The sequence below is a fragment of the Mesoplodon densirostris genome, chromosome 2 (assembly GCF_025265405.1).
Source record: "Mesoplodon densirostris isolate mMesDen1 chromosome 2, mMesDen1 primary haplotype, whole genome shotgun sequence".
Lineage (NCBI taxonomy): Eukaryota > Metazoa > Chordata > Mammalia > Artiodactyla > Ziphiidae > Mesoplodon > Mesoplodon densirostris.
This window is the reverse complement of record NC_082662.1, coordinates 85,703,545-85,847,723: the sequence shown is the minus strand read 5'-3', so window position 1 is coordinate 85,847,723 and position 144,179 is coordinate 85,703,545. Positions and strand designations below refer to the sequence as shown.

At 43.4% G+C, this 144,179-nt stretch overlaps 2 protein-coding genes across 6 annotated transcripts; one reads left to right on the top strand and one right to left on the bottom strand.

Annotated features, from left to right (window-relative positions):
* Positions 1–25,394: 25,394 nt before the first annotated feature.
* On the top strand, positions 25,395–52,743 carry CNN3 (calponin 3). The gene is made up of 7 exons (XM_060090159.1): positions 25,395–25,701; positions 45,978–46,099; positions 46,622–46,688; positions 47,531–47,668; positions 48,017–48,133; positions 50,181–50,327; positions 51,634–52,743. Exons 1-7 carry the CDS (start codon positions 25,645–25,647, stop codon positions 51,973–51,975), a joined length of 990 nt encoding a protein of 329 aa, XP_059946142.1. The 5' UTR covers positions 25,395–25,644; the 3' UTR covers positions 51,976–52,743.
* A 1,442-nt stretch (positions 52,744–54,185) lies between these two features.
* SLC44A3 (solute carrier family 44 member 3) lies at positions 54,186–138,263 on the bottom strand. Of its 5 annotated transcripts, none has more exons than XM_060085465.1 (15): positions 138,237–138,263; positions 137,661–137,768; positions 134,163–134,305; positions 131,741–131,877; positions 130,721–130,814; positions 112,110–112,270; positions 109,948–110,037; positions 108,359–108,483; positions 104,166–104,352; positions 93,238–93,403; positions 82,456–82,612; positions 79,913–79,999; positions 57,894–58,031; positions 55,589–55,825; positions 54,186–54,505 (listed from the first exon to the last, which is right to left on the bottom strand). In XM_060085465.1, the coding sequence occupies exons 1-15, from the start codon at positions 138,261–138,263 to the stop codon at positions 54,407–54,409; spliced, it is 1,956 nt and encodes a 651-aa protein (XP_059941448.1). In that variant the 3' UTR covers positions 54,186–54,406. The 5 variants fall into 5 exon arrangements, with proteins under 5 accessions (XP_059941448.1, XP_059941456.1, XP_059941478.1 ...); XM_060085473.1 differs by having other exon boundaries at positions 79,913–79,996; XM_060085495.1 differs by having other exon boundaries at positions 79,913–79,996; positions 130,721–130,836; positions 131,835–131,877.
* Positions 138,264–144,179: the final 5,916 nt, after the last annotated feature.

Below are 144,179 nucleotides of genomic sequence, written 5' to 3'. Positions count from 1 at the left end.
TTAAAGGAGCCGCTGATTCGGGGGCTCTGGCTCACTCAGGCAGAGGGGAGGGAGGGGCGCGCAGTGTGGGGCGGGCCTGAGTCGGCAGAGGCCGGCGTGACGTTGCAGCAGCCCGAGGCGCTCCGTGCGCTTTCCCGGGAAAGCCGTCCCCGGGTTCCGGGACCCCGGCAGTGGCGGAGTGCACAGGCCCCCCGGAAGGCGGGGCGGACAGTGACCCGCGCTCGCACACAGGCCCCGCGGCGGCGGCGGCAGCAGCAGCCCCAGCGTCCCACGCCCGTCTCCGAGGTCCGCGCCTTTAGCCGCGGCTCGCGCCTGTCTCCGGCGCTTCCCCAAGCAGCCCTCTTAATGCCCTCTCCTCGCGCACCAGGAAACAAAAGGGAAAAAAGTCTCTTGCCTCTTCGGCAGCTCCAGACCCTTTCCCCGGACTCCCTCCGGGCTAGCCGTGGTGCACTAACCCCTTCAGGCTCTCTTCCTGCCGCCAGCCCCAGTCCTCTCCCTGCGCTCCGACTGAAAGCCGATACCCGAGCCTCAGCTCCCAGCCCCGCCCGCCCCGGCGGCCAAGCAGACAAGCCTCTCGGGCTGGTGTGTGCCTGAGGGCACCGATCCTCTGTGCGGGAATCTCTCCGCTTTGCCCTCCACACCCCTGTTGCTGTGCTCTCCTCCGCTACTCCGAAGCTTTCCCCCTCCGCCACCTGCAGTCTCCGCCCGCGAAGGGGCTTGTAGTGTGTGGAAACCTTTCCTCCTTCACGGCTCCCTCCCACTGGTGCAGGTCCCGTCCCTATCCTTTTGTCTCTGTTTATTCTTTTTTTCTTTTGCCCTACCCAGGTATGTGGGGAGTTTCTTGCCTTTTGGAGGGGTCTGAGGTCTTCTGTCAGCGTTCAGTAGGTGTTCTGTAGGAGTTGTTCCACGTGTAGTTGAATTTCTGATGTATCTGTGGGGAGGAAGGTGATCTCCGCGTCTTACTCTTCCGCCATCTTCCTCCGGGCCCTCCCGCTTTCTTTTGATTTCCATTTGCATGGAATATCTTTTTCCATCCCCTCACTTTCAGTCTGTATGTGTCTCTAGGTCTGATGTGGGTCTCTTATATACAGCATATTTATGGGTCTTGCTTTTGTATCCATTCAGCATGCCTGTGTCTTTTGGTTGGAACATTCAATCCATTCACGTTTAAGATAATTATCGATATGTATGTTCCTATTACCATTTTCTTAATTGTTATCGGTTTGTCTTTGTAGGTCCTTTTCTTCTACTGTGTTTCCCACTTAGAGAAACTCCTTTAGCATTTGTTGTAGAGCTGGTTTGGTGGTGCTAAATTATCTTAGCTTTTGCTTGTCTGTAAAGCTTTTGATTTGTCCATCTGAATGAGAATCTGAGAATCTGAATGAGATCCTTGCCAGGTAGAATAATCTTCGTTGTAGTTTCTTCCTTTTCATCACTTTAAATATACTGTGCCACTCCCTTCTGGCTTGTAGAGTTTCTGATAAGAAATCAGCTGTTAACCTTATGATAGTTGCCTTATATGTTATTTTTCATTTTCCCTTATTGCTTTCAATAATGTTTATTTGTCTTTAATTTTTGTCAGTTTGATTACTGTGTGTCTCAGCTTGTTTCTCCTTGGGTTTATCCTTTGTGGGACTCTCTGCGCTTTCTGGGCTTGGGTGGCTATTTCCTTTCCCATGTTAGGGAAGTTTTAGACTATAATCTCTTCAAATATTTTCTCACGTCCGTTCTCTCTTTCTTCTCCTTCTGGGAACCTTGTAATGTGAATGTTGTTGCATATAATGTTTTCCCAGAGGTCTCTTAAGCTGTCTTCATTTCTTTTCGTTCTTTTTTCTTTATTTTGTTCTGCAGCAGTGAATTCCACCATTCTGTCTTCCAGGTTACTTATCCATTCTTCTGCATCAGTCATTCTGCTATTGGTTCCTTCTAGTGTATTTTTCATTTCAGTTATTGTATTGTTCATCTCTGTTTGTTTGTTCTTTAATTCTTCTAGGTGTTTGTCCTTTAATTCTTCTAGGTCTTTGTTAAACATTTCTTGCATCTTCTTGATCTTTGCCTCCATTCTTTTTCTGAGGTCCTGGATCATCTTCACTATCATTATTCTGAATTCTTTTTCTGGACGGTTGCCCATCTCCACTTCATTTAGTTGTTTTTCTGGGGTTTTATCTTATTCCTTCATCTGGTACATAGTCCTCTGCCTTTTCATTTTGTCTATCTTTCTCTGAATGTGGTTTTTGTTCCACAGGCTGCAGAATTGTAGTTCTTCTTGCTTCTGCTGTCTGCCCTCTGGTCTTGTTTGTTTTCTATGTCTGTGAGTCTATTTCTGTTTTGTAAATAAGTCCATTTGTATCATTTTTTTTAGATTCTACATATAAATGATATCATATGGTATTTGTCTTTCTCTGTCTGAATTACTTCACTTAGTATGTTCATCTCTAGGTCCATCCATGTTGCTGCAAATGGCATTATTGTATTCTTTTTTATGGCTGAGTAATATTTCATTATATATATATGTACATATATATATATATATATATATACACACATATATATATACACCACATCTTCTTTATTCATTCATCTGTCGATGGATACGTAGGTTGCTTCCATGTCTTAGCTGTTACAAATAGTGCTGCTCTGAACATTGGGGTGCATGTATCTTTTCAAATTAGAGTTTTCATCTTTACCACATATATGCCCAAGAGTGGGATTGCTGGGTCATATGGCAATTCTATTTTTAGTTTTTTAAGGAATCTGCATACTGTTCTCCATAGCAGCTGCACTAATTCACATTCCCACCAACAGTGTAGGAGGGTTCCCTTTTCTCCACACCCTCTCCAGCATTTATTATTTGTAGATGTTTGATGATGGCCATTTTTACTGGTGTGATGTGATACCTCATTGTAGTTTTGATTTGCATTTCTCTAATAATTAGCGACGTTGAGCATTTTTTCATGAGCCTGTTGGCCATCTGTATGTCTTCTTTGGAGAAACATCTATTTAGGTGTTCTGCCCATTTTTTGACTGTGTTGTTTGTTGGTTTGATATTGAGCCATATGAGCTGTTTGTATATTTTGGAAATTAATCCCTTCTCAGTTGCATCGTTTGCAAATATTTTCTCCCATTCTGCACATAATTTGTATACTTTTGTGAATGTAGGTTTTATTTCACCATAAAAAAATAATTTAAAAGTAGTGCCTTCTGCATTCTGATTTCTTATCATGTCACCTGGAAGCTTGTTAGAAATGAAGAATCTGGACCCCACCTCAGACCTACTAGACCTACTGATCCCCAGTGGTTTGTCTGCACGTTAAAGATTGAGAAGCACTCTCCAAGCTTAAAAGACCATAAATCACTAGTCCCAAGGTATTGGGAAAGTCACCTTATCCTTGAGTCTTAGTTTCTCATCAGCAAAATGGGCATAATAATACAGATGTGGCCTCCCTTCCAGGCTGCTGTGAGGAGGATGTGAGATGGTGAATGTGAAAGTACTTTGAAAAAACAGTAAAGCACCATCTAAAAATTAGGTATTTTTATCACCTTGGGGTAGAGCCCTGAAAGAATCGATTACAAAGAAGCAAACAATTATCATTTCCTCAGTTTCATACTTTCTGGAATCTTTTCAACTCTAATTTCCTGGTAGCCTCACGCTTCTTGGTTCTTCTTCTTCAAACTTGCTCTCCTCCCTGCCCTAGGACCCAGATGCTGGGTCCTCCAGGCCCTTTGCAACCTCTCTAGGACAGTTGGCCTCTTTCAAAAGGCACTGGGATTGCCAACGTGACTTTCTCACAAATCAAATTGTGCTGTATAACAACAGTGTTCTGGCCTCACCTGGGCAGAAGCTGAGCTCCAGAGAAATCTGTGAACAGTGGATAGGCAGGCCTCCAATACACTTTCCATTGCTCATGGCTCTTGTTTTTTAGGGAAAAAAAAGCAGAAATTCTGTGGTCTACATGTTGGAAAAACTCAAAAAGTGATGAAAAATACATGCATTATTTTGTATTAAGTCTTCTAAACTTGAAAAATACACAGCAATTCACAAAAGGTCCAAATGGACAGGTAAGGAAAGTACTTATGCATGTGGCTGGCCCAGGTTTCTTGCATTGGGCTCCTTCTGCTGAGTTTCTAGAATCAACATGATGTTATTTTTAAGGATGAATTTCATAAACACTAGACATTCAGCTGTTAAGGTTAATCATTTGTTCATTTAAGTATGTCTTTAAAGGCCGGCCCACACCAGGTTCTGTTCTTTGTTGTCCTTGTGATCTACTAGTACAACATGGAGAGATATAGATGTGTGTGTGTGTGTGTGTGTGTGTGTGTACTGTGTAGGTTTTTCAATGACCACATTAAAGAAAGAGAAGATATCAAAGGGGTATAGTGAAATTTTTAAGAACTCCCCCCAGAGCACATGTTCTAGAGTCAGACCTTCCTGGCCAATCCTAGTACTACCAGTTATTAGTTGTAAGACTGGGTAAGTTACTGAACTGCACTGGATATAAATGTTTTCATCTGTACAATGGGGACAAAAACATAACCTGCTTTTTAGGTTTACTGTAAAAATTAAGTGACTTAAACCATGTGCCTAGTATGTGATAAGGACTCCATAAATGTTAATTACATAATGATCAAAGAGAGGAGCTAGACATCAACTTAGGGGAAAAAACGTCAAACTTAATTAATGTCATTATCATGCTTATTGATGTTCTTCTTATGATATTTGTGCAGAAAAGAGTTAACATAGCAGGCTCTTTTATTTTTTTATTTTTATTTTTTTTTAAAGAAGATGGGGTAGGAGTTTATTAATTAATTTATTTATTTTTGGCTGTGTTGGGTCTTCGTTTCTGTGCAAGGGCTTTCTCTAGTTGTGGCAAGCGGGGGCCACTCTTCATTGCGGTGCGCGGGCCTCTCACTGTCGCGGCCTCTGTTGTTGCGGAGCACAGGCTCCAGACGTGCAAGCTCAGTAGTTGTGGCTCACGGGCCCAGTCGCTCTGCGGCATGTGGGATCCTCCCAGACCAGGGCTCGAACCCATGTTCCCTGCATTAGCAGGCAGACTCAACCACTGCGCCACCAGGGAAGCCCCAGCAGGCTCTTTTATTTTCAGACAAATTATGCTCAGAGACTGAGAATGTGTTTGCCAATAATTTATTTAACATAGGTTCACTGTGGGAATTATAATAATTTCACAAGCCAATAGCATACAGGATAAGTCTCTTAATAAGCCAGTAAAAAAATAACATAATCCAAACCAATGATAGATTAATTACAGTATTGTTCCAGGTAAGGGGGAGATGAAAGGAATAAAGTCCAAATTTAGTTAAGGTGTGCCTTTGCACGAGCTGGTTCAGAATAGTCAGCTTAGCCAACCAAGAGCTGACTTCCAGCTGCTAGAGAAGCAGAAGTCCATTGTTGCTAGGGATGAAAGCATTGTTGTTGGCGGGCAAGATGCTCCCCTTCATGAGGCTGCTGTACAGTTTTCACCACTGCTGGCAAAGAGTCACCTTGCTGAGGCAGGGGCTAGTGCCCCAAGGTCTTCAGAGAGCAATTAAGATCAGCAAAGAGTAGCCTTGCTCAGACATAATGGTCTTGGTAAGTCCTCACCAACTCTTGGTGTTTAAGGCTGAACTGTCCCCTAGCCAGAGTGGCTCCTCACACGTTCTTATCCATTGGCCCCCAGCAGTGCCTGCCAACAGCTGAGCTACTGAGCGCTTAGAGACGACAATAGATGTTTATGACATCAGGACACAGCTTCCTCAATGTAAACAACTTCACTCTTGGATCAAAACAACTTCAGTCTTAGATCAAAAAAAAAAAAAAAGTGGGTTTGAAATCATGTTAAACCAATACACAGGCCTAAACTGCTATACAAGGAGAGGTCTGCTTGCAAGGTTGGCCCTTGGCTGGTGTCTGGGAACATAGATTTTAAGAAGGTTCCCATCCTTAACCGATAAGACTGGCTCGCTGTGTCCAAACTGTTTATACAAACAACGTGGTTTATGCTCAACCCCCGCTTTCCTTCTGAGAGTCTGGAATTTGGGCTTGTGCCAAGCAGAGGCTGCCTGCGTGCACAATCAAAACCTTGGGCACTGAGTCTCCAAGGAGATCTGGTTGGCGTCTCTCTTACATGAAGAATTCTTTGCTTAATCAAAGAACCAAGTGTGTCCTTTGGGACATCCATCTGTGGATGCTTGTGCCTGGCTTTCCCCAGACTTCGCCTACCTGCTCTTCCCTTTGCTTACTGTGCTTGGTGTCCTTTCACTGTAATAAATCAGAGCCATGAGTAGGACGGGATGCTGAGTCCTGTGAGTCCCTCTGATGAATCATCAAACTTGGGAGTGGTCTTAGAGACCTCCGGATATAGTGCTAAACTAGTTGCCTCTGAAGGGAAAATATTTTTTGGAAAATACTGGTACCAGAGCATTATCTAACAACATCAATAAATGAACATATCATTTTCATAAAAAGACTCAGAAACATAGGACTTGAAAAAATGTTCTTGAAAGAGTAAAGGATAAAAATGCCACCAAGCAGCATTCTGTCCTCAATAACCCCTCTGTAAAATTGTAAAGATATTAGGAATCTTTCAGCACTGTAAAAGTTAACTGCAATGTGTAGAGGAAGGCAGAACATGGCAGTGCTGTAATTGATAATTTTTAAATCATCACACTTTAAAAGTCCCCCTGCTCCCTTCACACAATTTACCCCCTAAGGGACTTGATTTCATTGTCAGTATAAATTAATTTTGATATTCACTCACAAGTCCTGTGTTTTAAGAGATAAATGTAAATGTATCATGTTATAGATATTTCTAGACTAACTGCTTCAGCATCAGTTTTGAAATGTATTCATTCAACAAGAATTGATTGAATACCTTCTATGTGCCAGGCAGACATGTAAAATCTTTAGTTTAACTTCCGTTCTGCTGTTTTCATTATGATACCATGGAATGCAGCTCACTGGCCCTGGTTAGGCAAGCCTCTCAAAACCCCTTGCTTTATTTTCTCTTGAAGATGATCATCAAGCCATGTATTTGGGTATGTTGTTGTGCTGGGCTTTGTATCAAATGAATTAGTCAGGAGTATTGTTTTCCATCCTTTTGATGACAGCAGCTTTCCCATTAAAAAAGCAAATCCTTCATTTAAAAAAAAAAAACACGTTTAATAGCATGGTACTCTTTCCAGCTGGTTAAATTTAGAACACTGAAAAAAAAGTTTCATAAAAGACTCTTCTCCAAGACTGGGCTGGAGTATTTTCAATTTGAGGGTGAGCTGGATGAGTTTGTATTTAACTCACATATCTACAGTCGTTTGTCCCTTCACACGAGGGGGCCAAGCCCTCCTGGTCCTCCCAGTTTGCATAAGGGTGGGTGAACACTGCTGTTGCATTGTTGCTGCTGATGCACCTCCCTCCGAGTGGTGACAGATTTCAGGGAAAGGCCTGTGCCAAAGCTGTTAGTATTTTCCACTTCAAGCCTCAAATTGAAACATTCCCGATCCCCTCGGAGGCCCACCCTTTCTGTTCTTTGAAGTAATTTGGAAGCCTACAGTCTGTAACTGGCAAAAATGATGGAGACAGACAGTCAATACATCCAGTTGCAAAAGGAAGCAATACATTAAGTCAAATCAATGTTTGTCTACTGAGCACGGGAGCTGTGGAAACACTGAGTCAGGAGTAAGAAAGTAAAATGTTGCGTTCATGGAGCATATAATCTGGTTGACTGTCTAAGACAAGGCTTTTTGGTGTCAGGGAACAGAAGGCACCCTTGGGCTGGCTTATGCAAAACCAAGCCTTTATTATAAGTGAGAGAGAGAAAGTTGCTGGGTCTCACTAAGAGCCTGAAACCGAGGACTGAGTGCCAACAGGAACCAGTGTGGCTCTCCTTGTAGCTCTCAAGTCTCTCGCTGCCTCTTTTTCTCTGAGTTTCTGTTTCGTGGTATCTCCATGCTGACCAGCTGTGTGAGCTTGAAACCAGCTGAGACTGCTTGTTGTACCTGCGAGATCATTCCTCCCCTTCCATGGGAATAGCATTTTAGCTGGACACAAAGCTACCAGCCAAAGGCTAGGCTTCCACGCCTCCCTTGCTGCTAATTGCAGCTGCTGACTAGGCTCTGGCCAAATGCAATACAGACAGGAGTGACGTACGTGTACAACTTCCAGGTTATGCTCTTACATAGAAAGGCGTGAGCTCCTCTCCTCATTTTCCCTCCTCACTGCCTAGGTGTGGCTGAAGATGGCAGAGCTGAAGCTATGTCTTCGACCTGGAGATGGAAACTGCCAGTACAAAGTGGCAGAGACATGAGGTAGAAGGAGCCTGGGTGTCCAACTCCGTGGAGTCATCATGTTAGCCTCAGACAGCCTAGGTTCAGACACTTTTAGGAAAGAGAAACATGCTTCTATCTTGTTTAAGCTGGTGTTATTTTGGTCTTTATGAAAGAAGCTGGAGCTTGGAACCTAACGAATAAACCTGCTTTCTCTGCTTTTCTACATATAAAATGGAAAATGACCACCTCATATCTTCTAAATTTATAAGACCTAAGTTGAAATGACCAACCAAGGATCAAACACCCAAGCAAGAGAATTGATTGCCCCATCTTGGTTTTCTAGTCAGCTAAACTGAGAGGGGAGAGTTGAAGGATACAAGCCTAGGGGCTGGGCTCACCCTGTGGGTGGGGTGGATTTCAGGGGTCCTCAGAGACGCCCGTCTACTTTATTGACCCAGGCTTCTATACTGAGACTAACCATTCCTAGAGGCATATATGTACTGCTTTAGAAATAAATAATATGTAATATGTAAATGTAAAGCATATGCATTAAGTGGATTAGTGAGTGAGAAGGAAAGCTCAGAAATTGGAAAGGGAACCAACATCTGTCTCCCAATTAATAAGGTCTCCTGTGGACCCGTCCTCCCACATGGATCTTCCAAAGCTGCTGGTTCTGCCAAGGACGAGGATGATCCCAAGTAGAGAAGAAAGACTTCAGTGAAGGGTATTCCAGGAGCTGTGTTCTCCTGCTAGACCCTCAAACCAGAGTAACTATGAGGTGTGTTTGGTAGGTAGGTGAGAGTTTGGGATGAAAGGAAAGGATGCCAGAGTGGAGAGCAGCACTTTGGGTATATGTGTGTGTCACCCCCAGGGACTGAGATAACAGGAAGGAAGAATGAGGCAGGGGATTCTTTGTGTTCATCATCTTCTCTCTTCCCCTGTTCTCCCTCTCAGCCAGCAGGCAGCAGGCAGCAGCAGGGCGTAATAGTTAAGGGAATGGACTCTGGAACCCCCCTGAGTAAGCTGGCAGGTAGCCCTCTCTGGGCCACAGTTTCTTCACTTTCATCTGTAGAAGGAATACAGTAGCACCCACCTCACAGCATTATGTGAGGACTAAGGGAGGTAATAATATGGGGAAAGTGCTCAGAACAGTGCCTGGCACAAAGTAAGTGCTACGGATGTTAGCTATCATTATTAAGCCTGTAATCATCATTATTATTCTTTCATTAAGCAAATGCGTATTAAGCCCCTGCTTAGCGCTGAGAGCAAGAGACCCAGCTGAGTTAAGTAACTTGCCCAAAGTTTCACAACTAAGAATTACTGATGATGGGTTTGGACCAAGTGGGTCTGACTCCAGAAGAATGGGCTCTGAGGGGAGTTCTCATCAGTTTCGCCCCACATGTTCCCTTTCTTTTTTCTTTTTTCTTTTTCTCTCTCTGTCTCTTTATTGAAAATATTTATTTATTTATTTATTTGGCTGCACCGGGTCTTTAGTTGTGGTATGCAGGATCTTCGTTGCAGTGTGCAGGATCTTTAGTTGCTGCATGCGGGATCTAGTTCCCTGACCAAGGATCCAACCCGGGCTCCCCTGCATTGGGAGTGTGGAGTTTTAACCACTGGACCACCAGGGAAGTCCCTTTTTCTCTTTCTTTTAATATGGTCATCAAAGAGGTAAAAGAATTAATCTCTAAATTAAAGGAGCACACAGTCTAGTGAAAAGAGAGGCTAGACAATTATAATATGCAATGATTTCTATGACAGAGGTTAAAAACTAAAAGTCATAGGAGCCCAGAGGAGGTACTTAACCGGATTAGGGGGAGCCCGGGAGGCTTCCTGAAGAAAATGACTAGTGAGCTTAGTGAGAGAGAGAGAGCAGGTAAAGCAGAAGATGACACGGAAAAAGGCTTTCTGGACACAGATGTTTTACTAAATAACTAAAAGCAAGTCATTGCCTAGAACAAAGAATGTGAAGGTGAAATATATGTGGCTCAGAGAGTGTCCCCCTCCCCACCCCAGTAGTTATCAGTGAGACATTCTATGTGAGGAGGGCTTTGTAAACTCAAAGATGTGTGCATTCATCCTGGAAGCACAGGTGAGTCCCACAAGAGTAGGACAAGACTGGGTATGCTGCTATCTTGGGGCATGTGTGTTTTGGGTTAAATCAAAGATATAAAAACAAACATCTTGACTTTTCATGAATCAGTTCAAATAGTAAAATCCAAGCAGGGAAAGCCAGGACTTGGAAGGCATGTACTGTGTCTTGCTCACTGCTGTCTCTCTAGAGTCTAAAACAGAACCTGGCACACAGTAACCACCCAACAGATATTTGTTGAGTGAATAAATGAACTGGATGAAAAGATGTGTGCATTTTAAGAGCACTGTTTGCCAACCTTCGGTTATCCTTTGTGGACTGATGATGATTAGGACAGTATTTTTGGCTTACATATGAAGGAGCTGATAAGTTATATATTAATCACTCATTTGGATGGTTATATAAATAACTCAGTAGTCTTCAGGAGGTAACACTGCATTTTTAAATTGAGGTGTAGGCAGTATAATTGATTATACTGCACTTTTAACTCATAAGTAAGAAGTGGGTACCTGCTTTGCACTCAGAACTCAACTAGGGATAAAACATGACCCCATCCCCTGGATGTAAGATGTAATAGAAAGATGGGGATAACATGTGAAGAGGATCAGAATATGCCCCCCCCCACCAAATATGTTGCTTTGGTATGAGGATTATTTTGAAGTGAAGGCAATTAAGAAACAACAGACACAGGAGGAACCTGCTGCCTTCCCCTTTTCTGACTAAAATCAGGGCATAAGTTTCCCTTTGTGAAGGTGTCACCCCCCCCTTCCCTCTCCTGTACTAAGAAGAGACCCTTAATCACAAGAGATTCTTATCACTGGAGTTTGCATAGCAAACCTTACTAAGATAACCCTTATCTGCATTCACTTCCCACATATATTTACCTTCCCCCAATTTTATGCCACTAGAAGCCAGAACCTCTTTACTTTTGTCATGTTACTCTTCCATATTCATGACCCTATGTTAAAATGGTATATATGCTCTCAAGCCTAACCACTTCTTTGGGTTTTCACTTCTTTTCTGTGAAGCTCCCATTTGTGTGCATAGTAAATCTTTTCTCCTATTGCCAGTTTAATTTGCAGTCATCAGTTATCAAACCTAAGAGGGTAGAGGAAAAGTTTTTTCCTCACCTACACTTGCATTAAAGAAGGGTGATCAAAAGAATGCTCACCATCACTAATCACTAGAGAAATGCAAATCAAAACTACAGTGAGGTATCACCTCACACCAGTCAGAATGGCCATCATCAAAAAATCTACAAACAATAACTGCTGGAGAGGGTATAGAGAAAAGGGAAGCCTCTTGTACTGTTGGTGGGAATGTAAATTGATACAGCCACTATGGAGAACAGTATGGAGGTTCCTTAAAAAACTAAAAATAAAACTACTATACAACCCAGCAATACCACAGCTGGGCATATACCCTGAGAAAACCATAATTCAAAATGAGAATTTTGAATTGGTTAAATCAAAGATATAAAAACAAACATCTTGACTTTTCATGAATCAGTTCAAATAGTTCCATAATTCAAAAAGAGTCATGTACCACAATGTTCATTGTAGCTCTATGTACAATAGCCAGGACATGGAAGCAACCTAAGTGTCCACTGACAGATGAATGGGTAAAGAAGATGTAGCACATATATACAATGGAATATTACTCACCCATAAAAAGAAATGAAGTTGAGTTTTTTGTAGTTAGGTGGATGGACCTAGAGTCTGTCATAGAGTGAAGTAAGTCAGAAAGAGAAAAATAACATATGCCAACACATATATATGGAATCTAAAAAAAATAAAAAATAAACAAGGTTCTGAAGAACCTAGGGGCAGGACAGGCATAAAGATGCAGATGTAGAGAATGGACTTGAGGACACGGGGAGGGGGAAGGGTAGGCTGGGCTGAAGTGAGAGAGTGGCATGGCCATATATACACCACCAAATGTAAAATAGATAGCTAGTGGGAAGCAGCTGCATAATACAGGGAGATCAGCTCGGTGCTTTGTGACCACCTAGAGGGATGGGATAGGGAGGGTGGGAGGGAGACGCAAGAGGGAGGAGATATGGGGATATATGTATACGTATAGCTGATTCACTTTGTTATACAGCAGAAGCTAACACACCATTGTAAAGCAATTATACTCCAATAAAGATGTTAAAAAAAGAAAGGGTGATCATTATCAACGCTATCTGTGTGATAATGACTAATGGTGGTTTAACTCATATGCAAAGATAAGAGTATGTGAATAAATGTAGTGTAAGATAAATAACTGAGGGATAGTTTTTAATGAAATATGTGCAATTTCACCTTGGGAACATACGCTTAAAAATAATAGTATATGATCATTTAAATCTCATGAGACCATAGGAGGAAAAATATCCTTTTTTTCTTGTATAACTTCTGGCAGGACAGTAGTAGAACCAAATAATTCAAAGGCAAATTGCAACAGCTGAAATTGATTTTTGTTTTTGGATTTGGAATACAAGAATGCATTGTTTTATTGCACTTCATTTATTGTGCTTTGAAGATACTGCATTTTATATAAATTGATGGTTTGTGGCAACCCTGCATCGAGTAAGTCTATGGCACCATTTTTCCAATAACATTTGCTCACTTCATGTCTCTGTGTCCCATTTGGGTAATTCTCCCAATATTTCAAAGTACTTCGTTATTATTATATTTATGATGGTGGTTCTTTTTTTTTTTTTGCAGTACGCGGGCCTCTCACTGCCGTGGCCTCTCCCGTTGAGGAGCACAGGCTCCGGATGTGCAGGCTCAGCAGCCATGGCTCACGGGCCCAGCCGCTCCGCTGCATGTGGGATCTTCCCGGGCCGGGGCACGAACCCGCGTCCCCTGCATCGGCAGGCAGACTCTCAACCACTGCGCCACCAGGGAAGCCCCTATGATGGTGATTCTTTTTTTTTTTTTTTTTTTTGCTGTACGCGGGCCTCTCACTGCTGTGGCCTCTCCCGTTGCGGAGCACAGGCTCCGGACACACAGGCTCCGCGGCCATGGCTCGCGGGCCCAGCCGCTCCGCGGCATGTGGGATCCTCCGGGATCGGGGCACGAACCCGTGTCCCCTGCATCGGCAGGCGGACTTTCAACCACTGCGCCACCAGGGAGGCCCGATGGTGATTCTTGATGTTACTATTGTAATTGTATAACATAAGACACCCATATAAGGTGGTGAACTTAACTGATAAATGTTGTATGTGTTCTGACAGCTCCACTGACCAGCACTCCCCAACACTCTCCCTTTCCTTGGGCCTCCCTATTCCCTGAAACACAGCAATATTGAAATTAGGCCAATTAATAACCCTGCAATGGCCTCTAAGTGTTCAAGTGAAAGGAAGAGCCTCACATCTTTCTTAAAGATGTGAGACTTTAAATCAAAAGCTGGAAATAATTAAGCTTAGTGAAGAAGGCATGTTGAAAACAGAGAACGGCTGAAAACTAGGCCTCTTGTGCCAGTTAGGCAAGTTGTGAAGGCAAAGGAAAAGTTCTTGAAGAAAATTAAAAATGCTACTCCAGTGAACACACAAATGATAAGAAAGCGAAACAGCCTTATTGCTGATACATAGAAAGTTTTAGTGGTCTGGATAGAAAGAAAGTTTTAGTGGTCTGGATAGAAGGTCAGACCACCCATGACGTTCCCTTAAGCCAAAGACTAATCCAGAGCAGGCCTTAACTCTCTTCAGTTCTGTGAAGGCTGAGAGAGGTGAGAAGCTGCAGAAGAAAAGCTTAAAGCTAGCAGAGGTTTAAGGAAAGAAGCTACATCCAATAACTTAAAAGTACAAGATGAACCAGCAAGTGCTGATGTCGAAGCTGTGGCAAGTTATCCAGAAGATCTAGCTAAGATCATTAATGAAGGTGCTACACTAAACAACAGATTTTCAATGCCTGGCTTCAAAGCTTCAAAGGCAGGCTGACTCTGTTAGGGGCTAATGCAGCTGGTGACTTTAAGTTGAAACCAGTGCTCATTTACCAATCCAAAAATCCTAGGGCCCTTAAGAATTAGGCTAAATCTACTCTGCCTGTGCTCTATAAATGGAACAACAAAGCCTGGATGACAGCACATCTGTTTACAACATGGTTTACTGAATATTTTAAGCCCACTGTTGAGAGCTACTGCCCAGAAGAAAAGATTACTTTGGAAATGTTACTGCTCATTGACAATGCACCTGGTCACCAAGAGCTCTGATGGAGACGTAAAATGAGATTAATGTTGTTTTCAAGCCTGCTAACACAGCATTCATTCTGCAGCCCACAGATCAAGAAGTAATTTCAACTTTCAAGTCTTATTATTTAAGAAATACATTTCATAAGTCCATAGCTGCCATCGATAGGGATTCCTCTGCTGGATCTGGGCAAAGTGAATTGAAAACCTTCTGGAGAGGATTCACCATTCTAGATGCCATCAAGACCGTTGTGATTCATGGGAAGAGGTGAAAATATCAACACTCCCAGGAATTTGGGAGAAGTTGATTCCAACCCTCATGGATGCCTTTGAGAGGTTCAAGACTTCAGTGGAGGAAGTAACTGCAGTTGTGGTGGGAATAGCAAGAGAACTAGAATTAGAAGTGGAGCCTGAAGATGTGACTGAATTGATGTAATCTCAAGATAAAACTTGAATGGATAAGGAGTTGCTTCTTATGGATGAGCAAAGAAATTAATTTTTTGAGATGGAATCTACTCCTGGTGAAGATGCTGTGAAGATTGTTGAAATGAAAGCAAAAGATTTAGAATATCATGTAAACTGAGTTGATAAAGCAGCAGCAGGGTTTGAGAGGACTGACTCCAATTTTAAAAGTTCTACTGTGGGTAAAATGCTGTCAAACAGCACTGCCTGCTACAGAGAAACCGTTCATGAAAGGAAGAGTCCATCTGTGTGGCGAACTTCATTGCTTTATGCTAAGGAGCTGTCACAGCCACTTCAGTGTTCAGCAATCACCACCCCGATCAGTCAGCAGCCATCAACATCGAGACAGCATCCTCTACCAGCAAACAGATTACGATTCGCTGAAGGCTCAGATGATGGCCAGCATTTTTCAGCAATAAAGTATTTTTTAATTAAGGTGTATACATTGTGTCTTTAGACATAATGCTGTTGCACACTTCATAGACTACAGTGCAGTGTAAACATAACTTTTTTTTTTTTTTTTTGGTACGTGGGCCTCTCGCTGTTGTGGCCTCTCCCGTTGAGGAGTGCAGGCTCCGGACGCGCAGGCTCAGCGGCCATGGCTCATGGGCCCAGCCGCTCCGCGGATCTTCCCGGACCAGGGCACGAACCCGTGTCCCCTGAATCGGCAGGCGGACTCTTAACCACTGCGCCACCAGGGAAGCCCTAAACATAACTTTTATATGCACTGGGAAACCAAAAGAACTGTGTGACTTGCCTTATTGCAACATTTGCTTTATTGTGGTGATCTGGAACTGAACCCACAATATCTTCGAGGTATGGCCTGTAATGCCTATAAATCATACCTATACCTGCTTCAAGCTGAAAGTAAAGAGTGCTTCCATCACTTTACAAAGCAGTTTCTTTGAAAACTTTTTGAAACAAAGACTGGGTGAGGTAAAAATATTTTTTAAATTTGTGATCATGATCCAAGCATTTTAAAATGCAAAACTGGAGAAAGAGATGGAAACTAGTAGAGTAGCCAATTCTAAACACACAAAAGAGTGGAAAAATGTTTTCCTGTTATGTTGACTACATTCTCCCCTAAGTAATAAGGATTTTACTTGAATAAGCATTATAATGTAATAGGTGGTTATTTATCTAGAATGGCTGGGAAATGGGCCCACCTACTTAATTTCATTTTTTGGATGAGGTATCAGATAACTCACTCAAGAATTTCTATTTTTAAGTCAGTTCAATACTTCACTTCTCTGGGCTTATTTTAATCTTTCTTTAATTCAGAAAACAAGCACGAAAGAATTTTTCAGGACCTCAGATCACCATTGTTACTCTTTTAAGTCCAAATTCCTCACAGCCTTCAATACCTTGCTTGATCTGCCCCTCTGCCTACCTCTCCCACGTCACCCTTCTCCCTCTTGCCCCAGACCTCCAGCCACTTCTCTCTGTTTCTTGAATCCTCCAGCTCATCTCGCCAATCAGATATCCACTTAAGTATCACCTGTTCCCTGATCACCCTCTCTGAAGCTGCGCACAGACTCTCTAGCACAATATCGATTTGCTGTCTTCATGATTACAAGAAATTATCTTCCCTATTGTATTTGCTTGATTAAGGCCTGTGTCATCGTCCCCCCAGCCCCACCCAGGAGACTGAAAGCTCCTAAAGAAGGATTTTTTTTTTTTTTTTTTTTTTTTTTTTTGCGGTACTCAGGCCCCTCACTGCTGCGGCCTCTCCTGCTGCGGAGCACAGGCTCCGGACGCGCAGGCTCAGCGGCCATGGCTCAGGGGCCCAGCCGCTCCACGGCATGTGGGATCTTCCCAGACCGGGGCACGAACCCGCGTCCCCTGCATCGGCAGGAGGACTCTCAACCACTGCGCCACCAGGAAAGCCCAGAAGGATTTTTTTTATGAGCAGGTTTTGGGGTGATTTTATTTATTTATTTTTATTTTTTGCGGTTCGCGGGCCGCTCACTGCTGCGGCCTCTCCCGCTGCGGAGCACAGGCTCCGGATGCGCAGTCTCAGCGGCCATGGCTCACGGGCCCAGCCGCTCCGCGGCATGTGGGATCTTCCCGGACCGGGGCACGAACCCGTGTCCCCTGCATTGGCAGGCGGACTCTCAACCACTGCGCCACCAGGGAAGCCCTGGGGTGATTTTTATTTTATAAATTTTTTAAAATTTTACTTAATTTTTTTTCTATTCTTTTTCAAATTCTTTTTCCATTGGGGCTGCCCAGTGGTTAAGACTCCCTGCTTCCAATGCAGGGGGCACTGGTTTGATTCCTGATTGGGGAACTAAGATCCCACAGGCCTCACGACACGGCCTAAATAAATAAATACATAAATAAAAAGAGGATCTTAGCTGTCTCATTTACCATTGTATTTCCTGGGCCTAGAAGAGCCCCCAGTACAGGATGGGCACTCAACAAATAGCTAATGAATGGAATGAAGGAAATGTTGATCAAATGACATGCCTTCAAAAATGCATTCTATAAAATACATTCTGTTATCAGCTTATTTTTCATTCATTTATTAGATATTTACTGAATATCTACTGTGTATAAAGTGTGGGAGGTACAATGTTGAACAGATTGGTTCCTGCCCTCCTGGAGTTTATAATCTAGTGAGAAGTAAAAGAAAAACCAGTTAGTTTAGTTTACTATATTAATGTTTTTAATACTATTGAACAAAATGCCTCTTTTCCAAATGTCTTCATTGCCAAAGGTAAACATGTTTATTTCAAGAAACAGGTGCTAAGTAACTTTCTGTGGAAATACTCTCCTTTGTTAGAATAGCTGTGTGCTGAAATTTAGACCATTGAGAAAATGATTCCTGCGGCCTCAAAGAGCGAAGAGGAATTGCGTTTCAATAGGGAGCTCTGGTCTTTGCATTTCTGAGTGAACAAGTTTACAGAGGAATTAAACTGCATTAGTATTTTGATACCATCTTAAATTATCTAAGCTTTCCGATAAGCAACAAAGATTGGAATGTGAGTCATTCTGCGGCTTCAAAATGGTTGCTTAGCTGCGATTCTTGATGTTTACCCTACTGTTGCAAACAGAAGCTTTTAACTACATCCTTATCAAAATCAAGAACACAATCATTATAAAGAAGCTCAAATGAAGCAACTGTATTTGATGAAGGTGAAAGGCAATGAGACTCCGAAACTTTATGATCCTCATTCCCTTTGAGAATCAACAGAAGCAGAAGGATCCTCTCCCAGAAAAATGTCCCTGAGCACATACACAAAAATCACTTGCATAACAGTCTTGCGAAGGTTATGAATCCCTGATTGGGACCTCACCGCTCTTCCTAAACTCTTTCCCCAGACTGCCAAGTTCTGACAGCTGTTGAAGGACTGGTTTGATTTTGAACAGCAAACTTCAACAGTCAGCAATTTCTTTGATCCTGAATGACAATAGATAAAATGACTGGGATTGAGCAGTGGCTTCAAGCAGGAATAAGGCAAGAATAAAGGCCAAAGGAGAGAGAAGGGCAGAGGAGACACGGGGAGAAAATGAATGAGGAGTGAATGAATATGGGAGTGAAGAGAGGAAGGAGAGAGAGAAAGGGAGACAGAGGCAGGAGGTGGGGGACAGGGAGAGGGGGGGCAGCCCTCCCGTCCGAACCTCCAGAGGAAGCACTTACTCCCTCAGTTCCTGCTGGCCCCTCTGGTCCACGAGCAGTCAATCTGTCCAGCTCTCCCGGGCCCCTTCCATTGGAAGCCTAGGGATTCTTTGCTCTGCTTCTCTCAGCCCACCCGCCTTCTTATTAAGGACTGCTGCACTTCCCTTCTTCTTCCCATGAGAGATGGGTTTTCTACTGCTGCCTTCGTTTCTTTACCAACCCTTCCCTGTCTTACCCAGTTATTTGATTTCTACCGTGGTCTTGGGGCTTCTCATCAAGAAGGACCATAGTGAAAAAGAAAATGTTTTTTCTTGTCTTCACTTATTTTATATATAGTTACTCACCTGTGCCCTTAAAACTCTCTTCTACCTTGTTTTCTGGGTTCATTTTAGTAACTTTTTAGCACTCCTTCGTTGTTTCACTTGCTCCATCTCTTTTTTCCCTTCCAAGTCTGAGCAATCCCAGAGTTTAGCTCTCACTTTTCTGTTTTCTTTACACTCCCTCCCTGAGGAAACGATGGATTATAATGACGCAGTGTAGTGTGGTAAGAAAAACATGGGGTTCAGAAGCAGAAAAATACCCTAAATTCTGGTTCTAATATCACTGCTGTGCAACCTTGAACAAGTCACTAACCTCTCTGAGCCTCTGCTTCTTCCATCTGAAAAAAACTGAGGACAATAATATATCCCTAAAATTCTTGTCGTGAGGATTCAATGGGATAAGATTTGTAAGAAAGTGCTTGTCATAGTCTTTCACTGAGTAAGCATCTTGACCATCGAGTATATGCCAGCCTCAATATAAGATGGTGCAATCAACAATACACAGTTTTCTGCCCTAAATCTACGCACAGTCTAGGAAGATGATTGGCATGTAAACAAGTAAATTAAATACACTGTATCAGGAGCAACAATAGGAATATTTACAAAATATTTAGAAAGGACACACAGGACAGGGAATAAATAAATCTACAGGAGGTTTGTGATACAAGGAAGGCTTCTGGGGAAAGGTGATATTTGAGTTCGATTTTGAAGGATAAATGTTAAACAATAGAAGCAGGAAAAAATCAGGTTATGTAGAGGCACCTAACTGTGAAACAGCATGGACTATTCAGGCTGGAAAAGTATGGAGAGGCCAGATAATACTGTGGTGATGATAATGGTGATAACACCCAATTATTGAGTGACTGTTCTGTGCCAGGCATTGCCATATACTTAAGCACTTGCACACATGATTTCTTGAAATCCTCATTACAACAACCCTGTGAGCGGAAGAGCTTGGGGCTTGGCCCTGTGGCCAGATGAAGAGCCACTAGACTTTTAAGTAGGGCGGATACTCTGATCATAGTGTATTTAGAAAAGTGATTAAGGCATCAGGGATTTTTTAATCATGGTGAAGTACACATAACATACATTTTATTCATTTTTAAGTTTACTGTTCAGTAGCATTAAGTATATTCACATTGTTGTGCTACCATAACACCATTCATCCACAGAACTCTTCATCTTGTAAAACTGAAACTCTGTACCCATTAAACAAGAACTCCTTTCTCCCTCCCCGCAGCCCGTGGCAACCACCATCCTACTTTCTGTCTCTGTGAATTTGACTACTCTAGGTACCTGATATAAGTGGAATCATACAGTATTTTTCCTTTAGTGACTGACTTATTTCATTTAGCATAATGTCCTCAAGGGTTGTCCATGTTGTAGCATGTGTCAGAATTTCTTTTTATTTTTTTTAAGCTGAGTGATATTCTATTGTATGTATATACCACATTTTGCTTTTCCATTCATCCATCGATAGACACTTGGGTTGCTTTCACCTCTTAACTATTGTGAATAATGCTGCTGTGAACTTGGGTGTACAAATATCTCTTCAAGGTCCTGCTTTCAAGTCTTTTGGGTATATACACAGAAGTGGAATTGCTGGATCATATAGTAATATTCTATTATATTATTATTTATTTTATTTTTATTTTTTTGGCCGTGCTGCATGGCTTGCGGGATCTTAGTTCCCCCACCAGGGATTGAACCCAGGCCCTTGGCAGTGAGAGCATGGAGTCCTAACCACTGGACCGCCAGGGAATTCCTAGTAATATTCTTTTTTTTTTTTGAGGAAATCCATGCTGAAAGGCATCAGGTTTGAAGATAAATCTGGGAAAGGAAGCCTGTGGGCAGGATGCCAGTCCCTGACTAGAGATGGTAAGAACCTCAACTTCAGGCTATTGGGAATGAAGAGAAGGGAATGTAGGAAAGCAATTGACAAGATCTTGGAGCCTAACTGGCGTAAGAGAAGGGGATTCTGGATGACTCCCTTACAAGGTAGGTATCTCCAGACTTTTTGCCTGAAGTGTATATAAGTTTAGGGACCCCCTTTGAGAAAAAGAATTTTAAAAATGAATTAAAAAATTAAGCGCAAGGTTCTGAAAGGGGTCCATGGAAGTGAGGGGGCCCTTCTAATGTACACCTGAGGGAGAAGAGCAGGTGCAGATGACATGGGCATCATTTTATCTGGCCTGCCAACATCCTTTTCCTCTGGAGTTATGCGTCTCCCCTTTCTCAGCTCCTGTGGTGATGGAGGAGCTGCCTACTCACCTTCCATGCCATCTCAGGTCCAGACCTGCCAGTCAGGGCTTTTCTCCCTGTGGCTAAGAGATTGCTGTGGAGAGGGGTAAGTGACCCAAAGCAGGTCAGTGAGACTCAGTTCTGGGACTTTTGTTGGAACTGTTGGGAAATGGTTCATTTTTCTATTATGCCTTTTTTTTTTTTTTTCTTTTCTTTGTGGCTACTGAGAGGTTAGGATGTAAGCCTGAACCTTCTGGTGGTAAATCTGACACCAAAAGGGAAGAGTCAGTGGAAGAGAAGAGGTATATGGAGATACACTGGCTTGTGATACACTTTGATTGAGTCCCTGGGTCCAGTCATGCCTAAAGTTAGAACGACTTCAGCCATTTTTGTCAGATGAACCAATTAAGCCCATTTTTTGTCTATGTCACTTTGAGTTAGTTTTCTGTCTACTCTAACCAAAATAGGCAGCTTCTGTATCTGTTCACCAAAAAGAACAACGGTGAGCCCTGCTTGGATCACATGCCTCCTTGGACCCAGTAACCGTGCCTCGGGGGATAGGGCAAACCCTTTGACAAGTCGGCCACGTGAAAGCCTCTGGTGGGGAAGGAGGTGGCTCTGAGATTGAGAGACTGACAGTATCCCATGAAGTGAGTGGTGGGTACTCCCCAGATGAAGCCAAAAATTTTTAAAAAGGAGTCGATGCGCCTTACAAGGGTGATTTTAGATTCTTGAGGGATCTAGGAAGTTGGTTCTTCAGAAATCATCCTAAAGCAAGCCCAGTTTCAAATCCTAATTTTGCTCTCTATTAACCATCTGCTTTTGGCCAGGTTGTGTATCCTTTCTTACTGAGTCAGTTTCTGAGTGTAAAATGGGTATAGATAATATTTACCATTTTAGGATTGTTGTGAGGGATGCCTATAAATGAAGTGATCATTTTATTTATCATCTAAACAGGGACACTTTTCAGAGCAAAAAGGAACACTTTCAAGGAGCCTTATCAGGACTGCCTGAGACAAAAAATATTAGCAGTACCCCCTTTCACTCTCAAAAGTATCCCTATTTGGGTGATAAATTGTATGATCTCACTGCCCATAATGCACCTCTAATATTGTTTACCACATAGTAGCTGCTTAAAAGTCGCTTAGCCTCCTCTGAGCCTTCTAATAGAACTGACTGTTTCCTTCTTATTATACTTCTTTGTAATTCTCTGGCATTGTGCATTTACAAGGGATATTCTCCAAAATGTTTTTTACTATTGTCCTGGTGGGAAGGTACATGACAATACGATCTACAGATTTGTATCTGTGAAAGCACTTTCTTAAAGCTCTCCACCAACTGCTTTTAATTAATGGGTATTTGGAAAGGTAGCATTGACCTCTTTAAGAGCATTTATTTCAATTCGAAGTGTTCTGCATATTAAAGACAGCTCCAGTTAAAATACTTGAGATTGTTGGGACATACCCTGGTAGCTATTTTGTAATGTGAAATTTTACTTAAACTCTAACATTTGCTGACACATTTGATTGTTAGACTTTGGTCAGGATTTTCTAAATTTGTCCTGGCAACGATAAGTTAAAGATATATGCTATAATAGGAAAACACAAAAAATGGAGAAAAGATTGAACAAATACTCCATGAAGAAGATATACACATGAAAAAATAAGCACATGAAAAGATGCCTAACATCATTACTTATTTGAAAAATTAAAATTTAAACCACAATGAGATATCACCTCACACCTATTAGAGTGGCTAAACTTAAAAATATTGACCATAATAAGTGTTGGTGAGGATGTAGAGAAGCTAGAACTCTCATACACTGCTGGTGGGAAAGTAAGATAGTACAATTATTTTGGGAAAGTTGGCAATTTCTTAAAAAGTTAAATGTATAACTTTCATATGATCCAGCCATTCCACTCATAGGTATTTATCCAAGAAAAATGAAAGCATATATCCATAAAAAGACTTGCACATGAATGTTCATACAGCTTTATTTGCAATAGCTAAAAATGGGAAACAACACAAATGTTCATCAACAAGGGGATGGGAATATATACATATATTGATATATCTTTACAATGGAATACTACTCAGTAGTAAAAAGTTATGAACTACTGATATATGCTACAATGTCAATGAATTTCAAAATAATTTTGCTGAAAGAAGCCATTTAAAATGGACACACTGTATGGTCCCATTTATATAAAATCCTAGAAAACACAAACTGATATGTAGAGACAGAAAATGTATCCGTGGTTGCTTGACCAGGTTGGGTAGCAAGGAGGAGAAAGAAGGAGGGATTAAAAAAGACCCATTTTTAAGTATGTAGTGGCATTAAGTACATTTTCATTGTTTTGCGACTATCACCACTATCCATCTCCAAAATTTTTTATCATCCCAAACTAAACCTTTGTACCCATTAAACAATAACTCCCGTTACACAAAACTCACATTTCTGTCAAGTTTTCATGACAAAATTGAATATGATTCTTGTACACTCTACAAGGAATGACCTTGAAGCAGATTAAAGTGATTTTGACCCTATGTTCTCCGTCGCCACTGTGGTGAGACAGGCTTACATCATAGCAGGAATGGAATGTGATAGAACTGTGATTTGTACCTCAGATCTGGCCACCATTTCCCACACTCTTTACTCCCAAAGAAAAGTGGGTAAGGTCTTGTCCATGACACTTGGCCACTATCACACTACTGGAAAAACAGCCCAAACGGCTTGCCTCACTAATCCTAGGTCAACTGTGTCATATTTGTGTGGGAAGACTGAGCTAATTGTCATTCCTACCTCCTGACTAAATTAGCAAATCACATATAAATCATTCACCTTCCTATTAGCCTCCTTCACCTTCTCCCCCACCCCCCAGTCATTCAAAAGTCCTTGAAAAGCTAATAGCAGTCTTGTGCATTTTCTTTTAAAGTTGACTTATTCACTTCTGCTCCAGGATGGCTCAACTTCGGTAAAATATTTGGTTCCTCTTCTCAAGCAGGTTGCCACGCCTAGTTCCATGGGTCTGTTCTGGCACAGTAGCTGGTGTTTGCTAAACAAAACTCTTATACTAGGGTCTCAGGGATGGAAACGTGTCCTAAGTGTGCAGGAGAAAGTGATGGCAGGAGGCACAGCTTTAGAAGCTGGCAGACCTGGGCCAGGATACTTAGGTGTCTGAGTTTCAGCTTTCTCACCTCTACAACGGATATAATGTCTACCTACCGGTTGTTTGGGGGTAGTAAATGAGAAAGTGTTTGGAAGGCATCTAGAACAGTGCCAGGCGCTCAGGCGAGTGACGAAAGTTCTGTTCCCTTCCTCCTCTCTATCAAATTACTTCGAGATCAGAGGGAAAGAAAGTGGTGGGTTGGAAGTGTGACCACTAAAGAATGGAGGCCACTTTTGGCCTAAAGGATACAAGGATATTTATCTCTATACAAAGATCTGATTCAAAGAAGCCTACAGATTAAAAAAAAAAAAAAAAAAGAACAGCCACCTGGGTTTTTGGATTAGTTGAACCCCGGATAAAGATGCTTGTAAAAAGGAGCTGGTGCGAATCCAGAAAAGGACTTGGAAATGCCCAGGCTCTGCCATGGCACATTCCCCAGTTTTTTCCGCACGGCACACACAGAGTGAACTCGAACTTGGCCCAAAGCCTTGACTGTTCCCATGGCAGCAGCAGGGGAGAGGTCAGACCAACAGGCGTGGGAAGCTGCTAGGTGTGGGAGGAAGAAGCAGGTGTCGGAGGACGGGCCCCCTTTCTCAGACAGAGGGGCCCCAAGGCTGCTCCTGGTGCTTCCCGCAGCGGGTGGAAGGGTCCTGCCCGCCACCTGCGCCCGCTGGGCCTGGAGGCGGGGAAGAGGCAGAAGGAGGTGGCGGGCCAGCCGTGGTGGGCTTCCCTCCCCTCCGCCGGCCCCCGAGCGAATGCCTGGAAGTTGACGCGAACTCCAGGCCGCTGGGAAGCCCCCGGGCGCGGGGGCAGGGCCGGCTCCCATCGCGGGGCTGGCCGCCGCCGGCGCTGCCCTGTCGGCCGGGTCCGGAGGAGGGGCAGCCTCGCCGCGGGCCTGTATGGCGTGAGGGCGGGGACGGGGTCCAGAGGCCGCGCGGGGAGGGAGCGCCGCGCCCGCCGCCCTTCAATTGGCCGCGCCGCCCCCTCGCGGGAGAGGCGGGAGGAGGAGGCCCTCCATTGGTCGGGCTAGTCGGCCAATCCCTGAAGGTCCGGAGGAGGCGGTGGGGGGCAGTTCGTGCGGGACTCCGGAGCCGACCGGGAGGCTCTGCGGGACCTCGCCCGACTGAGTAGCAGAGGCACCGCCCGCGCCCCGCCGCCGAGTCCGGACGATTCCTGCGCCGCCCAGGGGAGCGAGCTCCGAGCATCTTGTGGTGCGGCCACTCCTCGGGGCCAGGAGCGGGGAAGCCGAGTGCGAGAAACCCCCGGACCAGAGCTCAGCCTCTTCCCGCCTACCGAATCATCATGACCCACTTCAACAAGGGCCCTTCCTATGGGCTCTCGGCCGAAGTCAAGAACAAGGTACGCCTGGGCAAGGGTGGGGCGGGACCCCGAGGCCAGAGGTGGGATGCAGGGCGCCGCCCAGGGGACCCTGGGACGGGGGTGGCGTGGGCCGCGCTTCGCCCAGTGCGCCTTGTCTCTGGCGGGCTTCGCGGAGAGATGTCGGGGCGGCGCGAGAGTCGCCGGGCGTCCCCGACCTGTCCCCGGTTCCAAGCGCCGCCTCCCGGGCTCTCTTCTGGCTTTGTTCCAGCGCCGCGGGCCGGGACTGGCGGCGGGCGGTGGGTTCCCGGGCTCCTGGAATCCCGCAGCGCCTGCCTTCGGCTCCAGGAGCGGGTCTGCGGCTGCAGGACGCACCCTTCCGGGAAGGGGGCGCTCCTGCGTGGTCATTCGCCCTTAGGTGGGGTCAGTCCGCGCGGCTGGGGACCCAGCGAGCAGCCTTCGCCACCCGCTCCGGCCCGGGCTCCTGGCGGACCCTGAACCTTTTCTCACTCCAAACCCCAGGTCGAATTCAAGTGCGCGAGTAAAGTTAGGCGGTTACGTGGCCAAACTGGGTCCCCCATTGTTCCTCGCCTCTTCCCGGGTGGGAGACCGCTGAGCATCCCACGCACGGACCTCAGGGACCACCGGAAGAACGGGAGCCGTCCAGAGCCCTTTACGGTCGTCGAATACCGGTGCCAATTGCTGCTGCTTCTGCGGGAAGCGGAGACAAAGCCTGAGTGCGCCGCTTTGGGAATATCTGCTGTAGACTTGAGATTTATTTTTATAAAACACTGAGAAGTTTGTAGTACGTTAGACTTCAACGATATCAAGGAAATCTTTGTGGGTTGCTTTTGTTTAGGGTTTATTTGCTGAGGCGGGCTGTAGTTTGGAGTGATTGGGCTTTGGTAACGCTCGGTTCTGCCACTTTGCCCAGCATAAGAATGCGTTGGGTTTATCTTTAGTACTTTCGGTCTGGGAAAGAGATGAGAGGCGTCCCCCTCCCCAAATCCTCTCCTTCCTTCCTCCCTCCCTGCATTCCAAGCCCATGACATCAGGGGTTTCTGGGGGGAGAGAGCAGCCAATCGGCGCGGAACTGCTCACAGAACGCTCATTGTCTCCTTTCTGCTGTTCTGGCCAAAGCGCCACAAAGGAGGGCTGCTGTGGTTTAATTCCCATTAACCTCCCGGGAGCCGAAGCACGTCAGGATTGCCACCGCACCGTCCTACCGCTTGTAGAATTCACTGGCATTGTCAGAGCTGTAACATCCCAGCGTTGTGGGTGTACGCGCTGTGGAGTGAATTATGTAGAGGCCATGAAGCGCACCATTGTCATACCCCAAGGGAGAATTGTGGCTCTTCTCACCCCGTTATATAGTCTCCAGATCATATTATAATTCAGTTGTGAATAAATTCTAAACAATCTCTGAAGCAAGGAGTTGATTTTAGTCTATGTATCCAGAATTGAAATTTAGATCTTTTACCTTGTCAAGTGTGTTGCCCATTTTAGAAAACAATTTTCTGAACATTTTTGTAAAGAACAGAAAAGTGAGTGGTTTGTGTATGATTGATTACAAACCCCACCAATTGAAAACTTGCAGAATATTTTTCAGTTCTTTCCAAGGTTTGCAAGCGGAGCTTTAGGAATCCTTTCAGAGGACTCAGCATGTCCAAACTGCTGGATGTGATACCCTGGCCTGGCTTGTGCACATTAATTTTAATTCGCCCTTGTGATTCTTGGCTGGCAACAGTTGAGTCTCTACCTTTTGCATTGTAAATGAGGCACTGATAACTTTGGCAGTCCTTTTAGAGACTTACTTTTCTTGGACGTTAATATCCATGTTAATTTCTTTTGGCTGACTAATGAAGCAACTTCTGCCCTTTGCCTACCTGTCATTGAGCAGACTGAAGGAAATGCGTGGACTGAGGCTAGATCATTGTAATTATTATACGTTTTTAAAAATAGTAAAACCTCAGCTTTCAGAACCTTTGGAAAGTTAGTTTTAACTTTAGGTTTATATAACTGTGGGTTTATCCCTTTAAGCATCAAACCATCCTTAATAACCCCTTTCATTTATATGGTCCTTTCTTACAGTATTCTTTCATAGGAAGTCTTTTATATATATATATATATATATATATATATATATATATATATATTTATCTTTGGCTGCATTGGGTCTTCGTTGCTGCGCGCGCTTTCTCTAGTTGTGGCGAGCGGGGGCTACTCTTCGTTGCGGTGCGCGGGTCGCGGGCTTCAGTAATTGTGGCTTGCGGGCTTTAGAGTGCAGGCTCAGTAGCTGTGGTGCACCGGCTTAGTTGCCCCGCAGCATGTAGGATCTTCCCCGACCAGGGCTCGAACCCGTGTCCTCTGCTTTGGCAGGCGGATTCTCAACCACTGCGCCACCAGGGAAGCCCCATAGGAAGTCTTTTGATCTCAGCAGTAGAGCAGCCCTCTGAGGATTCCTGGGATTATCCAACATCATTTACAAATCAGGATGCTGAAGCTCAGAAAGATGGGATTTGCTCAAGATCACAGAAAAATGTTGAACTATTCTAAGAATTTTAACTCTAAGAGTGATATCTTAGTTTAGTGAGGTACTTAGGGATGTTCTGCTACATGTCACTATTGTCCACCCTCTTCCTCGCTATTTTTGCTGTTCACCTGTCAGTTCCTGGCATCATGATTATTCATTTAATGCTGTTTTAATCTCTTCTGGGCTTGGAAATCAAATATCCATGTTTGCTAGTCCTTTGTATGAGATATTGCATTTCAATTGAGGGCTCAGAACCACCAGATTGAGTGGGTCTATGGAACGTGATCTTTGTCATTGCTTGGTTTGGACACCTTTTGATTTCTTCCTGCTTTTTCTTTATGTATTGCATAACTGATATGTTGCTTAAATATTAATTTTTTTTCTTAAAACCTCATTAACAAAGTGGGAGGAGGTAGTGTGGAATGGACCTTGGAGTGATGCAGATGTGGGTTCTAATCCCCCTTCTGCCACTTACTGCCTTGAATGATGTTGGGCAAATTATTTGGTATTTCTATCCTAGTTTCCTAATCAGTAAAATGGGGGAAGTGATAGTTACCACCTCTAAACTCTGCATTGTTGAGATGTATCTGGCTTGCAGTAAGTACTCAATGACTATGTTGTGGCTATTAGTTCTTAGTCATAGAAAACTAGTATTGGTATTATATTTCTTAGACTTGTATGTCACTGCCTCTTTAAGTATTCCATTTCTATTAAAAAAGCCTTTGGTCTTTTTATATTTGAATTGAGGAAGTATTTGATCTTAGATAGTTTTAATTAGTAAAATTTCAGGGAAAAGTCAGTAAATTTAAGATACTTGTTTGATAAGATAATAATACCTGGTAGAACGTACAAACTTACTTTTTTTTAATAGGCAAGGAGATGTTTGAAAACAGCCTAAAAAAAGTAGAATCCTTCAGCCTGCGATATAATCAATATGTCTCTAATGACAAGAAAAGGATCATAACTTGCAATCTACAAAGACTATAATGGAGTAGAAGGTCAGGGAATATATAGAAGCTGGTGTAGATAGTTCAGTGAGGGATGGAAACACTCGTAAAGTAGTAAGGTCTTACATGTATCATACAGGTTACGCCAGGCCCTTGACTGCATCTTGGGGACCAAAGTTAAATACCTCTGTGCCTTATAAGCCATGGAAACATGACAGGTCCCAAAAGGAAGCACAGCATTTCCTGACACTTGGCTCTGAACAAGATGTTGGAGTCGGGTACTTTCTTGTAGAGCTGAGGACGCAGTGAAGCATACCCTCACCAGTCTTAGAGCACATGCTGCCAGGAGCTTTCTTACAGGTCTCAGGGAACGTGGAGGAAATTAGCTGTGGGGTGGGAGTGGGTGGAGCTGAAATGATCTTACCTGGGCATGTTTCTTAGGAGGAGTCTAACTGAGATACTAAGAAGAATAGAACTGGAATGCACATTCTAACAGTTTCTGCTCCCAGGGAATGTCTAATTTGAGCAAAGTAGCTTCTCACAGAATCTTGGTTTCAAAATGGTACCCCTCAACAGATAAAAACCATTTTGGAAGGCTAATAAGCCTTTTAAAGTCTTTACTAAAATTGCAAGTCATTGAAGAGTAAGTTAAACAATCATATAGTAATAATTAAATAGGACCAAATGTCCCATGAGGCCATGCCGGCCCACCAGCCCAGTGCCACTTGGACACCCGGTCTGCTCTGCGGATCATAGTAACCCCAGGGTGTCTGTGGACTCCTGTTGTAAACCTTATCCGAAGATGGTCTGCCTTGTTTTCTGCTAGAGGAACAGAATCATGGTAAAAATATATTGATGGTTTTAGCTTTAGCTTTAGCTTTTTTTTTTTTAACTTTACAGTTCAGATATAGGTTTTTAAAGATTTTTTTCATGTGGACCATTTTTAAAGTCCTTATTGAATTTGTTACAACATTGCTTTTTAAAAAATTAATTTATTTATTTTTGGCTGCGTTGGGTCTTCTCTAGTTGTGGCGAGCAGGGGGGCTACTCTTCATGGTGGTGCACAGGCTTCTCATTTCAGTGGCTTCTCTTGTTGTGGAGCACCAGCTCTAGGCGTGCAGGCTCAGTAGTTGTGGCTCATGGGCTGTAGAGCACAGGCTCAGTAGTTGTGGCGCATGGGCTTAGTTGCTCTGCGGCATGTGGGATCTTCTCGGACCAGGGCTTGAATCTGTGTCCCCTGCATTGGCAGGCGGATTCTTAACCACTGCGCCACCAGGGAAGTCCCTGCTTCTGTTTTATGTTTTGGTTTTTTGGCTGCGAAGCATTTGGTATCTTAGTTCCCCGACCAGGGATCGAACCCGCACCTCCTGCATTGGAAGATGAAGGAAGTCTTAACCACTGGACCGCCAGGGAAGTCTCCAGAAATAGGTTTTTAATTCAGAACTTTTTTATTGTTTCTTTCCACCAGCAGTAAGATCTCGGTCTTATTCACTGATGAGATATATCAAGATCTATATTTTAGAATATAACTTGGCACATAGTAGATGCCCAATAAATATTTGCTGATTTAATGAATTTACCCATCAGAAATAGATTTTACCATCTCTAGAAACTGGAAAGTAACCATGTTTGACAAGTCTGTGTAAAGGAATTCTGTGGTACAAGTGTGATGTTTTTGAAGGACATGGTGATTTTTATAGTTTGCTTTTCTTGAGCAGTTTCTTTTATTAGTTAATATTACACTGAAAACTTATCAGTAAGATAATTCCTTCTTTGTTGCTGAAGTTCTTTCTTAGACTCCCAGATTAGGGAGGAACAGTAGAGGCTCCTTCTGCAAGGCTCTGTCAGATGCATCTCCCAAAAGACCTCCTTCTAAGTGGCCATTAAGCCCGCCAGGGTACCGTGCTCCTCCTGGTAGGGATGTGCCATTGTGGTTTGCCTGCTTTTTTGGTTTGTTTTCCTGTCTTGACCAAAACAGTTAAAGAAATAGACAGTTTGCTGAATTGAGAAGAGGTACCATGCTACCTCTTTAAAAATACTCAGACTGGTCTTCCCTGGTGGCGCAGTGGTTGAGAGTCCGCCTGCCGATGCAGGGGACACGGGTTTGTGCCCCGATCCGGGAAGATCCCACATGCCGCGGAGCGGCTGGGCCCGTGAGCCATGCCCGCTGAGCCTGCGCGTCCGGAGCCTGTGCTCTGCAACGGGAGAGGCCCGCGTGCCGCAAAGAAAAAAACAAAAACAAAAACAAAAAAACTCAGACTTATTTACTCTGGAATAGTAATGGCGATCATTATCAAGCTCGCTATCCTGTGATCTACAGCTTTTTACACTTTTTCCTTTGCCTCTGTTCTTTAAGATTCCAAAAATAAGCTTGACAATGAAGACCTAGCTGCTGCCATCATCAAGCAGAGGCATATCCTCTATTTCCCTATACCTTTTCCCCTTCCAGGTGGAATCATGAGGTTAGTGAGTGTCTTTTCACTTAACAGTATATCGAGAACCACAGTTAATATTATCTGTTACATTAAGAAAAATTTAAAAAAAGAAGAAGAAGCACAATTGGATGGTTTTGGTTTTTCAGCCAATTATGACCATCATATCTAAGAGAGAGAGGAAATGTTTATTTCTCGTCTCAATATGACTAGGTGGTGGAAAGGAGCTTGTTCTTAGAATTTTCCACAAGTTTCATTTTCTTCTAGGCATTAGCCTTCTATAGCATATACCGCGTGCATTGGCTTTCCTTAACTCTGAACTCGTAGCGATGGTGGGCTCTTAGCTATTATTCATATGAACTTGTGCTCAAGTTTTTGTTAAGGGTTTTTTGAGCCTGGGGTTGATCCACACTGTTTGTGGAGCCTGAAGCTTATATAGTTTAGGGTTTATCATTACAAAAAGTACAAAAGAATTTTGCACATTTTATAAAAACATGACCATGAGAAGCTTTGTGAACTTGAAGATGTCGGGTAGGTTCCCTCTAGGTTCCTCTCAGTGAGAAAGTAGAACCTGGTGGCCTTGGAGACTGAGTGGGTTGTAATCTTGGTTCTGCCTCTTACCCTGTGACTTTGGGCCAATAACCTGTCTGTGTCTCATCTGTAAAATGAGGATGTGCTAGTTCCAACCTCTAGGGTTTTGGGGAGAAATAAGCAAGATAGACAATCCACGTAACATGTTTCAAATAATGCCTAGAACCAAAAGTACACATTATGTAAATGTTAGCAATTGTTCCATTTTGCTCTGCTGGTTAGGTTCAGTCCCGTGTTCTCCTGATCAATCTTCTAGATTTTGAGATTATCGCCAGGACTTGGACATTCAGGCACGAATCTGTTTGTATCTGAATGAGGCTGCTGGCAAATAGGGGACTAAAGAGCCAAGCAGTACCTCTCGATTTCACTTCTGTGTCAGGACTGTGATCTGCCCCCAGAGTCCCGATCCAAGCGTCCTCCCCCGGCAGCCTGTGACGCATTTCTGCAGTGAAATCTCGGGGTCTCTCTCCCTGTTCTCGCTCTGTCCACATTGCCCACGGGGCCACGGACTTCTGTGTAGAGCTAGAGGCCTTGTTTTCTGAGCATGCCATTACTTGGGTTTTTCTTCCTCAGAAGTCGATTTCTGTTAGACCAGACACATCTTTCATTTCTTGGTTCACACAGGGCTCGTATTCCTCCACAGTGGACTGATAAACAGGTTCACCTTGTGGTGTTGTCACTGGAGCCTTCAGTTTTCAATGGTCTTTGCAAGGGTCTCCCTAGACCTGTGCGGACCTGAAGCAAGTCCCTGAGTAGAGAAGCCTAATTCCTGGCTTTCCCCGGGGTGGTAGGGAGGGAACCTCTTCCTTCCTCCCAGGACCAGGAAGCTTCAGGGTGTGAGCACGGGCACTGCTGGGCGGGCATATCTGCAGTGGGAAGGCCAGGAATTAAGGATGTGAGTGCAGAGAAAAGAGAAGGCCCTCTGGGCTGGGAAGGACTCTTCTGGGCAAGTCATAAGCTAAGCATTTATGGCCCTTTTCCTCTCTTCCCCCACACATTTTCTAGGGGATCCTAGCTGCTGAGTGGTGGCTAGGCATGCTGACTATGATATCATTGTTGTTTCTTCTCTCCCCTTCTCAGATGTTTGCACACTCATCTTTCTTCATTATCTCAAGCCTCCCTGCCTGCTTAGCCCCTCAGAAGGCTCTACAAATGGATCGAGAGAGTGCTTTATCATTGCAGTTTTCCCTCCTTGCTTTCGTTTCACGTGGGAGGAAATAGAGAAAATAATCAATACCATGTGTAGTGAGTCTCTCATAATTCAAACACGTGATTCTACTCTGGATGCAAAAATAGCAACAGCAATCATACTTATAATCGAGTATAGAAATTATACTTATATTAAATAGCATATTTTGAGCTTGTTGGAGTCCTTAGCCCTTAGCAGCTGAGCTGGAACCTTAGGGCTGCTCTTCAGAGTCCACACGCAGCCAGATCTCTCCCCCTGAATGGACATGCATTTGTCTCTTCTTTTCCCTTTCTTCAGAGGCCTGGATGTTGAATAAACCCCCATCCCCCAACCTCACCTCGGCCACACACACACACAGGCGTGGGCTTTGCCAGCCGGGCTTTCGTTCCTAAATGTCTTCCTCTCTGGGCTTCGTTTTTCCATTTTCTTTTCCTCCTTTCAGTGACAACTCTGCTATTGACATCCTCTTCGGCAGTCGGTCTTACAGCATTTTCTAAAACATGCATGCGGTAGGAAGCTACTTTTTATAGGGGCCAGGGGAAGAATTAAAGTCTGAGGCATCTCTGCCAAATCTCTCTTACTGTGAACTTTTGAACCATGCTGGCAACGCCCTTTGAGACTACAGATTCCGGGGCTGGTTTGAATCAAAGCCACAGCAAGTTCACGGTGTATCGGTCTGCTACAGTGATAGTGGTGGTGGTTACTTTTGGTTGCACTCTCATTTCTCCATGAGTTGGAAGGACTTTATGTTAAGCCACAGTGTCTAAGCCACCACCCTGTTCCTGGTTCTTGATCCTCTGTCTGCAAGCGGCGTAGTTGCCCGTGCTATATTCTCTGTGTATAGCTTAGAGTTCCCATCTCAGTTTGGTTAGAGGGGTGGGGTGATTGGGAGAACGTCCAGTGGTGGAAAAGCCTTAGACTTCGGAGCCAGACCTGGGTCCGAATCCCTGCTGAGCCCATGACCATGGACAGGTCATCTCTGCATGAAGATGATGCATCTACCTTGGGATGCCACCTTCCTTGCCTATGAGAACCTCTTCTCTTTTTTGATCCTCATTTTGTGAATGAAATATTTGTCAGGAAGAATGCAAACCGTACCAAAATATAAAAGTAAAGAAGTGAAAGCATCCTGCATCCCTTACCCCTACCCAACTGCTTGTACAACTTTAAATATCATTTGAACATTTTAGAAAGTGAATTATAGTTTATTGTGTGGATTTCCACTATGTATTTATTCATTACTTCCCTACTGGTGGATATTGTCTTAAAACGTGCTTGTGCGGAAAAGTGTGTAAGTTTTGACCTAACATTTAAATGTGTTTATAGGTATTACCAACTTGCTGTCTAAACAGTTGTATAGTTCCCACCAAAGGTTCAGAAGAGAAGGAAGATCTCCTCTTGATGTTAAGAACAAATAAAACTGTCAAAGCAGCCTTGTCAAAATTCAAGTCACTTGCTTTAGTTCTTTATTTTCAAGTCTTGAGTCAGTGACATTTGTGACCTCTACGCCATCTGTCACCCCCACCAGACTCAAGTGGGAGTTGGCAATGAGATGAGGCCAAAGCATGGGGCGAGGGCATCTCTTATAAATTATATGATGAGATAATTTTTTCAATAGAAAGCTCAGACAGCATCACAATGATCTCTTATCAAAATAGCTATCAAATAGTAGTATCAAGTAAATGGTTTTTATGGTATATTGGATTTGAAACAGGAAATCTTTCTAGTATCTGGACAGAAGTGGCCAGCAAAGTGTAGATAGAAGGTTAGGGGTGGACATTTATTGAGTTCTTAAGATTTATGTAAATTAAGTCATTGATTCTTCTCAGCACCTTCTGATGGAAGTGCTATTAATTATCTCTGATTTACTGGTGAGGAAACTGAGGCATGGTGGAGATGGAATTCTAAACAGAGCATTCAGTTTCCAGAGCCCACGCCCCTAACCATTTTAATTTGAGGCCAGAACTCGGGGAATCGGCATCTTTCAGGGGAGGAGGAGAAGGCAGACCAGAGAGGGAAGCTCCAGGTCCTTTAACAAGAAGCCAGAGGGAAGAGAGACGGGAGGGGGCCCCAGGAGTGCTGCAGAGAGGCCAGGAAGAGGAAACAGCCCACTGGACTTGGCCACAGAGAGATCACTGGTGACCTTTTAAGAGATCGTTTTCAGTAGAGCAAATTTCCGGTGGGGGTTAGGAAGGAGTACTAAGTGAGGAAATGGAGAGGTTTGTCTTGAAATAAAAGAGAAACAGGACAGTGTTTGAGGCTGGCAGCAGGTTCAAAGATGCACTTGTTTCAGACAAGATAGGGGGTAGTCTGTGCCCACTGACGGACCAAATAAAGGAACGGCTCGATACACATGGTGGGTGGGAGCAAAGCAGCAAAGAAGCTTCTTCGCCATGAAGAGTTGGGAAAGGAAAAGGAAAAGGACCAGGAAAACAGAACTGAGGTGGATAAGACATCCCCTTTTCTGTTGCAAGTGCCGTGTTCCTCTTCTCATGGAACCACTCATGTATGATGGCGTATGCAGCCAGGGGTAGGAGGAGAGGGTCCAGGCCAAGGTCTGCTCGTGGAATACACTGTTGATTCAGTTGCTTCTCTCCGCTGAGTCCTGCTGGGGCCCCTTTGCAGCCTGGGTACCGCTGTCTCCTCAGTCCCTCGGCCCTTGACCTGGAAAGGATGCGAAGCTGGGCTTATTTTGTTCTTTGTGCTTGGGTGTCCCCTAGCAAGCCTTCATGACACCATGTCCAGGGGACCGTGCAGTGCTTCCAGAGGCACTCACTTTCTCCCCGCCTTTCTGTGCTCTCAGATGACATTACAATCAGGTAAAATGTGGAGTTAGTTTTTACTGTTGAGATGTGGAGAGTGCCATGTGACCCCACTGAAATTTCACACCCTCTAGTTTTCATTGGGGAGAAAACAGCAGTGATATCTAGCACAGTTAATACCTCTGTAAGACTCCAGTGAAACCTCTCCATCCTACATTTAAAAGGAGGTGTTTCAACTCTGTTCTTCGCTGGTTGGATAAAGCCATCTCTCCTATGGGCAGACTCAGCTGTAGTAAGCAGAAGAGGGTCCCCAAGAGGAGCTCCAGATGTACTGAAAGCTGACTGAGATGCTGGGATCTGTTCCTCCTTGACCTCCTTTCCACCCTCGTCTCATCAGTAGTTCAGAGTCAGGGGGCAATGTGTGTTTTGACTCTGTTCTGGGGTAGACAGCTGGGAGCACTTGGATGAATGTGGTCAGTGGTCTGGGAGCAGAAAGGGTTTCCCAGTTCCAGAGAGATGAGATTGACACTTGGGACAGTGGGGGTGGATTTCATGCCTTCTTCCTCAGGTCATAATGGACTCCGAGACTCATCCTATGAAGCAGACTTGCCAAGTAATCGATGAGGAATGAATAGACATTCCCAAGCTACAAAAAGCTACTGCCATGATATTCCTTATAATTATGGAAAAAGAAAGGAAGATTTTTCAGTGCTATTCACATGCCCAACTCAGATTATTTAGGAGGCATCTAGAGTCCTGCAGAGGAGGCAAGTGTTGAAAACCTGGATAGCATCAAAAAATCTGGTGGATACCTGCAAATACTGTGATGAGTGAGGCGTAGACCCTTAAATATTCTAGAGGTGAGGCAAAGCAAACAAAAACTTGGAAGAGCATCTCTGTTTTCCCTTATCTCTGGGGGCTTTCGTTAAGATCCCCTTTCAGCAAGATCTGTACAGTGACATAAAATTCAAGACCCAGCCGGCCTCCTTCCTGAGTGAGAGGATGCCCTCCAGCAAGCTTTCTCATGGGTCTCCTTCCCACCGTGGCTGCATTGGCACATGTGCTCTCTCCACTCCTGTGTGCCTCTTTGGTCGGCTCCCTAGGATTTCTGCGTTTTTAGCCGTGGTCTGCCCTATGTGTGGCATTCAGAATTTCTGTATGACTTCCATCTAAATAGTTAGATGGTACTAAGCTGTTTCTCCTGCCCCCAAAGTCCCTTCTAGGCCACATGTAGCCATTCCTGGCTGACCAGTCTCTCATGACAGGCTGTATGATTCTCCTAGTCTTTTCTGCACCCAGTTTGCTCCCTCTCAAAGCTGATGCCAGTTTGTAAATGTCCCCTTTTAGAGTGTGGCCCACAGAATTGACTACTAGGGTACAGTGGGATTATTAACTAGCTCCTTTGTTTGACTACAAAGCACTAACTCATTCTGTTTTGATCAGTGCCGCCATCTGGTGAGGTTGTTTGAAGGGGGATTCCAATCCTTGCTTTGGCAAGTTGATTTTCTGAGTCTAGAGGTGACTAATTGCCTAAGATTTTATAGTTCACATACTCCTCTCACACCTGTTTCATTTAAATAATTCTTTCCTTGATTACCTCATGAGGCTGTTTCCATTGAACAAATAAGATGAGCAATAGTATTTTATAAATAATTGTAGATCTGTGCAGACCAAGATAGCATTAGCTTTTTTAGGCTCACTGAGTAAGCATTACTAGTTAGTTCTAGAGCTTTGGACAGGATTTTACATATATCTTGAAGAATTTGTTTATTAAGCGAGGATCTTTCTGAATCTGAATTTTGTTTCTTTTTAACTATTCCCAATTTATTTTTTATAAGTTTATTAAGTATGCCCAATAGTTTCAAATTGTTAGCTACCAGAACAGAAGAGCACAGATCTAAATCTAAGCCTCCGGGTACACATCCCTAGGAGCTCCTCCTACCTTGACGTAGATCAGCACAGTGAGCATGGTTGTTCCTTCTGACCAGGCCCTACTTCTAGGGTTACGAAACTGGACTTCAGGAGTGCCATAGACATAAGGGACTTTTATCAGAAAGTAAAACAGATATGTCCCTAGTGATCCATCTAAGATGAGATCTAGGAGATGTGACGCCCATAAAAACCAAGCATTCAAATGCAGATGCCTTTCCGTAACAAGAGAGATCTTTAGATCTGTGGCACTTCCCTAGTCTGGTAATACTATCGGTAAATAAAAAATCATTTACTGAGTACCCGCTATGGGTCAGGCTTGGGCTCTACAGGTAGAAAGATGAATGAAGCCTGTTTTGACCTCAAGAAGACATAGGCAGGTGTTCTTGGATATGCCTCACATGCCTACCCTGGCTCCTGGTGATGACTGCCCTGCCCCCGCGAGTGCACACCCTCTCTCTGTAGTCCACTGGAGTGTGACAGCCAGGTTCTTCAGCCTGTAGCGGAGACACCCTTGACTTCGGGTGGGAATGGGAAGGAGTGGGCCCATCTCTAGGTTCCCGTTACTACTGTTTGCCAAGATTTCTCACATGGTGAGCTATTCAATGTTCACCTCTATTAATCATTATTTCTGAGTCTAGATTTTTCTGGGAATCCAGCCTCTATGATTACTTCCTCATTGTTTAAGTTTCAGCTTTCAAAATCCACCTTTAACTATGTATGTTCTAAGCTTTGTAGTCTGATGGTCATTTTCTAGATAGAAAAGACAAAGTTGACCTTCTGTTGTTTCTGCATTTTTCCTACCATTTGTTAGTTATAGTATTTGCTTTAGGCACTGGACCAACTCCTCTTAAGTTATTTTAACACATTTCATTTCTTGTCAGTTTCACAGTATTCATACATTGAGTCATAGTATCTTTGTATTTATTTGACTATACATGTTTGGAGGGAAAAATTTGTGCTGGTGCCATATGCTGATACCTTGATCCGAAGATCTGGCCGTACCTCTCAAGAGAAGGGCCAAAATTTAAAATGCCCTTAGACGTCACTCTGGTTTACCCCAGGCAGATGTGATTTTCTCTAGTTTTGGAATATATAGTCATTTCCTCTCAAATATTTAGTAAGTTCATGCCATAGAATGAGTCTCAGATTCTATAGTGAACTTGAACAAGGCACGCAATCTACCTTGCCATCAATGTAAAGTGATTTTCTCTAGAATTCCTACCCCCTACTTCCCATAAAATACAAACCCACTTTTAATTTTTTAAATTAAAAAAATGTTTTTCCAGTTTAAAGAAAAAATGTATATTAAAAATACAATTGCTCTCTGATCCCATTCTTCCTTCCCTGTAGAAACTGCTGTCTTACATTTGGTATTTACCATTCCCACAGGATCTGATTTTAATCCAGTGTTTAAAGTTGATGATAGTAGACTGAACATTTGTACTAGCTACTTCTTTTTTTTTCTTTAATTTTATACTTTTTTATTTATTTAAAAAGTTAAAAAAAATTTATACAATTTTTAAATGTTCCTTTCCATTTACAGTTTTTACAAAATATTGGCTGTATTCCCCATGTTGTAGAATACATCCTTGAGCCTATCTTACACCCAGTAGTTTGTACCTCCCACACCCAACCCCTAAACTGCCCCCCCATAACTACTAGTTTTCTATGTCTGTGAATCTGCTTCGTTTTTGACAAACTCACTTTTAAAAAAAATAGTTACTTCATCTCTTTCACCAGCAGTAATCTGGAAAAGAATGAGAATTTGGGATGCAAACACAGGCAGGAAGGAGAGTGGAGATGTGGGAATGGTCAGTGGGGATGGGCAGTATCTGAGGTGAGCCTGTCTGTGGTGGAATGCTTTTTGAATTGTAGACAGTAAAGGGAACAGGTTGCGGTGGGGTTTGGTTCATACCAGTTCTGTGCTCAAGCTGATATAAATGGCGAGTGTTAATTCTGAAGTGTGTCAGGCACTGAGATGGGCTTCCTCCTCACAATGGCCCTGGAAGGAAGGAGACAACTTGCAAGAAATGAGGTCACCAGGGTTAAGTTACTTACTTATGTCACTCTGGAACTGGGAACACAGTTTTTGGAAGTTTTTGAAGTTTGACTTCAAAGCATGTGATCTTTGGTCTGTTGTATCCCCAACGTGAATACTTAAAAATTTGCAAAGGTATTTTCCATGTTTGGGGGATCTCTTGGGGGAAGGGTTTAAGGCAGGTCAACCCTGTTAAAGCCTGTTCATTCTCTTGCATGAGATATCAACCAGGACAAGTGATAAAGCAAAGGAAGGGAAGCAGCATCTTGATATTTCAGATGGAAATTTACTATTCATTTCTTGTTTGAGTCTGTGGTGGTCCCAGTCTTTCTAGTCTCCCCTTATTTTAAATACCCTACTTTATTCTTTTTTTGACGAATGTCTTAACACACCTTATTTAATATTTGTCTCTTTCCACTAGAATATCAGCTTTTAGGACAGAGACTTTGCCTTTGAACCATGCCTGTTACAAAGTGGCCATTTGAATGAAGGACAGAAGGAAGGAGTAATGCAGAAAGAAGTTGAAGGAAGAGTCCAAGACACACAAGGATCATTTGAAAGAGAGGGAAGCTGACACTGAATATGATTTTACTTAGAGAGTTTGGGGTAATGCTGGATTATTCTGGTGGCTCAAAATGGTGTCTAGTGAGAGTTCAGGCACGACTGACATTTGGGGGACACTCTTGTAACCACCAGAGACAGTAACCTGTCTGTTTGCTTCAGGTTTTAACGACTGCTGGGATAAAAAATGTATTGTGGGAAGGAATATAGAGGAAAGACATGTCTTAATTCTTTAGCAGATTCTACAATATCCTGGGTGTAAGCCGGCTGTCAGACAGTTCTCGTACATATATGATCATCACTCTGCCTCGTGCCAGGTACAGCCCCATCTTTCTACTAAATTGCGTCTTGTCCAAATGCTCCATAGAACAGTGTGGAACAGCACTGTTTGGGTCAGTTTGTGGAGATGTTTTTGAAGCTCGGTTTCCCTCATTACTCAGTATCCCCTCTTAGGGATTCTGCGAGGGAAGCTTCTCAGACCTCCGTGCCAGGCAGGGCTGGGCAATTCTTAACAGCCAGAAGGAGCGGGCTTTTATCTGATCTAGTGTCTCCCTTTACTGCTAGGAAGTTTAGGCCCTCAGGGCTTGTGTTGTTGAAGGGGATCTTTTTCTAGTGCTGTTTTGTACACGATTCACTATAAGATATGTGCATGTGGTCTGGAAGAAGACTTGGCAGACAGGACAGGAGCTTACTTCTGGGGAGGTGGGAAAGGGAGTAGGATTTGGAGGAGGGGTGAAGAGAGACCTGTAGTTTTTTACTCCGTCTAGTGTTTCTCAACTTTGTTTTCCGCATCTCTTTCCCAAAGAGTCTTTTTAGACATTTTTCCTAATTGCCTCCCGACCTCCACGAAATTTAAAACAAAGGAACAGAGTTTGTTGGGGAGGGTCACAAATTATTGTAATATCTAAGGTGGTTTTCACTCCCTTGGGGGGCAGTATCACCCCCACTGAGAACGCGTGCTCTACATACTTATACCTGTTAAATTTTTTTTTAAAAAGTGCTATGGGACTTCCCTGGTGGCACAGTGGTTGAGAGTCCACCTGCCAATGCAGGGGACACAGGTTCGAGCCCTGGTCCAGGAAGACCCCACATGCTGCAGAGCAACTAAGCCCGTGCACCACAACTACTGAGCCTGCGCTCTAGAGCCTGCAAGCCACAGCTACTGAAGCCCACGTGCCGCAGCTACTGAAGCCCGCGCGCCTAGAGTCCATGCTCCGCAACAAGAGAAGCCACCGCAATGAGAAGCCTGTGCGCCGCCACAAAGAGTAGCCCCCGCTCACCGCAACTAGAGAAAGCCCGCGCGCAGCAACGAAGAGCCAACGCAGCCAAAAATAAATAAAATAAATAAATTTACTTTTAAAAAAAGAGGTCCTCAACAGGTGGCCTAAAAAAATAAATAAACAAGTGCTATTTTAGAAATCCAGAAGAAAGGCCTTTGTACTGGAGGGTGACTCCAGACTGGTGCTCTTAGCTGTTCTGAAGAGAATGCAGGGACGAGCAGAGGCTGCAGCCACTCTGGGCATGGGCCCTGGGCTCAGAAGCACTGGATGGCAGGAGATGGTCAATCCCATCAGATGCCCTAGAGGCTTTTTTCTCAGTCTTCATTTCTTTGCTTTTTGATTGTATTTGCGGTGTGTGTGTGTGGGGGGCGTTTGGTGAGCTTTAGTGAGAAGCCCCTAGCAGGTGTTCTCAGTGACCGTACAAAAGTCATTTACAGGTGTGTCTTGATGTGAGAAGAGTTGGGAGGCCCCGCTGCAGAGAATTCGTGGGTGATTAGGCAAGGAGGCAGGGCCACGTGAGGAACAAGGGGCTGCTGTGGACTTGAACGCACCAGGCAGAAATTCTGAAATCCACTTAGGAAGGTCAAATAAAATAAATCTTAAAGAATAGTAAAGAAATGAATGTTTATAAACAACTTGGAGGAGTGATTTTTAAACAGACTGGAGTGAAATTTCCATGAGGTATTAATGAGATAAGATTAAGTAATTTTTGAAGCTAACTTTCTTGTTCTGAGGAGGAAATACCAGCATTTACTTCCTGCCTGATGTTCAGTAATTAAGGCTTTTTAGATGAAAATAGTAAGTAAAGTTTATTGGCCAAAGCTTACATTTAGTTTTAATTGCTCTCAGTCCCTTGATTTTAAAAGATGTGTATAACAAACAATTTAAAAATAACCTGTGTCAAGAATATAATTATAGTAGCTTGGGTTGTATTCTCGTATACTTCTAAAGGAAGCTTATGATTTCTGTATCCTATAGAGCAGAGCTGCAGGCCAGAAGCTAAGAGACAACTTGAAATAGATTTTTTCCCAAGATGATTTTGAAGAATTGTTTTCTTTTTTAATTTTGAACTTAAAAAAAAAAAGGACACATTCCTAAATCTGGAATTCTATTTAGCTGACGTGACTTCAGAAAGCTCACCTATTAGCAGTATTTGGGTAGAAAAATCCTTGCTGCTCCTTCACTTAAAGGAAAACTCTAAGTCAAAACCAATAGTTATATGATGTGGAAGCATACCTAGTTTTCATTTTTCGTTTATCACCTGGGCTCTTGGCTTTGCATGTACGTGCTTAAGAATTTTTTCTGTGCATGTGCTATTACATTAAGTCTCAGAGACCGAGTCAGTGAGCCACCCAGAGCCCCACATGTAACTAGTCAGAGTCAGAGTTTGAACCTGGGTTCATGTGAGTCCAGTCCTTGATTTTTCTTTCATCATACCCTTGATTAGAACAGTGAACAGAGGAGATGAAAATTCTCCCTGGCGTTCCTACTTGGATATTTCACGTCAGATCTGTAATCACCCCGTGGTCTGGGGCACGGCACCGAACCTGTCAGAAACATTTTGAACAAAGGAAACATAAATATGCTTTTATGCTTTTGGTTGAATAAAAATGGGTCTCATTTGGTTGAGAATTACCACCACCACTAACCACCCACCCCAAGAAAGACAAAACTCCTCCAACGTAACTTCCAACTCTACATTTGAAAAAATGAAGAGAAAGAATTTCTTTACAATTTTTGCTGATTGACCAAGTTATTTAACACACAGCTTAGAATGGGAGGAGACCTAGTGCCCTTATTCAGCCAGCCTTCCTGTCGTACAGACAGGAACTGGTTCGGAAGTGAGATGAATGAACCGGTGTCCCATAGCAAGATGAGGGGAGCCAGGCTCTAGCCAAGGCAGAGCCCCTCCTACCCTAGCATATTGTGTTTCTTTAGATTTATTGAAATGCATCTCCTAGTTGAGAGTGCTTTGCTTTTGAAAAAACTTCAACTCACTCTTAGATACTGCTTTTCATAGCTGATGCTTAAGGAGTACTACTTCCTACTTTTCTTCCTTGCCTGTGCCTGTCTGTTTCCCCCTACCCCCACATTCATATAGAGATAATTTCTTTTCCTAGCCACCTAGAACAAGACTCCAGTGTGAAAATATAGCCGTCTTAAAATTTTTCTAATGTATTATTTATCCATTTTCTAAAGGTGCCGTATGTAAGTGGATGTGTTTGATGTGTTGAGGAGGTACATTATCCAGGACTGTTGTCTGGGGTGTAATAGGAACGATGGCTCCCTCCTGCGCACCAGAGGCTGCGAGTCCCTGTGGCAGAAGCTTCGCACATCACTACCTCCTCCTTCCCTGTCCACACATCCAGATGCCAGTGTAACTCAGACTGGCAGGAAGTCAGAATAGATGTGCGATTTTTAGGGGTTGGGGGTCCCGGGAGCAGGAAATTAACACATTAACATTTTGCCTGATCTCTCTCATAAACTAACCTCCAAGCCAAAGCTTGATCCAGGAAATATTGCACAGTGTTAGTTATCTTAACATGAAAATATAAACACATTGAATTTCCATTTGTGATGCTGGTTAAGTAAATCTACAGCTTAAATAAATTACCCATTATTCTTCAAAGGTGTAGAGCCATTTCTCTAACTTGGAAAGCAGGTGCACACGGTGAGGACTTGCTGTCTCCTTAAATGGCACAGCACTTAGTGAAGTCATTTGCCCTCTGGTGAAGCAGAGGCCCCTCCTCCACACTTGGTGGCGGGCAGGGGGAAGGTTTCCTCTGGGACTGGGGTAGACTGGAACTTGGAGGGCCTCTCCATGATGAAAATGTCCTCATGCCATCTCATTTCTTTCGGTAATTAAACCTAATCGTGTGTTACAGAAGCAAACATTTCTACTGATTATTTCCATTTCCAGCAACGCTGCAACCCTGCAGCTGACTCCTAAGCTCACCATGATTACTGTCCCCCTGGGCATTGTCTGTGTGTTGTTGGCACTTTGACCTGTGCTAATGAGAAGAAAAATGACACATAATCTTTCCTTCTTCCCAGGTGTGTTCTCCTTAGCAACTCTGATTGACAAGGACTGACCCTGGGACAAGGAACAGCATAATAACTTGAGCATGGGATCTTTAACAGTACTTAAATTGTATTATTATTTTTTTAATTGAGGTTTGTGGTCTTATTATGAAGGAATCTTTCAAAACCTGTGTTTAGCAGGTATTTTTAGCATGTATGATAGTAAAGCATCTGTGTTGGTAATGTTGCCTTTATCGTAGAATTCTGTAAGTAAAGAGTTAACTTTTAATTTTATTAAATGTTTGGGTGTTAGATGCAATGCTGGGTAGGTACTAAGGGTCCAAAAGTGAATCAAATGCTTTTCCTTCCTCTGAGGAGTCTAACATGATACAGACTATACATAAGCAGAATTTCAGTATTCTAGTGTAAGTACAATAATTATTACAAGGAAAGCGTGTATGTGTGGTGTGTTTGTTTGTGTGTGTGTGTGTGTGTGTGTGTGTGTGTGTGTGTGTAGGGTACAGTGTGTATTTGGCTCAATAGAAGGCATAGAAACACCAGAGCTTTCCAGGCAACAAAACTACTAGACTGGTAGGTATTGCAATACTGTGTAAAATAGTTGGATCTATCAGAAACCTGCCATTCTCACTCCCTCTCACTCTTTTTTGGAATGTGGTAACTGATGACTTAATCTTTAACATTTCCTGTGGCTGGTGCAATGTTGTAATACACTGTTAGCCCCTGTCACTTCCTGTCCTGTCATGAATGGGAATCTGTTTTATCTTGATCCATATTTTCTCCCCCTCAGTCCCATCTTCCCTCCATGTGTTGTTCAAAATTTGTATGACACCTCCTTAACCAAAAACTTTTATTAGTTACTGAAGCTGTAATGGTTAGGTTCCCCAGTGAACTCCAATGAGTGTAATTTACTGCAGGTCACAGCTGTGGTCTTCATGGATAATTAAAGCAGAAGAAGCCGGCAGTTTTGGGTGCTTTAGTGAAACTTCTAAAGTTAGTTAACTTGTATTTCAGATTGCTTCCAAGTATGATCATCAGGCAGAAGAAGATCTTCGCAATTGGATAGAAGAGGTGACCGGCATGAGCATCGGCACCAACTTTCAGCTGGGCCTAAAAGATGGCATAATCCTCTGCGAGTAAGTTTTGGTCCTGATGTGGCCACTCTTCCAGTCCTTTCCACGGGCCTCTGTCTTGCCCACCTTGCTAGTCCAGGGTGTCAAACCTTGATATTCTGCACGTTTTTTTTTTTTTTTTTTTTTTTTTAAAACCTGTGCACGCAGCATCCGTCTTCCTGAATTACATATTTAAGCCAGAAAGTAACAACTTTCTTTTTCTTTTTTTTTTTTTTTTTGCGGTATGCGGGCCTCTCACTGTTGTGGCCTCCCCCGTTGCGGAGCACAGGCTCCGGACGCACAGGCTCAGCGGCCATGGCCCACGGGCCCAGCCGCTCCGCGGCATATGGGATCCTCCCAGACCGGGGCACGAACCCGTATCCCCTGCATCGGCAGGCGGACTCTCAACCACTTGCGCCACCAGGGAGGCCCATCTGCACATGTTTTTAATGCTTTCCTTTACTGATGTCAGAAGAACCAACTTTACATTCCAGTCCTTGTTTGTTGTTCCAATAAATATGGTATCACTTATGCTTTTCTTTTCAGACTCATAAACAAGCTACAGCCAGGCTCAGTGAAGAAGGTCAATGAGTCATCATTAAACTGGCCTCAGGTAACAGCCAAACCTGGCAACCCCTGATTCCAGTCGGTTACTCTTTATGCAGTGAGAACTTGATAACAATTTTAAAATAGACATTTTAGCAGAAATTTGTGCACATGACTATATTGTTTTTTACAATGTTATTTTTAATGTTTCCATAATTACTTACAATTAGTTCTGTGACTGACTATTAGATGTTTATCTTAGAAGTTTTCTTATTATGTATTTAGCCTGTATACTCTCAGAGAGGATTTGACACAGCTTACACAGAGAAATACAACCTGTGGTCTAGGTCCTAGAACATAGGATAAATGAAGGAAAAAGCAAGGAATTTAACATAACAACTAAGGGTTGACTGTAGAGCACTGTATTAAGCATAGTCTTAGTTCATGAATGTGTATGATAAGTAAAATTGGATATTCTATCTTGAGCATATGCTTTGAGTTATGAGGATAAACATTTAGTAACCACACACTTTTTAAATTAAAATTTAAACATAATAAATTGTGCATTAATATAATTTTGTACCTTTTGACAAAGAAAATTCCAGCCCTGGATAGGTCAGACACAGAATTCTTTAAAACATGTGAGGAAGATTTTGACTTTAAAGAACTGAAAAAACTTGACTGCTTAAAAATATTAAAAAGACCATTATGTGACCAACTATGAAAATACGCTTCCTTTTCCAGAGAGAGCTACATTTACCATGTATCTGGTTGAGAATCTGGTTGAGAATCCTTGCCAAGTAGCTTTCTTCCTGGCATCTTGTACCTAGTCATAAAGCCTTAGAATTCTTAGATAATATGAATGTCGGTATTTAACTCCAAAAGTTGTATGCTTTTTTTTCTTTATAGTTGGAGAATATTGGCAACTTTATCAAAGCTATTCAGGCTTATGGTATGAAGCCACATGACATATTTGAAGCAAATGATCTTTTTGAGAATGGAAACATGACCCAGGTTCAGACTACGCTGGTGGCCCTAGCAGGTCTGGTACGTATACGTCTTTAATGACTGGTTAAAAAATTCCCCACTATGTTGGTGATTAATTGCATCTTTGCTCTCATAGGAGTTCAGACTAGGCAGGGAGGAGCCTGTCTCTTCTGTAATTATTAGCTTTGTGGAAAGGCTGCTGACATTAGCTGCCTAGTACTGGATAGCTTAATCAGAATACTCACATTTCAGAGGTCTGGGGTGTTTTTGAATGGCTTTAGATGTGTTTTGACCCCTAGCTTGGGTCTTAAATGAAACCTTCATCTATGGACAGTATCATTTCTCTGTTGTTCCTTCTGTAAAACTCTGTTGGCAGAATCACTAGTTAGTGTGCATATTTCTGTCTAGGCTAAAACAAAAGGATTCCATACAACCATTGACATTGGAGTTAAGTATGCAGAAAAACAAACAAGACGTTTTGATGAAGGAAAATTAAAAGCTGGCCAAAGTGTAATTGGTTTGCAGGTAAGTAATGTGGTATCGCATATCAGTTACTTATTCAATGTCATTAATTCTTACCATGCAAAGCATCTCTCATAAGTGAGGAACAGATAGATATACTGTAGTGTATATTTAGGGATGGATCTGTGGTTTATACAATTTATGTCCATTTAAAGCCCATGAGACGATGATGGTTTTAGAAGAAACCTCAGGCGTGCCATCTGACTTAGTAATTGTTTCTCCAGGAAATGATTTTTTTTCCTAATTACATTGTCCTATTTTTTTAAGAAAATATACTTTATACATTCCTAAATGTTATTGACCAAATGAAGCAATTTTAGAAAACCTCAATACCATTTTTTTACCCTAGTAAAGCATGATTTATCAGTCCTGGGGAATACTTTGTTCAGGTATTTTTTTCCCTTCATGTTGTTCCCCTGCAGAGTGTCACAAAAACACCACTGCTAAATGCCTAATATGCTAAGGGCTTTACTGTCTGATACCTGCTGGATACAATGCCTCACTGTTGACTGAGTCTACATGAGTTGTATTTATTTATTTATTTCAGCTTTATCGGGGTATAATTGACATATGGATTTATTTTTATACAGTACAAAATCATGTCAGTGGCGAGAAATTGGAAACCTGAATTTCCAAACAGTAATCGGTTGTTTAAATTGTGAGAGCTCCATAAAAGGAACTAGTAATGAAGAAAATGATATACAAGAGTTCAAAGATTAAGGAAAACAAATCAGGTCATAAAATATTGGGTTGGCTAAAAAGTTTGTTTGGGGTTTTTCAGAAGATGTTATGAAAAACCCAAATGAACTTCTTGGCCAACCCAATACTATATAGTCAGTGTGATCCCAATTTTATTTTTTAAATGAACATGCATATTTTTGTATGTATATCTATGTGTATCTGGATATGTACACAGAAACATAAGCCTAAAAAGCTAGATGGTTGGGCTTCCCTGGTGGCGCAGTGGTTGAGAGTCCGCCTGCCGATGCAGGGGACACGGGTTCGTGCCCCGCTCCGGGAAGATCCCACATGCCGTGGAGCGGCTGGGCCCGTGAGCCATGGCCGCTGAGCCTGCGCATCCAGAGCCTGTGCTCTGCAGCGGGAGAGGCCACAACAGTGAGAGGCCTGCATACCGCAAAAAAAAAAAGCTAGATGGTTATACACAAATCTTTACAATGAATGTCTAAATGGTAGGATTTCAATGATTTTTCCCCTCCCTTCCTTTTTGCTTATATGTGCTTTTTTTTATCTTCTCCAGTGACAGGTTTGACTTGTAGTAATAAAGTTTTCCTTTAATAAATCTTGTTTTTTAAGGAAAAAAGACCAGCAGTAGTAATGTGTCCCCAACCAGTAGAACAAGGTGTACTGGTTGGTCCTGAAGCCATGTTATTCTCAGTGGGGAATAAAAGTTAATTATTATTCCTCTGAATATTACTAAGTTCAGATTCTTCATTCTGCCCCTGACTCTGTCTAGTGACATGAGAATTAGAGGAATAAAATGTGGTTCTTTTCACATGAAAATGTTGGTGATTTTAATGAAACTTAAGCCCTTGCTAAGCTGCCAGAGAAGACACCTGGCATTTACTGTCACATTTTATGCAAAACATGTTTGGAGTAGAAAAGCATGTTGTTTAGCCAAAGATTGCTCTGTCCCTTTAAATGGCTGAAGCAGGTACCCATAAATTTGGTTATTTGTGCTAAAGAGGGTAGGGGAAAGAGTTGGAGAGGAAATTATTCATAATTCTGCCACTGTAATAACTTTTTGTGTGTCTGTCCTTCTCTTTCTATGTGCATGTTTGTATCTGATGAATTATGTTGTGAGGCTTTATATCCAGTGAAGTTTTCGAAATTTTCCTTTTTAAAGTGAGCACCTTGAAATTTATTTGGAAAAGCATAGATTTTGTATCTAGTTGACTGCACCCTCAGCATTGGAAGGGACTTGTCAATTGCGTCCCTTCTAAGAAACCTTTTCAGTAGAACAGAAAGTTTTGTTTGTGTCATATATATTGTTGACTTCTGATAATTAGTGATTTTATTTTTAACTTAAAAGATGGGAACCAACAAATGCGCCAGCCAAGCAGGTATGACAGCCTATGGGACTAGGAGGCATCTTTATGATCCCAAAATGCAAACTGACAAACCTTTTGATCAGACCACGATTAGTCTGCAGATGGGCACCAACAAAGGAGCCAGCCAGGTAAGCAATACCTTTTTGTACTTGTTTCAAAGAGTACAAAAGGGCTATTTAAATTCACACTTACCTTATTAACTGAGTCCAAAGCAGTTATTTTTTGTACGATATATATATATTCCTTCAGGAAAGTAAGATTTGCTGAGAAAGCAAAAGAATCAAAGGGCCTTTTCTGTAGCCACGCAAGTATGGTGTGGCCCATGGCTTTTATTGGCAGTTAGAACAGCTGGCCTTTCTACCTAACCAGAAGAAAAAAATATGTTTGTTACAGTGTTCTTGTTCCAAATCCAAGTGAATTGCTCATTCTAATGCTTCTTTTATTTTTAAAGAAGCCCTCAACTAATTTGGTGGGTAAAATTATCTGGTATTTTACAAAGAACTCTAGCTAGCATCATGGGAAATGTGTGAATCTAAGGAGATGGAAATACAGCATGGTGAGAATGCTAGTATTCTACCACCACACAAGATGGAAGTATTTCCTGTGAAGAATAAATAGATCACCAGCACCTCGCAAGGCGGTGTGCACATAACCATATCAGAGCGGGACATGTCTTACATCCAACAAGAGTGGGGATAAAGTTTGAAAAAGCTTTTCATCATGACCTCATGAGGTGTGGTGTTGTTGCCCTTCATGGAATATGTCCTGCCACACGGGGCACTGTCTCAGAGCTGCCACTCAGGTTTGCTTTTTTACCGATTAAATCTGAAAGCATGTGCTTGGCATAAGTGGAGAAATGAGGTGAGTTACAGTACCCTGAAAAGGAGGGGAGTGGGAGTAGTTGTTCTGAAATAGCTGGCTCTTTGGTGTCTCAGAGCCTTCTGAAAGACTCAAGTCCTTAAGGACTGCTCAGCGTAATTTTTGTTGAATGTATTACAGACTTTTGAAGTTGGTAACCTGGATAGCGTGTATGGTCATAATAGGCATTCAGATGTAGCTTTCAGGTATGCCAGCATTATGCTTTGTTTTTATATTCGTTATGTCCAATCTTCTTATTCCAAAGTAGGTAGTATTGTCTCCATATTGCATCTGAGAAACCTAAAACTAAAAGTAAGTTAACTTGTTTGAGGCCACATAGCAATTTTGTAGCAGAGCAAGGATTTGAAGTGAGGGCTGACCTTAGCTCGAAAGCCAGTGAATATTGCTTTATAAGAGAGTCAGCATCAGGATATTTTGGTAAGCTAGCTTTACCCCTGAACCGAATGAAAGTTGTGAGTGTTCACATTCGATGGGAATTTCATAATTTAGAAAATACAAGAAACAAGAATAGATTTTAGCTGCTGTTTTAACTTTTATACTATGTTTTAATACCAGGCGGGGATGTTAGCACCGGGTACCCGAAGAGACATCTACGATCAGAAGCTAACATTACAACCCGTGGACAACTCGACGATTTCTCTACAGATGGGTACCAACAAAGTCGCTTCCCAGAAAGGAATGAGTGTGTATGGGCTTGGGCGGCAAGTATACGATCCCAAGTACTGTGCTGCTCCCACAGAACCTGTCATTCACAATGGAAGCCAAGGAACCGGAACAAATGGGTCAGAAATCAGTGATAGTGATTATCAGGCAGAATACCCAGATGAATATCATGGCGAGTACCAAGATGACTACCCCAGAGATTACCAATATGGAGACCAAGGCATTGATTATTAGAGTCACAGAGGAGCTCAGTATTTAGCCCGTTGTTTTTATTCAGTGAGAACCAAGCTAGCCTTGAGTAAGTTTTATCTTGTCTTCCTAAAACACTATTATGCTTATTGTACCTAAAGGAAATACTGCCTTACATACATTCCTTTTTCCTTTTTCTGCCTCTTCCCTAAATAGTTGCCTTTTAGTGCTGTAACAGTTAAATCCTACAGCATAACAAATAACTCACATATGAAGTAAAAAGGAATACTGTGAAAGGGGAGTACTCTTGTACAGTCAATTCTTTTATTAAAGATCTATGCATTTTTACAATCCTCTACTTAAATTGGTATTTTCAAACAATAGGAAGCTTTTTTTTTTTTTACAGTTTAGTATCTGGTTTCTACATGGAAGACTAAACTCATGCTTATAGCTAAATGTGGTCTTTGCCAACTAAATTTAAGATGCAGCATTTTAGAAATTTATATATCAATGTTTCTACAGTATTGTTTGCTAAATTTTAAATAAAGTCCTGATCAGTGTGCATTTGTGATTATATGTGTACTCATTCTTACCTAAGCCGACAAGGTCTTTTCCGAGTGGTGTTTCGAAAGGAGCGTGTACAAAGCTGGCCTGCAGACATCGAGGTCTGGGGGGTGCGTTTGCTCTTCCTGTTTGTGCCAATGTATCGATGTAGAGTTGCTCTGTTTTCTTCCACTGTATTTATTGCTGCATTTCTCAGCATAAACTTATCCCATTGTATTTTTTATAAATAAATATTTTTTTTGAACATTCCTATGAGCCACAGGCTGATTCTTTTCTGGCTAACTTCCAGATGGGTAGAGTCAGATTTTTTTTTTTTTAAGTATTCTTTCCCAGGTACTGTTAAAGATACTTGAACATTTCTTTACTGAATCTATACACCAGTGCACTGAGTACTTGAGAAGGAGGCTTAGAAAAACGAAGGGACCTGCCCATTGCACACAGGAAATGCCAGCCGGGATTCAAACTATCATCTGACCTTTGCTTATTCCATTGTGACTCATCTGCCTCCAGTTCATTCTAAATCCAACTTAGAATAATCTTAAAATCATCTTGGGGAACATTGGTGGGGATGGAGTGGGGGGATTTTATATTCATATTCTAGCGTGAATAAATATTAAGAAACATACTGGATCAGGAATAGGACACGCTGTTTCATAATGAACTAGGATTTATAGTAGGAAGTGTTAGCAAAACCTAACCTTCAGTTATGATCTAGAGGAGGTCAAAGAGCTAAGTGTTGTAATGATAAAAAATTCAATCACTAACACACTTTTTGACATTTTCTCAGCCAACTGATTTCCTCTGATAGCACTGGTTCTATTAGGCCTTGGGGGTGAAATGTGCCTGCTTGTTTTTTGCTGAGGCAGATAATGAGGACATAGGGGTGTTTGATGAACCCACAGGAGCGCAGTTGACTTGCTCTTCGTGCTGCAGTGACTAAGGTTAATGCCTCGGAGAGACTGCTCTGTTGTAAATCCTTTTCCTAAAGGAGACTGTCAGAGCTCAACTAATAGTCTTGTTTAAGAAAAAGTTATAATTTGCATTTGTTAAAGGAGACCTGAGCTAGCAGGCTGTTTCCTGCCCTCCAGGAAGAGGGGTTTAGGGAAACCTTATATTGCACTGCTTGTCCTGCCAAATAAGCCAGATTGGGCGTCCTGTTAGGAGAGTTAGTAATTCAGTTTACCTGTTATCTAGTTGAAACGAGGCTGCCAATCAGCACGTTAGATGTTCCTATTTGTTTAAAGCTTTAAAAAGGAAAAGCCGCCAGTGCACGCCCACCGTGGCCCTTTCCCCTGACCCACCACTGAATCTAAATCTGGGAATGGGGTCCAGGCAGAAGGACTTTAAACCTTCCTCCGGGCAATCTCAGGTGGGGCTGTGGTTGAAAACCCACTTCTGCAGAACGTTTGCTAATTTGTAAGACTTAGCCTTGTACTTTTAACAAAATTTAACTTTTCACATCTGGTTAATCTTCTGCCCGTTCTATACCACGCCCATCAGGTGGTAGTTCCTTTTACACTTTCGGTTTTAATTGTCCCTAAATCTAAGAATTGTACTTTGAAAAGCTATAACATATTTAGCACATTTCCAGGAGTGGAAGAGTAGGGAAAAGTCCTCTGCACTAGGGCAACATTCCAGAGAGTTCTGCTAAGGTTTATCGGTTGTCAGTGAGGAACTGTCCTTTAAATCAGTTTTTACATAATGTGCTTTTTAATTGACCACATAAACATGTTGTTAAAAGGTTTTTCAGTCCCAGTTGGTACAAGAAAGTTGTATGCTTTTATGGTTCTAGTATTGTAATGTGGTCCAACAGTGGGGACAAAAACAGTGAGGAAGAATCAGGTCCACCTTGAGCATGGCTCTTAGGAGAAGGAAACTTTTTCCAGGTGCAAATACCTGATGGGTGCTTATCTTACAAAGGCCGGAGTTCTGTTCCCTCTTCATTCGTTAATGAGTTCTTGTCTCTCTGTGCCCTTGCATTGTTTAATTTGTTGATCCTTTTTATAAAACTCTGAAAAACAAAAGAGTGAGTTAGACCAGTGTTCTGTATCTGCACAGATTGGCAATCATTCACTTGGCCATATCATTTCGGGGAATTTAATCCTTAAAGTTTTCCCTGTTGAACTAAAATATCTTGGGGGGGTAGATTTCAAAGTAGGTTTTTAATCAGAAAAGTGTAAATTGGAGAAAGAAGACCTAGTTAGCTTCCTACCACCATCAGAAGTATTTTCTTTGGAGTACATACCAAATATGTTAAAGTGCTACTGTATTTTTATGTTTTATTTGGAGAAGAATGATAATACACTTAATTATAAAACTGTAGAAGTGCTTGTTAAACTTCAGTGCCTGGCCGGACTAAGGAGTGCTTTGCATGCTCTGTTTAAAAGCAAAAGGGCCTATGTTTTAGGGTAATAGAATGAAAGAAAATTGTTAAAATGTCACTTGACCCAGACAACAGAAAGAGATGAGAGACTTCATTCAGCTGTTAAAATATGCCTGTCTACACAGGATAAGGCAAATCAGCAACAACTGTGTTGCAAAAGCTGTTGGAAACAGCTGCCTGCTATTTCCAGATAGCAGTATGGGGGCTCTAATGAGGGTGTGACATTTCTCAACATTGTGGTTAATAAAGGGCCTCAGAATCGCAGATCTGTCATACTGGCGCTGAAGGTGATTGGGCTACACTGGAGTGGGTGTTCCCTAAAATACAACGGGTATGACATGATGCTTGGGGATGCAAAAAATGCCTTAGAAAAAGATCATCTGTGAAATCTCCAGACCATCCCAAAGGCCAGACCAAGCCATTAGCACCAAAGGGGACTTGCACTGCTACTCCACCCAGACCCTCCTACCCTGGGTCATTTGCTTAGTGATAAGTGCTCAGTTTCACTTCTTTCCAGGGAGAAGGTTTCAATAAGGGAGGTGGGATCAACCTCAGAAAATACATCTCAAATCTCACTCTCAGGACATTTGGGTCATGTGGCCCTCCGGAAGAGAAAATAAGCTGGGAACCAGCCTCCTTTATGTGTGAGTCTTCAACGTTTTTGAGATTGTGAGGATGGAATCTAAAACAGGAAATGAGATGTTTACTTACCAAAAACTCTTGGTCCATAAAGTAGGGCTTTTCTGATGATCCATCATTTGTTTCCAGATCAACAGCAAAACACAGGAAAAGTACATCCAGCACAGTTTCAAACATAGATAAAAAACTATGGGCTACTAAGTAGGCAAAAAAAGCAACCAATAGTAGTGGGATTGCCCACACCTGGAGCACACGGTGGTAGTTAAATGCCATCAGTCCTCCAAAAACTGTGAAACACACCACTAGCACCTGTCCAGAACAAGAGTTTGTTGAAAATGTTTATAAGTTGGTTGGTTAGGATATTTTAGAAGAGACAGTTGTCAGGTATAAGCAATAGTTTTCATGTATGTGCATGTGTGGGAGTGTATGTGCCTTACTGTAAAGAGTGCTTGTCAGAAAATTGGGCACAATGAAATAGGAAGAAGAAAAATGAAAAGCTATGATACCAAAAGAAAACCCAGCTAATTTGGAGGATGAGAAGAGTATATATACTTTCATTTTATCTGTGCCCAGTTTTTGTATTTATGCAGATGTAATGGTACCTCACAAAGTTTTTAGTGTTTTTTTCACTAAATGCTACAAAAAGCATCTTCATTAAAAAAAAATTTTTGTAATAAATGCTATTTTTAAAAACAACAGCACAACAATCCAGTGAGTGGATATACTGTAGTTTAATATGTGAGTACTTTTACCCTGGGGATTAAAGTGGATGGGCTTTCCAATGCTGGTGTAGGGAGATAATAGGCTTTTGCTACATGTAATTATTATATTTCCAGGAATATGATTACAGGCCATGATGTACCTAACTGTTTAACAGACAAATTGGAGCCCCTCTGGAGCCCTCACTGCACTTGGATATCCATAAAGATGGACGCGAATGTCTGCGTGCCACTTCATTCAAAAAAAAAAAAAATCAGCAATTATGCGTTCTTTTTGGGAAATATAGGAAAATGAATTACTGCCTAAAATAAAATACAAGTCTGTTATAGAAGAGTAGCTCCCGCTCACTGCAACTAGAGAAAGCCCGCACGCAGCAAGGAAGACCCAATGCATGCAGCCATAAATAAATAAATAAATAAATAAATTTATACAAAAAGAAAAAATGAAACCTCCTTCCAAAAATTTTGGGAAGTAGTTATTACAAAATATATCATCCACAATCCTACCAAGCTAACGTAAACAATACCACTTAGATACAACTACAACTTAGATATTAGGCTGTTTTGAAAGGCATCATCAGTTTGTTCTTCTAGAGCTACTGTCCCATGAAAAGTCTCTGGGGCCCAGCTGTGCCTTAAAATATATGTGCAATTAACACACACCTGTGAAGTCCATGCATGTTCTAACTTGTTACTGACAGCTAACCATGACAGTAATGCACCAGAGACATACACCAAATGCCACAGAAACACAACATGCTAACAAGGAGCCCAGAGGCCCCATATTTGGCACTGGCACAACTGGAGCCTGATATCTTGTTCATTTTAGGGCACCATGAGTGTCCCTGGCATTCATGTCCTATGTGGAGGACTGGTTGGAAGAAGCAAGGATGTCTAGCTTAGAAGAGGGAAGATGTGGAGGGAGGGTCAGGACATCTGTGGTCAAGAATTTGAAGGGCAGTCAACTGGAAATAGGGTCAAACAGGTGTGTAGAATTAAGCCCAGTGGGTGACATGGAAAGAGACATGCTAGCACAGTATAAAGAATCTTCAACTTGAGGCCTGGTCAAGCAGGGGCTGGAGCACCACTTTCATCACTCTCTTAGGGATTCTTCCCTGTAACCCAGAAAGGGGATGTGTTATCTTTAGAGGTTTTCACAAGACTATATACGACTCCTTGGAAAAAGATGACAGCAGAAATGTAACTGGCTCCATTTGGGACATTAACCATTCTATCTTTATATTTATGAATTCAATGCTCTCAAAATCATCAGGTTTCAATTTCAAAAATTTCCATATATTTTTATGACAAACAACCCCTATAAAACATTCATTTTCTGAGGTTAGTAGCATTTTCATTTTAGATATGAGAAAGCAGGATTCAGAATGGTAGAAAGAAATGATCATAGCTAAGAGTAAGACTAGGATTCGAATCCTGGCTCTTACCTATTGTGGAATCCTAGACAAGTTATTAAACCTTAGTTTCCTCATCTGAGAAACAGGGTTACTTCACAGGATTGAGGATTAAATGAGAGGATGAGGCACAGCACCTACCACAGAGTAAGCACTCAGGAAACAGTAGTTCTCCTTCACGGTTTTGTTGTATGGCTTAATTTTTGGATACCAAGTTCCTTTATTATTTTAGTGAAGACATCTCACCTTTCCTAGAAAAATTACGAAGTCTCCAAAGCAGTTAACAGATGTAAAATGACTTGAATTCTTGGATAAGAGTTTGAGTGCATCTTTTGCTGATGTACAAAAATCTGTCCCATTAATGGCAGTTGTAGTGTATGCATTCTGAAACAAAAGACAATAGTTAAAAGGATGATGAGTCTTACTGTTGTAAAGACAATATAATGCCAATGCAGAATACTTTCAAAATAGAGAAAAATAGTTACTATTAACCCACTATCTCTACCCATAACAGGTCATTTCATTTTCAAAGTCCCTTCCAGTCTCTGGAATACATACACATATATTTTCATATAATTGTAATAAATGGAAAAGATAAATAAGTATTTCTGGTCAATATGGTGGATTGAGCATCACCACTACAAACATATGGAAATGATGCGTAAAGCATAACTATCTTAATGCACAGCAGAGTTTGAGGGGAGGAAAAGAAGTTTAGGTGCTAGAAACAAAGCAGACCCTAGCTAATGGTGAGCGCTGAACCCAAAGACTCAATGGGCAGGGAATCAGTAAAGGCTTTAGGAGTGAGGGGCTGGGGATTTAACACCTTGGGGCTAAGAAACAATGCTTAGGCCCATGCCAGGAAACTGAGCTGTCTGCATAAATACAGAATTTATATTCAAACTCAATCAGCCATTCCAGGAAAGTGGTAAAGAAATGCAACATCTGCCTAGGACCGTTGAAATTACTAGGGTCTGGCCATAGGCAGAGCAAAACCACATCCCTCCAGGCCAGGGAATGGTGGAGGCCCACAGACAACCATCCTTGAAGAAGATGAAGAAGGCTTCACAGGAAAAATGTACAGGTGACTCAAGGAAATGAACAGCACGTCAAACAAAAGAATCTACACCTTGAGAACAATGTGAAATAAAGCATTCAAGGAAGTATGTTTAAGATGTTAAGGAGATAATAGAAGGAAGAGTGACCATAAAGAATGAACAGCACAGTATAAAAAATGAAGAGGCAGTGTAGAAAACAAATGGAATAGAAATTCTAGAAATGAAAAGATATACAATTTAAATGGTTCAGTGTCATTGTTATATATCTGACTTATTTTCCTTTATATAGAAAATAAGCATTTTCATGTTGCTCCATGGCTTATTTATAATTTTAATTTTTAATAAATACATATTTTATCAGGGGTGTTTGTGTGTGTGTGTAGCTAGGGCATATTTAGACTATTTCAAATATTTTGCTATTATAAATAACTATGCAATGAACATCTTAATTTCCTCATTTTGGATAATGTCTTAAGGATAAATTTCCAGAAATGAGATTACTGAGTCAAAGAGGACAAGTGGGTATATGTGTTCATGTAAGAAGATTTCTTTGGTAATTTTTCCAAAATACCTTTTCCTTATAACTATACGATAATTTCAAAACCATCTATTTCTTCCATTTCCCTTGAGGTCTTTAAAATGCTACTTGCACTGCAGTTTACAATTTATAACTTCCCTGGGAAAATACACTGGAATGCTACCTGCTTGGGTTTTGCCTTGCCTTTTGGCTTAAAGGATGAAAGTTTTTTTTATCTCATGATATAAAAGTAATCCTTTCATACACTCATTCAAAAACATTGTAAAGAAACCAATTTGGAGTCTACTGCAGTAATTTAGCCCCAGTGATGCAGGTCTTAAGCAAGGTGAGTTACAGAGGAGAAGGAGACTAAGGTCGTGGAATTAACTGACCCTCTCTTGGTAACCCCCTCTTCCCCAAGGCCAACTAGAGAGGAATATTTGGTTCTTAAAGATGAAAGGCTGGGTATTCACCTCCCCACACAGGGCACCCTGCTTGCCTCAGAGGGGATATTCTCAGTCAGATTTCAGATGAGGTCCCTGCAGAAATGCCTTAATGGTATTCCACAAGAACTTTTGATTTCTGACTTATGTAGAATGCATGTGAAATTGCTTTTAATATCCCAAACTGGCTGTTGGTGGACTTAAGTCTTGAGTGGAGACGTGGAAACTCATTGCTCATAATTTGATCAAGCATCTTTGATCATCTAATGTTCTCAGAGCCCTGACTACCAGCTCATCATCCTGAAGACACATGTGCAGGGTGGGTAGGTACAGACTGGAAACCAAGGTCAAAGGCATTGCCCCAGGTGCTCTGGAAAATCAGGGAACTTTTTTTTTTCATTCTAACTTTATGGATACGACACTAGCAACTTTAATTAGAACAAAAGGCTATTTAAAAGCATGGTGGTTAAGGTAAGCACAGGCCCTGTAGCCAGTCTCTGGGTTCCAATCCTAGTTCTTTTTTTTTTTTTTTTTTTGGCTGCGTTGGGTCTTTGTTGCTGTGTGCAGGCTTTCTCTAGTTGCGGTGAGCGGGGGCTCTTTGTTGTGGTGCGTGGGCTTCTTATTGTCGTGGCTTCTCTTGTTGCGGAGCACGGGCTCTAGGTGCGTGGGCTTCGGTAGTTGCAGCACGTGGGCTCAGTAGTTGTGGCTCGCAGGCTCTAAAGCACAGGCTCAGTATTTGTGGTGCACAGGCTTAGTTGCTCTGGCATGTGGGATCTTCCTGGACCAGGGCTCGAACCCATGTCCCCTGCATTGGCAGGCGGATTCTTAACCACTGCGCCACCAGGGAAGTCCCTCAAATCCTAGTTCTTACCACCGACTGGCTGTTGGTCTTGGGCAAATGATTTAACGCCTCTCAGACTTCAATGTCCTGATCTGTAAAGTAAGTTATAGCACCTACTGCAAAGGGTTGTTGGGAGGATTAAAGAACACATTCCCTATAAAGCATTTAGCAAAGCGCAGGCACATAGAAAGCATGTAATAAAGGGTGGCTATTTTCCTCCAGACCTCACCAATGATGAACTCATTTATAACTGGAAACACAGAGGCCATTCTTTAAGCACGGAGGAGGTGCAGAAGGGACCCGTGGTTTCTTCATCTGTAGACTTTAATCCCTCACATTCTCAGGGACCCAGGAGGGGCAAGACCTGCTTCCCAGACCACGTCCCAGGCCCCCACGTGGTCTTGCTCCACAGCAATACCCCATGCCGCTCAGCCTCTTTCTTTGCGTTCGGGCTCTGTCCCCAGCCCCGCCACGGCCACACTTCTGCCCTCTAAACTGAGGTTCTTGGTGTTCTTCCTGATTCAGGCTGGGAACAGACTTTCTTCGGGACTTCCTTTACCTACAGATCATAACCTCATAGTCAGTTTAGCACAACTGCTCATAAGCAGTAAAAATAGATTTTGCTCCCTGGCTAAAATGATTAAAGGTTAAAATAGTACTTTCTCATGCATGTGTTGACTCCACAGATCTTGGGGGCCCATACCATTTATCTTTTCTTTAATGTATCATGCCCACTGATAGACGGCATTAAAACCACTCTGACAGGGAAATTATATATACGCCTTCCTGCAGCTACTACACCGCTAGTATTTTACCACAGGTTCAACCCTGATTGCCGCAGAGAGACCTAGAATTAATGTCTGAATGAAGAACTGGAGGAAGGAAGAATTGCTCATGACACAGGATATGGATTGAGAATTTCTGCAGTTTCAGCATTAGCTAATTTATACTTATTCTGAGGAGAAGTGTTTCCTTGCCAGGCAGCTGGAAGATGGACTGCAGTACACGTTCAGTGTTGTAAGTCCTGGCTCGGAGTGTTTGCATTTGCCTGGCATGACAGAACGCTAAGGCAATCTGCAGACCCTCACAATATGTGGAAAGAATAGATATAAGGAACAGGGAACACGTTTTGTTTGTTGTGAAGGTTAATCAGGAGATCCTGAAGCAAGAAAAAAGGAGGTAGAGGTACCAGGCTTTTATTACTAGACAAAATTCAGTGTGTCTGTTTAGCATCACCAAACAAGTGGACACATCTGTGCCTGAGACTGAACCCGTGAAAACACAAAATCGATACAAGGAAGGAATCCCCGCTTGACAATGGAAGCACCTCAACACTAGGTTGCATTCTCATTCCTTTGCCTGGGACTGAGGACTCCCTGCACGTACAGGTGGCTTTGCTTTCAGATTCGCATGGACTGTCCACCAAGGTCTGTTACAAGCTGCAGGGGAGGGTGGGTGGAGGTCTTGTGTGGCTGGGAGGATTCGTGAACAATGAACTACAACTCAAGCTCAGGTGAAAGAGCAATGTGGAGTGGAAGCCCAGCCTGGGGTGAGGGAGAGGAGAGAGCATGGGGGAGGGGAAGGAGTAGAAGACGTCACATTAGTGGCATTAGGCTGGGCCCCTGCAGGGAATGTGGGGTGGATGGGGCCAAGGCAGCAGCAGAAGGCAGTGGACTGAGACTCAGGGGCCAAGCAGAGAATTGTGGTGGGACTCCTGCAGACCCAGATCTCGGTGGGGCTGAAACGCCACGCTGTGGAGCAAGGTGGGTGACAGGAAGGTTCAGCCTGTGCTTCTGGAAGCTCTCCCAGGATGCCCTGTGAAGGTTCAGGGAAGATCTCTCATTACCGTCTAACGCTGAGCTACAAAGCCCTGCACCTCCCAAAGCTCATTCTCACCAAAGCCCTTGGGGAGCCCCCCAGGCACTTCCATTGTGCCTCCTGGGCTCTGCTTGAGTTGCACATAAATGCCCTGTGACTGCTCAAACACTGAGCGCGTTGGTGTCATTAGCAGTCATAAGCCAGGAGAAGATGAGCTCAAAGAAAATGAGCTCTTCTGTGGGGAGAAAATAAGAGTACTAGGAATTGTGGGACTTCCCTGGTGGCGCAGTAGTTAAGAATCCACCTGCCCATGCAGGGAACACAGGTTCGATCGCTGGTCTGGGAAGATCCCACATGCCGCGGAGCAACTAAGCCTGTGTGCCACAACTACTGAGGCCTGTGCTCCAGGGCCCACGAGCCACAAGTACTGAGCCACGTGCCACAACTACTGAAGCCCACATGCCTAGAGCCAGTGCTCCACAAGAGAAGCCACCACAATGAGAAGACCGCGCACCACAACGAAGAGTAGCCCCCGCTCACCACAACTAGAGAAAACCCGCTTGCAGCAACAAAGACCCAACGCAGCCAAAAATAAAATAATAAATTTAAAAACAAAGAGTACTAGGAATTGTACCTTTTTCCAGGTGCTGTGCTCCCTTCCACCCTACTTCAAGAGATGCCTTAGTGATATGTCCCGAATGGCTTGCCACAGACCTGACAGTAGCTTCCTAATTTGTCCCTGCGGCCTTTTTTTCTCTTTCACTATTAGTAGGCGGGTGTGCAACTTCTGTGTGTAAATAAATAATAATAGTAACTAATAATGGCAAGAATCACGGAGTGCAGACTATGTGCCAGGCCCTATTCTATAATCCCCTGAATGCATTTAGTCCTCTTAACAACCACAACTGGATGATAAGGTAGCTGCAGAGACTAGAGTGCAGAGAGGTTGGGTAGCACACCCCCGGCACACGCATGCGACGGAACTTGCATCACTTACAAGAAATGGACCTCTGACTCATTCAGGCCCATCAGGAAAACATTTACTTTGAGCTGTACTCTGTGCTTTTCCTTCCAAAAGGTTCAAAATAATAAAGTGGTGCTCTTAGGAGATGTGTCATTAAAAAGAGCCAAGGATGCGGCAGGATGGTTTAGTAGAAAGAGGCTGGGTTCCAATCACGTTGCCTCCAAAGACTGGCTGAACGGCTTCCACTAAGTAATGTCACCTGGCACTTACACGAGCCCTCAGGTTCTAGCTAAAGGTGCTTCACGTTTGTGCAGTACTTCAAAGTGGACTAGACACCCTCCTGCTATTATCTTACTTTATCTGCTCCTCATCACGACTCAGTGAAATAATCACCATGGGTATATTATTCCCATTTTACAGAAAATTCTAATTTTTGAAGAGAAATGAAAGAGATTTAAGTGTACTTTTAGGTAACAGAAAAGCTGGATTACTTCTTGACTTTGAGAGTTGTCCAAGAATGTTAATTGCAGCTTTTACACAGAAAGAACATTTTTCCTCCTTAACTCAGGCCGGAAGCCAGCCCGGTCCACCCTGTGTCCTTCCTCAGCGAAGGGAAGCCATTCGTCCTCCCACGAAAGTGAAGTGGGCCCTTCTTTTGGTGGCAGAACTGTGAACCCGAGCTTCTGCTGACTCTTCAGAAAGGTAAACAGAGTTTCCCTCCGTACAGGAGGAAAAGCATTTGCCAAAAGCCATGCCGTGAATAGCCAGCTTTATTTCTGGAATGCCTTCCTAACAAAATTCTGATATTTATTAACTCAAAATAAAACAAGAACTAGGAAAACAAACCCGAGAAACTGGATGATGAATAAATAACACTGGCATTCATGCTTTCCTCAGAACCAAAAGTAATACAGTGAAATCTGAGCCCAGAGTGATCCCCGTACATCCAAGGGTCTTTTCTGGTAAAACCTGCAGGAACCATCCCAAGCTAGTTTCATCTCAGCCCTGTTTTTATCACAAACACATGCTGAGGGAGGTGGGGCACAGCCTCCAGACCTGGCGCTCGCTGCTTGGATCAGTCCAAGAGCTCACCACTCACCAGTTGCAAAAGTCCGGCGAGACGGCGAGTGGGGGAACCTGCCGGCCCCTCGGGGTTGGGACCAGTTGGGGTGGAGGCACTGTAAAGCCGGGTGCTCGGCAGTGCTGTCCTGTTTGCTCCTTTTAAATGTATTTCCTTTTTGCTTATTTTTTAGAATAATGGCTTTATCATTTTCATGCTCATCATTAAAGAAAATCAAGCAACATAGAGACAAAGAAGAAAGCAAGAAAATCGCTCTGATCCCACCCCTCAGAAATAACCACTGCTCACATCACATGGACCTCACCCCAATGTTTCCCTGCAAAGATACACAGAAGGGAGACAGACAGAGGGAGGAAGTATGGGCAGGCAAGCAACAGTTATAAAAATGGAAACAAAAAGTACGGTTTAAGTAAAAGCACGAATGTGAATTTGACTTCAGCAAAGGAAACTGAAACTGAAGGAATATTTGAATGTCAGACAAATGTATCTTCACACACAAAACCTAGGTTTCTAAAGGAAACTTTCTAAAATTACTATGAAAAACATTAAGAGGTTAGAGTGCTTATTTTTTTTTAACACTGTGGCTTAAGTTTCAGCAGCATGGATGGTGAAAGATGAGTTGTCTTACGCTTTCTCCCGCATCCCGAATTTAGTGCGTTTCATTATTATTCTGACTTTGTCAGGATTTTGAACGTCTACAGCCTCTTCTGTGGTGACGGCTTTAGTTACTTAATGGAGTGTACCCAGCACAGCCACTGTGCCTGTTGCCTTACATTCCTTCTCTGTGCCAGCTGCTCTGACACTCTCCTGCAGGACGTGGTGGCGGGGTGGGATTCCTTGGCCAAGACGCCCTCCCTGTGAGGCTCGTGCTCATTGAACGGCTACAGGAAGATGCTGTGGCAAACCAAGAATGGCCTCCAAATAATACTTCTTCATGCAAAGCCAAATTCAATTCATCGGTACATTTGTTCCTTCAGTAGAATGTTAGGATTAAAGGGCTACCCCAGACGTCACCCAGGAAAACCCTCTCATTTTACTGATGAGGAAACTGAAGTCTCAACAGGCTAAGTGACCAGACAGAGGTAACCAAGATGGACATGAATCAGATATTCACAGCCATGCCCCTTCCTCCCCCAAATCCAGAAAAAGCCAAGGAGGCCACTGCATCTTGCTGAACTTGGCCATCATTGATGCGCTAGCAGAGTTCCGCCCTCCCAGTGAAAACCCACCGAGACAAGGATGTGATGCTTAGTGATGTGCAGGTCCTGGATACAGGGCTGTGCAGCAAGTGCTGCCTGCCTCCCCACAGGCCCAACGACGGCTCTCCCTGCGTTAACCTCATCCGACCTGGGTATAATCAGCGGAGGAAATGAGAGAGGCGAAGGGGGGCCTGGGCTTCCATAAGGCAAAACTAAAGTTGCAGCCTGTGAAATAGAAAACGCAGGGGATGGGAAATGCTCATACTGTATTTTGATCTTAGGCTTTATTAGAAAGAAGACTAAATGGATGGGCTGTCCCCTGTGAGTGAAGACCATTGGCTTCCTCTCCTCCTTACTCTTACTCTTGACAAGGAACTGCAGGCAGCACAATGAAGCCATTAAGGCTACAGACCTGGAGTCATATGGATCCCCACAGAGCAGCTAGCATTCTAGATAAGCTCTTCAGCCTCTGGGCCTCAGCTTCCTCATTTGTACAATGGGGGTAATACCCACTTAACACACAGAGTCCTTGAGAGGACAAACTTTGACGGCATATGTAAAATGTGTACCAGGGTGCCGGGCAGACCCTCAAAACTCAATAAATGGCTATGTTATTTACAGACCTGAGAAGGTTGGTTCTTTAGTTAAGAGAATGCCAAATATCTCTTATTTGAAGCTCAGCCCGAGGAAACAGCAAGAGGAAGATGGAGGGCAGAAATGGGATTGTTTACATGTTTTCATAGATTGCACATCTGGGGGAATAACTTTTGAAGTCAGGTGTGTGTCCCTCCATGAACACACTGTTGATGGGTGTGGGGCTGGCGAAGCAACAGCCGACCTGTTAGGCTGCATGAGAAAGGCCTGCTGACAGAGAGCCTGGTAGTCGATTGAAAGGTCGCAGGCTGCTGGGAGTAATTACTGCTCTGTGCATGGCTTGGCTCAGCATGCAATGAAAACTCTTATAAGAAAAAAGCATTTATTTAAAGACACTGGCTGTAACAACAGAACTCTTCTTTCTGAAGCTCCAAAGACTATCAGCCCTTCCATTCTGGCCTTCTCTAACCACTGGCACTTCTGCTTGGAAAGCAGCTTTTCTTGCAGTCAGTCTTAGGTGTTGTTAGGGCAGCTCCAACAAGAAAGGGCAGCTCTTTGAGCTTGTGTTTCCTTTTTCTTTACTGTCTCCCTGCTACGCTTAGCAGATGCTCCAGGCTCTGTGAAGGCAGCATGAACCAGGGCTGGGCTGAGAAAGTAGGGGCTCATCCTTCCATCCACAGATGCGTATGGAGGGTGTGCCTCTACTAAGCTCGGGGCTGGGCACAGGCCACTGAGCCAGGCCGACAGGCTTGTGTTCTTGGATCTCAGGAAGTTTCTTTGTTGCTGCCTCGATGGAGGCAAGACGTGGGCATGGCCAGCAGGCCCAGAGGGCCCTTCTCACCCCCACTGAGATTCATCCTCATGAAGTCATCTGGCCTCAGCTGTCTCACTGCTTGGATGAATGCAAGTCTAGCAAATGCTTCTCTCTGCCTCACCCCTATGCCAGCTGAGGCCTTCTATAAAAGGCAAAAGGAGGGGGGAGATGAAACCATTTGAAGAACATCAAAGACTGGATCCACTTGCTGAAACTTTTAGGAACTTTCTAGTCCTGCCTAGATAAGAATGCTAACTGAGCCAAAATTCTCTTAGTCACTTCCTCTCCTATTTTTCACAGACCTCATTTCTGAAATGTCTATAGAGATGAGACTCTAAATGGAAGGAGGACTGTCCACCTATCCCCAGTGTGTGTGTGATGGTTCACTTTGCTATCCTGACTTCTGTTTCGCTTCCCTCATGTATTTCCTCCTTTCTTGCCTCTCTGCCCACCTCCTTCCCGCAGGACTCAGAGGCCCTGTGCTCATTCCCCCAGGTGAGGGGAGGGAGCTTGCAGGGTGGGGGGTGGGTGGGCAGGAGAAGACACCCAGTCTGCAGTTCTTACTGGCTTTTGATTTCTAAAATTTTAAGCTCTTCAGGCCCTTCCTACCAGTGGAGAAGGTGAAGGAAGGGGGTTCCCAACATGATCCAAGTCTGGGAGCAACAGGTGGGTGTGCAGGTCTTCCTCCACCCCCGGATTGGAAAGTGAGACTCCCCTGCACTGGGGAAAGAAGGGCTGGGGAGAGATCTGTGGGTCCTGACCAGGCGTCCAGCTCTGCTTTTTTTAAGCAGAGCATGGAAAAGTGGCAAGACTCTAAAGGGGAGTGCCCACTCCTAGGGTCTGAGTTTGCCAGGAGTGAGGGGGTTCCAGAGACATGGGGGGCTTTCATTGCTAAAACCAGAACAGTCCCAGACAAAGCAGGAGGGCTGGTTACCCTACCACTAGCACATCTAGGCAGACAGGGCCATAGATGGCCTTCCAAAAGACTCCTGCTTCCCAAGCAGAGCTTGAAGGAGCCGTGAAGATGGGAAGATGGATGTCTCAAGGGCAACCTGTGTGTACTAATGCCTGGGGCTACCTGACACCTCATATAACCCCATGGGGGGATAGCCCAACAATAATGGATTAAACTTTCTGCCAGTCCAGTGGAATGAGAGTTCACAGACAGAAATTAGGTTGAGAGACATGATATAGTATTTCTTGCACATCTGAGACTGTGGATGAGGCTCACATCTGTGTGGAAATCAGTCAGAGATGAGACTCAGGCAGTGGCAGCACAGAGCACTGTCAGACTCTAGCTTTGAGCAGAACATGGAATCAGTAGCTGCTGCTAAAAGCCATCAAAGTGGCTTTTATTCCCTTGACCACTGTGACTCACACCGCCTTCCTTTTTTTTAAAACCTTTTTATGAATGCATTCTCTAGTCTCTGGCCAACAATCACTACCTTCTCCCAACAAGTCTAATGTCTAAGACAAAGACAATTGGGGAGCGACAGCTGAGGACCGTATTCACAGCCAGTGTCTTGCTTAGAAGGGTATGGAAGGGGATGAAGCATGGGCTTCAGAGGTGGCCACCCTGACAATGACTCTGTTCCAGAAGCAGAGGCAGATAAAGAGAAATGACATGAAGAAACCTGCTCACCATCATGAGGAAGATTAGATTTGGGGTAGGAGCTATATTTAATGGTTTAATTTCATTTCCCACACTAAATGAATTTGGGAAATGTCGACACTAATCTACAGTCTTTCCATTTCTTAAGCACTTAGGGTAATGTTGAGAACTTGGATTGTGAAAGTTCTATCTTCCATATGAACCAGCCCCCCACCCGGCCCCCACCCTGGCTGCCATCACAGATGATGGGCCAGCGTCGGTGGTAAGCATGGCGCCCACAGCGGACACTAGGCTGCGGATGAGAAGAACACAGGAGGAGCCAATGGGCAGCTGCCTCAGCCCCACGTGGAACACTGTCCATCAGAGCACAGTGTTTTCATGGGTCACCTGCTTCCTTACTTCTGGGGAAATTGAATTTTGCTGACTCCAAAGATACTTTTCATAGATCAAAGTTAAACACACAGGCAATCTCCCTCAGCATATTTGCAGCATACCTAGAGCATGTCATGACAGAAAGGGAAGGACAAAGAACATTAGGGTTTGCTTTATGTCCTGCATGGAGCTCAGACTTATGAGAGGAGTCTTACAGATAAGCAAATGTCGATTCCTTGGATCAGATGACCTTTTGAACCAGTGTTGTTGGAAACAGTCCCAGTCATCCTCCCCAGGCAGTGGCACAACTACCCTTAAAAATGGGAGTGAAGAGGAAGAAAATGAATGCTAGATGCAGAAAAGAGGGGGCCAAACTGATGTGTTATGCAGGGGATGTTTCCTTAACCTTGGGCCACAGTCATTTTCTGGTCATGGGTTTGGATTTGAGTACTGGCTTTCCCTCCCCATCATCCTTTGTGAGGGAAAACTTAGTCATTAAGTTCCCTGGACTGCAAGGACCAGAAGGGCTGCTCTTAGCAATTCAACTCCCCCCAACAAGTCATGAGTGCAGTGATTCTGGCTGAGGGTAGTGGGGAAGGAAAGGTGTTTTGGGAGAAGTTCTCTGTGGATGCTGATATACCCCTAGCTGAATAATAACCCCAGGAATGCAGCACTGCTCTAAGTGCACAGGATAGAATCAGAGCTTGTACACTTAGTGGGTTGATAATGATAATGACTCCCATTTATTCAGCACATACCTCTACATGCTAGGCACAAAACCAAGAGCTTTGCAAACATTATCTCTTTAATTATTTATAATAATATTGGGAGACAGGCATTGTTATATCCAATTTGTCTGGTACATGGTAGACTTCCAGTATGTGGTGAGTAACTAAGACTCTCCTTCCCCTCACAGAAGAAACTAACATTTATGGAGCACATACTAAGAGCCAGACACCACACCATGTTTATTAGTTTAATTAACCCTCTCAGCTGCCTATGAGGTAGGTGTTAAGAACTTTGCTTTATATATGGGGAAACCAAGGCTAAGTAAGAGAGGTGAAGTGACCTGTCCAATGTCACACAGTAAGTGGAGAAGCTATGATCCGAACCCCGACCTGTCTGCCTTCTTCCCATTCCATCACACTGCTGGGAAATGAACAGAGGGTCCAGGTCCAGAGAGGGAGGACGGGGAGGAGGGAGGAGCTCTCATAAGAGGTGGACAAATATCTTCCAGAAGAAGGGAAGTGCTAAGGTGTGAGGAGAAGGGAGGATGCTTGGAGAAGGAAGCTGGAGGAGTGGTACCATTAATAAGAGGTGAGGGCCTCCCTGGTGGCGCAGTGGTTGAGGGTCTGCCTGCCGATGCAGGGGATACAGGTTCGTGCCCCGGTCTGGGAGGATCCCATATGCCGCGGAGCGGCTGGGCCCGTGAGCCATGGCCGCTGGGCCTGCGCATCCGGAGCCTGTGCTCCGCAACGGGAGAGGCCACAGCAGTGAGAGGCCCGCATATCGCAAAAAGAAAAAAAAAAAAAAAAAAAAAAAAAAGAGGTGAGATCCCATCCTTCCCAGATCCAAGTGTTCCCCACCCTCTGCCCTGTGAGCATGGGCCCTGACTTCCATGTTGCCCAAGGGAGTGGGGTGATCTACGTATAGTTCTGTTTATGAGGTGAGCCGGGGCAGCTCTCATCGACATTCTGTGTACTGTGACATACTTGTTTGTCCCTAGTGTCTCAGTGAAGCTCGGGAGGGTGGGGGGACAGAAGATGCAAGGTAGAGAAGAGGAGAATCAGAAAGAGCCCTACCCACTGTGTAAGCCTGGTTGAAGCACTCAAGCCCTCTGGACCCCAGATTCTGCTGTAATGAGGGGCAGGGCTTCCATGATCTCTTAAGTTCTGGGGTCTGAGTTCCTCCCTGGGGAAGGGGTACCCTAGTGGACTGGTAAAGACCTGGTTTTAAATCCTGGTGGACATAACCCTGTGTTTGTATTTCCATGGCCATTCGTGCCCAGAGGAGGTGGATGACTTGAGGGACGTGAGGGACTTAGGGTGAGTTTGCAGGGAAGAGCAGAGCACAGGCTGGCTCAGCCCTTTGTCATTGTCTTTGGGATCTACCTAGCACGGAGGACACACCTCCTCAGCATCTCAGCTGAGTTTACAGGGGAGACCCCAGGGGCAGGTCTACACTGTTGGCTGGGCCTGGGACAGGGTGAGTTGGTCTCTCCATTTCAAGGGTGAAACTTTAATAAGCTGCTCCTACACTGTATTTTCCAACCCGGCCATTAGGTACTCAAGGTGATATTTTTAATCTTCATCGGCTGTCTCTCGGGTCTCTCAGTTGTTCAGAACTTTACGAGGAAGAGGGGATGACTTATTATGTGTCCCAAACCTTAACACTCAACTCTGTTACTTTCCTCCTGTCTAACCTGGAGCAGGTTGCTACTTAACCTCTCTGAACCTAAGTGTCATCATCTATCAAAAAAAGAAAAAGGGTAATAATTGTACCTTTCTCACAGGATTATTTGTGAGGCTGAAGGGAGTTAATACATGTAAAGCAGTTAGCATGGTGCTTGCTGCACAGAAGTGCCCAATAAGTGGTGGGAATTCCTGTCTTGAGGAGCTGCACACCTTGGAGGGAGCCTAACGGTTGCCTCCCAAGAGGTTTTCTGATTAGCTGAGGGCTCCTTGCAGAACTCACCCTCCCTTCCCTGTAGTGAGGCAATCATTCATTCAACAAACATTAACTGTTTCTCCGAGAAGGTAGAAGAATTTCAAGTCAGAAAGGACAGATGGCAGCTGCACACTGGGCCTTTCCTCAGAAGGAGGAGAGACTGCTGAGGCCCATTTAGGGCAGAGGGCTTTAGGGTATAGGAAGTGAGCTTGAGCTCACCCTCTTGAGCCCCAAGCCTTGCAACACACCCACAGCAGGTGAAGCCGGGCTCCAGAGAGGCTGCTCCCCAGGAAGCCACATAAAGCCGCAGCGCTAAGCCCAGCAGCTTCTGAGCCACGCACCAGGAAACATGAGGATACAGTTGGTTTTCTCCCAGACAGCCTGGGGTCTCTGACAAATAGGCGTCTCAATTCCTTTCTATCTAAAGTCAGGACAGTAGCATTTGCCACAAAGCAGCTGGGCTGTGAGGATTACCATCATCTAGAAATGGGCTTTAATGTAAACTATCATATTGACACACATGCGAGTTTCTTCTACAACATGCACACACGGAGGCATCTCTCCGGGGCTCTCAGCATCAGCTGGCTGCCCCAGAATAGCTCTAAGCCAGTCGGTGGGGGCAGGAGAATTCGGAACCGCCGCTGTCATGGAAAGAACAGCTGTCTGCATGCTCTGTGATGAGGCAATGTCAACTACCCCAAGAACTGTGTCCTCTTAAGAACCTTTACATCATTTTCATAATCGAGTTCGAGAAATTGCACAATATTCATTACTTTTCTTTTCTGAGCTGTACACATTTTTCTGGGGAGAGGAGAGGAGTCCCTGGAGGTCTGCCAGCTGGCTGACGATGAACCAAAATCAGACACGGAAAAGTTACCCAGTGCCTTTGCTCCTGATGGACTGTGAGAAAGAGAAGCATTGAAATCGAGCTAACTGCAAAGGAAGTGGAGGGGGGAGAGAAGGCTTTGGGATATTACAGAGTCAAGTCTGCCACAAAGGCTTAGAAGACAGAGACCGACTTTACGTGCCCTGAAAAACAAGCACTGGCAGGCAGTGTGGGCTGGGGTGTAGGGGTGGGCTACGAAGCAGGGAGGGGAGAGATGTGTATATTTTCCTAGTAGCAGCCAGTTTTTCTCTGCACTGGACTCAACAAGATTATCTGGAGCCTTTCTGACAGTATATTTGTTAGTTAGGAAGCCAGGAAGCTATGGGCATTTCCAATCAAATGCCAAGAGGCAATAATCTATGCATTTCTTGGTATCTCATATCTAGACGGATGCCACAATAAAGCAGGCTGGCAGCTTGATGGGCTGCATTAAGGCAGATCTGACCAGGAGATACAGCAGAGATCCACTGGGCACCCAGCTACCCTGCATAATGGCCCACGGCAGAAATGGGAGGTGAAAACTGCGGGATATTACTCTCCACTGTTGAGAATGATCGAGGTGACTGGCATTTTACCAGCATCTTATCACCAGTTCAATGTACTTATTGCTGTCACTACAGCAGCAGTGTTGGGAGAATCGCTTTAAGGGGATGTAGATAGCGGCGCACTCACATTCTCAGTCCACTCAAGAAAGATTCTGGAGGCTTGAGATCCGGACAACATAAAGCATCATTAATCTTTGTGATTCCAGGGTAAGTTCTCAACATGGATAAGAAAACCAACATTAAAAAAAAAAAGATCCAGGCTTCCCTGGTGGCACAGTGGTTGGGAGTCCGCCTGCCGATGCAGGGGACACGGGTTCGTGCCCCGGTCCGGGAGGAGCCCGCATGCCGCGGAGCGGCTGGGCCCGTGAGCCATGGCCGCTGGGCCTGCACGTCTGAAGCCTGTGCTCCGCAGCGGGAGGGGCCGCAGCAGTGAGAGGCCCGTGTACCAAAAAAAAAAAAAGATCCTGCCATTCAGGACACAGTGGGAGGACACATCCTGCCCCACATCCCTCACAAAGCGTGTCACGGATATGATGCGGCAACACGGTACCCGCGTGCCCCAGCTCTCGGCCGGCACCACAGCAAGGCTGAGCACACCCCATGAGGACCTCAGATCATTTAAGCTGATCCTCTTCTGCAGAAGCTCAGTAAGGTGGAGGGATTCACCCAAGTTCCACAAAGATGGCAGAAGCCAACTGCTGCCACACCTGACTAGGGGTTGCCTTTACCTAAGAACTGCTCCCGGGAGACGGAATGGAAATCGTCGCTCTCAAACTTGTTTGACCTCAGCCCACAGCTCACTTCCTATACCCATTCCCACTTCTGCTGGAAGAACAAAGAATTGAAAAGGAATGCAATGCTCACCATGATAAAAATACAACACATTAAACAAGAGCCAAATACTCACTAGAAGTAAAGTGGTAAACAAGGCAAGTATAACTGCAGTTGAATAACACAGCCAATCCAAGGCAACTCTGGTGGCACTCATAGCAAAGGGCTCCTTCCCCAGTCTGCAAAATCCCAGCTCTGCCTGGGCTCATTCACAAGCATTGCATGGTCACCAGGCATCGCCTTGGCAGTCAGAGACATCTTAACAGAATTATGAATTTGAGTCCTCAGGAAACTAAGTAAAACATCAATGTTGGTTCATAAATGACACATTTCAGTAAGCTTTAAGTAACACACTATGCACTTTATCGATCGGTAAAAAGCCTTTAGTTGTATGTGAAAATGAAAATCCATGAATTGAAGAAGAATGAATTTGCCTGTAAGAACTGAAGAAAGAACACTCTGGAATATTCAATCCGTTTGGAATCATCAGGAAGAGTCCTGTGGCCCACCAGTGGGTTTCAAACCTAGAGGAACACTGACCTAATGCCACCATCAGCTCTGGGACAGACATCTGTGTCCTCCATGGGCAAAACGTGCACTCAGGGAGACATTTCCACGAGGAACCGTGTGTGGACTGTAAGAATAAGGGGCAGGCGGTTCCTGCCGAAGGGTTAGCCTCCACAGTCCCATGAGGGGACGTCTCAGTTGGGCTCCTGGAAAGTGCTGGGAGGGAGGGGGAGGCTGCAGGATCTCCTCGTCTGAAAATCTCTGAGAACACCCAGGCCAGTTGGCCTCCCAGAAGCTTTGACACTGACTTGCCTGAGGGGAGGAGGTGGGCTCAGACCACCCTGACTAGCCTTTTCTGCACCATCCAGCCTTCAACGCCTTCACTGTCCCCATACCTTTCCTGTCCTCCTGTACAAAAGTCTGTCTGAAGCCAGCCTTGCTCAACAGCCAGCAACTGACTTGTCTGGACTCTGGCTTGGGCAGGCGCTCAAGCGATCCACCCCAGACAGTGGTTGCGACTCCCTCTCTGACTGTTTCAAAATGCACAGTAAGTATGGGCTTGGGTCCCAGAGGTAAGACAGATATGGATTCAAACCCGAGTTATGCCACTAACTAACTATGCGCCCTCTCTAAGCCTCGGTTTCCTCATCTATAAATTGGAGATAACTATCTCAGGGGGCTGCAGTTAAAACTCAAAATTGATCCAATGCAGGGAAAGTGCTGAGCACACAACTAGCCATACAGTGAGTGCCAGGAGGCCATGGCTATTGTTGTCGCTATCAGCTGCTGACCTCCGGTGGTGCTCTGTGCTCACGCCTGACAAATCCAACCTCTTCTGTGCAAGCTCTCCTAATCATCAAGTCAAAGTACCTCCCCAGGGGGCTTCCCTGGTGGCACAGTGGTTGAGAATCTGCCTGCTAATGCAGGGGACACGGGTTCAAGCCCTGGTCTGGGAAGATCCCTCATGCCGCGGAGCAACAAGGCCTGTGAGCCACGACTGCTGAGCCTGCGCGTCTGGACCCTGTGCTCTGCGGCAGCAAGAGAGGCCGCGATAGTGAGAGGCCCACGCACCGCGATGAAGAGTGGCCCCCGCTTGCCACAACTAGAGAAAGCCCTGGCACAGAAACGAAGACCCAACACAGCAAAGATAAATAAATTAATTAATAAACTCCCACCCCAACATCTTCTTTAAAAAAAAAAAAAAAGTACCTCCCCATACCAAGACTCCCCTTTTCTGAACTTCACAGTCCTCATTCCAGCACATATTGTTCTTTAAACATCTCATGCAAGTGCCTCATGATCTTCCTCATTCCCCACACTAGCTTGTCAGCTCCTTGAAGGTCTGGCCTGCTTTATATTGACTCTGTTTCACCACAGTCCCCTCCCCCATTAACCTGGTTCAAATGGCTTGAATACAGCATAAACAAATAGATATTGGATAAATAAATGTGTGAGGTGTACACACATAATATTTTCAGCTATCTACACATTTGGTATTTATGATGTAGAGAGACAAATAACGAAAAATGATGAGACATGGGATTTCATCCCCCACCCGGCAAGTGAATTACCGTGTAGCCTTAGGCTGGGTGTTGACAAATGTAGCAACTGCCACCAGCCTCCCTCCCAGGACTGGTGAAGATGGATTAGGCTTTTAAGGAGCAATGCTGAAACACAGCCGGCTACTTGATCTTAAGTAAAGAAGAGCATCTGGGTTCTGTTGGTAACAAATGGATCTCATTCTCTTCTAGCATTTCCCATCTCCTTCTGCACAAAACTAGCAAAATAAAAAATAAGCCTCAACTCTTATAAATCTGATTTCCAGAGAAAATCTTTTCCTAGCAACTCATTCCCGTGCCAGGAAATTTTTCAAGAGGCTAATCTAAATTCCTTGTCTCACTTTGAGCTCACTTTCCTTTGTCTACTGCCAAATGAGATCAACAATAGCTTTGACTACCATTATACAACAATTATCTTTATTCTTACAAATCTTTATTTCACTCTGCTTTCCAGTAGTTGATTGAGACTAGAGGTGACCTTTCCCTCCCCACCAATATTCACGCCACTTCTTTCTTTCTTCTCCATTCTTCCTTCTCTTCTTTCTCAATCTCCTAACCCTTAGGCCTCCCAGTGGTGCCCACATCAGCTGGCAGTGCCTAGTCCTGTAGGAGTCACCCCACGTTAAAGCTGCTCCAACAGCTGGTTTAGGGCCAGGCCTAGTGCACGGGCACCATGAACAGAATCCAGAAGACCTATCCCTGTTTGCAACACTGATCCACTATGAGCTGGATCCTCGAGGCTAGCTGAGCCTTTCTGTGATTCAGGGACAATCATTCCAACTGTAAAACTGTTATAAGGATTCCTCCCCTTTATAATGGTAATTATAGTGTGATTAATACTAACACTACTTAGGATCTTGGAAATGTTTTTAACTCCCCAAAGAAAAGGTACTGGGCTAATATAAGGTGCTGAAACTTCAGAATGTAGCAAATACATCCCTTAGGATAATAGGGCAGAGAAAACAAACATGAACATGGTATGAGAAAGTGGCTTTCAAACATGTTCAAGCAGAGCCTGTCTTCAAATGAAACCTTCAGTGGAATCCCACTCCTAAACCAGATAGAAGTGGAGCTGCTCTGGTTGCAAGGCAGGGGTGGGTGCTGGTGGTGGTGTTGGTGATGGTGTTGATGGTGGTATTGCTGGTGGTGGTGGTGTTGCTAGTGGTGGTTCTGGTGATGGTGTTGCTGGTGGTGGTGGTGGTGGTGCTGGTGATGGTGCTGGTGATGGTGTTGCTGGTGGTGGTGCTGGTGCGGGTGGTGGTGCTGGTGGTAGTGGTGCTGGTGCTGGTGTTGCTGGTGGCGGTGCTTGTGGTGGTGGTGGTTGTGGTGGTGGTGGTGATGGTGCTGGTGCTGGTTGTGGTGCTGGTGCTGGGGGTGCTGGTGGTGGTGGTGCTGGTGATGGTGTTGGTGGTCTGGTGGTGGTGGTGGTAGTGGTGGTGGTGATGGTGGTGGTGGTGGTGGTGGTGGTGGTGGTGCTGGTGCTGGTGTTGCTGATGGTGGTGCTGGTGGTGGTGGTGGTGCTGGTGATGGTGTGGCTGGTGGTGGTGCTGGTGCTGGTGGTGCTGGTGACAGTGCTGGTGCTGGTATTGCTGCTGGTGGTGGTGGTGGTTCTGGTGGTGGTGGTGCTGGTGGTGGTGCTGGTCGATGGCGCTGGTGCTGGTGTTGCTGGTGGTGGTGGTGCTGGTGCTGGTGGTGGTGGTCATGCTGGTGATGGTGCTGGTGTGGCTGGTGGTGGTGCTGGTGCTGGTGGTGGTGCTGGTGGTGCTGATGATGGTGTGGCTGGTGGTGGTGCTGGTGCTGGTGGTGATGGCGGTGCTGGTGGTGATGGTGCTCATGCTGGTGGTGGTGCTGGTGGTGGTGGTGCTGGTGCTGGTGTTGCTGGTGGTGGTGCTGGTGCTGGTGATGGTTTTGCTGGTGGTGGTGCTCGTGGTGGTGCTGGTGGTGATGGTAGTGCTGGTGTTGGTGGTGGTGGTCATGCTGGTGATGGTGCTGGTGTTGGTGTTGGTGGTGGTGCTGGTGACAGTGCTGGTGTTGCTGGTGGTGGTGGTGGTGGTGGTGGTGCTGGTGATGGTTTTGCTGGTGGTGGTGCTGGTGGTGATGGTAGTGCTGGTGCTGGTGGTGGTGCTGGTGGTGATGGTAGTGCTGGTGCTGGTGATGGTTTTGCTGGTGGTGCTGGTGGTGGTGCTGGTGGTGATGGTAGTGTTGGTGTTGGTGGTGCTGGTGGTGATGGTGCTGGTGGTGATGGTGCTGGTGGTGGTGGTACTGGTGGTGGTGGTGGTACTGGTGGTGGTGCTGGTGGTGATGGTGCTGGTGGTGATGGTGCTGGTGGTGGTGGTGCTGGTGGAGGTGGTGCTGGTGGTGGTGGTGGTGTTCCTGGTGGTGCTGGTGGTGCTGGTGGTGTTTGTGGTGCTATGGGCCCAGAACCCACCTTTCCTCCTCCTCACTCATTTCTCTCCCCTCCAGAGTGGTGGTCCCTGCAGTACCCACAGGGAGCCCCTAGGCTTCCATGGGGCAGTGAACGAGGTACATGGAAAGTACCTGAATTTACATAATACAATGAGGGCACTGCAACTCAACCTTCAGTTCTTAAAGGGCCATGTGGCCAACATATTAGTATATCAATGGTCCCACTGCTTTTGTCTTTCTGGTCTGTCTATATGTTTCTTAGCTTGATTTTCATGTACATATATTTTATCACAGTACTTTTTTGTAATGCATCTCAAAATCTTTGTGGAATAAGTTGGTATCTGGATATGTGCACAGAGTTCTAGGAGAGAGAGGCTGGCGTATTACACTGTGACAAGACACTCATAGAGTTTGGCCTGACTTTGCTACAGGACCCACCATTCTGAAGGTGCTGTGGTATTTTACTGTGTTTTATACATGCTGGCTTGAAGTGATTCAAGTGAAAACTAAATACACTCTAAAATGTATTCCAAGATTCTTAAGAAGAGCCTCAAATATAGGGTTTTACTACAAGACGACCCCAATCTCCCCAGAACAATGAAAGATATTCTTAATGCCACTTACAAGACATTAAACATAGATGGCCTAATTAGTCCCTTTACTTCTACTGGTATATTTATTAGGAAGAGGGGCAATAATAAGAAGTACTTTTCTAAGTGAGACAAAGTATAAAACAGCCTGCTGACTTATAAAAATAATGCTTTGTGTAAATTTTACTAAGGGTTATTAAAATTTCCTAAATTATCTACAGAAAAATAAAACACATATTTAAATTTCCATCAGTTTGGAAGACTCAGGAGAAAAAAAATCTGAAATTCAAACAATCACAGTATGCAATTTTTCTGATTTTCAAAGGAGTATTTATAGCTTGAAAGGGAAAGGCTGGCAAAATATATAAAAATTAGGGAGGCAATTCTTTTCCTATTTCAGGAAAATTATAGTTCTTGGAGAAGACATTGAAAATTAGCTCTCAGTTGATACACATGCCTTGTGTTAGAGTTTCTAAAGCCCCTTCCTCTTTTTATTTCTGAAAAGAGAAATTTCTTTCAGAATTTGAAGAATGGCATTGATGACCTAAAGTTCTAAGGTAAAGGTCTGCAAACTACAGCTGAGAAACCAGATCCATCAGACACAGAGTACTTCCCTCTGGCCAGAGCTAAGAATAATTTTCACATTTTAAAAATAGCTGGAAAACTTCAAAAGAAGAAGAATATTTCTTGACACATGAAAAATACAAAATTCAGATTTCAGTGCCCATAGGTAAAGCTTTACTGGAACACAGTCGGGCCCATCCAGTTACATCTTGCCTATGGCTGTCTCTTGCTGCCGCGGCAGAGCTGAAAAGTCATGACCCAAACTGAATGACCCAAAAGCTGAAAACTTTTACACAATCTGGCCTTTACAGAAAAATTGGCCAACCCCTGACCTAAGAGTTGATGCCCACTGGCAGGCCCCTCCGTGTGTCCCTGGGGCATGTGGCAGGAGACATACCTGGTTGAAATGGCACAGGCATTTGTCAAGACACCGCAAGCAGCAGTAGCAGCATCGGGACACACAACTCGACCAGGCACCGTGCTGCTGGGGTCAGGTTAAGAATGAAAGGATCAGTGTCAGAAACAACACAGGAAAGAGGTAAGCAGGCAGTTTCTGTGAACATACCGTGTTCCTACTTGGAGACCCACGTACCTGGGGAAGCACTGCAGCAGTTCTCACTCGGTAGAGAAGTTCTTCTATTCTGTATATGCTACTCCTACTACTAATTATTATCATTACTACTACAGATAAGCAAGATTTCTCTCCTGTGGGCTTACCTGTTAGGACTGCTGTTGACTTCAGCAGAAAGGGAAATGGGTTAGTCCATATTTACTAGTAAAGGTGAACTAGACCTCCTGATTCTAGTAAAAAAAAAAAAAAAAAAAAAAAAAGAATCTCTCTTCCCTCTTCACCTTCCCCTAAGAGTCTTCAATTATAAACTCTGCTTTTTCAAACCAAAGTCTGTGTTCATGAAAAATTCGTATCCCTGAGACAATAAAACTAATGCACTGGAGATACTAGTTACATGTCCACATAAAAAAAGAGTCAGGTTTAATTTTTTTGGAAATACATCCTATAATGAGACTTTCAGGGTTAAATTTTTAGGGATAAATTAGTCCTTCGAAATATAACTTGAACTTGTGTATAACTCAGGAATGAATAATTTAACGAAACTTGTTAGGGGAAGGGGTGATTGAATGTGCCCAGACCCAGGGTGGAGGATCCCTGAAAACAATCCTGAAATAGTTCTCTTTGAGGACCCCAGAAATAACTCAGCCTTACATGGACATTTTCTTGTCCCAATTTTAATTCAATTGGATGAAATTTGACCTGGATACTTTTCAGCCTGGCCATGGTTGTAAATAAGCCACTTAATGTAAGAAGGGTCTCACAGTGGCCGTGTGAAATGTTTAACTTGTAGGTACAGTGTGGGGCTGTAAGGCTGCTGAGGAAGACGATTTTTTTTTAACCTAAAAAGGACACATTTCTCCAACAGTGACACCACTAAAAGGGAGTTTGGCCCCTTAGTCCTTATGGGATCTGGCGAGTGATAAATAACCTTTTAGATCTCTGCAGAGAGGATGACCAGTAACTTCTCTTTCAGATTTATGGAGGCTGTTTCCCCAAAGAATTTAAGGTGTCTAGCTCTAGGGGAGATAGTTAGTCCCCTACTGCTCATTAATTTGTGAGTATCTATTACTAATGCATATATATACCTATAATACCTAAATATGAATATATTTAATATATATAAACTATATGAATATATTTAAAATAAAAAAGCTGCTCTGTTCTCCAAGAAATCCTTCTTCCAAGTTTCCTAAGATTGAAGGATCAATTTCAAAATGCAAGAGCCGGAGTAGCTTGATTTGTCCTGGATGTGCAAATGCTTCTTCAAGTCACAGACATGTAGCTAAGCAGCACTTCAACAGAAATACAAGAAAATACTCTCTGATCAGGGGCAACGGCTTAGCATGCATTTCAAGATGAGGAAGCTAGATAATCAATTGTTCCTAATTAATATACTAATCTTAAATCTTGATTACAGACTTAAATATCAACAATTCAGATTTCTGCTTAAAAGAGCAAACAAAAACAATTCTAAAGTATAATTATGAACCCACATGTAAAACTTCCCCAATTAACTAACAGCACATACATATACCCAAAAGGTTGGACTCATGTACATCTGAGAAACTCTGACCAAGTCACCAACGCTGAAGTGGGGATGGGGTCGAGATTAACATTGTGTGAGAACAGAAAAGTAGGGGAAAATCCAACCTTCCCTTGTTTGGCAGGCCAGAAATACCATGAGAACAGCTGTTTTCCTGGTGTTGTGGTTTCCACTGCCATTCATAACCAAATGTGCATGGAAATAAAAACCAGGGAGGAGAAAAAACCCCAGGCACAAAAGCCCCACAGTTTTCTGTCTTTTGAGCTGAGATTGAGGTCAGCTTGCCCATTTCTAACTATCAAGCACGTGCGTGCGCGCGCGCACACACACACACACACACACACACACACATACACCAGCAACTTCCCAGGTCACCCTCCAGGAAACACAAAAGGTGGGGAATATTTTAGCTTTAAAACAGAAACAAACAAACATTATTCTTATCTTATAGTGTATTTTTCTTTCTTTAAAAAATAAAGCATGATAAATGTCCGTAAAAACTTGCTTAAATTGCATCTTAAGAATGCCTCCCATTTGTTCAGCATTTAAATAAGAAGGAAAACCAGCAAACTCAGAGCTATGCCCTCTCCACCCCACCTCTGCCACCACATTGGAGAAAATCCAACAAACAAAGCTATGAACAAAACAGGGACGGGAAAAAAAGATTGCTGGGGGTGGGGGGATGGGACCTGAAGAACACTGGAGCTTTCTGAACGGCCACTGGCACAGGTCACATTCCTGTCCCGGGACCCAGTGTAGTTTTCCAGCGATTAACTTTTCTGTAACCCAAACACGGAGAGCACCCTGTTTTAGGGTGCTGCCTTACCTTCTCTTTCAGAGTGTTATAGATGTACATGAGAACGGCTCTTGGAATCCTCACCACAGTGATTAAAAATGACCCTTTGACAACTGTTCCCTGATGGTAGCAGAAAAGAATGGACAGAGATGAAAGGATCGGGCGATCAGGAGGGTCATTTTTATTTCTGGGAACAGGAGAAAAAAAAAGACAGCATTTAAAAAACACTATTTAGAAAGAAAAGAGAAACTTCTCTCTGGTTCAAATCATCTGTGGTACTAACAATTTAGAAAGCAGGGACGCCATCTACATTTGGCAAAATTTTTACACTCCTTGGTAGCTAAGGGTAAATGATTTCTTGGACGAAGTTAATTCCTTTTGGTGGCACTCAATGTTACAAACAAGGAACAGAAAATTAAAAAATAAATACTGATGAGTTAAACAAGTTTTCCTCTTTACCACGCCTACCACCTCCACCAATCCATTAAATTGCGTATTGATCTCATTTTCATTTTCAGAAGTTTAATTATATAATAATCCCCAAGGTTTAAATTACACACGTGCATCTGTAAATATTGCCAGTATTAGCTCGGTGATTAAAATCACCACCAAATCACATGACCAGGATTGGCAGCCAGAGAGGAACCAGCTTACAGCGAAGGGAGGAAACGTTCTGGCTTTCACACAGCTCCAAGCTCCTGAAATCCAGCTGATTTCTACTCTGCTCTGTAAAGGTCACTTCACTGTGAATCATTTACGGGACTTGTCATGACACAGCTCTCAAGAATGCAAAAGTCAGTTTCACAGGCAGGAAAAAGTGAAAAAGAACAGAATGGGCATATCCCCTACCCAAAGCTGAAAGATAAAACGAAGGCGGGAGGGCTGATGCAACTCCTCCCCCGACACTCTGATGCCAGTTCTAGAAAATGAGGCCCTTTCCGAAAAGCTACTTCACTGATTCCAAGTGAAGCTTGCTTTCTTCATAATGGATCATTCTACAACTTGCTCTGGTTGCTAATAAGTCACTATGAATTAAGGTTTTGACAAGAATCTAGGTTTTGAGGGAAGAAAAGGAAATTGGCCAGAAATGTTTCAAGAGTTGGCAACAGCCGTATTTTGCTGTTACTTAAATCATCCAGGAAGGAATAGAGAATATGAAAGTAATATTGGGAGCAGAATAACTGCAATCCAGTTGTGCCACAAAAAGGGCGATGTGTGTTTCAACTCAATATTGTTGAAAATAGGAAATACCAGGGAAGCTATTGCTGATATGAATTCATTTAGATCTGATAAACTAGAAAAGTAGCACAGCCAGGAAAATCTGACACATTTTTTTTTCCTTTTCCTCATTCTTTTTTTTTAAAAGGAAGAATGTTTACTTTCCCATTTAGGAGATTTATGTGCCTTAGAACATATTATGGTGCTCAAGAGGGGATGCAGGGAGAAGAAGGCAGCACCTGCTTTCCATCTGGTAGGGAAACATTGTGAACAGGGCCTGGGGGGCTGGTCCTCCAGGTACTGAAGTTTGGGGTTAGGCATCCGCTTTCTGAGGCTTTGCTGGGATGGGATTAACCATTTCAGGCAGAGGAGTGTGCACTGTCTGGACTGCCCTCATCCATGTTGCATCCCAGTGATGGCTCCAGCCACTCCAGGGCTTGGCTGGAAGAAGATGTAGACAATCCAGAAGCTGAGTTACCACGTGAGAGAGAAAACCTGAAAAGAAGGCCAGCTTGTGGAGCCAGGAGTCACTCAATACCTGCCCTGAGAACTACATGCCACCCAACAGGGAAAGGTCAATCAGTGGAGGGTCTTGAAGTCCCCACTTTCTCTCCCTAGACCTTTTTTCCATGTTCAAAGGTAACATCATCTTATCATCCCTCCTCCACTATGCATGTGGCTGGGGCCTTCATCTCTGGTACCTTCACAACCAGCAAAAACTGTCTTCAGGAAGAGGCTCTGATTACACCTGGTGAAGCTTAAACTGAGACTTCACCATATTTTGAGAATTGGCGTTCGGGACTGCAGAGCAGCGAGGGGTGTATTGGGCAGCTCAGTGATGGGCTTGTGAGGATGCTAGGGCCTCCCGTCAGGCCTATGCCTCTGTCTCTAGGGAGTACTGCGTGCTGAGCATCTTCCCCCGGGTTCTGTGGGTGGTGGCAGTAGGAAGACCCCGGGCAGTGTGAGAGAGCAGGAGACTCGAGGATGTGCCCCACACGCCTAGCTCCCCTACTTCTAAACTTGTGGCTGCTGAGTGCTAAAGGTGCCTGGCCCTGTGCAGTGGAGCCAGGGCCCCAGGACACTGCGTCAGCTCAAGTCACTGGGCAAAGCATTTAATGATTCCATTCATCCAAGTCTGTAGCACCTCTGGGTCCTGGTACATAAGTGCTGTTTTGCAACTACTATTTGCTCGGACAGTAGAGCGTAAGTCGAACCCAGCAACTTCAGGGTCCTAGAGGCACGTTTTAGCTCCGGTTAGATCCAGCCTAGAGCTCATTGAGAACTCTTCAACAGTATGGAAAATTCATTTTGTGCTACGGCTCCTGGACAAGGACTGGGCTGCACAGGATGGATGGATGGCCTCCAATGTCAATCTGGTCCTGAGCAAAGGAGCATGGTGTGTCCCTGCAGAGACCTTGTCCTTTCCTGATATTTCTTTCAGCAAAACTACTGCAAGATGGGATTTTTGTGATGACTGTGGGGAAGCTGTGAGATTCATCTTTCCAGTCTCAAAGAAAATGGAAGCTCTTCGCTATGAAGAACAGGTCCTTGGCAGCTCTTCTCAGGGTTAGGAAACTCATCTGTCTCCTACCTAAATTCCTTAGGCTCCTCTGTGATTCCACTTCCTCACTTCCTCCTCAGCAAATTCAAAGCAGCTGGAAACCATCTTTTGTATAGTTGCAAACGATGAAGTCATGCCTCATGCGTCCCTTCTCCAAACTGAGTGGAGCTGGTTCCTTCCTATCACATCTCAGCCACATCTTTATGGCTCTCAGTTGACCCCTCTTCAAGCAAATGGTTGTAAAAGGGAAATTACACAGGTTGCCCATGTCCTGGTACTTGATGGTCTTTGTATGAACTCTTCAGCCCTCTTACTGCTTAAATGAATGACAGAGATGAATGCACTCTGGCTATATTTAATTCTCACCCTGCGTGCAGGCTAGAACATGAGATTAAAGAATTGTGAGCCCTGAGATAAGGAAAAACCTTGAGGTTTCAAAATTAGCACACAGTCAAAAAGAATGCAGAACTCTTTAATAAATGAAATAGTAGTGCTAAAAATAAATCAGCATGCATTTTACTTTGAATTAGTTTGTTTATTTTTTTGTTTTGTTTTTGTTTTTTTTTGTTTTTTTTTTTTTGCGGTATGCGGGCCTCTCACTGTTGTGGCCTCCCCCATTGCGGAGCACAGGCTCCGGACGCGCAGGCTCCGGACGCGCAGGCTCAGCGGCCATGGCTCACGGGCCCAGCCGCTCCGCGGCATATGGGATCCTCCCAGACCGGGGCACGAACCCGTATCCCCTGCATCGGCAGGCGGACTCTCAACCACTTGCGCCACCAGGGAGGCCCTAGTTTGTTTATTTTTATCAAATATATGAAGTATCTTAAAAAAGTCAAATAGTACTGCTAGGCATAACAGGAAAAACAACAGTTTTCTTTCCCCACCACTAATTTTCTCTCCCTGGAGGTAATATTTTAGCTGTTTCTTCTGGAAATCACCCTCACACTTCTAAATTACTTTACTTGTTCTTACTGCTATTTCTTGATTTTTTTTTCAGCCTCAGAGACTGTCAACCGACTTCCCACCATGGAAGATGCAGGTTTCTTTCTCCTACACAGCCTAAACTCCCCAACACACTCATTTTCCCACACCTCTTCTTCTCAACATAATTACACTGAAGTTTTTAATGTTTTTTTTCCCAGCTTTATTGAGATATAATTGACATATAACATTATGTAAGTCCAAGGTACACAATGTGTTGATTTGATCCACTTATATATTGAAAAATGATTACCACCATAGCGTTAGCTAACACCTCCCTCACCTCATATATTTAACCATTTCTTTTTTGTGGTGTGAACATTTAAGATCTACTCTTTTAGCAACTTTCAAGTATATAATACAGTCTTATTAAGCATAATCACCATGCTGTACATTAGATCTCCATAGATCTCTTATTCATCATCTATCTAGAAGTTTGTACCCTTTAACCAGTTATCTCCCCTTTCCCCTACCCCCAGCCCCTGGTAACCACCATTCTACTCTGTTTCTGTGAGTTCAGCTTTTTTAGATTCCACATATAAGTGATATCATCCAGTAACTGTTTTTCTGTGAATTATATCACTTAGCATAATGCCCTCAAGGTCCATCCATGTTGCTGCAAATGGCAGAATTTCCTTCTTTCTCATGGCTAAAGAATATTCCATTATATATATCACATCTTCTTTATCCATTCACCTTTTGATGGACACTTAGGTTGTTCCCATACCTTGGCTACTGTGAATAGTGCTGCAGTGAACATGGGAGTGAAGATATTTCTTCAAGATAATTTTTAAATTTCCTTTGGATATACACAAAAGAAGTGGGATTGCTGGATTGTATAGTAGTTCTGATTTTAATTTCTTGAGGAACCTCCATACTGTTATACTGTTTCCCTAATTGCTGTACCAATTTACATGCCCACCAACAGTGCACAGGGGCTCCCTCTTTTCTACATCCTTGCCAGCAGTTATCTCTTGTCTTTTTGATGACAGACATTCTGACAGGTATAAGGTGATATCTCATTGTGGTGATTTGCATTCCCTGATGATTAGTGATGTTGAGCACATTTTCCTGTGCCTGTTGGTTATTTGTATATCTTCTTTGGAAAAGAAGTTCAGTTCCTCTGCCCATTTTTTAACTGGATTTTTTTTTTTTTTTTTTTTTTTTACTATTGAGTTGTGTGAGTTCTTTATATATTTTGGTTTTTAACAGCTTATCAGACATACAATTTGCAAATATTTTCTCCCATTCCATAGGTTGCCCTTTCATTTTGTTGACTGGTTCTTTTACTGTGTAGAGATTTTTAGTTTGATGTAGTCTCACTAATTTTTGCTGTTGTCGCTTGTGCTTTTGGTGTCATATTCAAAAAATCATTTCTAAGACTGATGTCAAGGAGCTTTTCCCTTATGTTTTCTTCTAGGAGTTTTATGGTTTTAGTTCTTATGTTTTAAGTCTTTAAACCATTTTGAATTAACTTCTGTGAACAGTGTAATACAGAGGTTTAATTTTATTCTTCTTCATGGGGTTATCCAGTTTTTCCAGAACCATTTATTGAAGATATTATCCTTTCCCCTTTCTGGGATCTCAGTTCTCTTCTTTTGATCTATGGGTCTATTTTTATGCCAGTACCATACTGTTCATATAGTACCATACAATACTATAGCTTTGTTGTATAGTTTGAAATCAGGAAGTATGATGCCTCCAGGTGTGTTCTTCTTTCTCAGGATGGTTTTGGCTATTTGGAATCTTTTGTGATTCCATACAAATTTTAGGATTCCTTTTCCATTTCTATGGAAAATATAATTGAAATTTTGATAGGGAATGTATTAAATCTATAGATGGCTTTGGGGAATATGGATATTTTAACAATATTAATTCTTCTGATCCATGAACACAGGATATATTTCCATTTGTTTGTGTCTTTCTTTCATCAGAGTCTTGTACTTTTCAGTAAACAGATCTTTCACCTCCTTAGTTAAGTTTATTCCTAAATATTTTATTGTTTTTGATGCTATTGTGAATAGGATTGTTTTCTTTATTTCTTTTTCAGATATTTTGTTGTTAGAGTATAGAAATGCACCCATTTTCTGTATGCTGATTTTGTATCCTGAAACTTTACTGAATTCATTGATTTAGTCTAACAGTTTTCTGATGAAGTCTTTAGGATTTTCTATATATAAGATCATATCATCTGCAAACAAAGGCAATTTTACTTCTTTTCTGATTTAGATGCATTTTCCCCCCCTTTTTCTTGCCGGATTGCTCTGGCTAGGTCTTCCTGTACTATGCTGAATAGAAATGGTAAGAGTGGGCACTCTTGTCTTGTTTCTGATCTTAGAGAAAAAACTTTCAATCTTTCACCACTATGTTTTAGTTAATGTTTAGGGTTTACATTATCAGTACATAAATAAAATAAAATCAGTACATAAAAAAATACAACTGATCCAAACAGTGTATTCTGATTATATTTCCTTTTCTGTACAACTTTTGGTTTTTCCTTAAGTTAATAATGTTTCACATTTTTTATTTGCTTGGTTTTCCATGGACTTCACCAAATGCTTCACCAAAGTATACATTTTTTCTCCACATATTCAAACAACACATCTGATATTCTCTCAGTTTGCTTTTTATTTTTTCTTGGAGACATCCCTCCTGGAGCCCACTGCTCTCCAGCTCCTCCTTGGACTGGTTGTGCTCTATACCTGCTGACTAGCTACCCGCCTGGGGATTCCCTTCTTTTCTTCACTGTGTTGGAGCCCATTTCCTGAAACTCATGTTTTCCTCCCTGGCTTACTCATTAGTTTCAGTGGAGAAAGGATGTGGGGGGGGAATCTTTTGGGATGTTGTATGCCTGAACAGGACTTTATCCTCCTTTACCCTTGACTGATAGTATGAGTAGGTCTAGAATTCTAGGTTGGAAATAATCTTAGAATTTTGACAGCCTTGTCCTACTGTCTCCCTGCTTCAGAGTTGCTGTTGAACATCAGATCTCATTCTAGTTATTTTTTAAATTTAATTTTACTTTTTATTGAAGTACAGTTGATTTACAATATTAGTTTCAGGTGTACAACACAGTGATTCAATATTTTTAAAAATTATACTCCATTAAAGTTATTATAAAATATTGGCTGTATTCCCTGTGTTGTACAATATATCTTGTAACTTATTTATCTTATACATAGTAGTGTGTACCTCTTAATTCCCTATCCCTACCTTGACCCTCTCCACTTCCCTCTCCCAAATGGAAACCACTAGTTTGTTCTCTAAATCTGTAGGTCTGTTTCTGTTTTGTTATAGTCATTCATTTGTTTTATTTTTTAGATTCCACATGTAAGTGATAACATATAGTATTTGTCTTTCTCTAATTTATTTCACTAAGTATAATCCCCTCCAGGTCCACCCATGTTGTTTCAAAATAGCAAAATCTCATTCTTTTTTATGGATAATATTCCATTGTATAAATATACCACATCTTCTTTATCCATTCATCTACTGATGGACACTTAGGTAGCTTCAATATCTTGGCTGTTGTAAATAATGCTGCCTGAACACTGGGGTGCATATATCTTTTGGAATCAGTGTTTTCATTTTCTTTGGATGTATACCCAGCAGTGGAATTGTGGGATCATATGGTAGTTCTATTTTTAGTTTTTTAAAGAACCTCCATACTGTTCTCCATAGTGGAGTGCATCAATTTACATTCCCACCAACAGTGTACTTGGGTTCCCTTATCTCCATGTCCTTGCCAACATTGGATATTTGTGGTCCTTTTGACTACAGCCATTCTGACAGGTATGAGGTGATCTCTCATGGTCTTGATTTGCATTACTCTGATGATTAGCAATGTTGGGCATCTTTTCATGTGCCTGTTGGCTACCTGTATGTCTTCTTTGGAAGAATATCTATTCAGGTCTTCTGCCCATTTTTAAATTGCGTTCTTTATTGTTTTTGATATTGAGTTGTATGACTTCTTTATATATTTTGGATATTAACTCCTTATTGGTCATATCATTTACAAATATCTTTCCCATTCAGTAGGTTGTCTTTTCATTTTGCTGATGGTTTCCTTTGTTGTGCAAAAGCTTTTAAGTTTAATTTGTTTATTTTTGCTTTTGTTTCCTTTGCTTGAGGTGATAGATCCAAAAACTATTACTATGGCTTATGTCAAAGAGTGTTCTGCCTGTTTTCTTCTGGGACTTTTATGGTTTCCAGTCTTACATTTAGGTCTCTAATCCTTTTTAGTTTATTTTGGTATACAGTATGCAAAAATGTTCTAATTTCATTCTTTTACATGTAGCTGTCCATTTCCTGGCATCACTTATTAAAGAGACTTTCATTTCCCCATTGTATATTTTTGCCTCCTTTGTCATAAATTAATTGAACATAAGTGCATGAGTTTATTTCTGGGCTCTCTATTCTGTTCTGTTGATCTATGTGTCTGTTTTTATGCCACTGTAGCTTTGTAGTTTTGATTATTGTAGCTTTGTAGTACAGTCTGGAGTCAGGGAGTGTGAAACCTCCACCTTTGTTCTTTTTTTCAAGATTGCTCTGGCTATTCAGGGTCTTCTGCGGTTCCATATAAATTTTAGGATTATTTGTTTTACTTCTGTGAAAAATGTCATGACATTTTCCCATGACATTTTTGATCAGGATTGCATTAAATCTGTAGATTGCTTTGGGTAGTATGGACATTTTTACAATATTAATTCTTTCAATCCATGAACACAGGATATCTTTCCATTTATTTGTTTCATTTTCAATTTCCTTCATCAAAGTTTTATAGTTTTCAGTATATAGGTCTTTTACCCATTCTAGTTCCTGATATTTTACCTGTGATCTGTTTTTCTCTGTAAAGCTTCTGGGATCTTCTCTTTACTCATGTCCTCCAGCTCTGGGAAATTTTGATAATTTCTTCCCTTCTTTTTTCTTTGTTCTCTATTTCTGGAACTCATATTAGTCAGATGTTGGGTGTCCTAAATTACCCTCTGATTTTTTATGCTTTTTCTCCCATTTTGCATCTCTTTATCTTTTTGTTCTACCTTCTGAAAGAGTTCTTCAACTTTATATTTTAATCCCTCAATAGAAAAATATCACTTTGCAATCATATTTTTAACTACAAAGAGGTCTTTCTTGTTCTCTCAATATTCTTTTTTTTTATTCTTATTTTATGGAAGCAACATTTCTTGGTTCTTTCTGAGGATACTATAGTTGTCGTTGTTGTAGTTTTCTTCTGATGCCTGCATTGTCCCTATTTTCCCTAAGTTCTCTCTGTTTGTTTGTTTTGTTCATTTTGATCTTTTTCTTTCACTAGAAGCTCCTTCTAATGTTTAACAATCACTGGTTATCAGTTCACATTTAAGAGTGAGGCACTGAAAAGTGAATTAGAGGTTCTATATGAGGGTGACTGCTGACCGGTGAGTTCCACGACCTGGTTCAGAGTCAGGGAAACAGGCCATTTCATTGGGGGACCCCCACATGGCACCATCTGTAGGTCCTTTCTTTGGGTTAGACAATTTCTCCAAAGAAGAATCCAATAATCTCCTGCCAAGGAAATATCAACCTGGCTGTCAACATCCTGGAGGCTAAGCTGTGGAGTGTGGGTTGGTAGTAGGTAGAATACTATTCAGTATTTAGACTTTCACTTGCTCCCCCTTGTTTCAGTGCAGAGCCTTGCCCCAGCCTCAGCTGTGCCAGATGCCCCCCGTCCAGACCCTCTCTGATGACTTCTCCAGAGAGCATAGCTCCCGTCTTGTCTTCTGCCGGTGTGAAGGAGGGGCCCTGGTGCCCAACTGCTCCTTAGGAAGACTTTTAACTAATCTTTGGAAGCACATTTTACACTTGAATTCCTGAGCCTCTCTAGGTTTTTGTGGCTCAAACCAGCCTCCTTTCCCACCGAATGCACAGAGATAGGGAGATATTCACTTCCCTGGAAGTTAAATAAAAAGCTCTCATTGAAAATGTTTTGATTTTGTGGATACTAAAATAGCACAAAATCACTGCTGTCAGAGAGATGTGACCTGCTGGCCAATTTCGTTAGAATCATCTCTGCTCCTCTACTCAGGAGTAAGCAGCACACACCACCCCCTCCAACGGCTCAAAGGTTCTCAATGCCAAGGGCTACAGCCCTTTGTGCATTCTATGGGCTCTCTAATGATGGAGGCTCCCAACAGCACCTCTGTAATAAAACCCACAGTACTCCTTATCATCAGGAGATAATTGCTCAATGGCATGAATCATCCCTGGTTGACTTTCTTACCCCCACGAACCCTCATGTTTTTCTGCTCATTTAGGCTGAGAGATTAGAGGAGGATCAGCCCCATAGGAGTAAACTTCCTGTTCTGAGTCCAACCCTGTCATTCTACTGGCCGTGTTCTTCTTGCCTGTGTCTTTATCTTTGCCTCATGGAGAGCAGCATACACAAAAGAGGTAAAGGGTTGAGGGGTGTGTGTGTGTGTGTGTGTGTGTGTGTGTGTGTGTGTGTCCTCAATTATTTTGATGAGGTAAAGGAGGATAAACACTTAAATAAGTATCATAGCGAACAGAGAAGCAGGTAATTAATTCACTAGCACTTAACTATATGAACATGAATTATATTTTATAGTCATGTACAATTCCCTTAGGATTTAAAACTGTTTTTCAAGAAAACATTCTCCTCATTTTGCATAGGATGAAATGAAGTTCGCAGAATTTACTGAAGTGTGCTCCAAATAGATCAGTAATGTTTTTAAAGTTTGAAGTCAGTAAGAATGGATATTTACAGGAGAAGTCAACCCTTTCTTTTGGATATCTTTCAATTCTAAGAGGTACAAATACTTCCCTGTTGGGCTTCCTTCTGGATTTGCTAGCTTAAAGTAAAAGAGGTTGGAAATGTGACAGATTTAAAATATAACATTTCTTTTTACTACCAAATGAACATCCTTCCTAATTTTTAACTTGGTCTTTTACTCTTGCCAATCCCTTTCGAGAGGTCACATCAAAATTCCAAAATATCTTTTGAGATACACAACATGAAGCACATAGACAAATCAATAGGACTAACATGCTAGACCTACCTGTTGAAATAACATGTAACCACTGCCCCAGCTATAGTCATTTGCTGGCATGCAAGGATGAATTCACTAGTCCAGATGAGGGCAATTAAATGGTACCACCACATATACCGAATGCCCGAAAGAGGCTTATATTCCACTTGGCCGCCTTCGATGACCTGTGCAGCTCCTAAAGTTTAAAACACAAACATGCTTTATACCTATGTTTTCCTAAGTATGGAAGAAGGTTCAACAGGCCATGCTTCCTCATACCTGGGCTTTGGTATTACACAAAACACAGATGCCAAAGTAAAGTTTGAAATACCCACCATAATATAAGATCTTCATAGCAAAACTAAAAACTGAGAACACACATTTAACTTATGAATAATATTAACAGGGATAATTATGATGACTGATTGGTAGGCAATTTGCAAGACACTTGACCTATACTCTAATACTCACCCCACTTTACAGATATGAAAACTGAGGTTTGGAAGAGTCAAGTGACTTTTGCAAAGTCTCATTGCTCATGACTAGTGGAGGGAGAATATAAACCTGGACACACTGGCTGGACTCTAAAACCCATGGTTTTTCTACCACAACACTTAGTGATGCAAACAAAACTTATTTTGATGAAATCACACAAAGCCATTAGGACTCTGTTATAGAACCCCACTTCACCAAAAGTTTAGACTTAATAAAAGAGACAAGGATCTTCATTTTTTCAAAGGGATTCATTTCAAATTTCATTTTAAGAGCAAACTCTTCTAGGACATTTAAAATATCTACTGGGCCTCAGTGTTAAACTTCTAGGTTCGAATCTCAGCTTCACCCCTTTTTGGGTAGCCTGGGGCAAGTTATTTGGCCTCTTGGAGTTTCAGTATCCTAATCTGTAATACCTATATGCTGGTGGTAGTTCAAGAGAGAGTAGAGTGGGACTACCTGGTCAGTGCTGGCCCAAAGAAATATCACTACATAAGTGATAATGATTTTTTTTATTATTATTATTAAATTTCAGGAGCACAACACTGTATTAAACTGAGGCCAAGGAGGTAACCCCAGCAATGCTCTGCCATTCACTGGTTATACCCTCCTTTATTTGCTCTCATCTAAAGAAGCCTTTGAATTAGCTCTGCAATTCAATTCAATTCCATTTGGATCTAGTAAAACCAAATCCCAGCTCTGCAACTGCATTTGATCTCTAGATGTCCTCTGCTATGTATATATATATATATTTTTTAAATTTTTTTATTCTTTTGCGGTACGTGGGCCTCTCACTGTTGTGGCCTCTCCCATTGCGGAGCACAGGCTCTGGACCCGCAGGCTCAGCGGCCATGGCTCACAGGCCCAGCCGCTCCACGGCATGTGGGCTCTTCCCAGACCGGGCACGAACCCGTGTCCCCTGCATTGGCAGGCAGACTCTCAACCACTGCGCCACCAGGGAAGCCCTCTGCTATGTATTTTAAATAAACTACTGTAAGAAAGAAGATGGCACTTCAGTCTTTGGCAAAACCTACAACTTGAAGAACATTTAAAGATAGTTTAATATTTCCTTTCACAGCTATAAATTGCTTTTAGGTTCACAATTCATGTGTCTTTAGACATTCACAATACAGTCTGTGCAAAGGAAGTGGGAAAAGATAATCATGCTGTAGAGCAAACTAATTCCACAGACTAAGGCTGGTCTTAGTAACTCACGCTCTGTGTTCTGCTGAACAAGAGTCACATTGTGAGAAATAGTAGAGCAGCTTGGTTTACAGAGAGAAGTTAATATTTTATTGAACACTGGGCTCATTCTGGCTTGGAAGCAATATCTGATTCAGGTAAGGCACTGATAAATGCTTATGCTTTTCCAAAATGGGTGTGTTTCAGAAAAGCATTCCCAATCCCAAAGAAGGTGACCTCTCACAACTAACAAGCAAGTGTAGGTAGATCAGGTGAGTGGAGACTTGGAGAGCCACTCCTGGAATAGCAGAAGTGATGGGGCCAGTCAACATGCACACTGATGCCCCCACAAGGTCACCAGTCATGGGGACAGACTACAGTTTGCAAGAACAGGTCTACAACATCACACATGGTTCAGGGGTGGACGACGTTTCCAAAGAACAGGAGGGATGATTTCCTTGACAGACAAAAGGCAAGTAAGTACAAAGGCCCTGGGTGCTAAGGGGGGATCGTCTCTCCTTGGGGCTGCCCTGTGCTGCCAGTGGCATATTCACATACATCTCAGCTTGGCACACTGATGGCAACAGTCAGCAAGTAGAGAATGGCTAAAGGGATAAATCATGATCCACGCAGGCCTTCACACCCTTGGCATTCTGCACAGAAGCAGAATTCATAAATTATTTTTGACTGGCTACTTGTTTTTGAACGTCTTTACTGAAGCCATCATCTATTTATTTTTCTGGTTCCATTATAGCAGACTATTTAAAGGTTTTCTTTTAGGACAGGGTTTTTCAACCTCTCAACATAGCAACTGGCATTTTGGGTCAGATAATTCTTTGTTAGGGGCGGGAGGGATGGAGGCCTGTCCTGTGCATTGGTAGGATGTTTAGCAGCTTCCTTGGCCTCTACCCATTAGATGCCAGGAGCTTCCTCCCTCCCCTCCTCCAGTTATGACAACCCAGAATGTCTCCAAACATTGCCAAATGCCATGTGGGGGACAGAACTGCTGCTTGAGAACCTCTGCTTTAAGGAAACATTCTCTGAAGAATCAGGCACTCTGGCTTCAGGAAGAAGCTTAGGGTGGGGCAGGCGTGTTTATGCGCACAGGACTGCCCTCTCCTGGATGGCTGGGTCGGTGCAGGCAAGAGCCTCTCATCAAAATACCAGTTGCTTGGTTACTAAGGACCGTTACAATATAGCTACCACTAAGTGTAGCTAACGGGCATGGGAATCGATCCCAAGATAAGATTGATCTAGGGGATGGTGGTGGAAAGGACACTGAACTGGAAGAGGGCTTGGTTCCAATCTCAGCTTTGACGTTTGTGATAAGCAACCTGGGCCTCGGTTCTCTTATTGTAAAGATGAAGAGGGAAGACAAGATGAACTCCAGGGCAGTCGTTATACAGTTTGAGAGTCACGCAGGCTGAGATTCACATCTCTGCTCTGTCTCCTAATGGCTGACCAACCTCAGGAAAGTTATGAGGTTGTGGGACATTTTAAAATCTCTGTTTCATCATCTGTAATCTGAAGACACTAATACCACTCCCTTGTTGATTCCATCTAGTCTCACGGCTCTAAAAGCCATACACATAGCTGTTAGGAGGATTAAACAGGTAGGTGCTTAGAACAGTGAGGACAATATAAGGTTAGCTATAGTTGAGGTATAAGTAGATATGATTCCAGTTCTGAAATGAGCAAATATTTATTTAGCATATACTGCATGCTAGAATTATGCTGGACATGAGGTATCAGGGGAAAAAATGAAAAAGGCAAACACAAAAATCAGAAAGAAGATATCATCAGAGTGAATATCACATTTGCTACATTAGTTTATTCATCTCCCCTTCTTCTGGACTGTTTATAATTCCTCCTCCAACCTCTAAGAGGTTTTTCCCATCCTCATGCTCAGTCAGTGGCCTCATTTCCGGTTTCTCTGAGAAAACTGAAGCAATCGGAAAATCTCTGCTAGCACCTACCCCCATCTCTACCCCTTATCAGCATGTGTCCATAATTGGACCCCCCCTTAATATGATAAACTGTCTGTGATCCTAAGGCCAACCCCTGCACTAGATCCCCTTTCTCACCTACTTGAAGATATCACTCCAGAAATTTTCCCTCTCTTTCTTGCTTCATCAGAATATTCCTCTCTACTGAATCATTTTTAATCACCTCACATCTTAAAAAAAAAAAAAACTACTTTTTGACTCCCTCTCCTCCTCCAGCTTCCTTTCTATTTCTCTGTTCCTATTTACAGCTGAACTTCTAAGACGGTCTCTTATGCTTTCCAATTCTTTTTTCTCCTCCTTTCTCTTAAACTGCTCTAATCCTGATCCATCCTCCCCCCCACTTCTCTGAAACTGCTTTGTTTCACTTCCATGTTGCTAACTTCAATGGTCAATCCTTAGTTCTTATCTGATTTATCAGCAGCATTTGACACATTGAACCCTTCACCCCAATTCCAGGACAGCACATTTTCCTCCTCCTGTCCACTGGCTGCTCCCTTTCAGTTTCCTTTCCTTGTTCTTCCTCGTCTCCAAGACCTCTTTACATTGACATGCTCCAACGCACAGTCCTTGAATTTCTTTTCTATCTACACTCATTCAAATCTCATGGTTTTAAATACTATTCATGTGTCCCCCAATTCCCAAATGAGATCTCTCCAGAAACTTCAGACTCAAACAGCTAACTCCCTACTTGACGTCTCCATCCAGCCATCTAAAAGGCATCTCCAGCAACACAACTAAAAAAGAACATCTGCTCTTCCCCGAAAACACTCCAAAGTCTTGTCCCATCTCAGCTGATGGCCATCCTATCTTCCAGTTGCTCAAGCTAAAAAACCTCAGTTTTATCTCCAACTCCTCTTTCTTTCACACCCTTCATCTAATATCAGGAAATCCTTCAGAATCTGATATGTCACACCATGTCCACCATTACAACACGTGTTCTAAGCCACCATCACCTCCTCCCTGGAGCACTGCCATGAAAATGTAAGTCAGATCATACCACTATGCTGCTTAAAATGCTGTAATGACTTCCCATTTCAGAAACAAAGTTCCTATAATGGCCTACAACGCCCCAGGATCTGACCCTGTGCTTTCTCTGACACTCACCTGAACCATTCTCTCCCTCGATCAGGCCACTCTCACTGAATGGGCCTCCTTGCTGTGTCCCCAGCACCCCTCCCTCTTGCTGTTCCCTTTGCCTAGAACATTTTCTCTTCCTTTGCATAGTCTCATGGCTCTGCCCTCACCTCCTTCAAATGTCTGCTCACAAATTATCTTCTCAACAAGGCCCTCCCCAATCACTAAATTCAAAATTTGACCCCCCTCCTTAAGCATTTCCTGTTACTCTTCTCTGCTTTATTTTTCTCCTTACCACTTATCAACTTTTAATATACTATAAAATTCACTTACTCACTTAATGCCAATCTCCCTCTAGCTTCCAAACTAGAAGGAGAGTTGTATCTCCAGCATCTGTAACAGGGTCTGATATAATAAATGTTCAATAAATATTTGTTGAATGAATGATTGTATGAATGAATGAACCAACCTTCCTCAAGTAATACATCCTATCATAGAGATTCGAGACAACTTTCTGGAAGTCTTCCTAGAGATCATCATTATAGCCTGGAGGAAATGCATCATGCAGCTAGCTATAAGTCTGGGTATTACAAGCAAGCTTTAAGGCATTTTGAAAGACTGATGTGATATTGATATCATATTAATGATCAATGTAAATGGCAGTTTCTCAAGGGAGGCAGTCCAGTTGGTTGGGATAATTTCCCAAAGGATGCAGGCCCAACTTAAAAAGGTTCTATATTCTGGCACATTCTGTGCACTTGGCCTCTTCCAGCAAACTGGCTCAGTGTCCTGCTGACACCCATCCTGCCTGTGCCTCCTGCTGGCTCAGCTTCTGCTCTGATAGCATGAGGGTTAGGGCAAAAGAGAAGAAAATCTCAATGACAGCACACCTGTGGTTCACCTAGTTCTTTCTGTGTATACAACACAGACACAACATTAATGTGAATTCACTTACTGACTAAGCACACACTTATTGAACTCACTCAAGGGCTGTGCACTGACCACAGAGACAGAAAGAAAAAGACACAGTCCAGGCCCTCCAGATGTTCATTCTCTTGAGGGAAGACAACACAGAAGTCATTAACTTGCATTATTGTTTTTTATAGACCTTATCACTACCTGACATAATCTATTTACTTATTTATGCTCTCTTTCCCCACTCACTAGTACCTTTATCTGGTTCACTGCTGTATCTCAGTACCCAAGCCACATAGCAGGCATTTGATGAATATCTGTTGAAAGAATGAAGAATATAAAAAATGCAGGGAAAAATGAAGAAGAAATATCTAAGTATGCCTGGGCAATTTATAGGAGATTTCCAAGAAATATATTACTCAAAACAAATCTTGAATAATGACTAGTTTTCCATGAAGTTTGGGGGAAAAAGTTGGGGTGAAAGTTAGGAAGAGGAGCAGATTCTAGACAAAGACCACAGCAAGTGCAAAGGCACCTAGATGTTCATGGAGATTGTTTTCCCTCACACTTCCCCACAGGGACCATAAACTTCTGAAAAGCAGGAGCTGTTTTAAATTTCTCCTGAGCAATCTCCCTTCCCCCTGTTCCTAGGACAGGACTGGGCCACTAGGAAACTTTTGTGAAATAACTTCAGTTATCTTCTAGATCTCTGATAACTTAAAAAAGGACAATTTTCTTTTAGATTGTGTTCTCAAATACACCATGCAGAGCAGAGAATAAACCACAAAGCTGAAGCTAGTACTAGACATTCTCTAGTTGACTTTAGTTCCTAATATAAGGAACACATACTGCCCCTTATCTGCAGAGCAAAGCTCTGGTCCCATCTCAGCCTCCTAACATCATTATGAGGCAGCCTGGGGAAAGCACCATTTTTCCACTGTATAAAAGGAAAACAGGAAGCCCAGAGGATTAACATACAAGGAAGGCCAGAGCCATCCTGGATCCCAGGTCCCTCAATTGGAGACCCTCTGTCTGACCTTGCTGCCTCCTTTCCAAGCATGGTCCTTTGCCTTTAAGCATGCTGAGCACATCCCTGCGATGACCTCTTCTAACTGCAGTACCACTGGGAGAGAAAGCCCCCCCTTCCCCAAATGGGCCTCTTTCTTCTACTGTTCCGACTGTGGGGCATCCCAACCACTTTATGGTAACTGGGGGTCATCAGATCAACTGGGCTCTTTCCAACCTGCCAAGTGCACCTACTGGATTCCCAAGGTTATTTCCGTTTTCCTGTAACTACTATTTTCACTGGATTTAGTAGTCACTGTCACATTGCTGGTGGCAGACAAGTCCCAACTGACTAGTTACTGTCATTACTGAGGGCCTGGTTATGCTGCACTGAAACAATCCTCAAACAAGCCAGAGTGTGTCAACTAGTTAAGAGACTGATCAACAGTCACTAGAGAAATAGCTCATCAAAAAAATGGCAAAAAATGATCAACCTAAAGTTCACTTTTCCTGCATTTTCTTTTCTTTTATATACGTTAAAATATTAACTCACTCAGTCATCTGACACAATAAAAGTCTTACAGTATTTACCCACTGAGGACACCCTACAGCACTGGGAACATTGGGTGGAGACTGAAGAGAGAGCCTGAGGGTTCTGGGACTTCCTGAGGGACATGAAATGAGACAGTCAGGTGCTGTGCAGGGATCTCTCACCACCCGGATCACCTGGGCATCTGCTGAAGATCAAAACAAGCAGCAGATGACCTGCCCAGGCCCAGAGCCCATCGTCCTGGCCCTGCATGAAAAGGCCTTTGAAGTCAAAGGGAGTTCTGTGCACCTGGGTCGGCCCACAGGTGAGTGGAAAGGAGAGGCAGGTGGCCTAAGGGGACGGTGGGTCTGGTTTCTATGACGCCCAGCCTCGGGGAAGGGGGAAGGCAGTCACTCTGTGCGACACCCTCTCCTGCGAAGCCAAACATCAACCTGCCCACAGACCCCTACAGTAGGTCCTGGGCACCTGGTTTCCTCTTCTGCCCTTCAACTCCTCTCACTTTTGCTCATTTTGCTCCTCCCACAGATAGAGAAGGGCTGTGCTTTAATATGTGACCCTCTGATGTGCTGCCTTCGGCCCTACAGAGCAGCCCACTCTCTCCCGGCCCCTCCTCTCAGTCCTGTGGCTGAGGCTGTTTAATGTCCCCAGGCCCTGGGCCCAGCTGGGGCCGAAGTGGGGGAACTGAAGGACAGCCCTGCTAGCAGCTCACCCCCGAGTTGGCCTCGGGGCGTGTTCCTCTCCAACTACATCCCCAACTCTCAGGATCAGCTCTTGCCTTGTCCCCTGTGAGCAGGTTCCCTCCTGGGCTTGGACATGACCCCACTAAATCCCCTTTGCCTCGTTCTGTACTTTCCGATCTTCTGGTAATTTCCAGCCCATCCTCTGAGAAGGCTTCCCTGACTCGCAAAGGGGGCTGGAGCCTCACTGTGGTGCTCCACAGCTCCCCAAATTTCTCCTCTTGTGATGTTCATCAGCCTTTGCCATCCTCACTGTGGGGAGAGGCCACCACTCTTCCCCAGTGCCCTGCCAGGGCCTTGTCCCTCCAGTGCTCACTTAACGTCTGTGCATTAAAGAACGAAAGAACGTGTCCTGCTCCAAATCATTGAGGGTTTAAGCACAGAGACAATTCCCTTCACCCAGACTCATAGCCCATAATGACAGCGACAGCGGGGCGGGCAGCTATGCCCTGGAGGCTGGAGTAGGAAGGTCCCTCCCTGGTCCTGATCTGTACTTCCCGAGGCCTCACCTCTCCTCTGTGATTCTTCTTTTTTTTTACGGTAAATGGGCCTCTCACTGTTGTGGCCTCTCCCATTGCGGAGCACGGGCTCTGGACGTGCAGGCTCAGCGGCCATGGCTCACGGGCCCAGCCGCTCCACGGCATGTGGGGTCTTTCCAGACCGGGGTACGAACCCGTGTCCCCTGCATCGGCAGGCGGACTCTCAACCACTGCGCCACCAGGGAAGCCCTCCTCTGTGATTCTTTAGGGCGAGGGCCCAGCACCACAGTCCACCACCAGGGCGTCAAGCCCTGCCACCTCCTGCCACACCTCACTCCCAGCCTGATCTGGCTTTAGCTTCTGGCCCTGTCATGTTGCCCTCTGGCCGCAGGTCCCAAACACCACATTACAGGCACAGCTTGCATTCACCAGCCAGCTGCTGTGGTCACAATACTGATTCAACTTGAACAGACAGACCTGAGGAGGTCTAATTTGATCTCCTAGCTTTGTATCCCAGACACAAGGGGCATGCGAGGTAGTGAAGAGCACAGGTTCTGCTCTAGAGCTCTGGCATCAGTAAGAGCCATCACACTTTCTAGCTGGACCTTCAGCAAATTGCTTTCTCAGAACCTCAGTTTTCTGGCCTGTAACTTGAACATAACAACACGGGCATCGAAAGGGGGTTGCGACACTTAAAGGAGAGGACATAAGAAAGCACCCAGTGCCGAGCTTAGAATTTGGGACAGTTTCAACAAGTGCTTGCTTTCCTGCAGGCACCGAGGCCATCGCTTCCCTTTCCACCAGGACTGAGACCACGTCAAGGAAATGAGCTGGAAGATGCTTGTTCAATGTTGCCCTAGTTAAGACTTCCAACTGTCCTGCAACTTCTGTTCTTTCATCTTTTCTTGGTAACAGAGCCTCTCACTTTTAGGCTGTGCATGGCTGCCACCAATAAGATGACATTTCCTGTCCCCCCTTGCACATAGGAGTTGCCATGTAACTGGGATTTGGCTGATGGGTGTAGGTGGAAGGGTCGTCATGACTTCCCTGCTACCTTCCTCACAGCCCAAATAAGACAGGGTGGTTGGAACTCGAGTGTCTCTTTCAGCTATGAGGTGGAAGCAAGTGGTAGGCTGTGCAACAAGAAAAAAGGTGCGTGGGTCTGTGACCTCTGGTAGCCCACGCTGGCATGGGGTCTCCTCCTGTGGGCTTCATTTATATGAGAGAGAAATTACCTGTCATCTTGTTTAAGCCACTGTTTTGAGGTTTCTGTCACTCTCACACAAACCTCATCCTGATTGATTACTCTCCTGTACCTGTTCGAACAAGGTTCCCTGCTGGATAATTATCAGAAGTGCATTGCAGGCCTTCAGCAAGCTTCCAGAGACCCCCGACAGAAGAGACTTCCCCTAGAGCATCTCTAAGCTGGAAACGTGGGCTTTCAAGGGCTTGGACCTCCAGAGAGCTGGCTGCCCATCTTGAAGTAATCTCCATGGGGTCAGTTGACTCCAGAAGAGAGGTAAGAGAACCTAGTTTACTAAGAATCTACTACATGTAGTTATTCCTACATATACAACTGGAGCCTACAGGGAACAGAATAAACTTGATAAACATTAAGAAATTATGTTAGCCTTGTTGCTTTGACATCTGCTCTGGTTTTTACCAGCCTGGTGACAGTCTCCAAAAGCAACTTACTCTTTTGTACTCATCTCAGAGTGTGAGTTTGGGCCTTAACTAAATCAAATCGAGGAGTGAGTGAGAGAAGATCTAGAGCAGTATCACTCAAACTGGGGGCCACAGACTAGTGGCCTGGGCTCACTTTGTATGTGATTAGTCCACAGTGAGGTAAGGAGCTTGTGCCAGAAGGTAGGTCAGCTGCATCACTAGGCCTATCGTCTCGTTCTGCTGACTTTTTTTTTTTTTTCACAGCAAGACTTTCTTGATGGAGGAAGTGATGGAGGGATATACATTCTGGCATAAGCTCCTTTTCCGGTGTCAGACAACCCTTTGAATAGCACTGTTCTAGAATGTGGTTGCTCTCTTACAGGGATCCAAAAATATATAACCCTACCACAAACCAAGTGAATCAGAATCTCTAAGGATGGGGCCCAGGCATCTGTATTTTAGTAAAGCACCATAGCTGATTCTGAGGAATATCTCTGGTGGAAAACCACTGTATAGGTATGACAGCAGAATGGAGGACAGTATTGTCTTCTCAGGAGCAAAGCAATGTGAACATCTGTGCATACTTGCTTTAAACTTAAGCTCGTTCTTCTGAGCACAACATTTTAACAGGGTCTTTCCTGGGTTCTTTTTTTTACATACTGATACAAAAGAGGAAAAAGAATTTCCTGCTTTTTCTCCCATGACAGAGCCCCAGGCACCGTCACTGTTGGCATCAGATGCCTTTAGCTGCATGGGAAATTTGGTCCTTACAAAAACAGGCCAATGGTTCCAGAACGGTGAGGCTTTTCATGCATGACTCCAGGGTGATGGACCCCACTCCCACTGCCCTTACCTGCAGTTCCCAGGCTCAGGAGCACGGCCACCCAGGGGACCCAGAAGAAAATGAGGATGGCAAACGTCCACAGTGGCTGGAACAGCAGGAAAGGAGAGTTGCTGATGGCTTTATTTGTGACCCGGAGAAGTTCAACTGTCAATTTTATTCTCTTTCTGAGGACAAAAATCAAGACGAGCAGAACTGCCTGGTGAGAAAGGGGTTAAATTATTCAAAATAATGAAGAATTGAGAAGACCTGAAAACAAACCCCAATATTTTACTGACATCTTGGCAAACAACTCTTTTAAGATAGTTACTCCCTACTTTTATTATAATAGAATAGACATATTCTCAAATACTAACTGAGCATCTACTATGTGCTGATACGTATGCTAGATCCTGCTGCTACAACAGTGGACAAGACACAGTCCCTGCTCTAAAGGAGCTTGCAATCTGGTCAGAGAATGAGAGAAAATGAGAATGAGGTCCTCTGGGGTCAGGGAACCGTCTATTTCTTTTTCCCTCCACAGCACCCAAGATGCTCAGAGAATGCTGAAGGACTGCAGAAGGTCAAGGGGACACAAGTATGATGGAAGAGGACAGTGATCGTGCCTCAAAGCAACCTTCTGTGCCTCCTCCTCTGCTGGCTTTGGCCTCCCTGTATCATATTAAAGAAACAAACCTCCCTCTACCCTCACACCACGGTCCAGCCACCGTCATCTCTCATCTCCTTCACAGGCGAGCTTCTTCAAGTACTAGTGCACACTAGCCATCTGCACGTCCATACCTGCACTCATCCTTCAGCTACTGTAAACCTCCAGACCCCAAGACTCTCCTGAAACTGCTCTCCCCAAGGTCACCTCATCTGACCTCCTGAATGTCAAATCCCAAGGAAACATTCCAGATCTTGCCTGACCTCAGCATGGCGTGTGAGTCTCTTGTCCCCTCCTCTTTTCCTAAAACTTTCTCCTTTGACTTCTGTGACTGCTCTTTCCTCTGGCTCTCCTTCTACTTCTTCAATTGCTATTTCTTGGGATCCTTTGGGTGGTCTCTCCTACTCCTCTGTGGTTTTAGAATCCTTCTTAGATGCTGATAACCTTTAAATAAAAATCTCCAGGATCCAGTGGTTAGAACTCCATGCTTCCACTGCAGGGGGCATGGGTTCGATCCCTGGTTGGGGAACTAAGTTCCTGCAGCCAATTAAAAAAAAATCTCCAGCCTCACCTTTCTCTAGGTGCTGGATGAGTAAGCACTTCAGTTACTGACCAGGCGTTGGGTGTCCTACAGTGTGTCAAACTCAACTTGTCCTGAACCGAATTCATTATCTTCATAGACAAACTTATTTCCTCTGTATTCCCTACTCCAGTAGCCCTAATTTTCCTGGACTCTCTAAGAAAAAATCAGGTTCCTCTCTTGCGTGCTTCCATTTTATCCCATACTTACCCTACTGTAGCACTCAACATACTCTACTGTAGATGTTTATTGTCTGCATTTCACATTACATCAAGCTCCTTGAGGGCAGGGCCGTCTGTTATTGTCAAGGACTGGCACAGTCCCAGTGCACAGCACAATCTCAGTCACCTCAGACTCAGTTTCCCAATAGAGCTCTCAATCTATCCTCTCCTCTCTATTCCCACGTTGATGCCACAGCTCAAGTCTCAACGTCTCTCACCCAGACCCCAATAGCCTCCGCACTACCTTCTGCTTTTAATCCCCTTAGCCCCCTACCCCTGCCTCAATCCCTCCTCCAACCCAAGCTAAAGGGATCTTTGTAAAAGGTAGAGTCAAGGATATCATCTCCCTGCTCAAAATCCTTCAACATCTCCCCAAAGCTCCTGGATAAAGATCGAAATCATCATCACTGTAAATCAGGATCTTCCTGGCACGGTCCCTTCCTGCCGAGGGAACTTCCTGCAGGCTCCTCTCTTGTCTATGTGACCCCTCCCATGCTACTCCCTTGGCCTAAGATGCCCTTCCTCTTCCAGCTGGGCTTGGGCATTGCTGACCTCAGGGACCTCATAATCAAGTGGAGGAAAGTCAGAGGGCAGTGGGATAAACTGTGCAAAACTGCTCCCGGGGCTGGGAGCAGGGCCTCCTGCCATAGCTGTGGGGACTGGCCTGAGGAGACAGGGAAGATGCCCGGAGGAGACGGTAGGAATTTCCGTCTCTGTGTCCTAAATGCCTAGCACAACCAACAAGGAAGAGGGACATTTTTTGTTGTTGTCGTTTTTTACTAAAAATTTTAACGAGGCTAGCTCCTGAGTGGAACGGTAAAATGTGTGTGTTTAAATGTGTGTGTGTTTTTCAACTATATTTTATATTATATATATATATATAATATAAAATGCTCCCCTCACGTTCAAAGTACACCAGGATATTGACCACAAGTGATGAGTTAACTCTAACCCATCACTTCCCCAGTCTCAAGGGAGATCAGCATTACCCACTGGGGATGGTGCTAGGGGTGCTGGCTGGGCGGGGTGGACAGCAGAGCTGACTCACCACAGGGATCAAGCCTCAACTTCACCCTTCTGGGCTCTAAGCTGCAAACTGCTGCACCTCAGCCTGTGCCCCTAGGCTGACACACTGAGGCGAGCATTCGATGCCATTCATCCCATTTTCTTCACCGCTGCTAGTGGTTTTATTGAAACCACTGAAATAATATTCCTAGGCAGCCCCCCTCATAGGCCGCCATCTCTCCCCGTGTACCACGTCATGGCGTTGCCAGCCCTGTAATTCATCTCATCGTGGGGCGTGTGTTACCTTTGTGTTTTGTCTTGCTAGGCCCATTGCTTAGTGCAGGGCCCTGGGCATAACAGGCGCTCAGTAAATGGTGATGGTGACAAAGAAGCTAGGGCTCTTATGAGAACAAGCTCATCAGCAGCCAGTCCTTGGTAGAGACTGAGCAGCAGTGACACGTGTGTTAAATGAATGGTGTGCGAGCCGTGGTGCGCTTCCTCACTCTGCTCTCACAGCCTGCCCTTTCCCTTAGCCTTAAGCTTGGTGAAGCGCATTCCCCCGACCCTGGCATCCAGCGGCCATTAATGGTTCAGTGTGTGAAGACAAAGGGAGCCCTGTGGAGGGCTGGGGGTGGGGGAAGGGGAGAAGCAAGCTCTCCCGGCTCCCAGCCCTTCTCCTCCCTGCCCCTAGTGCCAACAGCCCAGCATGCGGCCTGGGGTGCAGGGGGGCGTTTATTCTCCAGCCTCCTGCACACGCCCTGGCTCAGCTACGGGCCTGGTCCCAGTTCGAACCAGGAGCTTTGCTTTATCGGACACTTGCTCACTGAGATGCAGTTCAAGTGACAAACACAAACCTGACACCTCACTAGAAAGGAGAAAACGGGAAGCCTATACCAAACGTGAGAGCCGAAGGATTCCCTTAGAGGAGAGAGCTGAGCTGGTGAGAGAATCTGCCCTTGCTGAAAGATTTAATGGGTGTGTGGAAACCCCGGCTGCCATGCTTCCATGAAACGGTTAGCAAGCAACACACCAAAGGATGCCCGTGGGCCACCTGAAATCAGTTCCCGACCCTTTCCGGGGCCCTGTGATTCCAGAACTGCTATCAGCACCAGGGGAGGGGCCAGAATGATTTTCAGTTGCCAACCACCCTCCCCCAACAACCAGTATCTCCAGGCTCAATGCTCTCTGTTTGCCTGCTCTTAACTAGGGAATTCACCAAGGAGGCGACGGTTCTCTCAAACCAACTTAGCCTAGCAGCCGCACGTCTAGAAACAAAGGGCTCTCTGTGTTCAAGGGCAGCGCGAGCTGTCACAGCCTTGAGAGCAGAGCATCCACTGGCTAGTGGGGTGGCGACTCTCCGCAAACCAGGAAATGGGAACTGCTGTATGTCTGGCTCCCTCTCCGCGCTGCGGCGTCCCCCCTATAGCCGCCTGTGGGTGAAAGCGGTTCTACTGTGTCCAAGGGTAACGAGTCAGCAAGGGTAACGAACCGACCTCTGAGATGGCGGACGTGACTTGGAACGAAGTCAGAGCGTTTACTCATCTTTTTGAAGGCTGCAATGCATTCCTATGTAGGTATCTCAAATAAAACACAAAGGCACTAGACATGTATGTACACTCACTACACTAACACGTATATACATTCTGCAGTGAAAGAAAAACAAGTGCTCGTTGTTTTTTGTTTAAAATCTAATTATTTGGATTTCAGAGTTCTGGCCGGCTACTTGATCTACTGCTGGAAGGGTGCTTCTTACCGTGATAACTGTAGACACAACAGCAAACCCCAGCAAACACTTCATATTCTCCCTTTCTGTGTCCAATTCTGTGCTGAGGTCATTAGTATAGTCATAATACAGCCACCATAAGACACCACAGACAACTGGAAAGCAAAACACCAGCAGAACTCAGCGCGCATGCCATGAAGTAAGCACCCGCTCCTCCCTTCACACCAGGCGGCCCTGCTCAGGCAGTGGGTCCCAAATCCCTGGGGCTTTGCAGGCAATGACCAGCCCTCTGAAGCAGCTGGATGAGGCCAGCTGAGGACCTGCCAGACCTGGGGCAGCTGCCTGTCTCTGGGAGATGCAGGGAGGTGACTCAGGAACACAGATGTGTCCTGTCAGCCTAGCCCATGGGTGGGGCTGGGTGTGAGCAGGGAGGAAACTACACCGGTGGGATGGTGAGAGGAACAATATTAGAGTCTAAAGTCTAAAATTTCCAAATGAGCTCTGCGGGGGACAACTCCAGGGGCAGCCTGGATATTGGATTGGCACCTACAAAACTGGGCGGATGCCCCGACATTGCAAATGCTCTGCATTCAGGTACTAAGTGCCACCTGCACCACATCCGGAGTGATGACAGGGAGGTCACAGTCGTCTTTACTAGCTGTAGGTGGGGAAGGCACCCTCACAAGCCATAGTGCGTGTCCTCCAGCACCTGCACGCTGGGCACCTGTGATCTGCAGAACTGATTGTTTAGGGAATGAAACACCTACGGTCATGCCAATTATTTATTTATTTGGCCATGCTAATTATTAAAAATTAAAATATCCTATACTTGTTCAGAAACAGCTGCTGCCTTGAGCTCCCTGCATGCCTCTGCCCCTCGGACCTTCTTCCCCGACAACTTCTGGATGGATCCAGGATCCAGCACTGAAAAGGAGAACAGTGGGTACCGGGCAGGGTCTCCGGGACCCTGCCCCAGCTCAGGGCCTGCGTCTCTTCAGATTGGCCGGAGCCTTTGCATGACAATGTGGGTACCCACGTGTCAATGGGTGATGTGAAAATTCAGAAGACATCCTTTAAAGCAATGGTCCCCAACCTTTTTGGTACCAGGGACCAGTTTTGTGGAAGACGCTTTTTCCATGCACAGGGTGGGAGGTGGGGAGATGGTTCAGGCCATAATGTGAGCGATGGGGGGGATGGGGAGGAGAGTGGCAGATGAAGCTTCGCTCAATCACCTCCTGCTGTGCAGCCCGGTTCCTAACAGGCCTCGGACCGGGGGTTGGGGACCTCTGCTTTAAAGGGCTTCCAACAGGCACTGGAACTGACTTTTAATGGTGTGGAAACCAGTACCACTCACCTGTCCGGCTCATCTGAGAGGCGGCACAGTGCAGGAGAGACAGAAGGCTGGGCAGGAACTTTGCTGTGATCTGTGACACAGAAGCAATCCTGTGGTCCTCCCTGTCCTCTCTGGGTCTGAGCCTCCTCATGTGTATCATGAGGGAGTTGGACGAGAGACTCTCTAAGACCCCGTGTAGCTCAGAAATGCCAGCTTTTAAGTTCTACACTTAATGGTAAGGCTTTTCATTTAATCAAGAAGAAATCAATCAAGTGGAAATACTTACACAGCAATCCCAAAACAATCAGTGCAATGAAAATGTGAACCAGAAGGGTGGTGATGAATCGGAAGGTGAACATCATGGCCAAAGACAAGGCTAGAAAATTAAGCAAAACGTATCAATTCTAACAACCATCAAGGCATGAGGGGGATGATGATGGGGCTGGAATGCCTAAACCTTCCAAAAGAGTGAGGGCTGAGGACTTCCTTCAATCTCTAAATATCTTGGACATCTACCGAACAAAAAAACAAGACACACCCAGGCCCCTCTCTGAAGCATACACAAGTTAGGTCTGTGACAGTGCCACTTCCTGAAGGTGTTAGCACTCTTCTTGAATTAAAAAAAAAATTCTTTTAAAGCAGGTATTATTCCCCAAAACCCTAAACTTTCTTTTAAGTCCAAATGAATCATCTAAAATTTTTTATCAAACTTAACTTTTTTTTTTTTTTTTTTTCTGTACGCGGGCCTCTCACTGCTGTGGCCTCTCCCGTTGCGGAGCACAGGCTCCGGACACACAGGCTCCGTGGCCATGGCTCGCGGGCCCAGCCGCTCCGCGGCATGTGGGATCTTCCGGGATCGGGGCACGAACCCGTGTCCCCTGCATCGGCAGGCGGACTCTCAACCACTGAGCCACCAGGGAAGCCCCAAACTTAACTTTTTTGATTTCATAACTTATCTAAAGTTCTAATTTTGTGTTCTCAGATGCTCTCATTAAATATGAAAGATGAATGCCTTTAAAAATGAAAAACGGGGGCTTCCCTGGTGGCGCAGTGGTTGAGAGTCCGCCTGCCACTGCAGGGGACGTGGGTTCGTGCCCCGGTCCGGGAAGATCCCACATGCCGCGGAGCGGCTGGGCCCGTGAGCCACGGCCACTGAGCCTGTGCGTCCGGAGCCTGTGCTCTGCAACGGGAGAGGCCACGGCAGTGAGAGGCCCGCGTACCGCAATAAAAATTAAAAAAAAAATTTAAGATTATAAGATGTATGTATAAAAATCTGCACATCAGTTTCCAATTGTGGGTTTTTAAGCCTATGAATTTATTCTAAGTACTTCAGTGAATTTATAAATACTATATTACTTTTTTTTGTAAACAAGAATTCAAGATTACATATAGATATTTGGGTGTAGTGGTTAAGAACATGGGTTTAGAATCAGATAGGTCTGGGCTGAGTCTCAGCTCTGCACCTCTGCTTGGCCAAGCCTCAGACCTCTCGAAGCCTCAGCTCCTCCTACCAACAGTGATAGGGTTCTGATGAGGTTTAAGGTGTTAACAGCAAGCTCGATGTCTGACACACCTGGGTCATAAGAAGTCTGGAAGTTACATAATGGTGGCTAGCTAAGCATCCCCAAGCATTCAGGAATTAGTAACCTTTGGGTAATGAAATTATGGAAAACTCAATTTGTAAACTGGCAAAATTAAGTTAGTGGCTGATCAAAGAATTTCTTTCAACCTTCCAAGGTTGGGAGGCAGCCGCTGTAGATAACGGGGTAAATAAGAGGCCACTACTACTGCCTACAGCAGCAGAGAGCACTAATTCGTTCAAAGAGAAGGTTGACTCTTAAAGGGGCTCATCGAGCTGAAATAGCAAATGGGAAGTCAAATGGTCACGAGTGCCTGGGGGGCTGCTTCCAGAAAGGCCGGGAAAAGGCATGATCTGGCTTAAGACCTTGACCCTCCTACAACCCAGCAGGCCTGTTCCTAGGAGGAGCTGGATACATCAGGCCAATGCCCTCTGATGCTATTTAACATGATGCACACACCTCCTTCCCTTGCTCACCAAGCAGCCTTGTGATCGGGCTCGCCTAGGGGAAGAGGGCACATGGGCCAGAGGACATGCATTCCTGGTACTTATCATGGCCAGTTCACAAAGTGGCAATCTGCTCTGCACATCCATCCTTATGCAGAGCTGAGGGGCAGGCCCTGGAACGTGGTCACTCTCTAAGGCAGCCCCACCTAGTGAGGCCTCGGGCCAGACAGCCAGCTGGCGTTTCTCCAGTCTTACTGCCCCCTGCTCCACTTGAAGCTGAAACCCTGAAAATAACTACAAAGAAAATATATGAAGTGAAGTTTTATATTTAAGTCAAGAGGCTAATTTCCATTGTACAACATACATAAGTGCTAGAAACTTTGGTATAAGTAGTCACTGAAATAAAATTAATTGAAAATTACCGAAGGCGAGGACACAGAGACCGAGGATTGTGTCTCTTCCTGACATTATTCCACTTAGAATTCGATGGAGGGCGTCAACATCATTGATCAAAACAGATGCAAACAGGGAATAACACTCAGGCGTTTGAGGGATGCATCGATTAAACAAGGGAAAAGACTTGCTAAAAAAATAAAAGAATAAGTGGCAAAGATGTTTACTTAATTACTTATCTTAAAAAAAGATGTTTATTTAAAATTCTCAGCAACCAAAATGTATAAGATCTACAATAATAAAAAGAAGTTTACCATCTTGTTTGCAGTCTACACTTTACAAAGCCAGGCATCTGTGCTGCCACAGTGTTCCGCTGATGCCCGGATGGGAAACTGATTATGGAGACCCACAGACACCAGAAACCTCATCTTGGGGAGTGACATTGCTGACTCTCATGTCTTGGCCATTCCTGGTTAACAAACTACCAACTCCAACACAAGAATCACATTTCTTTTTTTTTTTTTTTGCTGTACGCGGGCCTCTCACTGCTGTGGCCTCTCCCGTTGCGGAGCACAGGCTCCGGACACACAGGCTCCGCGGCCATGGCTCGCGGGCCCAGCCGCTCCGCGGCATGTGGGATCTTCCTGGACCGGGGCACGAACCCGTGTCCCCTGCATCGGCAGGCGGACTCCCAACCACTGCGCCACCAGGGAAGCCCAAGAATCACATTTCTTTTAGGAACTGTTAGAGATAAGGACTGGCTCAATCAAATGCTGTACTAATGAAGCCACCAGCTTTATTTCTATCCTCTTTAAGAAGACATAAAAGCCTTGAGAGTTTTCTTACAAACAGAGTGAGTGCTTAATAAATGAGTGATAAATGTATGAATGAAGCTGTGGTTGATAACTGCCTTGGGTGGATGAGAAAGCTGACCTCTTTTGGGGCCCTTCCTGAAATGGAAAAATGCCCAGGAATGTTCATCCTAATGAATCTTACTGAGGCCACACATACCTTCACAGCATCCTGCTCTTCTTTCCTTCTGTGGGCCCCAAGCAGTGGAAATAATCCTGACCCAAGAAGTGCCAAATTATCTGACAAGTTGCTAAAACATTGGGCAGTCACCAGCATCGCATTGCCGTGAAGGCAAAACGGCTTCTGAAACCCCAGTGAAGTTCAACACAGAACATACAGAAGGATCTTTCTCAGGAGTCACAACAGTTTATAAGAGTTCCCGAGTTACTGAATGGTAATTTAAGAGAAGAGTAATACAACCGAGCCGTTGTTTTTTTTAAATTAAAAATTTTGCAAGTGTGATACGTTCACACAGCTCAGATTCCAGAAGGTGCAATAGGATAAACTGTGAGAGACTGCACTTTCTTCTCCTTGAGCCACGGAAATACCTTTCCTCACTGGCGACCGTTGTTTTGGTTTCTTGTATATCATTCTAGAGACATTTTTAGCATACACGAACATAATAGGAAATTTAAATAGGAGTCTGATGCTGAGGCTCAAAGATGATAAAAATTATATCCCCAAATGAGATGCCAGACCCCACCAAGCAGGGCTTGTCAAAAGAGAGGTAGGAGAAAACTGGTTATTCTCTTAAATCCTTCACCCACACTGAATGTAAGAGTGTTGGAAGTTGGAGATTAGAAGAGCATTTTATAAAATAAACTTTTAATTTTGGAATAACTTTAGTGTTACTGAAAAATTGCAAACATGGTACAGAGAGTTTCCATGTACCTTCACTCACCTCCACCTAATGTTAACATCTGCCATAGCCACAGTACATTTGTGAAAACTAAGACATCAACATTGGTGCTACACTATTAACTAAACCACAGTCTTTATTTGGAAGTCACCATTTTCCACCAATTCCTTTTTCTGTTCCGGGATACCACACTGCATTTATTTGTTGTGTTTCTCTTGGTCTGTGACAGTTTCTTAGTTTTCCCCTATTTCTCATAACCTTGACATTTTTGAAGGTTCATGGTCAGGTATTTTATAAAATGCCCTTCAAGCTATAGAATGACCCTCACATTTTCTCATGATTAGGCTGCAGTTATGGGTTTATAGGAAGAAAACCACAGAGGAGAAGAGCTATTCTCAGAGGATCACATCAGGGGACACGACAGCAAGATGACACCATTGCTGAAGTTGCCCGAAATCACTTGGTTAAGGTGGTTGGTACCTGCCAGTTTTCTCCACTGCAATGTGACTATTTTTCTCTTTCTACACTCTGTTCTTCAGAAGTGATTCACTAAATCCAGCCTGCTCTCAAGAAGAGGGAAATTAAGTTCCACCTCCTGGAGGAGGAATATCTACACACATTATCTGAGATCCTCTGTAAAGATTTATCCCCTTTGTCCCATTTATTTATTTCCTTAATCAGTCATTTATTTATATAAGTATGGACTCATGGATATTTACTTTATCATCAACCCTAGTACGTAGCTTCAAAATTGCTAAATAGTACCCTGTGAGAAACAAATTTACCAACTAGAGCACAGTGTTTATGTACAGTATTTTAAATTTTTTGGTTTTTTTTTTTTTTTTTTTGGCTTTAGCTTACAGTATGCAGTCACAGGGTTATTTCCCAAAGTTACTTAGGCCAGCTCCTTTTCTCTCTACCCCCTTCAGTTAGGTTATGTCATACATTTATAATAAGTTAAATTCATTTGTTGTAGTCTACATTTTATCCTGAGATCTCCTGATACCTTGGTTGATTGTATTTTTTATCTGGATACAGTTGACTGTGTACAGGTGTTGGCAAGTGCATAGACTCATGTACAAGAGCAATTCTAAAGAGATGTTTTTGGTTTTGTTTTGAGAGAGAGAACTGCCATGTGAATCTACCGCTGTCCCTTAGGGTAAGGGATACTACTCCTAAGTCAGATGAGAAGTGTTTCCTGGAAAACTCAGAGGCTTTACAGACCTTAACCTGTGGGTTAAGGTCTGAGCCCTGAGAACAGGGTGGGGCTGGTGTCCAGGACGGCTACATGGACGACTGTGGGGACCTTAGTGGAAAGAAGCTGTGGGTAGCTGCTCAGTGCCTTGGGAAAGGGGAAGGCCCAACCAGAGGAATGGGGCAATGATCAGCCAGAGCAGAGATGCACTCGACCATGTAAGGGGCACTGCTGGTGAGAAAGCCCATTGGTGGAACTTTCCAAATAACCCGAAAAGCGCTTCATGGAGAAAGCTGGCTGGAACATCTCCCAAGCCCAGAAGACTCATCCTAGAATCAGTACTAGTCAAGTAAAAATGCTCCTGGCTCCTTCTGTCTTCTCTTCACTTTTGGTGTGCCAGCCCCAAGAGTCAGAAGCCCATTTTAGCAAGCTGGGAAAGGAAGGGGTGAGGAAGCAGGAGAGGAGAGAGAAGCAGAGGATTGCACCTCCCCTGACCCAAGCCGTCCCCCTGCTCCTGACCCAACCTGGGGGAGGGAGAAGCTTCAACTTCTGGTCAAGTCTGAAGTCTCATACTACACTGAGCATTTTAATTCCTGAATTGAAAGTGTCTCTTACCACTTAAAGTGACTGAGTCCTTACTACCTAAAAGTAACCAGAGAAGTCTTGGGAACTGTGTTTTCATTCAGGGGCAGAGAAAAAACTAGTCTGGCTGAATAAATTGAAAGAGACAGAGAAACAAAACTAGAGTAGCTTTCTAACTACATCCTATCGGTTAGATTTGATGTAATGATTATACAAGCAAATATACACACACACGTATACATACTTATATGTATATAAACACATAAGTCACACTTATGATATTTCCTTTTTATGGAAAAGGCGGTACACTGCATACTGCTTTATAGTTTGCTTTGTTTTTTTTAACTTAATACATCTTGTAGCTCTGCTCATATTAGAATATAAGAGATTCCTCTTATTTTTACTGAGGTAAAATTTACATATAGTGAAATGTACAGATCTTAAACATACAGTTAGTGGCTTTTGACAAATACACCAGCCCTTTCAAGGTGCAGAACAGCTTTCTTACCCCAGAAAGTTCCCTCATGCCCCCTTCCAATCAATCTCCATGCCTTTACAGGCACTATTAGTCTGATTTCTATAACTAAACATTAGTTTTGACTCTTGCCTAATCCCATTTAAATGGAATCACATAGTATGCACTCTTCTGTGTCCAGCTTCTTACACTCAGTTGTCACATGTATCAGCAGATCATTCCTTTAACTGCTGAGTACTATTCCACTGTATGAATATACTACCACTTGTTTGTCTAGTCTCCTGCTGATTGCCATTTGAGTTGTTTACAGTTTTGAGCTATTAAAAGTAAAGCTGCTATCAAGGACCTACTGTATAGCACAGGGAACTATATTCAATATCTTGTAATAACCTATAATGGAAACCTGAAAAATAATATATTTATATACATACATATATAGTGTGTGTAACTGGATCACTTTGCTGTATACCTGAAACACTGTAAATCAGCTATACTTCAGTTTAAAAAAGATGCATCATCATCACCATCATAATTTTTAAAAAGCTGCTAGCAACATTCGTATATGTCTTTTTAGGGACATACGTTTTCATTTCTCCAAGTAACTACCTAGAAGTGGAATTGTTGGGTCATATGGAAAGTGTATGCTTAGCTTTATAAGAAGCACCAAACTTTTTCCAAAGTGGCTGCAGCATTTATATCCCACCAGCAATGGCTGAGACGTTCCACCTCCTCACCAGCACTTGATATGGTTCACCTTTAAAATGGGAGCCCTTCTAGTAAGCACGTAGTGATAGCTCATGGTATTTTCAATTTGCATTTTCCTGATGGCTAACAATACTAAGCATCTTTTTATGTATCTATTGGCTCTTTGTTTATCTTCTTTTGAAAAGTGTCTGTTCAAGTCTTTTGCCTGGTTTTATTGGGTTGTTTGACTTTTTGTTATTGATTTAAAGTAGGGATCAGCCAAATTCAGCCCACCATCTGTTTTTGTACACGAAGCTTTATTGGAGCACAACACAATCCATTTCTTTATGCATTTTCTATGGCTGCCCTTGCCCTGCACTGGCAGAGTTAAGTACTAGTGCCTACTGAGATGATAATGTCCACAAAGCCTAAAATACCTACTATATGGCCCTTTAAAGAAAAAGATTGCAGATGCTGATTTAAAGAAATTCTTTATATACATATTCTGGATGTAAGCATTTGTCATATATACATACTGTGAATATTTTCTCCAAGACTGTTGCTTGTTTTTTTGTTTGTTTGTTTGTTTTGCATTTTCTTAATGGTATCTTTAGAGGAATAGAAGTTTTTAATTTTGATGAAGTCCAATGTATCATTTTTTTCTTTTATGTATAGTGCTTTGTGTGCCCTCTCAAATTTTTGCCTACTTCAAGGTGGCAAAGATATTCTTCTATTTTTCTTCTAGAAGCTTTATAGTTTTAGCTTCTTAGGTTTAGGTCTAGGATCTATCTAAAATTAGTTTTTGTGTGTGGTATAAGGTAAGAGTCCTCAATCAAAATGACCAAGTCATTTTCCCCCATGTCTTTCTACTTATTTTAGCACCATTTGTTGAAAAGCCTTCTTCTCCCTATAAAATTGCCTTGCCTCTTTCATTAAGAATCAATTGGCCATGTATATGTTACTCTATTTCTGGGCTCTCTATTCTGATCCACTTATCTGTCTATCCTCATTCCAATGCCACACTGCCTTAATCACTGTAATTTTATAATAACTTTTGAAATCAGGTGTTATGAGCTCTCTAACTTGGTTCTTCTTCAAGTTTTTTTTTTTGTGTGTGTGTGAACCTATGTCTTTATCATTTTCTATATTTTTTAGAATAAACTTGTCAATTTCTACAAAAATTATATTGGGGCATTGTGTTGAATCTATAGAACAATTTAGGGAGAAGAGACATCCTAACAATATTAAAACTTCCAATTCATGAATTAGGTATATTTCTCTACTTATTTAGGTGTTCTTTAATTTCTCTCAGCAATGTCTTATCAAAGTTTTCAGTTGAGGGCTTACATGTCTTCTGTTAAATATATTCCTAGTTATTCTATACATTTTTGATAGTGCTGAAGATGGACTTCAAAATTATTTCCTAATTGTTTGCTGCTATTACATAGAAATGTAACTTGACTTTGTAGTTTGAAGATTTGCTAAATTCACTAAGTAATTATTTTGTAGATTCCTTTGGATTTTCTATGTAAACAATTAGGTCATCTATTAATAAAGATGGTTTCGCCTCTTCCAATCTATTTTTTTCCCTTACTTTATTGCAATTCCTAGGACCTCTATTACAGTGGTGAGTAGAAGTGGTAAGAACATATATCCTTGCCTTGTTTATAATTTTAGGTGGAAAGCATTTTATAGTTCACCATTATGTATAATATTAACTATAGATTTCTCATAGATGCCCTTTATCAGACTGAGAAAGTTCTCAGCTATTCCCAGCTTGCTAGTCTCTTATTTAAAAAAAAGAGCTAAATAGTGTTACATTAAGTGATATACCATTATTTATTTAAGCAGGCCTCTATTGAAAGCCATTTAGATTGCTTTAATTATTTTGCTATCATAAACGCTGTAGTGAATAACCTTATACAAATGTCATTTCACACTGGTACATGTATACCTGAAGATTAAATTCCTAGAAGTAGAAATGCTTGATTAAAAAGCGATGAATGTAAGGAGGGGGATCAAGATGGCGGGGCAGGAGAATGTGGAGCTCACCACCCCCCACAAACACATCAAAAATATATCTACATGTGGAGCAATTCTCATGGAAAACTAACTGGAAACCAGCAGAAGAACTCCTATACCACCAAGGCTACAAGAAAGATTTCTACATAACCAGTTAGGACAGAAAAGGCACTGGGTTGGGACCTGTGCCCCTGAGGAGCAAGCAGGTCAAGCCACAATCTGGGCATCTGAGTCCTGGGCTCCTGTGTGGAGAAGACAAGCCCCCTTTCCTGCTGGAAAATCTGCTGCGACAGACAGAAGGGCTAGAGAAGCCTAGACTCTGCTTGCAAGGAGTGTGTGACTGCTGTCTTGCTGACCGTCAGGGTGGAGAGAGCCATGCGCGGGTGGCTGCTGCCTCATCGTACTTCTTAATCAGAAGGGGCAAACACCCTGGCCCTGCTCACTCCACACCACAGCCTGCTGCGAGATCAGGGCAAAGGTTCAGTTTAGCTATGCAGAACCAGACCAGGTCACCTGGGGTGTGATCCAGGTGAAGCCACAGAGGCTATTGTGCATGGATGGGGCGAGTGGAGCCATAGTGGCCACTGTCAGGGTGAGCATAGGGAGGTGTCACAAGAGCACACAGAGGCTAAGGGCTGAATCTTGGGCAGACAGGCCCTGGGAATTCATCTAGCTACACAGACACAGCCCAGAGGGCCTGGAATGCAGTCCGGGTGGGACGGTGATGGCCACTGTCAGTGCATTCAGGAGTAGCAGAATATCTCCCAGTGACAGCACCCCAGCTAAGCCCACTTCACACCACAGCTTAGCCCTAGACCTGGGGCAGACAGGTCCTGGTAGAAAACTGGCACCGAAGCAGCATAGATGGCAGGCGGGAGCACAGCCACCTAAACTCCTGCAGCCACAACGTCCTGACCTGAAGCCCCAGCCCACTCCACACCACAGCCTTGCACCAGATCTGGGATGAACACAACAGAGAAAGGGATGCAATCTTGGGCTGCTTCTAAGCAGAGCCGTGGGGGCCCACAGGTCCTCTGTGACCGCACAGGCCTCACTTGCTTTAGTATTCACCTCCCTAGGGGTGGGGCACGCACTCAAGGGCAATAAAGCCTGACTGAACGTGACCTTCAGGGCTTCTAATCCAACAACTGGGGAGGAGACCCTGCCCCTGACAGGGTGACAACAGCCACAAAGCAGAAGGGAAGCCCCACCTCATATCCTGCACAGGGTCTAGAAACTACAACATGAACTACACCTCCTATCAAGGGGATAATGGCCAGCAAACTCTGAGGAAAGACCTGGCTGGCAGCCACACCCAAGCCAGCAACTTGCACCAAAGACATTGGACATGCACAGTCTACACAGAGATGCTCCCACATAAAAACACCCCTTCAAGACCACAGTAGATAATTGTGTCTCCTAAATTTATAAAGACAGAGAAAGTTAAATAAAATGAAAAGGCAAAGGAACTACTCCCAATTAAATGAAAAAGAAAAATCCCCTGAAAGAACAAACAATGAAACAGACCTTTCCAATCCACTACACCCCAAGTTAAAAAAGTTGGCAATAAAAATGATAACTGAATTAAGAAAGATTATTGATAGAAATGCAGATCACTGTAACAAGGAGCTAGAAACTATAAAGATGAACCAATCAAAAAGAGACAATTCAACTGCCAAGATAAAAACCAATCTAGAAGCAGTTAATAGCAGAATAAATGACACAGAAGAATGAATAAGTGACTGGAAGATAGAATAATGCAAATCACCCAATCAGAACAGCAGATAGAAAGACAAATGAAGACAAATGAAAGCAACATACGAGATCTATGGGATAATATAAAATGTGCCAACCTACACATAATAGGCGTTCCAGAAGGAGAAGGTAGGGGGGATTGAAAATGTATTTGAAGAAATTATGGCTGAAAACCTTAATCCCAAACCTTAAGAAGGAAACATATAACCAGGTGCAGGAAGCACAGAGGGTCCCAAACAATATGAACCCAAACAGACCCACACCAAGACATATCATAATTAAGATGGCAAAAGTTAAAGAGAGGATTCTAAAGGCAGCAAGAGAAAAACAAACAGTCAGTTACAAGGGAACCCCCATAAGACTATCAGCTGATTTCTCTGCAGAAACTTTGCAGGACCTGAAGGGAGTGGCAAGATGTATTCAAAGTCCTGAAAGGGAAAAACCTAGGATGCTCCACCCAGCATGATTATCATTTAGAATAGAAGGAGGGATAAAGATTTCCCAGAAAGGCAAAAACAAAAATCATTCAGCAATACTAAACCTACCCTAAAAGAAACATTGAAGGGTCTTCTCTAAATAGAAAACCCGCAAGAATTTATAGGAAAGGGAAAATCATAATAGAAAAGGCAAATATATAAAAGGATTGAAGATTACTTAAATAAGCCAGTACATAGATTAAACAACAATAAAAAATTGTAAAAGCAATTTAATTACAATAAATAGGAAAAGGATAAGCATGAAGATGTAAAATATGACATCAAAAGCACAAAATGTGAGGGGGGGGAGTATAAAAATGTAGATCTTTTAGAATGTGTTTGACCTTGAATGACTATTAGTTTAAAGCAAGTAAATAGATATAGTTGTGGGTCAACATGCTTGAACTTCATGGTAACTACAAATCAAAAACAGAATAGAGGGCTTCCCTGGTGGCGCAGTGGTTGAGAATCCGCCTGCCGATGCAGGGGACACGAATTCGTGCCCCGGTCTGGGAAGATCCCACATGCTCCGGAGCGGCTGAGCCCGTGAGCCATGGCCGCTGAGCGTGCATGTCCGGAGCCTGTGCTCTGCAACGGGAGAGGCCACAACAGTGAGAGGCCCGCGTACCGCCAAAAAAAAAAAAAAAACAAACAAAAAAAACAGAATAGACTCACAAAAAACAAAAAGAAAGGAACTCAAGCATACTACAAAAGAAAGTCATCAAATCACAAAAGGAAAAACAAAAAGAAGAAGAAGTAAATGGAGAACTATAGAACAACTGGAAAACAAGAATTTAAATGGCAGTAAATACATACCTATCAATTATTACTTTAAATGTCAATGGACCAAATGCTCCACTCAAAAGACATAGCATGGCAGATTGAATAAAAGAAACAGGAAACTACAATATGCTGCCTGCAAGAGACTCACTTCAGGGCAAAAGACACTCACAGACTAAAAATGAGGGTATAGAAAAAATTATTTAATGTAAATAGAAACAAGAAGAAAGCAGGGGTAGCAATACTCATATCAGACAAAATAGGCTTTAAAACAAAGGCCATAAAGAAAGACAAAGAAGGACATTAAATAATGATAAAGGGTTCAATACAAGAAGAGGATATTACACTCTTTAATATTATGCACCCAGTATGGGACCTCCTAAATACATAAAACAAACACTAACAAGCATAAAGGGAGAAATGGACAAGAATACAATAACAGTAGGAGACTTTAACCCTCCACTGACATCAATGGACAGATCATCCAGACAGAAAATCAATAAGGCAACAGAGGTCCTAAATGACACAATAAACCAGTTGTAACTAACTGATATCTACAGGACACTACATCCAAAAAAAACCATAATACACGTTCTTTTCAAGTGCACATGGAATGTTCTCCAGGATACACCACGTGCTAGGTCACAAAACAAGCCTCAACAAATTTAAGAGGATATAAATTATTTCAAGCACCTTTTCTGACCACAAGAGTATGAAACTAGAAATCCAATACAGAAAGAAAAAGAAGAAAATACTAAACAACATCCTACTAAAGAAAACCCCCCCCAAAACAAACAAACAACAATGGACCATGATGAAATCAAAGAAGAAATTGGAAAATAGAGACAAATGAAAATGAAAATATAACCTTACAAAATCTATGGGATGCAGTAAAAGCAGTTCTAAGAGGGAAGTTCATAGTGATACAGGCCTTCTTCAAGAAACAAGAAAAATCTCAAATAAACTACCTAACTTGTCACCTAAAGAATTAGAAAAAGAACAAACAAAACCCAAAGTCAGCAAAAGGAAGGAAACAATAAATATCAGAGAGGAAATACATAAAATAGAGATAAAAAATTGAAAAGATCAATAAAACCAAGAGCTAGTTTTTTAAAAAGATAAACAAAATCAACAAACCTCTAGCCAGGCTCACCAACAGGAAAAGAGAGAGGATCCAAATAAACAAAACAAGATATGAAAGAGAAGAAATAACTTATACCACAGAAATATTAAAACATTAGAAAATACTATGAACAGTTATATGCCAACAAATTGGACAACCTAGAAGAAATGGTAAAGTTTCTAGAAACATACAGCCTGCCAAGGCTGAGTCAAGAAGAAACAGATAATTTGAACACACATTACTAGAAGTGAAATAGAATGTGTAATAATAATAATAATAATAAAACTCCCTGCAAACAAAAGTCTAGGACCAGACAGCTTCACTGGGGAATCTTACCAAACATGTAAAGATGAACTTATATCTATCCTTCTCAAACAATTCCAAAAAGTTGAAGAGAGAGGAACACTCACAAATTCATTCTATGAGGCTACCATCATGCTGATGCCAAAACCAGACAAAGACACTACCAAAAAAGAAAATTATAGGCCAATATCTTTAATGAATATAGATGCAAAAATCTCAACAAAATATTAGCAAACCAAATCCATACATAAAAAGGATCATACACCATGATCAAGTCGGATTAACTGCAGGGTTGCAAGAAAGGTTCAACATATACAAATCAATCAATGTGATTCACCACATTAACAAAAGACAAAAACCACATAATCATTTTAATAGATGCAAAAAAATTTGACAAAATTCAACATTCATTCATGATAAAAACACTCACCAAAGTGGGTATAAAGGGGACATATCTCAATATAATAAAAGCCATTTATGACAAATCCACAGCCAACACAATACTCAACAGTGAAAAACAAACACCTTCCCACTAAATTCAGGAAAAAGACAAGGATGCCCACTCTCACCACTTCTATTCAACATAGTACTGGAAGTCTTAGCCACAGCAATCAGACAAGAAAAAGAAATAAAAGGTATCCAAATTGGAAGGGAAGAGGTAAAACTGTCACTATTTGCAGATGACATGATACTCTATGTAGAGAACCCTAAAGTTTCCACACAAAAACTACTAGAAGTAATAAATGAATTCAGCAAGGTAGCAGGATACAGAATTAGTATACAGAAATCTGTTGTATTTCTTTACACTAATAACAAAATATCAAAAATTTTAAAAAGTCCCATTTAAAATCTCATTAAAAAAAAACCACATAGGAATAAAATTAACCAAAGAGGTGAAAGACTATATGCTGAAAACTGTAAAACATTGAAAAAGAAACTGAAGAAGAGTCAAAGAAATGGAAAGACACCCCATGCTCTTGGATTGGGAGAAGTAATATTGTTAAAATGGCCATATTACCCAAGGCAACCTACAGACTTAATGCAATCCCTATCAAAATACCCATGACATTTTTCACAGAACTAGAACAAATAATCCTAAAATTTATATGGAACCACAAAAGACCCCATATTGCCAAAGCAATATTGAGAAAAAAGAACAAAGCTAGAGGTAAAACCCTTCCAGACTTCAGACAATGCTACCAAGCTAGGGTAATCAAAACAGCATGGTACTGGCACAAAAGCAGACATATAGATCAATGGAACAGGATACAGAGCCCAGAAATAAACCCACACACCTATGGTCAATTAATCTACAACAAAGGATGCAAGAACATGCAATGGAAAAAAGACAGTCTCTTCAATAAGTGGTGCTGGGAAAACTGGAGATATTTGTAAAAGAATAAAATCAGAACGTTCTATAACACCATATACAAAAATAAACTCAAAGTGGATTAAAAACCTAAATGTAAGACCAGACACTAAAAAATTCCCAGAGGAAAACACAGACAGAACACTCTTTGACATAAATTGTAGCAATATTCTTTTGCATCTGTCTCCTAGAGCAAAGGAAACAAAAGCAAAAATAAACAAATGGGACCTAATTAAACTTAAATGCTTTTGCACAGCAAAGGAAACCATCAACAAAATGAAAAGACAACCTATGGATTCAGAGAAAATATTTGCAAATGATGAGACTGACAAGGGGTCAATATCCAAAATATACCAATAGCTCATATAACTCAATACTGAAAAGATAAACAATTCGATTAAAAAATGGGCAGAGAACTCAATAGACATTTTTCCAGTGAGGAAATGTAGATGGCCAACAAGCACATGAAAAGATGCTCAACATTGCTCATTATTAGAGAAATGTAAATCAAAACCACAGTGAGGTATCATCTTGCACCAGTTGGAAGTGCTGTCATCAGAAGTCTACAAATAATAAATGCTGGAAAGGGTGTGGCGAAAAGAGAACACTTGTACACTGTTGGTGGGAATGTAAATTGGTGTAGCCACTAGGGAAAACAGTATTTAGGTTCCTTTAAAAAACTAGAATTAGAGCTACCATATGATCCAGCAATCCCACTCCTGTGTATATACCAGAAAAAATGAAAACTCTAATTCAAAAAGATACATGCACACCAGTGTACATAGCAGCACTATTTATAATAACCAGGACAGGGAAGCAACCTAAAATGTCCATCAACAGATGAATGGATAAAGAAGATGTGGTATATACATAAAATGGAATATTACTCAGCCACAAAGAAGAATGAAATACTGTCATTTGCAGCAACATGGAGGGACCTAGAGAATATTATACTTAGTATAATACTTAGTATACCAGACAAAGACAAATACTATATGATATCACTTATAATGTGGAATCTAAAAAATATTATAATACAGATGAATCTATATACAAAACAGAAACAGACTAATAGACATAGAAAACAAACTTGTGGTTACCAAAGGGGAGAGAAAGGGAGTATGGGATTAACAGATACAAGCTACTATACATAAAATAGATAAGCAACAAGGATTTACTGTATAGCACAGGGAATTATATTCAATATCTTATAAAAACATATAATCAATATAATCAGAAAAAAATTACTGAATCACTATGCTGTACACCCAAAACTAACATAATATATATATTTTTAGGAGTTCCTAAGAAATTTATTTATTTATTTATTTATTTATTTTTGGCTGCATCGGGCCTTCCTTGCTGCTCGTGGGCTTTCTCTAGTTGCGGTGAGCGGGCTTCTCATTGCGGTGGCTTCTCTTGTTGCGGAGCACAGGCTCTAGGTTCGTGGGCTTCCTTAGTTGTGGTTTGCAGGCTCTAGAGTGCAGGCTCAGTGTCATGGTGCACGGGCTTAGTTGCTCCGTGGCACATGGGATCTTCCCAGGCCAGGGCTCAAACCTGTGTCCCCTGCATTGGAAGGTGGATTCTTAACCACTGTGCCACCGGGGAAGTCCCCTAACACAATATTGTAAATCAACCATACTTCAGTAAAAGATTAATGAATGTATGTACCTTCATGACTGATGAATATTGATGAATTACCCTCAGGATCCTGCCTCAGGGTTGTATGGAAGTGCCTATTTCCCTACACTCTTGCCAAGGTTGTTTTTTTTAACATGTTGCCAGTCTATGGGGTGAAAACATTAGAGTCTTAAATGGAATTTACCCTATCGTGAGGGAGGTTCATTCTTTTTTAGTATCTTTAAAAAATATTGTGCTTTTTCTCTGCAGCATCTATTCATATTCTTTTTTTCATTTTTATATTGAGATATTGGTCTTTTAAAAGTTGACTAGTAAGACCTTTCATAAATTAGAGATTAATCTTTTTTATATGAATAGCAAGTTATTTGCCTGTTAATTTTGCTTCTAGTGTTTTGTCATGCAGAAATATTTGCTTTTAATGTAGTCAATGAATTTTTAATTTTATGCCTCCTGAGTTTTAAGTCATGGTTAGAAGCCTTCCTTACTTCCAGGCTATAAGAGAATTCTCCCATGCCTTCTAGTACTTCCTGGTTTCACTTTATAAGTTAACATCTTTAATCCATTTGGAATTTATCCATATAAGCCATGAGGTATAGATCCAGCTCTTCCCTCTGGATGCCTACCCAGCTGTCCCAACCTACATGTTGAATAGTCCATCTTTTTGTCACTGATTTGAGATTCCTTTTTTTTTTTTTATCATTTACTAAATTCTTATAAGAATTTGGGTCTATTCCTGGATTATATAATATCTTTCACTGATCTTTCTACATATGAACTAGTACCCAGCATTTTAATTATTAAACATTGTTTTAAAAACTGGAAGTGCTGGTTTTCCTTCATTGTTTTTCTTTTTCAGATTTTTCTTGGCCATTTAAGAAACTTTTTTCCTTACAAACTTACATCAGCTTATCCAGCTACTGAAAAATTCCTGCTATTATTTTTATTTTAATCATGATAAACCTATAGCTCAACTTAGACAGAAATAACATCTTAATAATGTAGGGAGAAGTAACATTTTTATAATGTTGAGTCATACTGTCAAGAACAATTTCTGTCTTCTGATTTGTTCAAGCTTTCTTTGTAGCTCAGGAATATGAAAGTTTTCTTCCTGTGGCTCTTGTACATTTCTTGTTAAATTTATTTCTAGGCACTTTTGTGTTTTTGTAGGTGCTTTTTCTTGCTATGGTAAAAGGAGTCTTTTCAAAAAACATATGAATGCTACAGATTTCAGTATATTTATCTTGTTCCCTGCCACCAAAGTTTCTTGTCATTTGTAGCTTTTCATTTAATTTTCTTACCACCTACAGAGTAATAATTTTATCTCCTGCTTTCCAATTTCTAAACCTCTATTTTCCTTTTTCTTTGCTTTTACTAAACAGTCTTAATACCAAAGAATCTGAATTGTTTTGAAAGAAAACGTTTTCTGAACTTTCATTTAGTGTTTCTGAAAAATAAGTTCAGATATATAGATTCAATGTCATTTTATTTTTCCCCAAACATAATTTTCCCTAAGAGCTTAATTTTGTCAACATAGTTTGTTAAACATGGTGCTTTTTAGGCACTTTACTTCCCTGTACTGGTAAAGAATGACCCATCTTACCCCGGAGAGTGATGGAGAGAGGCATGTAAAGTGTGGGTCACCCCTGGTGACCAGCTAGCTGGTAGGTGGCTGACCAGGTAGCTGCCTATGGAGTACCTCATTAGCTGGGGCAGGGGATGTGTCTATTGGCCACAAACTGTGGTTTCTTCCCCACTTCTGCTTTTCCTCTCCCCACCAGCAAACCCACTCAGATATGCTGGAAGTAATTTGGAGAGCTGACTGTATATTTAGGTGACTCATATATGGAATTTATTCAAGCAAACAATGCAGTGACATGCACAGGCACCAATGTGAGAGGCTAGAAACAGAATTTACTGGAGGGAAAAGCCCAAGCCTTTTACATTTTAAATATATGGGGGACTCAAAATACAAATATTACACTGAACACCAAAAGGAAAAAGATATGCTTGCTTGTTATCTTCTGCAGTATTTTTTTCACTGCTCTTAGAAGCTCATTCCTGGGTATACAAATCTTGATATTCAGTCATGCTCTAAAAGGGTATGTTATACCTCACGTGACCAACCCAGAAAGAAGAAACAATTGGCTTAGTCAAAAAGAGGTATTTAGAAAATGTGCTTTGGCCGTATAGCCACACTTCTCATGTTTTCAAGCTTTTCACTCTTGGCACTGCTCTTCCATGATAAATATGATAATTTCCATCTTAAAACAACCACTTGCTTGTGTAGGAAAAGGAAATGGAGCCCTGGAGCCTATTTCTATCTCCCTAACTCCATCCAAGAAAAGCCAGTCAATCAGCAGTTTTGTCTTCACTTGAAAAGTTAGTGTTGGAAAGGTCTGCATTTAAGGGGTGAAAGGAGTAGGATCGGCTTGAGTGGTAGAAAAGATGGTGCCCCGAGGACACAGTGTACAGGACCATCCTCCCGGCCCAATGCGCACCCCCCACCAAGCTTGGTGTGAGCCTAAGGAGGCCATTTGTCAGGCAAAATAAAACCAATGAAGTCTTGATTGTTTGTTTTGGGTCATAGGAACAAATATGGACGCTGTTTGGGTTTGAATGCCAGCTCTTCCACGTGTGCAACCTTAACCTACCTCTGCATCAGCTTTCTCCGCTGTAAAATAGGGTTGAAACAATATCCACAACACAGAGGTTTTATGAGGTCCAAGTAAATTAATACATGTAAAGAGCTTAGAAAAGTACCTGGCAAGTATCAGAGCTCAATAGATGTTTGTTATCATCATCAATATCAAGATATAAGCTTCCCATGGAATTACAGTTACCATCCCATTTACAGTAAGAGGAGAGTTTATCCAACTCTGGTTAAATTACAGCCTTAAAAATTCTATTCTCTTTCAATTCCTTCTGTGGGTCCAGTTACAAATAGTGTTCTTTAAAAAATCCTTCTCAAAAGACAAACACTGCACTACATTACTTATATGTGGAATCTAAAATAGTTAATCTCACAGAAGCAGAGAACAGAATGGTAGTCACCACAGGGGAGGGAGGGAAAAGGGGAGATGTTGGTCAAAGGGTATAAAGTTAAAAAAAATTCTCTCCGCCTGTTAAATAATTTTCTTTCAAGTTACTACAGCATTTTGGTTTTTTCCCCTGGATTTAGTTATGTTTCATTGAGACATGCTTATGACATCTAACAAAAATCAGAATTAAAAAAATAAGATATTATAGAAAAATGATATGGTATTCTCCTCTGGAAATAATTCTCCCCTCTTTCAGTTACTTATAACACAAAGTATGTATTTTAGAAAAGAAGGGCCCAAGGATGGTTAACTATATTCTTCCTCCTATTCTGTTAAAATCTCATTTTTTAGCACCTGCTATCTCAGAATTTTTCAAGCTGCATTTGCAACCTGTTAGAAGATTATGAAATAGATTACTTTTTAAAAAAGTGAAATAGAATAGAAACTATTAGTGTGAATCATATGCAGTAAGAGGAAGTCTTGTTTTGTGAGACTTTTATGTCTGTTCCAAATACAGAAGTATGTATGAAGGTATGTATACTGGGGTTGTGATGTAATACATGTCTTACTGTGAATCCCAGTCACGAGTTTGATGAACACTATAGTAGGGGGTTGGCGTGATGCCTTGGTTCTACTTAAATTGTCATTATCTTGAAGGGATTTTGCACAGAGGTCTCATTCACTGTAAACATATGTACAATTTTCAAAAGAATGGTAATGCAAAATAAACCCAAGTCCTCCTTCAGTACATCTCAGCATCTTGATGGTGGCAATGATTATTAATTGCATTTTTCCCCTTAGTCTTCTCAATGGCTCACATGTGAGCCATTTACCATGGCAGTGCAACTACTGCTTCACCATTACAACTTTAATTACAGGGACCCTCCTCTGTGCCAAGTACTGCCCTAGTTGATTGGGATGAATAAGACACTGAAAGCAGTTCGCTGAGTGGTGTTCTTGAGAAGGACCTGTTTTCTATTCTCATTGAGAAGAAAGGTGTGGACTCATTTGGCCTTGTCTACCAAGGCCTGTTTCTTATGGAGAAATCTAGAGCTAAAAAAACTAACAATGTCTGGTTGCAATAAAAAAGCAAAAGTAAATGATTTCTACTTTGTAATAAATAGCTGGAGTAGAAAAAACACACCAACTACTTTATAAAATCATTCATTTGGTAATAATTCATATAGTACTTCTTTGCTAGCTCCAGGGTTGTCATTTGAAGACTACGTGTATTTTTACTGTTGGTTGAGTTTTCTCCTTATTTAGCCTGGTTTCTAATCCATTGTCCTAAGCCAATATGTATATTGCAAATAGCCCCTCCTTGTTTATCCCTGGCCTTCTGTAAACCGTAAGCTCCCTGCGGGCAGGGGCTCTATTGGATATCTCCTTTGCGCTGCTTTCTGTGATACCCAGAAGAGTAACAGCCTCCCACCAAGTACCCAATAACTTTTGTTAATGGATAAGGAAAATGTATGGAAGCTTTTACCTTGGAGGAACTGGTAGCCTGGGGCACAGCGAGTCTGCATTTGGATTCTGGGTGTAGTTGAAGGAATTCAAACTATAAACACACAGGAAGGACCCTGGAAGCAGAAGACACACAGACTGTACCACCTTCCTACATTGTGCTCATCTTTCTAGGGGAGCCAGTAAGGAAACCATAGTCATTGTACCAAACTGGAAAAAAAAAAAACCCAGAATAAATCACTCAGGTTTAGAAAACAGGTCTCTGGATGACCTAAGACAAAAAGAATCAGCATCAAAACTGAGACTGAGCTAGGTCCTCTCTTTTTCTCTCTCCAAAATGCCAAATTCAAAACTGAAAGTTATATGATAGGTACTAAAACGATAGGAAGATGAATTATTATATAGGATTCATATTTTTAACCCAGCCTTGCAAACAGTTTTTAAAACTCTGGCACCCCATTTCATAGTCAGATGAAATTTGCAGTGGGTTGTCTCGAATTTCTTTTTACTTTCCTTTGCTTATCTAACGCTTAAAATATAAATCTGAAAAGCAGGCTCAGAGCAAGTTACACAAATGCTTTTGGAACAGCTTAAGGCTATCCCACTGGTCAGTGAAACTATCCATGGCCCGAATATCTTAATGAAAGAACATGCCTGTCGGCAATTCAACCCAAAGCCTGTGGGTGCCTCTCTAGGACTGGATGTGCCAAGTGCACAGAGCTCTCTGACCTCCATCTGACCTTGCCTTTGGGCCCTAAATGTCTGCTGTCTCCTCCCGCTCTCTACGGCAGACCAGTCCCTGGCAGTTAGCAGAGAACAGCTAGGGTTTCAGATGAATTCCAGATAAACCTGAATAAAATTGAACAACTCAGAAGAAAATGTTTATGGCCCTTCCTACACAAGGAGAGGCACCCACAGGAAGGACAATTTCCAGTTTTGCAGAGAAAGCCAGGGCAGGGCAAGTTATCTAGGTCTGCACAGGTTACCCTGCTGTGGTCCCCAGCCTCAGAAGGAAGAGTGTACCCCATCCCTCGGTACCTACCACTGGTGTTTGCAAAGAGCTGGACCTCTTCCAGGGTATTAAGCTGCTCTTCAGGACAGCTGGACACACAGAGAATGGTGGAACTGAACCTCACATCCTTGACTTCCAGGTTGCAGGAATTCATAAAAAACACGTGTCTAGGAGACAAATGAAACAGGAGAAGAATGTCGTAGAGCATTTCCTGTCATTGAGTTTGATTGTGGGACTTAAAAATATCCACATGCTATCAAATGTAGGAATAATTAAGGCAAACTTTCATCATCAAATACTTCCACATAATTTAACATGTATTATGCCTACCTGGGTTCATCTATGGAGTTGTACAGCTTGGGAACCATATTCAAATGTTAACAAAACTTCCCTTTTCCAGATTCAGCATTTTCTGGGACGTTGATTAACGCTAGGGAGTTCTCCAAGGAAGTCACTGAGGAAGGGAAAGGACGGATTAAACTGTCCCTGGTTTGCTAGGTGAGGCCAGTGCATGAACTACTCATGAAGTCCACAGAAAGCATATTTGCACCCAACAGTGTTCAATTATACCTCAGAGAATAGCTGAACCCAGGGAAGTGAGAAGTGGAGAGGAGGAGACTGAGGCTGTGAATTAAAGGCTTACCCCTCCCCCTGCCTCCCAGTTTGAGGCAGGAAACTCATGAGACCCTTCCTGCTGCAGCTGCCCAGCCACTGGGCACAAGAACAAAACTGGTTGTTGACATTAACAGGGTCACATGCTGGTTGGCAGTGGCAGCTCTCAGGCCCATGCCCTACACTTAACCGGGTTGCTGAGAGCAGAGGAATGTCAGACCAAGAGCCCTGTAGGCAGTCCTCCAGGGGAGGGAATGGAGAAGGGGTGCCAGAAGCTTCTTTTTCCTCCAATTGGGGTTGGGAGAAAGGTGGGTGGTGTAACAGGAGACGGGGGAACAGATTTCCTAGGTGTATGATAAATACGTAAATACGTACTTTATTCTACTTATTAATTTTAAAAAATTGTAGTAAAATACACATAAAATTTTACCATCTTAAAGCTTTTATGTGTGCAGTGGCATTAAGAACATTCACATTGCTGTGCAGCAATCACTACCACCCAGAACTCTTTTCATCTTGCAAAACTGAAACTCTGTACCCATTTAATAATAATTCATCACTCCCAAACCCTGGCAACCACCATTCTACTTTCTGTCTCTATGAATGTGATTACTCTAGATATCTCATGTAAGTGGAATCATGAAATATCTTTTTGTGACTGGCTTATTTCACTTAGCATAATATCCTCAAGATTCATCTATCTTGTAACGTGTGTCATAATTGCTTTCCTTTATAAGGCTGAACAATATCCCAGTATATATATATATACACATTTTGTTTATTTATTCATCTGCTGATGGACACTTGGTTGCTTCTACCTTTTGGCTATTGAGAATAATAAAATATGTACTTTTCATTTCAAAGAGGATGACTATTTCCCAGCATTGCATTACGAATACAATGTCTAAACAGGAGCACAGGTGCATCTGGGGAGCCCCTTCCTCTCCTGTCTTCTTTGTGAGTGACACCCACAAGTGCAGGGGGAAATGCCCCTCAGGCAGTCCATGTTCAGCAGTGCAAAGCCCCTCTCTTCAAGAGCAAATTCAGGGGTAGAGGAGGCCTGGTCGGAGATTTGTATTTGGTGATTCTAAACTTATACTCAGGACCTATCTAGACCTTTAAGATTTCCTTCCTAGGAGCTGCTTTTGATTATTAAGTCTTGAAATTAACAAAAAGCTGTATCCATCTTAGAAAATCATGGCCAGGGATTTCTCTCCCCTCAGGGGATTCCTGTCTCTTCTCTCCCCTTTTTGTTTCTGTGTTGGAGTCGGTGGGAGAAATGTGAGACACCAAAGCTGAGAGTGCCGTAGCTGAGAGTGTAGGCTGGGGAGGGAGTGGGACACAGGTCCCCAGCATTTTCAGGTGGGATTCAGGTATTTCCACATAGAAACAATACTGTGGATGGTGTATAATTAGTAACATAATTCTGATACATTATGGCTAATAATAGTGACAACTAACATGTATTAAGCCTTAGCTTATGCAGTGTCTCAGTGGATCCTTAAAACAACCTTGTGAGGTGGGTCTAAAAAGTTTAAAAAGTTTGAAAAGTTTAAAAAGTTTAAACTTTAAAGTTTAAACAGTTTAAATCAGTTTAAAAGTTTAAATCAGTTTAAAAAGATGAAAACTCAGCTCAGAGAGGTTAAGTACTCTGCCCAATTTCAATTTAGGACTGGCTGATTCTAAAACCTGTGTCCTTACTACCACACACATGCCTCCCTCTCTTGAGTTGGGCGGACAGAGTTTTGAGTGGGAAAAGTTTCCAGGCTCAAATGACTAATTTATACAAAGTTTTGAAATCTAGCCCCTCTGTAGGTTGGGGACTTACTTGAAAACTTACTTTTTGAGGGTCATGTCCTGCCCCGAAAGAGGGGCCCCTTCTACTGGGGAGTTCTTCCTGCCACACACGTTGCCAAAGCTGTCGTAGCCGAAGAGGAGTCTTCCTGTGGCCCCAGCCGTCACTGAGTAGCCCATGATGAACACCTGGCAAGACCCAAGTAGCCGCCATGAGAGCCTGGCCAAGGGCTGGAAACCGGTCCCCCATATCCTTGGATGTTGATATAAAATGGAACCGGGTGGAAACGAATCTCCCCAGCATCACTGCACTTTCCTCCTTCATCAGTAATACCAGCAAATCAGAGCAGTTAGCGCGCTGCTCCTCTGGTATGTGCTTTAACAGGTTAGGGAGGGAGAACATTCTAAAACACTGAAGCAGATTCCTCTCTATTTTCTCACCAGTTTGTGCTTCTCACCTTCTTCTCCAAGAGTCTGTCATTTTTTTCTTCTTGGCCTAAGTTCACCAGGATAATTCAATTTTTTCCACTTGAGGTTCTTGTTTTATCTAAGGTCATAAGCAAGGCTATGCTGCCTTCCCTGAGGTTCTATCCATCTGTCGAACCCTTACTTCCTTCCACCTCCCTCAACTTTTCTTTTTGTCTTGTATTTAGGGGATTCTAACCCTCTGTCCATAACAAGTGAGAAAATGGTGTTTTGGAGTTAAGTTCTTAAAAATACACAAGATAAAGAGTCTCAGGAGTTCTGCTGGACAAGAACATCATGCAATCTATAGTCACTTTTGTCCAATTCCGTAATGAATGTGGACTATTTAAAATAGTCAGCTCAAACGACTGTTCCCTTAATATGCATTGACGGGCCCTCTACTCGGATTGAGTCTGTATCTTCCCATAACATAAGCTTAGTGTTGTAAGTTTCTCAATCTACAATGTGTAGAATACCATTTAATACTTGGAATCTATAGCACTGGTATCATATGTTCCAAAGGTACGTTGTCCCAAAGTCAAATATGTTTCAGATACTCTACATTCATTACTAATTTAGGAATCAAAATAACAGTCTTAAAGTGCCCAGTGTGTGCTAGAGACTCTGTTGCTGAGGGACATAGAAACAAACACAACCGAACCCCTGCCCCTGATGAACTCGGCCTAGAAGACAGGCAGGGCTCAGGGCTTATAAATAGCTGGCCTCCTGGGGAAGGAGGCTCTCTGCCCCTCCTACTCCGCTAGCACCCCCTCAGTCTTGAGGTCAAACTCCAGGGCGAGTGGCTCACCCTTGCCGGTGGACAGACCCCTTACCCTTTACTCTGAGGCTGTGGCCCTGGGTGTGACCGTGGGCCCATGTGGCTGAGGTGATAGGCTGACCCAGCCCCTGAGTGCTGCCCTCCTGCCCTTCCTTCTGGAGTGTGGTCAGATCCTGATTGGTTTTGGACTTAGAGGGAGGAAAGGAGTCCTGGGCTTTTGCCCAGCTCACCAGAGATCTAATAATGAAGTGATATTTCCCATTTATCAGCATTCTTTATGTTAATGTCCCCCTTGGGAAGCTTGTGGGGAGGAGTGGAAGGTTTTTTTTGGGGGGGGGGGTTCTGGGGGGAACAGATTTGGGTAATCCTGAGCCCCTGTCATACTACTACTACTTTAAACCATCAAAAGTTTTTTCCAATTTCAAACACACAATTGCAATTCCGAACAGTAGGCGTGTATAGCAGTTATGGTGGGGTTATCAAGGAGGTCACCGTCAACTGTACTAGGGGAGATCTAGAAAAAGGAGTCTTGAAAGATGAATAAGAAAAGGCAAGGTGGGAGACGACACTGGAGAGGTAGTAGAGGCAGAGATGGTCCAGGATTTGAGCTGTTCTGTTCTGTGTCTTACGCACATATAAAGAAAGGCTGGCGCTCTTTCTGTTTATAATAGACTGTCCCTGCTTAGAATTCTGCCCCCTCACCCCAAACCTCCTTTGTCTAGCCCTAACTCAGGGCAGCGCCATCAATAATCCCATCCCGCATGTACCTTGTCACTGGTCAGGATGTCACAAGAAAGACCAGAAAGCCGAACAGCAGAGAGGCAAAAAAAGCACTCCTTGCTATCTTGGCTGTGGTTAAAAAAATGTTGCAAAGGTACTAAAAGCTAGTCACCTAAGGAAGAACTATCATTATTCAAATTTAACACAGTAAAGAGAATGTGGGCATTTCAGATTTATTTTGCAAAGGACATATAAATTTAAAGCAGTTTCTAGCTCTGTACCACCTCTCAGATGGTTCTTAATTCTTCAGGCTGTGATGGGCCATCTACATATCCTTTCCTCAGAAAGCCGTTTGTTGAAGGTTTGGTAGTGCTGCACTAGGTTTGAATTGTAGAGGGGCTAGGGAAGATCATTAACAGCCCAAGTTCAAAGCTGCCAGGTACTGGCAAAACAGCTGCTCCCTGCATTTATACAATAGCAGATCCAGAGAGAAATACCAGCATCTGTGGGCAAGTTTAGGTGGAGGTGTTGTAGGTACAGTTTCTCGCAGCTCCTAGAGAAGAGCTCCAAGGGTCATAATAGAAGCAACAGAGAACATTCAATTATGCCTTTAAGGACCAACCTTCCATTGTGCCTGTTACCCATCTGCCTGTGAGAAACCAGTGGGTAAGTCAAGAACTGAATAAATGCCTTTCTTACTTGGAAAGAAGAACAAATATATTTTAGGGTTTATTCAAATTTGTTTCCCTTCAACAGAGGTAATTATGTGATAGCTATTGTCCAGCTTTATAGATTGATCATTTACCATGCAGCAAATTGCATGGCTCAGTCTGGAATGGATGATTTCATGAACATAATCTTTGAAGAAGTTGAGTGAGCTTTTTTCTGCTGTTACCTACAACTCTAAAATAAGTACAAAGGCTACAAGATTCAGCTTCCAAGAGACCCTCCCAGGACAAAAACGGCACAGCATGATGAGGTCTACCATCAATCAGACACACCTGGAAACTAGAGTAGGAAGGGGGAATCCCATTACCTATCAAACTAGAGGGTTTACAGCAAAGGCTTGTTTACCTATTAGCTGCTAAACACAATGTATGGAGAGGGCGTTACACTCAGCTAAAGTAAGAAGAATTTATTGATATTTCTAGGCTTACACTGGATTTCCCTTTGTTAGAGGAACATTTTTTCAATATTTGGGGGACTGAGATGAGATGGTAAAAGAACTTCCCCTCAGTGAGCTGGGATAATGAGACCACATATTGGCCTATTAAATAACAATCCCACTGCAAACGGTGGTTTTCATTTCCTAATGGAGTCTCGCATTAGAAGGCATAAGCCAGCCTCTCCAATTTACCCAGCCTAGGAGGTTGAGACACCTGCCAGGAATTTCAGAGAACTGCTGTTTACCCTGCGGTACTGGTAGATAGATTGCTCCCTGAAGCACAAACTTTAACCTCGTACCACCCGGAGCCTTCTCCCCAGAAAAGGCCCTGGGGACGCTATTTACATTTGGGGCACAGCTATCTCAGGACACACACACATACTCCGGTCTCTTCCCTGCCAGGCGCTCACACTTACCAAACCAGCCCAAAAGAGAAAGAACAGGAACAACCAGGCCTTATCTGTGCATTTCCTATAAATCTGAGGTCGCCACTGTCTTTGCCTGGGGGTTCTCTCCGTGGAAACCTTCCAGAAAAAGAAGGAAGAGTATTGAGGAAAAGAGGATAATCATATAGGTCCCAACCTGGTAAATGAATCCAAACTTACTTGAAGACTGCTCAGAATAACCCATTCCTTTTTTTTTTTTTTTTAAACGTGGCCGCCTGAAGCTCTCATGGAGCCTTTGAAACACCTGTCCTGTGCAGAGCGGATGTTAAGGTCCCAGTCGCCGAGTGCTTACCTGGAGGTGCCCCTAGAGGCGGCCCCAAGTTGGTGCTGGGCGGCCAGCCTCTCCCGCACCTCCGCCCCAGGAGTGGGGTCCGAGGTCCTCCCCGCCAGGTGCCCCCAGGACGCGGCGGCGCCGGGGGGAGGGGAGGGCGGTGGGTATTGATCCGAGGGGATCCGGGGAGGCGGAAGCGTCCGGGAGGGCAGGTGTTTGGAGGGGCCCGAGCCTTCCCCCGCGGTCCCTCCCCCGGGGCCAGGTACAGGCCTTACCAGGTGCTCGGCGCGGAGGCACTGCATCCTGCGCTCCGCCCCAGGGGCCGCGCACTGGGAGCCCACGCAGAGCCCACGGCGGGCCGGCCCGGGGCCCGGCAGTCAAGCGGGGGGAAGGGGCGCAGCGCCGCCCCGCGGCCGCCTGCGAGCGCCACGGACTTGGCCCCGGGTGCTGCCCCGAGGGGCCCCCGGCCTCCGGCCCCCGCCAGCACCCGGGCCGCCCGCTTCAACCTCCTCGCGATGCGGCGCCCGGGAAGCCCGTGTCGCCCGCTGAAGCGCGAGGTCCCCGCTGGCCCCGCCACGACCCTGGGCGCGTCCTCTCTGGGGCGTAATGAGCCGGCGGCCACCGCAGTGAGCAGGAAGCCGAAAGTCTCAACAAACCCTTCCAGAGGGCGGGCCAGGGTGGGGTGCTGAACTACATCTACATAGCTAACAGGTGAGTGCCCTTACCCTGCCCCTGATTCTGTTTTAACTGCTTTAAGACATTATTAAACAATCAAAAAGGCAGAAACTACCGTTATCCCCAGTCTACAGATGAGGGAAACTGAGGCACGGACAGCAGCCATGTGACTTGCTCGGGGACACACAGAGAGAAAACTGTAGAGCTAGGAGTTGGACCCCGCCACGAGACTCGAGGAGTTGTCGCGGTGGTCCGCTTTCTATCAGGATGGTGGCCAGGGGCTGCTGGCTCTCTCCCATAACACGTGACCTGGAGAAACTAAAGCAGCTGGAGGAACCACGGGTTCCAGGAAGTAAAACAAGAATTAAAAGCCTGGGGAGTCTGAGGATGGACCATCAATTGATACTTGCTGAAGTTGGGGGCAGTATACATGGGGGTCCGTTAAATTACTTTTTCTACTTTTATATGTTACACACACAGAGAGAGAAAATAACAACGCGTGCCACCTCCTAGTCTCCACATAGGAAGCTTCTAACACTGTATGCATGTACCTGTTATTGAACATATTTGCCTTCTCTCCTTTTTTACTCCCTACTCCCTCAACCTGAGCCCATCCATTCCTCAGGAGCAACACTCCCTGCTGGGCCTTAGGATGGTTGTGTCTGGCTATTAGCATAGCCAAGGTGCCGGCTCTCATGGTTTCCCTCCCCCTCAGTCTCCTCTCCGACCCCATCTGGGCCCTCAGTGCTTCTGTAGCACTTTGGTCGTAACATTTTCTCCTCTTCTACGTGAATCTCTTCATCCCCTCCCTCATGCTGCCTCTTTTGCCAATCTGTCCCTAGGTTTCTCAGGATTCTCACACTTGTCTTTCCTGATATTCTAATCCAACGCTTTGGCACCTTCCTTAACTTCTAGCCAAAGATCCTGGACCCTTGCTCCTGTCCCAGTCCAGCCAGGGATGCAACTAGAACCACTCAAATTGCCTGCTTTGCTTTCAAGTGTCTGACCATTACCCTTTGGGTCAGGTACTCCAGGTGCAGATTAAGGCTTGAGCTAAGCTTCAGCTGGTGTGTCTTATTGATGCTGTGCTCTGGGGCCAGCACCTGGGAAAGGTCTGGTTTCCCAGCCTTCATTCCACGTTTCCTCAAGCTTCCTTCCCTTCCTCACCAGCTCCTGTGGCTGAGTTCCCAGCATGCTTTGAACCAGAGCCTGACACTCTATGGTTAAAATACTGTGATGTTGGAATGGATAAAGCAATTTCCCTTCCAGGAATTACGGCTCACCTTAGAGAGGCAATTAGTAGAGGCTCCAGAGGGGCCAGGACCATCAACCCAGGCCTGCGGGACCTTTCATCATTCTTGCCTTTCCTGTCAGTTGTGAAGACTCATCCCTCAGATTGGAAGCCAGAAGTAAGACGGATACAAGGGGTCTTGGGTTTGAACTTTGGTCTTTGTAGTTGGTCCAGGAATGATTCAAGATGCACTTGACAGATAAGGGGGCTGCAAGGGGCCATTTGGCTATGAGATAGGGAAGGGGGTGGGAGAAGGGAGCCAAGGAAGGTATGTGTGCAAGGGAGTCTCAGCCCTTTGGAGCTGGGTTGAGGTAATTTCAGGATGAAAGAGTTGGAGGCTCAGAAAAGTCTTTCATTTCTCCTTTAAATCTTTGGACAGAAATCTGGTCTCTGGGACCTTGATTCTTTTTAGCCCATCTCTGTTCAGCAAGGATTGACTAAGCATTTACTTTGTACCAGGACTTGGCCAACCCTAGGGGCACAAACACCAAGCAGGAAGATTTGGCCCTTCAAGGTCACGCTTACTTGGGGGTTGGTGATGAGATATGAGACACGTGATGAGGGTTCTTTGCCCAGCGTGATGTTTCCTGAAGCCTTCCTGGGAAAGGCTGCCTGAGTGGAGGGGCAAAGGATGAGTAAGAGATGGCGAGGCACAGAAAGGTAGGGAGGGCATTCCAGGCAGGGGACACAGCAGGGATAGAGGCCTGGCTGCATGGAACCACACAGAGAACCCCAAGCAGTGTAGCATGATTGGAGGAGGAGTGTGAGCGAGGGAAGGAGGGTGTGGTGAGTCTAACGGCAGAGAGTGTCGGGCCCGGCCTGCCACACCAAGGAGCTGCTTGTCCTTCTGTGGTTATATCTTTCCCATTCACCCTCACTTTGTAGGACAGCTTTTAGAGAATGCTGCCCTGCCCTGGTTGTGCTCAGAGGACTTGAAGAAGGGGGGCTTGTGTTCTCCTTGTACCTCAGCAGAGCCGGGAACAAGAGTGACAATCTTGGGGCTGGGCTTGGTGAGGACAGCAAGAATCAAGTGAGAAAACTCTCGTGGGGAAGTGAGATAGTACAGCCTCCAGGCTCCCAACGAAATGTGGTCCTTGGAACACAGCTGTCCTCAAGCCCGAGGGGCTTTCAGTTTGGTTATTTTTTTTATGACAAAAAGCTCTATATATTAAATTACATTGTGTTAATGTATTCTTTTGTATGTATCAAGTGTTGCATAATAAAATTGTATGTAACATATATATGTTACATATTTCTCATGTGCGAGTTCTAAGGCATGTTAACATGAACACTCAGAGTCCACCAGCCAATCTCAGAGCTAGACTAGTACCATGATGTCCCTCCTTGAATGCACCCCTGCCAAACCTTCAATCTCAGAGGAAACCAATGTTCTGAATTTTGTTTATCAATCTCTTGCTTGAGCCTACTTATCTCACATTATCCTGTTCCTTATAATTTAGTTTGCTTTTCAGGGGATGTTATAAAAATGGTGGTATATGGTATAGAGTTATTTGGAACTTTTTCACTCATAATTGGGTTTTTTTTTTTTTTTTCATGCTTGGTTTTAAAATTGAGGCTGGTTCTTCCCAGGCTTAATCAATTTAAGCACAGACTTTCTTTTTTTTTTTTTTTTTTGCGGTATGCGGGCCTCTCACTGTTGTGGCCTCCCCCGTTGCGGAGCACAGGCTCCGGACGCGCAGGCTCCGGACGCGCAGGCTCAGCGGCCATGGCTCACGGGCCCAGCCGCTCCGCGGCATATGGGATCCTCCCAGACCGGGGCACGAACCCGTATCCCCTGCATCGGCAGGCGGACTCTCAACCACTTGCGCCACCAGGGAGGCCCTAAGCACAGACTTTCTGACTGTAATGTGGAAGAGCAGGACAATCAGATTCCCAAGTTCTCAAATTCTGTTGAAGATAAAATGCTTGTGCTGCTAGGGGCTGACTGCTTGGTCTCATTTGTTGGCTTTCCTTTGTCCCACCACTTTCACTTAGTCTGATTGTAATGTTATTTGTGTAGTAATCATATCTCTTACCTCCCAGATTTCTATATTTGTGCGGCGCAGAGCCATCCTATGAATGACTTTGAGACACTTCCTGCTTCCCCTCACCAAGCGTTTGTACCTGTCTCTAGGACACCTCTTGCCAAAGCCTTTCATGTCCATGCAGGTCTTCAGAAACCATTTCCTTCTTTCTGTGTCTTATGATGGATACTGAGAGTTCTAACGGCAGAGCCATAGGAAAGCCTTCAGAATGGTTCTTTGATGGGGCTGGAGACTGAGCGGAAGGAAGTTTATGACCTGATTCCTCTTGCGTGTTCTGAGCAACATTAGGCCTTGTATTACTTTCCCAGGGCTGTTTCAATTAATTACCACACATTTGGTAGCTTAAAACAACAGAAATTTATTTTCTCCCAGTTCTGGAGCCTAGAAGCCTGAAATCAAGGTACCAGCAGGACCATACTCACTCCGAAGGCTCTAGAAGGCGAGGACCCTTCCCTTCAGATTCTAGTGGCTTTAGTGTCCCTTGGCTTGTGGCTGTATCTCTCCAATCTCTGCCTCTCTTCCCGTGGCCTTCTTTTCTGGGTCGCCATGTGTCTTTTTTCTGTCTTTTGTAAGAACACCCATCATTGGATTCAGGGCCCACCCGAGTCAATTCAGAATGACCTTATCTCAAGATTCTTACCTTAATTATCTTCATTCCAAGTAAAGTCACATTCTGAGGTTCCAGGTAGATGCGTCTTTATTTTGGGGGGAGGGGGTGACATTATTTACCCACTGCAGATGCTACTTGAAGGAGATGTCCCGTGGTTGGATACGTTTTGGAAGTATTCTCTACACCCCTCTCGGAGCATCACACTGTGCACCAGTGTATCAGAGACTGGACCACAGTGTGTGTGTGTGTGTGTGTGTGTGTGTGTGTGTATGTGAACAACTATAACACTGCTTTGGGAAGTGCTGTTAGGGACTATACATTTTTGGAGGACATGGCAAACTTAACTTGTGTTGAAATATTCAGGGTCTTAGAACGGATGGAATTATTTTCAAGCACCTGGAAAGCCCTCCTTCCCCATACCTACCTACCTGATCAATGCTTCCTCACATTTCTTAGACAAGAAAGCCTTTTAGCTTACACTGAAGGAAAACTTCAAATACAAATGGCCCTGGAGAGGGCATTTGAGCAATATCTCCCTACTAATGCGAATGACTAACATCAGAGCCTTTCTTATCCAAGGTCTTGGTAGAGGGAGGAAGAGACCCAGACCTCAAAGCCACCAGGGCTTCTGAAGTCCCAGGGGTGGCAGGACAGGAGCCCAGAAGTCAAACTTCAGCTTCCTTCCTTTTAACCGGTTCAGGGCCAGTGCTTTTTATGCACAATGCAATACATTTTACGGCTAGAAGTCCTCATCTGTTTAACCTGAAATATAAGACTACCTTTGCATTCTGACACCAATACCTGATTCATTAAGATACTGTCTATTTTTGCTTTTTGCCAAATATCTGATATAAATATCAGAATTTTTAATTGATACAAGCATACACTTCTAGAAGGCAGATTGAATTTTGTTTTATAAGATTGTACTGTATATGATTACCTGTGACGCTTCTGTCTTCTCATTCAACAGGTAACCTGTCCCTTTGCATTAAACGGGCCACGTTGTGTTGTTGGTTGGAAAAATCCACCAACACAAATGTGCTCTGATTTTTAAGTTCTTACATGCAACTCTTTTGAGAGAGACATTTGCCTATTTCTTCTGAATTTTATCAATCCAAAAATCTTACCCTTTTCTCTTCTCGGCTGGGGAAAGAGGAACAGGAAAGGAGAGAGAGAAGGGAGTGGGAGAGTGGTGGTGTGAGGGGAGAAGCAGTGGATGGAGAATGTGGAAGCTCTGTTACCAGCTGTAGGATTTTAGGCAAGTGCTCTTTCCCTCTGGGCCTCTTTGTAAAAATGAGAGACGAGGGCTACGTTCTGTCTCCTTCCAGCTCTGAAATTCTGTGATTTAAAATTACATGGTAGAGGTATGGAAAGTAAGAACCCAAAGTAAGTAGAAGGAAGCAAATGACAAAGATGAGCAGAAATAAGTGAAGTAGAAATGAAAATATCATAGAGATGGTCAGTAAAAACAAAAACTTATTCTTTTTTTAATAGATGAAGAAATTTTATTTTATTTTTATTTTTAAAAATACTTATTTAATTAATTAATTTATTTTGGCTGTACCAGGTCTTCATTATAGCATACGGGATCTTTTAA

What these genes read in the sequence shown, in the direction of transcription:
- CNN3 (XM_060090159.1), top strand. Translation starts at nt 25,645, where the DNA reads ATGACCCACTTCAACAAGGGCCCTTCCTATGGGCTCTCGGCCGAAGTC. An exon ending in CGGCCGAAGTCAAGAACAAG is followed by an intron (nt 25,702 to 45,977) that starts GTACGCCTGGGC and finishes CTTGTATTTCAG; the next exon opens with ATTGCTTCCAAGTATGATCA. An exon ending in TGGTGGCCCTAGCAGGTCTG is followed by an intron (nt 47,669 to 48,016) that starts GTACGTATACGT and finishes ATTTCTGTCTAG; the next exon opens with GCTAAAACAAAAGGATTCCA.
- SLC44A3 (XM_060085465.1), bottom strand. Translation starts at nt 138,263, where the DNA reads ATGCAGTGCCTCCGCGCCGAGCACCTG. An exon ending in GATTGTTTTGGGATTGCTGT is followed by an intron (nt 108,484 to 109,947) that starts GTAAGTATTTCC and finishes TTTGCTTTCCAG; the next exon opens with TTGTCTGTGGTGTCTTATGG. An exon ending in TTGTGTCTACAGTTATCACG is followed by an intron (nt 104,353 to 108,358) that starts GTAAGAAGCACC and finishes CTTTCTCACCAG; the next exon opens with GCAGTTCTGCTCGTCTTGAT.